Consider the following 135,839-nt stretch of genomic DNA (forward strand, 5'->3'; position numbering starts at 1 on the left):
ATTAGTTTTTAATGTAATAAAACAATAGAGAAATATTTTGCCACCAGGTGACTCTCCTATTCCATCTGTTTCTTCGGGATCATCTTCACCTCTTTCAGCCACCTCTGCCCCACCTACACTGGGCCAACCAAAAGGAGGCAGTGCCAGTCAAGATCGAAAGATACCTCCCCCCATTGGAACAGAGAGACTAGCCCGGATTCGACAAGGAGGGTCTGTCACACAAGCCCCTGTGGGGACCAGTTTTGTCGCTCCTGTTGGACACAGTGGAATCTGGTCATTTGGTGTCAACGCTATGTCAGGTATAGTTACCTTGCGCTCTGTCTGGAGGGATATCTCAAGTAAGTTGTGCGATTTTGCCCATAAAACGTAGTTCCTGAAAACAAAACAGCTTAGTTCCTACACTTAATGATCAGCAGGGGTGTGTACAACTTTGAAGAATTCAATCCAGTGTCAGAGTTGGAATGTTAGTTTCCTTTATACATAATAATGTTTATATATATAATAATAGTTATAGATTAGGCATAAAGGACTCAATGCATATTTCCTTTCCCTCTTAAGCTTTCCAGTACAGAATGAAATAGTCATTTGAGTTCTTCTAGAGAACATTTACTCTTTTGAAGGACTAGATAGAGTATTTGGGGTATTCAAAGGACTTCATCCAGTTTTGCAGGAACTGGTTTTTTTGGCTTGCAAAGATTGTCATGAACATGAACTCCTCATAGGAGTGCTTTGGTAAAATATAGTCTGAAAAAAGATTAAATAGTAATATTTTGTCATTTTACCCAAATAAATATCAAACCCTGTCCCAATTCTTCTTTCCAGAAGGCTTATCAGGTTGGTCACAGTCTGTGATAGGGAACCATCCAATGCATCAACAGTTATCAGACCCAAGCACATTCTCCCAGCATCAACCAATGGAGAGAGATGATTCTGGAATGGTAGCCCCCTCTAACATTTTTCATCAACCTATGGCAAGCAGTTTTCTGGATTTTTCTAAAGTGAGTCAACAAACATCACTAACTTGTTTAACACTTCGCCAGCCAATGTTAAGGAATCATTTGTATTGAAATAATCCTCCCTTTTGGTGTAATGAATTTGTTTCCATGACTTAGCCCGATCTTTTGCCCAGTTTCAAAAGGAAGTTATGTTAGTGACAGTAGTTTGTCCTCAAACTATGCTGAGGACTTACATCCTCTTATAAAACAGGAGACATCTAGACTTGGCAGCTTTGGGTTTTGCTGCCACAGCTTTGAGAGAGGCCTCTGCCCCTCTAAAAAGTTGGTTTTGAGCTCCCAGTGCCCTGTTGTCTGCTCTCAGTGCTTTCTGACTGCCATAAAGCCAGAGTATGGCTGTAGGCAATCAAGTAGAGTTTCTTCTTCTTAGCATAGGCTCATTGGTGAAACTAAAGTATGGGAAAGTTGAGGGTATTATATGTGTTCATTAAAGCTGGGAAATTTCCTGATGATTTGATATTGGGTTTCTTTGGTTGGGGTTTTTTCCTTATTGTTGAAAAGTGTTGCTTGAAAATTCAGGTTATCACTTTTGACTTCTCAATACTGTATGCTGCCGTACTTAAAGGGTCCTCTGGAGTTCTATGGATGAAGGGAAATTAGAGAAAACTAAGCTGGTATTATAGAATCATCATTTATAATCACTTCAGGATTAAACCTTTCTTTCTGCTATTGTAGGGTCTGCCAATTTCCATGTATGGAGGCACCATAATACCCTCTCATCCTCAGCTTGCTGATGTTCCGGGAGGACCGTTGTTTAATGGACTTCACAACCCAGAGCCTGCTTGGAACCCTATGATAAAAGTTATTCAAAATTCAGCTGAATGCACTGATGCCCAGCAGGTAAAATGGACTTAATGCTCTTATTTTATCACATCATTCTTTCAGTTCTTTGGGTAATACAAATTCTGAATATCAAAAGTCATGACATCTGACCACCTTCATCTGACTTAAGATTTTTGATATACATATGATGCTACTAAACATTTTATCTCATGTATGTGTATTCTTCCTAGGCAGAAACAGTGAATTGCCATTGCATTTATATATTCATTTTGTAAATGTCTAAAGATTCCTAATTAGAAATTCCAATTTTTCCTCCCCCTTTTCAGATTTGGCCTGGCACGTGGGCTCCTCATATTGGAAACATGCATCTCAAATATGTCAACTAAGTTAGAAGGTCTTACTCTTTAGCGTTGTTTGAGAAACCTATGACCTTGGAAGAACCCTGGGGATTTTTTTTTTAATGTGCCTAACTAAGAAATTTTCTCTGAGGCATTAGGAATGGAAATTTGATTGCCCATTGTATAAGAACAAAGTGATTTCCTATCCACCTGATTATGTTCTCTGGCTAGTTTAGCCATTTTGAACTTAGTGCTTTTGGCTAAACATACTGAATGCTACTTGTATGCAGAAGAGAATTAGATGATTACATGTTTCAACCTTTTAGGGTGGTAAATACATGTACAATTGTTTACATACTGAAAAAGGAAAAAGTTGAGTAAATTTCTTGTCATATAGTGGCTCTACTTGATGTAGCCTGTATTAATGTGAAATATTTACCAGAATATTCAATAAAAAGATGAACAGTGTTTAGAAGTGGGGTGTGATCCTTTCAGTGGTCATGCAGGTATTAACCAATCCACAATCCTATTGAACCTAGTTATTAATACTCTGTTTCTAACAGGCGTCTCACATTTTACACTTCGAGATTATTTGTAGACTTCCTTAAAAAAGCATTTTGAAGACTAGTTATCTACCTATTATGTGTTAAACATTCCTTGTTTTCTTGTGCTCTTCCCTATCGTTTTGTAAGTGGGAAAGTTTTTCAAGCCCCTGCAGTGTGTCTTACTTGACTTTAGCAGATAGGTCTTTGCTAGGGTTAGCTCTTTATGGATCACAAGTGTCAATAAGAGCAATAGTATTGCAATCAGATGACACTGAACAAACCTAGGGACACCCAAATCATCAACTTCAGGTTCCTTTTGTGCTTCCTGACTTTTATCTAAAGATGTATTTTTTTATGGTGTTTAATGTTTTATTTGGGTTGGGACATAGGAGTGGGTGGGAGGACCTCCTGTAATGCTGTTGTACTGTTGAATCAGCAGAGTAATGTTTATAAATATGTGACTAATTCTGGACTTAGTTCCACAGCCCCAAGTATGAAGAGCCAATATGTTTAACAAGCTAAACACAGGAATACTAGAATGGATTCCTTTGGCCAAACTATAGGCTATGCCAAGAATCTGATGCAATAGAGAAGGAAAAACAAGCCTCTGAAAAAAAGTCATCAACTTATTCATGTTTTAATACAGTGGAGTACCGTGGTCTTATGGATAGGCAATCTAAAAAGGAAAACAAACCCAAAACGTTTAAGGCCAATAGAGAAGTCAAAACATGTATCAAGGCAAAGAAGAATGTGCAAAAAATAAAATAAAATGATAACTAGCAGCAGAACCATACAAGGAGAACTTTTCAACTTTCATATCATCTTACATATGAGTCTTTAAGCTCATTTTTTATTCTCTATTTTGAATGGATTTGGAAACTCTCACACATGCAGAAGTTACTGCTTTTTTAGTGCTTAATAACCACATCAAGTATTCTCAAGAGACCCCATTACCTTGAGGGCGACAAAAGACCCCTTGGGTCACCTGAATATCTTGCTATTTCTATTTACCATTAACAGCAACAACAACAAAAAATCACCTAATAGTGAAATAAATAAAACTACTCTTTATGAAACATACACTAGTGAGAGATAATATTAAGTAAATTATTCAGTGGGACAAAAATGGTTTTCCTATCTTAATCTACAATAATGTTTATAAATATGTGAGCCCATTATCTGGGAGAGCCCATAACCCTGTCTTCTGTACTTTGTGGATAACGGAATAAGAGATTTTATCTCAGGTCAGGAACTAGAATCCATGAGTAGAGGGGACAATTATGAGAGACCCCTAGGAGACTTAGGAAGAAACAGAAGCTGTGCATTTGGTAGTAGTTACTCAGGATACCCTCCTCCCTACCCTCTTACCAGCACTGCCTTCTTTTCTTTCTATTTGGATCCCTCCTCCCCAACCCATTTTGCCTGCTATAATCTCTTCTTCCTCTGTCTTGCCTCTTCCTGGCATTACTTTACTGCTATTTTACCAACCTGAACCTTGGATTAAACCTAGCTCAGGTAAGAATTTAATTACTTTCAAAATATACAAGGGACTTGGGGGGAGGCAGCATGGGTGCAGTGGAATAGGAGAAGCCTAAATTCCGTTTTCAGTTCTGCCGCGTGAATCTCTATGACCTTACGCAAGTCATTTTTTCATTTCTGGGCTTCACTTTCCTCATCTAAAAATAAAATTGAATGTAAATGAACTCAAAAGTGTCTCCCAGTGCTAACATTTCAAATCCTTTTACTTGTGAATGAGGATATATGGTATGGGAACGCTGGAAGTGAATAGAATGTTTACGTTACTGAGGTTTGGGAGAACTATTGGTTCTCACATAGAATCAGAAGCCTGCTATTGTGGAGAACAGTACTGATTTTGAGATTTTAACAGAGGCAGAAGAAAACCTTGCACATTCGCAGTGAGACCTCAAATCATTAAGAAACGTCCTGCTGAGGCATAGGTCAAACCCCATGAGAATAACAGCTTTTTCAAGGAATAAAACGATATCATCAAGGTTTCTGGACCCAGTTATTGCAAGTAGTATTTAATGTAATAAAATTCCACCACCAATAAAATTATTGATGTTTTAAGACCCTTTAAATGTATTGTGGCTACAGTGTGCTGACTTGCCCTTTTATAGGCCAGTCTGCTTCCTTCAGTCCCTGCTCTCAAAGGGGAAATCCTATCACCTCAGCTAACCAGAACAAAGAAGAGAGTTGGACAGCCAATGGTGGCCTCTCCCAACCAGAGGTAAGAAATCTCAGGACTCAGAACTATAATGTTCAGCTTTTCTTGTAGGTTCTGGCCAATCCTCCTCCCATCCTCAAAGCTTCCAAGAAGGGGAAAGACTAGTCATGTTATAGTTTAAAGCCAAACCAAAAGGAATAGTTAATAAACTTGGTTCTGTCCCACTGTTTAAGACCTTTGGACCACACTGGAAACCAGGAAGTGGCAAATAAGCCTGTAGGAAAACAGCTTCTGAACATCTTGTTCCCTAACTAGTCCTAGATCTCTTCTACCAGGAAGTGTTTGTTGCTGGTTGTGATGTCTTCCCGGTGGACCCTGTCCTGGGCTGAGGGGCTCTGATAATGCTGTATTTTCTGTTCATCCTTAAAGATTTGTCACCATTTGCCACAGGGCAGATTCTTTATCTTTACTTTCTCCTGTAGCAAATGAATGAAAGAAAGATGGTTTTAAGTTCCCAGAACTTACATGTATTAAGACCACTTCCAATAAAGAACAGAAGGCTGGGCTCCAAGACTCAATTTGGAAAACAGGATCATGAATCTCACCATCAGATTGCGAGCCAATTTTGTGATTATGTTTTACTTCCTGTTTTATCTTCATGGTATTGGTATGAGTCTAAAGTACTTGGTCTGGTAGCAGAGATCTGATATTCCCTTATAGGCTTAATCACGTCTTGGAGCCTGGGCACAGGGCCTTTTTGCTTGTTAGTAGTAAACTCCCATATTCTAACAGGGAATCATTATTGAGACTCTAATTGCATGCATGATATATCTGGTTTTCTCTCTCAAGCAAACAACCCGGCTCTAGTTCCCCAGCCCTCATTGGACACAGCGTCTCAAGAAAACTAAGCTTCTAGCAGTAGTATCACAGTAGCATTAACTGCTGCTGTTGGTTTCTGTAGTAGAAATTAACAGAAAGGTGACCTCACTTCCACACTGATCCTTCTTGAAAACATTTAACACTAATCTTCTAGATCTACTTGCACTGGTCTTTTTCAGTCTCTTCTGGTGAATCCTCTTCCTCTGCTACCCTTAAATAAATGTTGATGTGCTCAGGCGTCTTAGGCTGCATCTTCTGTCCAGGTGATTTCGTCCCACACTCTTGGATTTCATTCCACCCAGACCTGAATCACTAGCCCACATTTCTCCCCCTGAGCTTCAGACCCATATATTTCGCTCCTTACTCTGCTGTTTCAGCTCAGTATTCCACATATTCATTCCCCAATGTAAGATAGGCATCTCGTGTTTTCCCTGTTATATTAGGTAGTACTACCACTACCAAGGCTCTCAAGTCAGAAGATTGGGAATTATCCTAGCTTTGCTCCTTCACCCTCACCCCACCTTAGTCACCTTATCTTTCCCCCTCCTGCCCATTTCTCTCCACTTAGAAGCTGAGTTGTGATGGCTCCCTGCAATCTGCCCCCAAGCCTTACTTACCCTCCAGCACTTTCAAGATACTTCTTTTAGGGGCGCCTGGGTGGCTCAGTCCGTTAAGCGTCCGACTTCGGCTCAGGTCATGATCTCACAGTTCGTGGATTCGAGCCCCATGTTGGGCTCTGTGCTGACAGCTAGCTCAGAGCCTGGAGCCTGCTTCAGATTCTGTGTCTCCCTCTCTCTCTGACCCTCCCCTGCTCATCTCTTTCTGTCTCTCAAAAATAAATAAAAAACATAAAGTTTTTTTTAATTAAAAAGACACTTCTTTTGGTATACACGACTTTGTAAGAAGCTCAAAAACATTTCTGAAACAATAAAATACATATATTCTTGCTACCTGAAGTGCTACTCTAAGGACCTACAGACTTTCGGGACTGCATCACCTGGGATCTTATTAAAAACCTAGACTCTTGGGTCCCACGACACACTTACCATATAAAAATCCTCATTTTACAAGATCTCCAGGTGACTTATGTGCACATTAAAATTTGAGAAGCACTGAGTTATTAAAATACAACTTTAAAATTTTTTTTAATGTTTATTTATATTTGAGAGAGAGAGAGAGTGCAAGAAGGGGAGGGGCAGAGAGATGGGAAGGCAGAACCTGAAATAGGCTCCAGACTCTAAGCTGTCAGCACAGACCCCAATGCGAGGCTCAAACTCACGAACCTTGAGAGCATGTACTGAGCTGAAGTGTGATGCTTAAACAGCTGAGCCACCCAGCCAGTAGCCACCCCTATAACGCTTTTTTTAGTGAGTGTAAAAATCAGAGGTAAGAGAAAATCTGATGAAGCCAGAACTGAAGTAATATAAATACTGATAAATGCATGAAGTCCTGTGGTCCATACTTAATGGAACAGGGGGGGTGGGTAGCAGTTGGTAATGCTGATTTTAAGTCATAAGAGAAGTGGATCAAATCAAGATTTTGATGTTTAATTTTGAGAGACTGTGTGCTAGCGGGGGAGGGGCAGACAGAATTCAAAGCAGGCTCCACATTATCAGCGCCAAGCCCAGTGTGGAGCTCCACATCACCAATCATGAGATGATGACCTGAGCCAAAGTCACACACTCAACGAATCCACCCACGTGCCCCCAAATCAAGATTTTTACTATATGTAGGTACTAGGCTTAGTACTTACTCTCCCACCACTTCTCTCCTGCTTCCTTTCATATCACTGTGCCTACATCAAAAAAAATCTAAGGCCAGCCTCTGATCTTCCTTTCCAGAGGGCTAAAAACAAAGCTCTCCTTACCAGCCCCCTGCCCTTTTTTAGTTTCCTGAGGTTAGCTCTGGCAGGGAGTTCAAAGAGCAGGCCTCTCCTCTCCCCCAACATTTATTCATCTTTTAATCAGTCCAGGTATCACTTCTCCCAAAAAGGCCACCTCCCTCCCTAACCTTCCCCTTCCTGCTGTACACCAGGCCATGGGGCCACTTTTACCCTATACCCTAATTGATTGATGGGAAACAGTGCTCAGCTGTGAAGAGCACAGGCCATGGAATCAGATATACTCAGGTCTGAAACCCAGCTCCCCCTCTTACAAGATATGACTTTGAACCAGTGACTTAACCTCTCTGGGCTTTAGTTTCCTCACCTGTAAAATGGCTAATAACAGTGCTTTACTGTCTAAAACTGTTGAGAGTAATGGGTGAATTAACACATGTGTACCATAGTTCACTGGTCCGGGGACACAGCTCAAACTGTAAATACTAAACAGCTGAGTGGCTAGACTCAGGCCCAGCTGGGAGGAAATGAAGGCCTGTGCCTCGGGGCTTCTAACGCTCCAACTTTCTCCCTGAGTCGGGTTTGTGCTTTGCGTCTGGGGCGGAGCCGTCGGATTGAGTGACGGCTGGTGGCCCGCCCCGGGCGTGACGTCGTCTTGGTGTTGTTGCTGAGGCCGCACGTGGTCCGCTGAGTCCGCTTCAGACTTAGGTACACTCTGCGTCTTCTGCACCAGCCGATTGCCTTCCTGCTTGTCCTGGACGCTATGTCCACATCGACGAGCTGCCCGATTCCTGGGGGCAGGGAGCCGCTGCCCGACTGCTACAGCACCACGCCTGGGGGCACACTATACGCCACTACCCCGGGAGGTCAGCTGGCCGGGCTGGGGGTACGCGGGCTTTGGGCAGGCCAGCGCGTGCATGCTGTTGCAGGGCAGGGGTGGAGAGGTGCAGGCCTTGGACTCTGTCCGCAGGCCCCTCTAGCTTCTGCAGGGGATCGGGGATGTTTGGAACTGAAGCCCAGTACCCTGAAACTTCAAAGTGATGCAACACGGCCTTGAGCCTAGCTTCCGGGTGACTCTGTGCCTTGGTCACCCGCCCTTCCCAACTTTGCCGCTGGGGAGTACGAGCCGAAGCTCCACCTGAGCTTGGTCTCGGCGGAGAGCCGAAGGTCTTCCAAAGCGGTTAGAATGGGGCTCATGTACTTGGGGCCAGGAGCTTTGGGCTGCCTGCTTGGGATCTTGAGCTGCTCGGCTCCCAACCCAGGGTTTCCTGCCACGTGGAGGCTGAGTGGAGGGAGGGGCAAGAACAGGGTAAGGCCCTTTGAGGACAGAACTGGGGCCAAATTCCTCTAGGCTGGGACCGAGTCTGATAGGACTTGGGAGGGGTCAGGATAAGAACAGTTTGTCCCGGAGTTTCACCGGGAAAGCAGCTGTCCGGAGGAACACAGCTTTTCCCTGCAGGGTATCAGAACCCAGGTGGTAGCAGGGGTGAAATGCCTTTTTACATCAACTGTTATTTGGCTTCCCGATCCAATTGTATGAAGGGTAACGCCCCCCACCACCCACCGTAGCAGTGAAGCCCCAGGAGCCAGCAGAGCAACACGAAGTCTCCCAGATTTGTGCTCCTCTTGAAACCGTGATCTGAAGCTATCCTAAACCAAAAGCCCGTGGGCATCCCACTTTTCTTTATGGCACTTAGCCACATCTTGGTTAGACCTGGAAGTCTTCAAGTGCTGTGAGGGCTAGGCAGCTGAGATCCTGGCTGGGCTGCAGAGTACTAGCCCTTTAATACATGGGGAAATGTGACTCCCAGGCCCCTAAAAGGCACATTGTGACACCCCAGATAGCTCCATACCCAGGCTCCGGCGTCTTACCTAGTCCCTACCCCTTAACAGGCACCAGGATCATCTACGACCGAAAGTTCCTGCTGGAGTGCAAGAACTCCCCCATTGCCCGGACACCCCCCTGCTGCCTCCCTCAGATTCCCGGGGTCACAACTCCTCCAGCAGCGCCCCCCTCCAAGCTGGAGGAGCTGAAGGAGCAGAAGGAGACAGAGGAAGAGATACCCGGTAAGGAAAGCAGGGCCTAAAATTAAGAAATGCCTGGAGTCCAAATGCCCCTGTGAAGTAGAGCGGGAGGTTAATGCTGAGGGGCTTCTGCACTGATGCTGAGCCTGCAGACCCTCAGCCTGGCAACCAGTTCAACTTCTTTCTCTTTCTCCAGATGACGCACAATTTGAAATGGACATCTGATCCAGTGCAGAAGATCCTGTGTGGAGTCGAGGAGTCCCTCATGCCGCTGCTGCCATCGCCTCTTCCTGGGGTATTCCAAATGCCACTTGGCCTCATCTAATCTGTATGGGAGTGACTTGTTGATTTCGGGCCTCCCTTAGTTCTGAGGCAGCTAGACCAGGGATAGAGTGGGCAACTTGCCAAGCCCTTAGCTCTACTTTCCCTTTGGTCTATAGGTACTCTTCCCAACTCCCAGCCCTCCGTCGTCAGGGGCTGAGGCTGGGACTGAAGGATGGAGTATGTCACTGTCTGACTGCTTAGTAAACATTCAAAGAAATGCCTTGACTCCAGTGTTCTCATCACTGACCTTGCCATGTCAGCCACACAGCTGAGGGCCCCAGCCGACCTGGTTGGTGTCAGAGGTTCCCTTCCCAGTTGTCACTGGGCCCACTTCCAGCAGCAGTTAGAGCCTGAGGCAGGCTATGGGGGCAGGCTACAGAAGCTGCCAAACCATAAACAGCAATTGCCTGACCCCAGCCAAGAGCTGTTCCAGCCTTTCCAGGAAGCAGCCTTCCTGAAATTGGGCCTCTCCAGCAGTTCCTCCCTATCTATTCCAAAGCAGGAAAAAAGAGACACTGCCCCAGGGTTTAACCTTCTCCAGTCTTCTCCCCATGCCTTGTCTGACTCCCACCTGTGAAGATCAGTCCCCTATTCCAACACTGGAAACCTATATCCTCCCTTCCGAGCAGGATTTGAACCTGTGTGGCCCCTTCTCCTGGCTCTCTTGTCCTCAGAGGGTTAGAAGAGACTTTTGAGCCCAAATTGAGGCCCCAAAAATCACAATCCATGATCCCCCATCTCAGCAATCTGTTCTTTTTCTCCTTCAGTTTATACAGCTACGTTCTAATCTCTGTACCACTCTGTAGCATCTCAAGGGTGACAGAGTACAAATAAGGCAGTGTCCTTTTCTTGAGGGAAAACTCTCTGCTGTTATTGAGCCTCTGATCTCATACCGAAATGAAGTCATCCAAAAATAGGGACGGTCAGCCCAGCAAGAAAGGTGTGTTTCAGTCTAACTGGGGGGAAGTGGCAGGCAGCAAGTGATCATGCCTAGCAAGGCCATTCATGATGAAGGGAGGAAGGAACAGTTCTGCAGAGTATACAAAGAGCAGGGCAATCAAGGACACTACAGGGGACCAGTATGGCACAAAAAGGGCTGATCTCTCCTACCCAGGCCCACTACTGAGATGTTTTTATTGAAATACATATGTTATGGTACAAGTGACTTCCCTGTGGTTCGTGTGGCACCTCTTCTCTTAGAGGTGGGTGGATCAGGCCAAGGATCCCAAAGGGGCAGACAGTCTTCCAAGTGATTAAGAGGGAACCTCCCTGCCAATGCATAGGAAATGGTGGGAGGTGAGTCTAGGGATCCCACAGGATTATGGAGCCTCTTGGACACCTGGTACCATCTGGTCCTCCTCAGCTGTAGCTGTAGATTTCTCCTCATTGGCCTCTTCCTCTGAAGACAGATTCCTCTTCTCTGCAATTAATCTTTTAACTCCCACCATCCACTGACTGACTTCAGTCACATGGTCAACCATGAGTGAGCGGTGGATGTCATCTGCTGCATCCCATTGGTGACGTGAAAGCTCTGAGGAAAAACAAGCAGCCTGGGGCAAAAGACCTAGCTCCCATTCCTCTCCTCCCAACTAGTCAGAACCTCAGCATCTATTACAGCTCAGCCACCCACAAGTCGATGGTCCTCTAGGCTATACCAAGTGACCTAGCCGTACCTTGCACCAGCAGAGCCATCCTCTTCTTCACAGGCACTGACAGCTTCCCTACAGCCCACTGTTCCTGCAGCAGAGTCAGGCGGCGGCTGATGTCATCACACACCTGCTTCTGAGAGACAGAAGCCCCCTCCAAGTCAGTCCACCAACCCAACAGGGGCAGGAGAAAGGTCACGCCAGTTAGGAAGCACCTGCTGTCTCTGGCCTGAGGAACTTCACACTTAATCTGGTTAGAGGCCCCACTGAGATTCTCATAAATCTTATGGATCTCCTCCCTAAGAAAAATATGTGTGCCTAGAATTTTAAAATTTCCAGGATTTCTTAGATCCTCAGAAACTCACTCTGTAGTGTGACTTTACAAATAAGAAAACTAAGGGCCAAAGAAGTAAAACTTACTATGTTACTTTCCTTTAAGACTTCTCAGATCCCTTGCCTCCAGAGAACAAAGAAAACACCATAGATCCAAAAAGGGGGTTTCCTTCTCCCTCCCTGAGAACAGAATCAGCAAAGTCTCTTCTAAATGGTCTAGAGGCGGGGCACCTGGGTGGCTCATTCGGTTAAGTGTCCGGCTTAGGCTCAGATCATGATCTCATGGTTCGTGGGTTTAAGCCCACGTCGGGCTCTGTGCTCACAGCTAGCTCAGAGCCCAGAGGCTACTTCAGATTCTGTATCGCCCTCTCTCTATGACCCTTCCCTGCTTGTGCTATCTGTCTCTCAAAATAAATTTAAAAAAAAAATTTAAAAAAGTTTAACTATTAAAAAAAATGGCCTAGGGTATGAAAATCAGGTTGTTATCCTCACTAATGGTATATGAATTCAATTCTTGTTTCCATCAGCTTTTTCTACTGACTGTCCTTTGGAAATCCTGTGAACCCACATGAAATTCCATGTTCATTTTTCTGATAAGTCCTTAGCAGATTCTGAAGGGGGTCCATGTCTCAGAAATGGCTAAAAGCCAAGGCCAGTAAGACTAAAGGGTCTACCTTTGAGAGCCACACCTGCATCTGGCTGTCGCAGTCCTTCTAGCATCCGGCTAGCCATAGCTTATTACCTTTGTGTGACCGCGGCAATCCTCCAATGCCTCTTCCAAAGGTTTGAGCACGTCTTCCAGCAGAGTTTCAGATTCAGTGACTGAGAAATTTGTTGGCTCCACACTGGAGGTAGGACAGCTCCCCACAGGTGGGGGCCTGGAAGTCTTACTTGAAGGAGGTGGAGGCCCCATTGGGGGGAGCCCTGGAGAAGTCTGTGAGGTGGGGACTGAAAAGGTAAAGTGGAATCAGGCAAACATGGCTAAAACAGGTAAGAAGCTCTAACTTCATCCCTTCTATTTTTTTTTAATATATATTGTTAATGTTTTATTTATTTTTGATAGAGAGACAGAGCATGAGAGGGGGAGGGGCAGAGAGAGAAGGAGACATAGAACGGGAAGCAGGCTCCAGGCTCTGAACTGTCAGCACAGAGCCTGACGCGGGGCTCGAACCCACGAACGTGAGATCTGACCTGAGCCGAAGTCGAAGGCTTAACCGACTGAGCCACCCAGGCTCCCCTAACTTCATCCCTTCTAAAGGGCTATTCTCTGGGACAGCCCATACATTCAAAAACGTGTATTTCTGAATTCTCTACCATAAGCCAATGTGCAAGGCACCAGTGACCAGAGAGATTAGGTTCCTGACATCAGAGCAGAAATTCTAGAGAAAGGAAGACACACACACACACTTACCAAAGTATGTTGCATGTTACAAAGAAAACATGATGTAATAAAAGAATAGTATAACTACTTAGACTGAGTGTTCAAGGAAGGCCTTCTAAGGTGACCTCTATGTTTGTCTTTGCTCATCCAATATGTGGCATTTAGCAACTTACCTTTAACCCCTGAGCTTGGGTTCCTCTTCTGTAAAATGGGGATATCATGGCAGTAGCACTTACTTCACAAGGTTGCAGTGGTGAGTAAGTACGAATACAGGTGCAGATGCTAGATTTCTGTGTAACAGAAGTCCTCACAAAGTTAAGAACTAACGATGAGGTACATGCAGCCATGAAGAGTTGAAGGAACTGTGAACTAGGCAGAGATAAGGGCAGTGCCTAAGAGGCAGGAAAAGTCCTGACTTGTTCAAGTTACACAAACCAGCCCTGCATGGATAGAAAGTAGTAACACTAAAGAAAGTAGTATGAGCTATCTCTGGAAAAGTAAGCAGGGGTCCAGACCCCACAGAGCTTTGAAGGAGTTTGGTCTCGAGCCTAATGGTAATGGTAAGCCACTGTAGGTTTATAAAAGCAGGGGATGATTTGACTGATTTTTTAAGACATTCACTCCATATGGTCTGAAAAATGGATGGAAAAAAATGAGAATAGGTCAAGAATGGAGGCATGTACACCAGTTGGGAGGTAAACAGCGTAGTTCAGGAAAGAGAAGGCTGCCATGGACTAGAGGGAAAGAGCAGATGAGGGGATATGGAGTGGTCTTAATTTAGGAGGCAGTGACGGGACTTGTGCATTGGGAGTGAGGGGGAGAGGAGTCAAGGATGACTCTTGGTTTCTGCCTTTAGTAATGGGATGGTCGCAAGCACCGTGGAAGAAGACTGAAGAGAAAAATCAATTCTGGGCATCAACATCTACACGGATAATTCCTCTAATACTTGGCCTCTTGGTTTCTTGAGCTCTTCACCTCCAGTGATGATTTTCCCCACCCCTTCCTTAGCCTCTCACACCTCTCTGTCTTGTTCACAAGAACACTGTTAACAAGTGTTCACATCTCCAAAATCTGACCACCTCTCCAGCCCCGCCAATCAGATTTCACGGTGCATAAAAAATCACTCCCTTATAAACACTGTTCCCTCACTTATCCCCTCCCATCGTCCCACTTTCCTGGTAAATCCAACTTGCTGCACTTGGTGGAAGGAAAAACAAAGCTGTGCTTCTGAGTTACACTTGAAATCCATGGATACAGATTTCATAAGGTACCCAACACTAAAATTCCTATCCTTTGCCTTGTTTTTCCATTCTTCAGAACCATTTTCACATTTTCTCTCTCAATTTGTCAACCTTCTCCCCCTGCCTTTCCTCTCCCTGCAGTCTACTTCCAACACCGCCTCATATTTCCCTGAGAAAAGAGGTCGTTAACTCATCTTCTCCCCACCAGTTCTACTAACCCACCTGTACCTGTGGCCACTTTCCTTCCTCCTCTGAAAGACGAAAGTTTCCTGCTCCTCTCAGAGGCCATCTTTCCAGCTGTATTGACGCTGGCCTCTTGCCTTCGCTAGGCTTCTCTCCTGCAGTTATCCTGTTTTCCTGCACCACCAGTTCTCCCACTAGAGAATCAGCCCATCGGCTCTAGTGTTCACCATCTTAGAAACAAAAACATCCCTTACCTTGCATTCATTCCATCCTTGGGCACAGCCTCATTTCTCTCTGCCTCACAGCAGAATTCCTTGAGCTATAGTTTATAGTTACTGTCTGCTTTTTTTTTTCCTCCTAAAGATGTACATCAATCAGTGTTTCTCAACCTGGGGAGATTCTGTCCCCGGGGCAAATGTCTGGAGGCATTTTTGGCTGTCACAACTAGGTGAGTGCTACTGGCATCTAATGGGTAGAAACCAGGGATGCTACAAAACATCCTAGAACATACAGGACAGTCCCTCACCACAAAGAACTATCTGACCCAAACAAAACGTCTGTCGTGCCAAGGTTTGAGAAGCCCTGGTTTGTGGCGTTCCTCTGCAGTGCTCTGAGTGTGGATAATACAGGGGTCCTGGAAAGCTACATCTGAGACCCTTTCTCAGGGCCATAGATACCCCACTTGTTGGCATGGGAAACGCTCAGAAGTAAAGACGGCCTTCCTCTGATTTAAGCTTTTCTGTGGCTTCCAGCTTTACACAGATTAAAATACCAACTCCTTTTCCTGGTTTACAAAACCCCATCTGCTGTCTACTCAGATTTTAATTCTCAAATTTTAATTTATCCACCCCACTGTGCTCTAGCCACCAGGTATTCATTCCTTCAGTCTCTGAATTTGCCAAACTTTTCTCAGAGCCTTTGCACTCACTAGCTGTTTGCAATGTGTGAAATCTGTCCATCTCCAAAGCTAGAGAATAGCCTCCATGAAAAGTGGAACCTTTGTCTTGTTTACCCTCAGGCAGTGCCTGGCTCAGAGATGCTCAGTAGATAACACTGATTAAATGAATGAGTAGCGCGTTAAGTCTGGATGCTTATATAACCAAGTGACTATGCAGAAAAGACAAATGGATATTACCACTATGGTATTCCAGGAAGAGCTACAGGTTGAAAATAAAATTTGAAAATAAAAACTATATTAAAAACTATAGGTCCGGATGAGTCCCCTAGGGTGAAAGCAAAGAGAGTCTTTTGAAACTTTCTATTTATTGACCTGGGCAGTAAAGAACGGGCTCGGAAAAGGGCCTGCCCTGTGCCCCATTAACGAGCTCAAGCTCTCAGGGAGACCTCAGAGGAGCACAATGGGCCCTCGGGCCAAGCTTATCCCTGGCATCGCCCATTCTCAGCCGGTCTCCGCGCAAAGGGCCCCCACGCACCTCTGGGGGAGCCATCCTGGGGGGCGGCGACCCTCTTGGTGAGCGGAGTGCGCTTGAGACCACCAGCTTGGGTCTGCAGCCCGTATGAAAACTGCGGCGGGTCGTTCCAGCCGCGCTCCTTGTTGCCTGCGGAGGTGAGGGGACGGGTGAAGCGAGCCCGGGGGAGATGGAGGGCCCGCCCCCCGTGCAGTAACTGCCCTCGGCCTAGGCTGGGGGGGCGACCCAGCGCCCCGAGCCCGCCGGCTCCGCTCACCCGGCTTCACGTACAGCTCCGCCATCTCCACTTCCGCAAGGTCAGCAGCGCAGCGCGTCACTTCCGGGGCGGCCGCAGACCCGAGCGGGTTGGGGTGTCCCCCGGACAGCCGGTTGCCAGGAGCCCTCCAGGTGGAACTGTAGTTCTGAAACGCCGGGAGCCGGTGTGGGAACACTGCGCCAGCTCCCTAAGGAACTCGAAATCTTCAGCTAAGGCATCGGGGCCCTCGTCACATGGCATCAAAGGGGGCTGTTTTCCAAGAGGCGGCTCTCTAGGAGCCCCATTCCCCTATAGGTTCAATCTGTGTCACAGCTGCTGGCAGGAGGAAGTTTAAACCCCCAGGAGCTCCTGCCCCACAATCGTCCCTGTGTGATCTAGCCAGGTGGCATAATAGAACTTCACCCCTGTCCACTGCCCTGCACATTTATGCTCTGTAGGCTCAGTAACTAGTATTCATTTTCCTTCAGGACGCCGATGTCAACTCCAGGAAGCCTACTAATACCTTAGGCCAGGTTAAGTATCCCAGCGGTGCTCCCATGACCCTGAGATTTCCTAGTTGTACCACATATTATCTTCTACCTTATTTAACTTCTTGTTCATCTGCCCTTCCGACAATTTCATAAGGTGGAACCCATGTTTTATTATATTCCACTGACTCAGTGCCTGACATACAAAAGACCTTAGAAAATAAATTTGTTGGATGAATAAAATCAGATTTCCATCACACCCATGCCCTCATATGACTACAGGCAGCCACCAACACCAAGCACAGACACAGACACTCCCCTCACACCGGTTGTTAACCCCCAACCCTGTCCCAGGCCCAATATACTCACACCCGGTGAGGTCACTGAGGGATTTTTATTTGTACTGATTTTGCTATAAAGTGTTGCTGAGGTAGAGCCAACTGTCCAGGGCCGGACAGGGGCAAGGAACACAGGGACCCAAGGAAAGGACAGCCAGGGGCCTAGGTTGTGGTGCAGGGCCTCTCAGTCATCCCTATAAATATTTAATAAATTGGGCAATAAACAGAGGGTGGGCAAGAGCCGGAGGGGCAGGCAGACAAGGCTTCAAGGACAGAGAGGCTACAGGCCCCTGGAAAATGAGGGCGATTAAAGCTGGGCATGGACCCAGAGCCTCCTTACCCAGTTCCTCCTGGATTCACTTAGGGCATGTGGAGCAGAGAGGGTTTCAGACGGAAGGCATCAAGAAAAGAGAAGACACCCCGCTTTCGAGGGGCTGCCCCTGCACCCCCAACCCCTCCTTTGAGCAGAGGGAGAGGCAGGGGACCTCCTGGGGAGTCCACGGAGCTGGTCCGCTTGAGCCGCAGGCGGGCACGGGCCTGAGCACCCCAGGCCTTGCCTCGAGCTGCAGAGGCCACAAGACACTTCTGGTACTGAACCTAGGGAAAAGGGGAATGTGAAGATCCAGCTCCTTCCTGTCCCTGGACTCCCTGAAAGCTTCTGCAGAACAGGGAACTGGCCAAGGCTTCAGTCCAGTATGAGGCTGGTAGTCGGCCCCATCTTCAGCCCCTACAGCATTCCCAGGGAGTTCAATAACAAATACAAAACTTCGCATTTACGGAGCATTTAAGGAGGGCTGAACACTGCTAAATTGCTTTTTAGGGGCAGTTGGCGGGGGTCAGTCGTTAAGCGTCCAGCTTCGGCTCAGGTCATGATCTCACAGTTCATGGGTTTGAGCCCAGCGTCGGGCTCTGTGCTGACAGCTAGCTCAGAGCCTGAAGCCTGCTTCGGATTCTGTGTCTCCCTCTCTCTCTGACCGTCCCCTGCTCACACTATCTCTCTCTGTCTCTCAAAAATAAATTTAAAACTTTTAATTAAAAAAAATTGCTTTTTATACTCTAACTTAATCCAAAGTTATTGGTCAGGTGTTACTACAGTTTTGCAAATGACAAAATTTCAGTTCAGAGAGAATGCCAAGGTCAGCTAGGCAAAAAAAAAAAAAAATCCTAGAATTTGAAGGCAAACTAGTTCTGACTACCAGCCTGTGCCCTTAATTATACCTACCATTACGCTGACTCCTCTCCATCTTTCATGAGAGCAGCCTGCCTCCTGGCAAAGTGGGCTCCCCAGTCCTGTAGAAGGTCTACAACCCAAACTTCATTCCCACCAACTGCCCCAATCTTCTTTCATTTGAACTCATTAGGGGCCCTACTTCTCGTGGCTTCTGAATCTTTGACCTTAGGTGATCTTCCTCAACCACAAATGTGAATTCACTGCTTAAAACCCTTCAATGGCTCAAAGTGACTGTGGAGACAATAAATTCATGACCACAATCTCTAAGTTCGTCCAGATGTCTGCCATTCTTCCTGCCCCCCATCTCTCACTCTCCCCTTCTGCCCTTTGCACTCCATATATACTAATTCTGAGATCCCTGATGCACAACTATTGCTCCCATCTTCACAGCTGGGGTTCCCTGTATCTGGCACACCTGTCCCATTCCCCTTCACCTGACTAACTTCTTCCTAAGACCTTTAACTCTGTTTTCTATCATGTCTTTCAGAGAGCCTTCCTGATCCCCTAAAGCGGCCGTCTCTTCCATCATCCTGTAGTGCACAGCTCCTCTGGTCTGTCTCTGGCCTAACCTAAGTGTTCTGTGAGGGCAAAGGTTGTTTCTTCTATATCAGTGAATTGCCAAAATCAAGCGAGGTGCCTGGTACCCTTTGGCACTTGTATTTTTAGAAGAAAGAGTGAACTGAACTCATAAAGTTTAAGCGTCCCACACTCCAATAACCACAGATGCCATGAAATAACCTAAATGGGACAAACAGGAAAAATAGTGCCCACCCTTGCAGGAGCAGCCCCTACATGATTCCAGCTTAATGTTGAAATTTCTATGTGTGGACCCAGTACCAAAACTTCTGATATTTTAAGTAACATTACATGAAACGTTCTAATTCTAAATATTGGCAACTAATTTAAACTTATTAACTTATTTGAGGGCAAAATGAAAGAGCCCTGGGATCAGTGGTTTGCGATTTCTGGAGAAACTGCCCATCCCCAGTACAGCAGCTGCAGGGCAAACCCACCCACCCATTTCCACCCCTTACTCACCATGCAAGCAGCCTGCACAGCTTCGGAGAGTCCCCCTGCATGGGGCTGGCACCAGAAGGCTGCGCACTGAAAGCTCTGACGGCCCAGGTCAGCAATGAGGCCAAAGGTGTGTGGGTCACGGCCAACACCAATAAAGGTCACAAGGCGCACAGGGCACTGCCACAGCGGTTCCTCCTCTGCACCAGCCTCTGCCTGCCCACACCAGGCCTAGTCATTAGAGGACCAGGCACTGGCTGGACCCACTGAGCTCTTCCAACAGCAAGCAATTACCCCTCAGCATCCCCCCTCCACAGCCCCCAACTTCACCTTCTTCTGGTACCTGAATAGGATGTGCAGTCATGAGAGAGTCAGACACGCTGAGCATGGCAGGGACCCAGGCATCCTGGTCCCCCCGGTTGGTGAGAGTACCAATGGCCTCATTCAGCATGTCCATGCCTGGGGGGATATGCCCACCATGGTGTCTCCCAGACGTAAAGAAAGAAGGGATCTGCAGGAAGTGTCTACCCCATCTCACTGACTTGGGATTCAGGAAGATGGCATTAGAATAGCTGGGGCTGGGCTTAGAATCCTGAGTCAGGAAGAGCGGCACATGCTAGGCAAGACTGGGGCTATGGATGCACTCTGAGAAATGGTTTAGATCCTGCCTTACCCCCCTTCCCTTACCTCAGAGAGCCCACCCCTCAGCCAGCTCAGTGCTCACCCATGGCTTTGGTGACTGGAAGGGTCCCCATGTACAGCGCCTCATACTTCTGAGCAGCCTGGCTCACTGCATCCAGCAGCTCCACTGAAATATACACACAGAAAGCTGGCCTGGGCTTTCTCTCGATGCCCCTTCTCCCCGCCCTTGAGAGAAATGGAGCTGGTACAAAGAAGGCCATGGAAGCTCTCTCCTCCAATTCAGGGCTTGGGATCCCTGGAACCAGCACACATCAGAAGTCCCCACACCTCCAGGGAAGTACTATAACCAGGACTAAACAACCCCAACTTTCACCAAAGTAGCCTGTTGCTGCGGTGCAGCGCCTCCCTCCCCGTACCTTGCCGTGGCAGGTCCTCAGGGGAGATGGGGTCTAGGGAACAAGGGGAATCCTCACTGACACCTACTCGCTCTGACAAGATCTGAAACACAATGCAACCGGCATGAGATAAAGCAAGAGGGGAACTGAGGTAAGGGAGCCAATACCTCCCTGACCCAACCACCTTGGAACCTTCGGACCCAGCTCGATCTCTTGGCCCTTACCTGGGCACAGAGCCCATGCAGGGCACTGGCAATGGCCTTGGCAGGGACGTCACAGCGAAACACATGGCACTTGAGCATACAGCTGTCTTTGTCACCAGCCACAAAAGCGAAGTCCCTGGCAGGGTCAGAGATGGGGCTGGGGCAGGGGCAGAGACCAGGGTAGGGTAGAGGCTGGGTAGGCGCAGGTGCCTGTACTGCCAGCAGGAGACTGGAAAGTCAGGCAAGGGATATGGTGGGGATGGAACAAGGAGATCAGGGTTGGGGCTCAAAGCACCTGGCAGTCACTCACCTGTCACTGTTCCGGAAGCATGTGGGAGCACAGGAGAGAATCAGCCCAGACTCTCAGGCTCTCCCCTATCCGTCCCTGCTGAGCTGGGCCCACCCTCCCCAACCAGGGCTGGACCAGGCAGGGGAGGCAGAGCTTGGGTCCATGTCAGAGGATCTGTGTCCAGGGGTTCAAGTACAGAGGATCAGCATCAGTGGGGATCACAGCCTGCAGGAGGGAGGGAGGAGCAACTCTCACTTGGGGGGATGCAGGGGTCCTCACCGGCCCTTGGAGCTGCCCACACCCCACACACGGATGTGCACCAGAGGCTGGCAGTGGATCAGACTATGGTCCAGAGGATTCACCAGGCTCATGGCATCCTTCTTCAGGATCATCAGCATGTTCTGGCCCTGCCAAGGAAAGGTCAGTCTGGAGCTCAGATGAAGGTGGTTGCCATGGAGAACAGGCAATTTGGCGACAACTACCTCTGCTGGGCCCTGGGCTGAATCCCCTGAAGGGCCAGCCAGCTCACCTCGCCCCAGGCACCCTGTGGGGGCTGGCTGCGGCTACGGCTGTGAGTCTGGGCCAGTTGCTGGATGCAGTTATTGACTGCAATACTGCTCTTCCCTGGTACCAGATCCTCTTCGGGTACTTCTACCCAACCCAGGGAGCGGACTGCAAAGCACTGCCGGGTTGGGGGAAAGGACAGGAGGACCCTGAGTGAGTAGAGGCAGACATGGAAATGGAATAGGAGGTGGAAAGCGATGGGAGATGTCACAGGTCCCACACACATAAACCTTCTGGTACCCACTCCTTTCACCTTTGATCATCTCTTCTCAGCCCAATCCCAGTCTTGACCTTTCCCTTGGAACAATCCACCACCCCTACCACCATTCCCTGGGCTGGTCCCTAGACCCAAGAAACTACCTTAGCCCCTGGCTCCATGCTCTGGATGTAGGATTCCTCACCATACCAGGACAAAGAGTTCCTGGAACAGAGCAGAGCTCATAAGAAGACCACACTTCCTAGAGAAGGGACAGTACTGAGACCCCAACTACTTGATGGCATGAGGTGTGCAATAAGACCCAGAACATAGTGTGCCCCAAATATAAAACCAGAGTGGGAGAGGGCCCAGTACGTATTAAATAAGTGTAACAGAGTGTGGCTTAGAATCTAAACAAAAATTCAGGACACTAGACATAGAACAAAAGTTACAATTATGGAACAGGATAAAAATGTGGACCAGAACCCCAAATTGAGACAAAAGACTCTAGAACACAGGACAGGGGCCCCCTCAGAAAGGGCCTAGGAGAATGTCCAAGATCTAGAACATGATTTATCAGTGCCCAGAAGAGGGAAGAACTTGTAGCAAAACATGAAGCACAGAACTAGGGACAAAATTCAAAACATTGAGACTCCAGAAATGGGACAGAGGCAAGAACCTGGGCTTGAAAGCAGAATGTGGGTCCAGTTGCATCCCTGAGTGCCATAGAACCCCAAGCCTTTCATTCTGCCTGGCCTATTCCTGTTACCTCCGGTCCAGTGAGCTCTCCAGGCTGGAAAAGGATCTCCCCTTGGGGGGCCGAAGTCCCCAAATCCCCTCCGTCCTCTGTAGGGAGGAGGTTAGGTCAGTAGAACAGAAGGCCTAGATCCGCACATGGGTTCAGATCCCCTCCACACACTCCACCTACCGTGCCTAGGTCCTCTGCATCTCCTGTCTCCCAGGTTGGGCGCTGCCACTGGGTGCTGCCACTGGGTACGTGCCAATAGTAAGTACCTGCAGCATCGCGTATCTTCCTCCAGCCAGGGGGCAGGCCTGGCTCCCCCTCAAGACTCTGGTCCCCCCACAAGTCATCTACAAGAACACGAAACGGGGAGAGGAAACACGGGATTGGAATGGCATATTCGTGAATTCAGAATAACATGTCAGAACCCTTCCACAGCCCCAAAGGGGACAATCCTTAGGCTGGAGTACAGGAGATCCTTTGCAGTACAAAGATCCAGGGTTCGTTTGTCCCGTGGTCCTCACCCCAAGACATACCCCGTCAACTCCCTTTTTACCCCTCAGCTCCCGATCCTCCCATCGGGACCCCGTGCACACCATCACAGTTGACCAGAATGATGGCCAACATGTAATCCTTGCCCAGCATAGCCCCGACCGCGTCCCCGCCGGCAGGCAATCTCAGCCCAGTTCGACCTCAAGAGCTGCTGCGCCCACAAGCCCAGCCTCCCTGCGCTGGCCAGGCCAACGGGCGCCGCACAAATAGGGGCTGGGGTTGGAGCTGGGTCCCAGGGGCGGGAAAGGACGGGCCTGAGCAGCGCCGCCCGCCGAAGGGTGGCGCGTATAAACAAGCGTCTGGATCCCCAAGTGGGTGCGCGTTTCCGCGCGTGGAACCGGAGAATGCGCCTGACGCCAACGCCCCCAGTGACATCACCGCGCAACTATGAGCTCATCGAGGGGCGGACGACTTGTTAAACGAACTTACGCAGCGCGCACACGCGTACGAGCATCAGATCATTGCGCCCAGGTCGTGTGCGCCCGAGGTCACGCAGTCACGGTGAAAGGACAAAAATGCCCCGGAAGTGCCTCCGCCCTCAGTAAAGATGGCCGCAGTACTTTGCATGAGGGAGGCGGGGCTGCGCCTGCGCAACAAATTCGGCGGGGAAGATGGCGGATGACAAGGTGAGTGATGTAAGGATTATCTACCGTCTGGGGTGGTCTTCACACCGTCTTGATCCTTGGAAGAGGAGATACTGGAGCCTCTCTTGCGTGGAGATGCCCCTTATTTCTTCTAGGTGGGCTTTCACTCTTTCGATTCCCTCAACATTGGGGAGTGGAGCAGCGGAACACTACACGAGGCAAGCAGAGCCCGGCATCTCCCAGGTGTCCTCTCTCCCGACCCTCACGATCCTCAGTTACTGGCACACACGCAAACACATTCACTCTGACACACTCCTCACTCTTTTGCATTCCCTGGCCCCTGAAATTCCTGTCACAGTCTTGACGTTTGCAAGCCGCACGGACCCTCCGTTCTCATTTAATTTCCCTTGGGCATACACTGACTTTCATACTTTTATGCGATCAAAGCCACTCATTTCATTTACCCACACTCCTGCAGACAGCCACCTCACCCCAACCCCAGCCAGCGCATCCAGTCACACATGTAGTTTGGTATGTCCTTAGGGGAAAAGAGGAAGAAGCCCAGGCAGAAATCAGATTTACCCCAGAGCTGCCAGGGAACTGCCTCAGGCCATCACTCACCACTGGTTTGGAAGTTCAGCATCATCCACATATTTGCTAAGTGCTTACCAGTCCCTGTGTGAGGCCTGAGGGAGGATCGGTAGACCCGACCGACCTGTTGCTACTAAGACTCTAGTCAGTAGTGCTTGCCTGATAAATCTAATAGAACGTCTCCTAGCAGTTCCTCTTTTCTCACTACACAACGCTTGCCTTATAAAATTCTGTAAGGGTGTCACAGATGCAGATCCCATCTGTCACTCCGTCCCTGGACCCCGCCCCGCATGAATTTACTTTTCAGTGCCTTTCTTCCTTTACCACCATCATCTCAGGAAGTTTTTATTAAAAAACCAACCAGCCTCTGATAGACCTGAGCAGAGAATTGGGTGAGGTTAACCTGTTCAGCAGGCTTCTCTCTTGTTCTAGGATTCTCTGCCCAAGCTTAAGGACCTGGCGTTTCTCAAGAACCAGCTGGAACGCCTGCAGCAGCGTGTGGAAGACGAAGTCAACAGTGGTGTGGGCCAGGTAAATCTGCATCTGCCCACCGCTGTTTCCCACCCCCTACCCCTGGCCTTGGGCTTCATTGCCCAGTATACTTTTGAATGGGTGATACTTATTCAGCAAATGGTTGTTGAGGACCTGTTTTCTGTGACCCCAAGGAAAGTTCCTCTAAGAAAATTATATTTGCAACATATGCAAAGCTCTTTGAGTTCGAAGTAGCATGATGAACAGGAGGGATGAAAGTAGTTTAATTTGGCTCCAGTAATGGGGGAGCATGCTAGGAAGTGAGGTTAGAGCAACAGGCAAAGGTCAGATTCCTCAGGGACATCTCTGTAGCTTTGTGGTGGTAGGGTTCTGTGGTTGGAGCCGTCTAACCCCCAGGGTTCTGAGATTGTGTGATCAGGACTCCTAGGTTCTTTTTCTGACTCCAGAATCTTTGGAGAGAATGTTACAGATTTACAGAGTAAGGATGAGGTGGTGGGATGATCTAAGGCCAGCTTGAGTAGCTCTTGGTAGAGAAGAGAGACCCTGGCTGAGTTTCCTTCTGCATTTTCCTCCACAGGATGGCTCGCTCTTGTCCTCCCCCTTCCTCAAGGGCTTCTTAGCCGGCTATGTGGTGGCCAAACTGAGGGCATCAGCAGTATTGGGCTTTGCTGTAGGTACCTGCACTGGCATCTACGCAGCTCAGGCATATGCTGTGCCTAATGTGGAGAAGACATTGAGGGACTATCTTCGGTCATTGCGCAAGGGGCCCGACTAGCTCTGGATCCCATGGGGGAGGAAGGATGACCATCTTGGGTCTGCAGGTAGAGGCCTTTCAATCAAAGACCCCATATCTGGCTTCCCCAGCCATCACCCTTTTGCTATCTCCAGCTTTTCCACAGCCTTCATCCTTGGTCTCCTTCTTGCAAAAGGTGAACAGTGGCTTATCAGCCAGTAGTCTGGACGCCCCTCCTTAACCCCATGGGACTGGCCCCAAGACTGTGGCTTTTAGGGCCACCGGCCTCTTCCTCTTCCGGCCCTGACTGTGGAGTTTGGAGCTGACTCTGATTTTCAGTATTCTCTCTAGCAATGTACCATGGCTCTTCCCTCCTGCAAGCTGGCTCCATACTGATTTTCCCCAAACTTATAATCCCTGCTGTCCCCTTGCTAGCTACACAGGCCACCCCGGGTCTGGTTTGGGCATGAGTGTAGAGGACGGGGGTATGCCAGGCCTGGCCCGTCCCAGGCAGGCCCGCTGGACCCTGATGCTACTCCTGTCCACTGCCATGTATGGTGCCCATGCCCCATTGCTGGCACTGTGCCATGTGAATGGCAGAGTGCCCTTCCGGCCCTCCTCAGCTGTGCTGCTCACTGAGCTGACCAAGCTACTGTTGTGCGCCTTCTCCCTCTTGGTGGGCTGGCAAGCATGGCCCCAGGGGGCCCCTCCATGGCGCCAGGCTGCCCCCTTTGCGATATCAGCCCTTCTCTATGGCGCTAACAACAACCTGGTGATCTATCTTCAACGTTACATGGACCCCAGCACCTACCAGGTGCTGAGCAATCTCAAGATTGGAAGCACGGCTCTGTTCTACTGCCTCTGTCTCCGGCACCGCCTCTCTGCACGCCAGGGCTTGGCACTGATGCTGCTGATGGCAGCGGGGGTCTGCTATGCAGCTGGTGGCCTCCAAGACCCTGGGAGCACCCTTCCTGGACCCGTTCCAGCAGCGGCTGCTGGCCCCATGTCTCTGCATATCACTCCACTGGGACTGCTGCTTCTCATCTTGTACTGCCTCATCTCGGGCCTGTCGTCCGTGTACACAGAGCTGCTCATGAAGCGACAGCGGCTGCCCCTAGCACTTCAGAACCTCTTCCTCTACACTTTTGGTGTGCTCCTGAATCTGGGTCTGCACGCAGGTGGCGGCCCTGGCCCTGGCCTCCTGGAGGGTTTCTCTGGTTGGGCAGCGCTTGTGGTGCTGAGCCAGGCACTAAATGGACTGCTCATGTCAGCGGTCATGAAGCACGGCAGCAGCATCACACGCCTCTTCGTTGTGTCCTGCTCCCTGGTGGTCAACGCTGTGCTCTCGGCAGCCTTGCTGCGGCTGCAGCTTACAGCTGCCTTCTTCCTGGCCACGCTGCTCATTGGCCTGGCTGTGCGCCTCTACTATGGCAGCCACTAGTCCCTGACCACCTCCACCCAGACTCCTGACCCTGTAGAGGTGCCACCTCCAAGGCCTCCCCGCCCTTCTTCAGCAGCCAGCCCCGTAACAAGTGCCTTGTGACAAAAGCTGGGGAAGTGGGAGCAGCCAGGTTAGTTTCTGGAGGTGGGTGGAGGAAGGGTTACCCCAGGAAACGTGAAGACTGGATTTGCCCCAAAGTTCTTCTAGAGTAAGGAAACGGGAGAGCATGAATAACCTAGGCCTAGGAAGTGACCCCATCCCCAGTGGAGGAGGCTCTCCATCTCATCCTGCATGAACGCAGTTGCTTCAAGTGGGGTGCAGGCAACAGTTGGCTTTCCTTGCCTCCTGTGGTCACCCCAGCAGACCCCTTGCCCTCAGGCCTGGTACTGGGTACTCCAGCCCCGCTGTGGTACATGACTCCCCCATAAGAGCTGTCCACCTCCACTGTAATGCAAGAAAGCCCAACTGCCACAGAATATACACCGGTCATCCAGGCTACTCTTCCGAACTCCCCGAGCTCCAGTGGCACCTGGAGACATTGCCCCCTGCTCCTTCCACAGTGCTGCTCTCCACACCCATCCAGCCTTTTTCTGGAGATCCCAGAGAGGGCTGGAGCTTGACTCATCTCAGGGAATGTTGCCCCTGGGCCCTGGCTTAAGGCTACACTCCTGACCTGTCTCCTTACCCCAAGGGCCCTCTCAAAGCCCGCTGTCCCCTCTACAGCTCCTAGGAGGTACCATTTTTCTCACTCTGGGTCCTGCCCCTGCCTAGCAGTGTCCCAGGTCTCAACAGTGTAGGGAAGCTCTACAAAGAGTGACCTGGCACCAGGCACAGGGATATTTGGTATAGTTCAATCAGTGTCTCTAACTGTAAGCAATAAGGTCTGAATAAAATGTTCTGGGGTGCGGGTGGTTCCTGCAATTGGCTGTGATTGTCCTGTGTCATCTTTGTTGCATAACTTCTCCCAAACAGAATTTTGTTCCCCTAGTGCCCTGAATGTCTTAATCTTGGGGTAACTGACAGACTAGGAGAAAAGACTTCTAGCCATTGCCAGGAACATTATTTCCTTTGAGGAGTGGAGTGGAGACTGTTCACTGTCACAACTTTCAAATTTCTTTGAAGCACAAACCAGGACCCTGGAGAATTTGGAGGGATTTTTGGGAATAGAGGGTCCTGGGCCTGGCAGGACAAATCAAGTTTTAGGCTAGAAAACTCATGGATTCAGTATGGTTTTTATTCTTATTTCCTCTAGTTCCCCCATTGATATTCCTGCCTCTCATCTCTTCTCATGGCCAGAGGAACATCAGGCTCTGTTTCTGGGGGAGCATACCTAGTAAGCTTTAAAAAACAAAACTGCAGACCTACTGAAGAAGCTGAGAGAGTAGGGGTTTGGGAATCTTTTTTTTCTTTTTTCTTTAATAAGCTCTCTAAGTGATTCTGATGCACACTTCAGCTTGTGAACCATTCCTATGTGCAGTGTAGAACTATAGTTCTAACAGGCTCCAGTTTCAATTCTGGCTCTGTCATTTATTGGACTATCCTCAGGCAGTCACTTAACCCCTCCTAGCTTTACTTGCCTCATCTCTGAAATGGGGGCCAAGTGGCACCTCCTACACACAGGGTAGTGGAAAAGGCTAAAACGAAGCGGTGGAATTAGCTGCTTAGCGGGGACTGACACGAGACCTGGCTAGTGGTGCCGTTAATTAGCCATAGTGAAGGTTAGCGTGGTTACTGCATCCCAGCTCCCCCTCTCTGCTGGGACCCTGAAGAATGAAAAAAGAAGCTGCCCCTGAAGGATTACTGATCACCAGACTTCTCCCCAGGGCATCAATTAAGCACAACTGGCCCCAGCCTAGTCTACACCCTGCTGAAGCTGCTGGATCTGGGCTTGGAGCTCCTGGTTCTGTGTGGCCAGTTGGAGCGTGTCTTGAAGGATACCAGCCAGCAGGCTGCGGTGGTGATGCTCTGTGGTCATGGCCTGCTCCTCCCACAGCCCTTGCCAGGCTCGAAATACCTGTGCCCAAATTCAGAGATAGCTATCAGTCAGTCAGCCTTGGAACCATTTCATGACCTGCTTTCTGTCCCCACTGACCTGCAGCATGTGTCATGTCTGAGCCCGGGCAGCCTGTACATGCAGGTCATACAGGGCTAGGAGGTCCTGCTCTGCAGTGTCCCGCTCTGCCTGAAGGGCCTCCAGCTGGAGTCTCTGGAGTGTCTGCTCCCGGTGCCATCTCTGCCTCTCCTGGTAGTTAGATTTGGAAACTGGATCAGAGAAGTGACCTAACCCGCCCAAATTTGCACAGCTAGTAAGGGACACAACTGAGATGACACATGCCCTTCGGTGGTTCACTGTCAGTCTGAGGGTAAAGTCCAAATTCAGAGGCATGGCACATAGTGGTCTCCAGCCTTACCTCTGACCATGTGCCTCCCAGACCCCATCAGATGGACAATTTGCAATACCCAGACTGTACTTTGCTGCTGCTTCCCTCGAGACCTTTGCTCATAGACTGTGGCTCCCAGAACATATCCTCCCATCCCCTCATGCACACAAGTGTTGTTTCCTAATTTGTGCAAATAAGTATATTTATTCAGTGCCCCTGTGTGAGGAGTATGGACTTCAGGCTAGTGATTTCCTCTGGCTGATTTGTTTTCTAAGTCTCAGCCTAGATGCTATCTTTCTTTGCTCCTCGCCAGCGTCTTTGTTCCCACGAGCCCCTAGCTCCCTGCATCACTGCACTTATCCTTGAAAATTGCTACATCTGTCCATAAAGCTATGAGGACCACGAGAGAGGGTATGGCCCAGTCTATTGTGACTGAGGCTGGATCCCAGCCCCCAGTACAATGTCCTGACCAATTAGAAGCCTCAAGTCCACTACTTGACCCTCCTCACCTCCTTTCCAGCCACCAGGCCTTTGACCTTATCACTTGCCACCTCTTTCTCCTCCTGTTCCAAATGCTTCAGTTCCTCTTGGATCCATATCTGGTGCTGTTCTTGAAGTCTCTTCCTCCGTGCCTGGGCCAAGAAGAACTGCAGGGCCACATCTGGGGCTTGCAAGGCCTAAATGACATTAGTCTAGGCTCAGCCAGAAGTCCCATGTGTGCCACAGCCCTGGGACACAGGGCCCAACTTCCCAACAGAACCCCACAACCAGGGCTGCTCCTACCACTACATCCAGGACTTAACTGGCTTGTAAGAGCCCATAACCTGGACACAGACTTGGAGGCCATGGGGCAAAGGAGAGGTATTGGCTTTGCCAATAGGAGCCAAGGAGGCCTTAAGGATCCTATACCCCTAATGTGACCCAGTAAGAAAACAGCCTTCGCATGCCCCTCTCTTAGGAATCATAGCCTATCAGGTTCTCTCTTTGTCAGAAGCTCCATATTTGTCCCTGATGTTGGGACACAGAAGCAGTAGACATATTAGCTGTGCTCTGCAACTCTTCAGTCCCCCAAGAGCTTCCAGCAGTTCTGGGGTACAGGAGGTATTACCTGTTCCTCATAGTCCCTGAGAGGATGCTTTTGGTGCAGCCCAGGTCCCAGAGATGCTGTTATTCCGACCACTGGAAGAAAATGCAATTAAGCCCACCAAAGGTGAAGACACCTGGCTCCACCCCAAGCCCCAAACTCACCTTTGGGCTCTCCCTGGAAGCCTGGGCTGTGGCATGCTGTTGAATCTATCACCTGCTGAGAATATATTAAGAATGGGAATTCCATCCCCTTCCTCCCAGCATTGCACACATTAAGCTCAGGACTTTGAAATCTGACAGATCAGGGTCCCTGCCCCTCCTCTCCTCAGCTGTATGATCTCAGGCAGGTGTCTAATCTTTTGAATCCATTTCTTCATCTGTAAAATAGAACTGATAAAAGTTGTAGAGGGGCACCTGGGTGGCTCAGTTGGTGAGCATCCAACTTCAGCTCAGCTCATGATCTCATGAGTTTGAGCCCTACATCGGCTGTCAGCACAGAGCCTGCATTGGACCCTCTGTCTTCCTTTTTTTTTCCTGCCCTTCCTCTGCTCTCTCTCAAGAAAAAACTAAAAACAAAACAAACAAAAAACATTTTTAAAAAGCTGTAGGGGTGCCTGGGTGGCTCAGTCAGTTTAGCGTCAGGCTTCAGCTCAGGTCATGATCTCACAGTTTGTGGGTTCAAGCCCCGTGTCGGGCTCTGTGCTGACAGCTAGCTCAGAGCCTGGAGCTTGCTTCGGATGTGTGTCTCCCTCTCTCTCTGAACACCCCCCCCCCCGCCACTCGCGCTGTCTCTCTCTGTCTCTCAAAAACAAACAAACAAAAAAGATGTAGAGGGGCCCCTGTGTGGCTCAGTCGATTAAGTGTCCAATTTCGGTTCAGGTCCTGATCTCACGGTTCTTGGGTTTGAGCCCTGTGTTGAGCTCTGTGCTGACAGCTCAGAACCTGGAGCCTATTTCAGATTCTGTGTCTCCCTCTCTTTCTGCTCCTTCCCCCGCCCCCCCCAAAAATAAATAAATAAAGCATTTTAAAAAAACATTAAAAAAAAAAGTTGTAGAGAGCATGAAATGAGATAAGGCACCCAAAGCACTAAGTAGTGGCAGACACCACTCAATAAATGGGAGCTTACATGCCTAAGTACCTAAGCTCAGGGCTGTAAAAACAAGTTGAAAGTAACTGAAAAGGGAAGGACCAGGAGAAGATGGACAGGAGCAGCATTCCAGCCACTCTTTGGCAAATCTTGGAAGACAGCACCCCCTTCTGCACAGGAGAGGTCATGCATCCTAAATGGATGCAGAAACACTGTATTGAATCTAAGGACTTGGGTGTTTGCACTTCTACTGCCTTTGATTATCTCAGGGACCCTGAGATATTCAGATCCCCCTCTGAGCCTCAGTTTGCTCACCTGAAAAATGTGAACAATGTTGTTTTCCCTGCTCAAAATAATCCTATGGCTCTCCCTTGACCTTCAAGACAAAGTTTAAACATCTCAATAAGTTTACAAAGTCCTTTGTGACCTGGCCCCTACTCAATCTCTTCAGTCCTTCTCTCTTGACTCTTCCTCAAACTATTCTACAGCAAAATGACCTGCTTGTAGTCCTTGAAAGAGATCAAGCTCTTGCTTACTGCCAAGACTTGGTCTGTAATTTTTTGTGCCTGGAATGTGTGTTCTTCACTCATCTTTGCTGGCTACCTCCTTCAGAAATCAACGTCCGTCATGAAGTGTTCCTTTCCTCTCTTGCCAAGACTAACTTAGATGCTCCACAGAACCCTGTGTTGATAAGGCCTTCATGGTGTTATAATTGCTTCTCTCCAGAAGATTGCAAATTCCATGAGGACAGGGATTTCCCAGGTCCTACATAACACTACCCTGACACAGTGAGAAGTCACTAAAATGTTTGGAAATAAATTAGTGAACAAAGAACTTCTCATAGTGGTCTGTAAACAGGAAAGAAGGCAGACATCACTGGGGCTCCTAAAAGGTTGAACCAGAAAACATACCTGTAGTTCTGGGAGCCCCACAGCCTTAGCTTTGACCCCTTTGAACATCCAGCCTCCTGGGTACTGGCTCCAGGCTTTTACCACCTACAGAGAGAGGGTTTAAGATAGGCTCCCACCACTGCTCTCTTCAGCAGCTCCAGGCCTCACCTTGCTTACCTGCAACTCTCGAAGTGCCCTGCCCAGCTGGCTGAGCCTGCTTTCTGTCAGGGTGTCCCCAAGGAGGCCTGAACGCAGGCTTTTCAGGCGAGCCCGGCGGGCACGCGCCTCTTCTACTGCATCCCACAGGGTGGGCTTCACCTGTTTCACCTGCATCCTCCTTTCTGCAGCCCCCAGCAGAGCAGCTCTGAGCAAGCTCAGGGAGCCACCTAGTAAGTGGAGACGGGGTGAATCACTCCTTCTGGACTCCAGAGCATACTGCCTGTAATACTTTTAGTTTTTATTAATACTATTTACAAAAATAGCTAACTCCTGTCAGGCTTTTCCATGAGCTTGATAGCACTGTGCTAAAGCCAAGGCTTTTCGTGGATCACCTCTGTTTATCCACACAACACTCCAAGGAAGCAGCAACTCTAATTTGTTCTGCCTACCCCCACATTTTCCAGATGAAGCAAATGGAGCTCAGAGAGGCCAAGCAACTCCCTCGTGGATGGCAGAGCAGAAACTTAAGCCCAATTCTGTCTGACATTAAAACCTGTGCCCTTAATCAGGATACCAAACTGGCCTATGGATAAACATACTTTTGTCCTTCACTGCTTTATCCTTAAGGGCATGAACTGGACTAGCTTTTCTTCCTCACCCCACAGGGCCTGGCACAGTGTGTGGTCTGGGACTATGTTAGCCAAATTAATGTGTGCTTATTAATTTTGTATGCAGAGAGCCAGATTTTTTCTTTCCTTTTACTTTTATTATAGAAAATTTCAAGTGTATACAGGGTATATGAAATTCAAACTACTTTTCATCCAGCTTCAATAATTATCAACTCACGGCCATTCTTGTTTGGTCTATATCCTCCACTTGACCTCCCCTAAGACTCTGACATCATGTCATTTCAGAGAGGCCTGATTTTTAATGACTGTATGAAAACAGGCAAGTTCTTTCCCTTCTCTGATCCTCCCTTTCCTCATTTATAAATTAGGCCTCCCTCCCTAAGTTCGATGTGTCTCATGGGGTTGAGGTAAGAATAAAAAGTATTAGTGTAAAAATGCTTGGTAACTGTTGAAAGCCTCTGAAGGGTGAGGGGTTGCTTTTACCATCAGCCCTGCCTCTCCAGACTTTGGCAACCTCGCCATACTGGGACCTTTCTGAATCTTGATCCTCCCGGAGGTCAGGCTCTCTCTGGACTGGGGTTGGGCCTGTGGATGCTGTGGTGAGAGGGTGGGTCAGGCATAAGTTAGATGCCAGAGCTTCCCAAAGAACCCCACACCATCCCCCAGGCCACCTTGAGGGTCCAGACGAAGAAGAAGACCAATATAGTTGTTTCCTTCCAGGAGCCGTGACACGATCCAGGGCAGAGTGCCCTCCACCTCCTCACCAATAACCTTACCAGCCAACACGTGAAGCAGGGGGCAATCTCTGCCAGAAGGAGAGAGGAAGAAAGGAGGTGTCTGTCCATTGGTGGATGGGGAAAGAAATTGACCTAAATCACATCTGATGGAAAGGTTGATTATTGCCAGAATTTTGGTGCACCACCAGGTAGATTTGCAACCTTGCATAGATCTTTATTTTATTTTATTATTTTTAGCTACACAAATAATATATTCTCATAGTGCAAAATTTAATTTGTCTATCTGATAAGGGACTTATATCCAGAACATTTATTTATTTATTTATTTATTTTGAGAGAGAGAGTGAGAAAGCGTGAGTGTTCAAGGGGCAGAGAGAGAGGGAGACAGAGTGAATCCCAGGCAGGCTCTGCACAGTGCAGAGCCTGAAGCAGGGCTCGAGCTCACCCGGTGCGGGGCTGAAACTCATGAGCCATGAAAACCAGCTGAGCCACACAGGCACCACCCCTATCCAGCATATTTAAAGAGCTTTTATACCTCAGTAATAGAAGAATAATTACCCAGTTTATTTTTTATTTTATTTTATTTTATTTTTTACATAGCCTCCATGCCCAAAGTGTGGCTTGAACTCACAATCTTGAGATCAAGAGTCACATGCCTTACCAACTGAGCCAGCCAGGTGCCCCTAATCACCCAATTAAAAATGGCAGAGCAAGATGACATCCACAAAAATGGCAGCGTATGGGACTCTGGGGACCTGTCCTTTTCCAGCAGCATGTGAAAAAAATGGTCAGAATCAACCTTACTGGAACTCTGGGGGACACTGTAAGGTTTACAGCAACCAAGTGAATGCTTACCGAGGAGAAAGGCAACATAAATATGTTGAGATCTTTGTGGTGTTTTAACTTAACCTAGCCCCAACCTCCTCCCCAGCACGGAGGAGGTCTTTAAGACAACAGCCCACATTTCTGGTGGGGGCACTTGGCTCTGGAGGGAGCAGAGCGGATTTTGTCCCCAAGGAACTGTGTTTGGTGTTTTGACTGTCTAGGGTTTCCCCCGGAGGACTGACAAAAAGGGCTTCCTTTTGTTTCCCTTACCTTAGAACTCTCTCAGGGCAGAGCCGCTATCCTAGATGATATCCTCAAAACACTGAAAGATGAAATAACAAGCAAAAATAACAGTTGGGACAAACAACAGGGGCATGGAAAGACTGGGAAGAAAAACTGGGGAGTCAGATTTGGGGGTTGGGGGATAAGGAAAATTCCCCCATGCACTGAGAAATCTAGAAAGCCACACACACCCAGGGCAGGATCCAGGCTGAGAAAAGGCCTGAGGAGACTGCAAGTTTCCATCTCTGGTTTTTAAAGCTCAGTGCACACAGGAAGTGAGGCTCAGGCAGAGATGTAACGGGATGGCGAAGCATAGAAGGCCTGACCCAACACAGAGCCAATCTATGGAAAGGTGGAGATTTTTAAATTTTCTTTTATTTCTTCCTCTTTTTCTTCCTTTAAAAAGAATGTTTTGGTGCCAGTAGGTTAAGGAATTCTATGTCAGGTCACTAGCTGACCACTGAGATAACAGAATGGAGACTTCAGTGGCCACAAAGAACCCAGTCTTCACAAAAATTGTTTGGAAAGGTAACTAAGCAAACAGAGTTGCGGCCCACAGCAAGAAACAATGCAAACCCTGGAGGGGACGGGGAATATCTTTTTCAGAGTTCCCACACTATCATATTACAAATGTCAGAGCCTAAGGAAAAGAAATGGAGACTTAAGAGACCAACATAATAAGGAATAGAATCTTTACAAAAATAAAAATTCTCAAATTGGGCAGTTTCCAAGCAAAAAACTATCCAGTATGCAAAGAAAGATGTATGGCCCACCCACAGAGAAAAAAATTAATAGAAATTGTCCTCGAGGAAGCACAGACATTGGAGTCACTACACAAAGACTTTAATCCAACTGTCTTAAGTATGCTCAGAAAAGCAAAAGAAATCAAGAAAATGATGTCTCAATGAATAGAAAAATACCAATAGAAGAACAGAAATTATAAAAAGGAACCAAAAAGAGGGGTGCCTGCCTGGCTTAGTGGAGCATGCAACTCTTGATCTTGGGGTTGTGAGTTTATGCCCCACATTGGGTGCAGAGCTTACTTAATAAAATAATATAAAACAAAACAAAACAAAATAGGAACCAAGTAGAAGTTCTGGAGCTGAATAATACCTGAAATCATAAATTCCCTAGAAAGCAGATTTGAGTGGGCACAAGAATCTCAGTAAAGTTGAAAATAGGTAAAATAAAATTATGCAGAAAGTAAAACAATGAAGGAAAGGAGCCTAAGGGACCAGTGGATGCATGAAGTGTTTAAATATATGCAGAATGGGAATCTCAGAGGGAGAAGAAAGAGAAAAAGAAACAGAAAGAATATTTGAAGAAATAACGCTCAAAAATTCCCCAAATTTATGAAATACATGAATTTATACATCCAAGAAGATCAACAAATTCCAAGAAGGATAAACTCAAAGAGATTCACGCCAAGACACATTATAATCAAACGATCAAAAGCCAAGGAGAGAATCTTGAAAACAGCCTAAGAGAAGCAAATTGTTATATACAAGTGATCCTCCATAAGAAAACCAATTTCCCATCAGAAATTGTGGAGGCCAGGGGTGCCTGGCTGACTCAGTCAGTAGAGCATGTGACTCTTGATCCCCAGGTTGTGAGCTTCAGCCCCATGTTGGATGTAGAGATTACTTAAAAATAAAATCTTAAAAAGCAAGCAAGCAAGAAATTATGGAGACCAGAAGGTAGTGAGATGACATATTTAAAGTGCTGGAAGAGGGGTGCCCGGGTGGCTCAGTTGGTTGAATGTCCAACTCTTGCTTTCAATTCAGGTCATGAGCCCAGAGTGGTGGGATGGAAGCCCACATCAGCATGGAGCCTGCTTAGGATTCTCTCTCTCTCTCTCTCTTCTCTCTCTCTCTCTCTCTCTCTCTCTCTCTCTCTCTCTCTCTCCCTCCCTCCCTCCCTCTCACTCTATTCTCTCTTCCTCTCTCTCTCTTCCCCCTCTTCTCCTCTCCCCTGCTTGCTCTCTTTCTCTCTCTAAAAATAATGCTGGGCAAAAAAAGTATGTCAGCTAAGAATTCCATATCTGGCAAAACTATCCTTCAAGACCATGTGAGAAATAAGGTATTCCCAGATTAGTAAAAGCTGAGGGAATTCATTGCCAGTAGATCTGCTTTATAAGAAATGCTAAAGGAGGGAGTCCTTTACCATGTCAGAGGTGAGGAACTGAGACTCTGAGGCTGCCCTGGGTCTCTGCATCCATACTTCAGCCACATCGCCACCCTGCTCCCTAAGGCAGTCACAAGATTCCATCAGACTTACGGGGCTCTGGGGAGGTTCAGGATCCTCAAGGCCCCTCGCCACATACTCTGGGTCCCAGGCCTCTCAGGCGGGTCAGGGCCTGGGCAGGACATGGTGATGGTGAGCAGAGAGCAGGCCCTGCGGAGGAGAGGGCAGGATGTGGCCAATTGCCTAAGGGATAGGGCTGGGGGTGACAGAGGCTCTCCTGTCCTCACCGCTGCAGCCTGCAAGTACAGCTCCAAGGCAGCTCTTGAGTCAGACACCTGCACCTCACTGGCATCTTCCACCACCCTGGAGGACAGGGAGGCTGACCTCAACTCCGAAGCACCAGAGTTCTGTCTAGCCCCCCAGAACCTACACATGAGGAGTCCATCGTGGTCCCAAGAGCCTATAAGAATCATCCTCATGGTTCTAAGCTCCGTATATCCACTGAAAGCCTCTCATCTTCATAATCTTTTTTCTCCTGTCATCTGCTCAGTGAGGGAAACAGGCTAGCTAGAATTGCTCACATCTCACAGATGGAGAAACAGAAGTTCTGCTCGATGAGATGCTCAAATCACCCAGATGGCAACTGAGTTGAAGAGATGTAGGTGGATAAGGTAAGAAGAGTGAGAGGGCTGGGGTTACGGGCTTCAGGGAAGAGGGTGAGCGAGTGTGATGAGCACAACGCCAAGTGAAGACCTTCCCTTCTGCATCACAGTGGGGAGAAACCTCCCACAGCTGGGTTTGGGGGGTGTCAGCCCTGCCTTAAGGCAGCCACCCTCAGATCCCATTGGGCCCTGGACATTCACAAGCCCAAAGGAAACACATCTAGCACTGATAGGTTCTCTTTCCCTGGAAAGAGCAGGTCCTGAGTCCTTCCACTGGGGTCGAGCTGCAATCACACAAGCACAGCATCAGTTACAAACAGCCTTTTCCAGACTTTGTCTCACATGATCCTCCCGCTGGGATTCCGTGGGTCAACCAGGGCACCAACATTTCAGCCATTTCAAACAGGAAATAGGAAACCTCCGAGAGGCAAGCCCATACTGCTGAGCATTAGAGAGGCTAGACTCGGTCTTTTCTGGCTGCCCTTGAGCCTCGGGCCCTTTACACAGCAGCACCATTGGCTCCCATGGGTCCCCTCCCTGTCTCACCTGTACCAGGCTAAGGGTGCTAACCCCAGGAACAGGGCCCGTGTGGGGCAGAGCTTCCTTAAACAGCATCTGCAACAGCTAAAGTGGAGAAAGGGGTTCAGTAGGGAGGGAGAAAGGATCTGTCCTTCAACATTTTCATGAGGGTGAAGTCCATGCCTGGTTCTATGCTAGGTGCTGTGGACACAGGGACATACTGTCCAAGACACAAACAGCCCAGCCCTCACAATTCACAGCCAGCCAGTCAAACGAGCAGGCATTTTCAATGAGACCTGCTGTCTCCTAAAGCAGGGGCCTCTGACAAGGTTCTGAGGCAGCTATTTTGATATGGGGGCATTTTTATGAAGCCCTGAAAACAAAACATTCAAGTTTATTATCAGTATTATGAAAAACTGTCAATATTAGACCTCACTGGTTATTTCATCTTTGCACACCACCCCATCCTGACCCTCACCCCATGGGCCCCAGCCTCCCACCCGACCTCTCAGTAGCTGCCTAAACTGACCCTGGGAAAACATTAGCGCCCTACAGGAACCCCAGGGAGGTGAACCCACTCCGGTAGGGAGGGGAAGGGAAGTTTCTCAAAGGTCTCCTGGAGGAAACAAGACCTGAGCTTCATGAGTCCTATGCCTGGTGGCTCCTCCGGGACTCACCTGAGGTACAAGCCGAGGTGTCTCTGTTTCCCGGCCCCGAAGTAGTAGGGACACACTGTACCCTCGGGCCACCAAGCCTAGTGTGGACTGGACCCGGGCTAGCAGCTCCTGCTCAGCCTCCTGCAGGGGACACAGGCACATCCCCTGGTCTCAGGTGCCCTGACCCAGCCCGCCTGAGCAATGGGCTTGGGAAACAGCACGCCAGGAACCAGAAGCCTGAGGATTCCCATCCAGCTCCCGACTCCCTACAACACTCCCTACCTGAGCAGCATCAGAGCTCAGGACTCTGTCAAAGGTGATGCAGTGTTCCTGTGGGGGAGGACTAGGCTCAGCACTGTCACTCCCATCTTCCAGGGCCTCACCCACACCCCACCCCATTTCTACCTGAGTGTCTAGAGTCTCCAGAGGAAGCAGGCAGATGCTCTGGGGCCCCTCCAGAAGCAGTGAGGGCCAACAGGTCTCTTCAGGGCCTGAGAAGGATGGACTGTGTATCAACTGTCATGCCTAAGTCCTGCCCTCAACTTTGGCCTCAGTTTCCTAATCTAGAATACTAATGAGCACAGGATCAGAGCCCCTGATAGGCAGGGCTTCCTCAAAAAGCTTCTGCAGCAGCTAAAGCTGTAAAATGGCCTCGCCCTTCTCCTCTCCCAGAAGGCTCCCCAAGGCTGCGTAACCTCTAAGAGTACATGTGTAAGGCCTTCTTACCTGATCTTCTTCCACTCTCAACTTCTACCACACTTCTACAGTCAGCCTGGCCTGGGGGTTGTCCATGAGGGCAGGGGGTGCTGAGCTGCCCTGGCCCAAGCCAGCTTCTGCGCTCGCTGACTCTCCACACTCCTTGGCTTCCATGACTCTCAGATTCCCATCAATAATTCACCTCCCTGATCTGTGACACTGGGTAGGGCCTCTACATAACAACTCATCAAAGGAGGTGATAGTCCCCTTCTCTGAGTGAGCCATAACATTGCATGGGATTCTTCTTTTTTTCCTTTTTTGAAAAATGTCAAACACAACTGTAGAGAGAAAGTATGATGAATCTCCAAGCACCCAGCTTCAGTAATTACCAACTTACGGCCAGTCTTACTTCTGTTCCCCTCCCCAGCCCTTATGGATTCTTTTGAAGCAAATCCCAGACACCTTATATTTCATCTATAGCTTTTTCAGCATGTATTTATAAGAAACCACCTTTTTTTAAAATGACAGCTTTATTAAGATATAATTCATATACAAAGAATTCACAAATTTAAAGTGTATATTTCAAACATACTTTAGTATGTTTGCAGATAATGTATAACTATCACCATAGCTAATTTTAATGTTTATTTTTTAGAGAGAAGGAGACAGAATGTGAGTGTGGGAGGGACAGAGAGAGGGGGAGACACAGAATCTGAAGGAGGTTCTATGGTCTAAGCTGTCAGCAGAGTCCAACGCGGGGCTCGATCTCATGAGCTGTATGATCATGACCTGAGCTAAAGTTAGATTCGTGGGTTTGAGTCTCATGTTGGGCTCTGTGCCAACAGTGAGGAGCCTGCTTGGGATTCTCTCTCTCCCTCTCTCTTTGCTCCTACCCTATTCAAACACACACTCACACTTTCTCTCTCTCTCTCAAAATAATTAAAAAATAAAATCTTCAAAATGTTTTAAATTTAAAAAATGGAATCACACAGTGTGTGTTCTTTTTGTGGCTGACTCCTTTCACTTATAATGTTTTCAAGGTTCATCAATGCCGTAGCGTGCATCAGTACTGCCTATGACTGACTGATGTTCCACATGGAGATCAAATGACTTCTGTCAGCAACTATGCAGAGTTTGCCCAAACTTCACAGCTAAGAGCACAATCTCTACAAGACTGTCCTTACTGCAGACACTAGTCATAACTCGGGGTCCCCAGTCCTTCCTCACTCCTACCAGCTAGCAACATTGTCAGTTGTTCCCACTCTTCCTCCAGGTTCCATGCTTTGCTAGAATGACTTAGGGAATTGAGGAAGGCATTATCCTTACGGTATCTGAAACCAATTTTCTGACACCAGCTGGGGTCCTATATTTCAATCCAATTTTGACATTAACTACCTGGAATTAGCAGCAGCTCCCACAAGTTAAAGTGCAAAATCCTCAACAAGAACCGTGAGATCGTGTCCTGAGCTGAAATCAAGAGTCAGGCACTTAACTCACTGAGCCATCCAGATGCCCCAGACTTGGGGTTCTGATGACTGAGTACCCTTCAGGCTCAGAAATTCACTAGAATGCTCTCAGAACTCAAGAAAGTACCCTACTTATGATTACCTTTTTATTATAAAGAATACAGTGAACAATAAGACAAAGAGGTACAACGGGCAAGGTCTGGAAGAGCTCTGAGCACAGGACCTCCTGTCCATGTGGAGTTGGTGTGTGCCACCCTCCCAGCACATCAGTGTGTGCACCAAACAGGAAGCTCCTTGAGCCTCACTATTCAGAGGTTTTGTTTTAATTGATATTTCATTGTGTAGGCACATTTGATTAAATTATAGGCTATATGAATGAACTCAACTCCAGCCAATTACATGGTTGAATTTTCTGGTGTGCAGCTTCCTCCAACCTGAAGCTATCTAGAAATCCAGCCACAAGTCACCTCAATAGCATAACAGACTCTTATCCTTGAAAATTTCCAAAAGTTTTTGAAGCTCTGTTCCTGCAACTGGAGACAAACGCTTGCTATATTCCCGGGGTGCCTGGGTGGCTCAGCTGGTTAAGCGTCCATCTTCAGCACAGGTTATGATCTCATAGTTCCTGAGATTGAGCCCCATATTGGGATCTGTGCCCACAGTGCAGAGCCTGTGAGTTCCGTGTCTCCCTCTCTCTCTGCCCCTCCCCTCCTCACGCTTTGTCTCTCTCTCTCCCAAAAATGAAAAAACATTAAAAAAGAAAAAAAGGACTGGAAAAATTTTTTTGAAACTAAAAAAAAAGGCTGGATATATTCTTTATTATATGACCAGCCACTTGATGGTGTTTGACCAAGGACCCCTTCTAGCTAAAGGATCATATCTGTTTGATTATTTACCTTTGGTGTAGCATTTATGTAACAGATAGAACAATAAAAACATGAATACAGTAGTCCCCCCATCCTTACTTATGGAGGATATATTCCAAACCCCCATTATATGCCTGAAACCACAAACAGTTCTGAACCCTATATATAGATGCTTTTTTTCCTACACATAACTATGGTAAAGTGTAATGTATAAATTAGGCACAGTAAGAAATTAGCAACAATTACTGTTTTTTTTAATGTTTTATTTATCTTTGATACAGAGAGAGACAGAGCATGAGAGGGGGAGGGGCAGAGAGAGAAGGAGACACAGAACCGGAAGCAGGCTCCAGGCTCTGAGCTAGCTGTCAGCACAGAGCCTGATGCGGGACTCGAACCCACGAATGTGAGATCTGACCTGAGCTGAAGTCGGAGGCTTAACTGACTGAGCCACCCAGGCACCCTAGCAACAATTACTAATAATAAAATGGAACAGTTATAACAATATGCTGTAATAAAATCAGGTGGATGTGTTCTCTCTCACAAAAGCTTATTGTACTGTACACACCCTTCCTCTTCCTGTGAGGATGTGAGATGATAAAATGCCTACATGATGACATGAAGCGAGGAGAGTGATGTAGGCATTATGACATCGCCTTGAAGAACTGGAACTGCAGGGAGTGAAACAGTGGATAAGGGGGTAATGGGCTGATGTATGCCTAACATTTGAAGGAGTCAGTGTGAGGTATACACAGGAGGCTGTAACTGAATTTCCTCACATGTCTATCAATATTGTTGTTATAGGGGCATGTGGGTGGCTCAGTCCGTTGAGTGTCTGATTTTGTCCCTGGTCATGATCTCACGGTTCATGGGTTCGAGCCCTGCACTGGGCTCAGTGCTGAACACTTGCTCAGAGCCTGGAGCCTATTTCAGATTCTGTGTCTCCTTCTCTCTCTGCCCCTCCCCCACTCACACTCTGTCTCCTAAAAATAAATAAATGTGAAAAAAAACCTAAAAAAATACTGGTATAATTTTACCAACAATACCAGTGGTATATTATAATCTCATTGTATAGATGTAATATGGAAAATAAGAGTAATTAGTTCAGGGGCAGCTGGGTGGCTCAGTCCATTAAGTGTGCCACTCTTGATCTTGGCTCAGGTAATGATCTTTTGGTTCATGGGACCAAGCCAAACGTTGGGCTCTGTATTGACAGCATGGAGCCTGCTTGGGATTCTCTCCTTCCCTCTCTATCTGCCCCTTCCCTGCTCATTCTCTCTCTCTCTCTCTCTCTAAATAAGTAAATATACTTAAAAAAAAAAAGAGTAAAGAGTCCATTCTAATACTATATTTTATGACCAAAATGTCTCCCAGGGCAAGGCCACCCAGGTTTTCAATCTTCCATTTCAATCTTGTCATAGAGTTGATTTTAATAGTGCCTCTATGAACATTCTGGCACCAAAGTTTGTTTTATATACCCTTTTTCAATTATTTTGCATATGTACCTAGAAATAGTATTGCTGGATCATATGGTAATTATACATTTAACTTTTCGAGGAACCACCAAACTTTTTTTCACAGTGGTTGCACCATATGACATTTGCATCAACAACATTAAAGCATTCTTATTTATCCACATTCTCACCAATGGTTATTTTTATCTTTTTATTAAAGCCATACTAGTGGGTGTGAAGTGGTACCTCATTATGGTTTTGATTTGCATTTCCTTAATGACCAATGATTTTTGAGAATCTTTTCACATGCTTGTTTGGCTATTTGTATACTTCTTTGGAGAAATATCTATTTAAATTCTTTTCCCAGGTATGGGGCGCCTGGGTGGCTGAGTCGGCTGAGCGTCCAACTTCAGCTCAGGTCATATATCAAGGTTCATAGGTTCGAGCCCTGCATCAGGCTCTGTGTTCTGTGTCTCTCTCTCTCTCTCTCTGCCCCTCCCCTGCTTGCACTCTCTCTCTTTGTCTCTCAAAAATAAATTAGAAAAACTAAATTTTTTTAAATTTAAAAGAAACAAAAATAAATAACATACTATTCCTAATAAAGTTTGCCATTAGCCACCAGCTTTTGGTGACGTTTGCAGTTGTGGCGTTCATACCTGTTTGATTATTTATTCGTCTCCCCAGGACCCCTCCTCACAAAGGAGAACCCAACACATCATGAATAATGATGCTGAGCATCTTTTCATGTACTTGTCAGGCATGTGTATATTTTCTTTGGAGAAATGGTTATTTAACTCTTTCCCCATATTTTACTTGAATTGTTTGCTTTTTTTGTTGTTGTTACTGAGTTATAGGAGCTGTATATATATCCTGGATCTCAGACCATCATCAAATATATAATTTACAAATATTTTATCCTATTTTGTAGACTATATTTTCAACTTTTTTATAATGGTCTTTTGATGCAGAAAAGTTTTTATTTCGATTAAATTCAGTTTATTGGGTTTTTTTCTTTTGTTGTTCTTGGTTTTGGTATCATATCTAAGAATTCATTGCCAGATCAGAGGTCATGAGGAGTAATTTCTGTGCTTTCTTTTAAGAGCTTTATAGTTTTAGTTCTTACATTTGGATGTAATTGATCCATTTTGAGTTAAGTTTTACATGCAGCCTGAGTTAAGGATACACATTCATTCATCTGTATCTGGAAATCCAGGTGTCCCAGTGTCATTTGTTTAAAAGACTAGTCTTGGGGCGCCTGGGTGGCTCAGTCGGTTAAGCGTCCGGCTTTGGCTCAGATCATGATCTCGCAGTTCGTGGGCTCGAGCCCCGCGTCAGGCACTGTGCTGACAGCTCAGACACTGGAGCCCGCTTTGGATTCTGTGTCTCCCTCTCTCTCTGACCCTCCCCTGCTCGTGCTGTGTCTCCCTGTCTCTCAAAAATAAATTTTAAAAAACATTTAAAAAAAGAAATTTCTAAAAGACTAGTCTTTTGAGGCACCTGGGTGGCTCAGTTGGTTGAGCATCTGACTTTGGCCTAGGTCATAATCTCGCTGGTCCCAAGTTTGAGCTCCATGTCAGGCTCTGTGCTGACAGCTCAAGGCGTGGAACCTGTTTCAGGTTCTGTGGCTCCCTCTCTCTCTCTCTGTCCCTCCCCAACTTGCACTCTGTCTCTATCTCTCAAAAATAAATAAGCATTTAAAAAAATTTTAAGGGGCACCTGCGTTGCTCAGTCGGTTAAGTGGCCAACTTCAGCTCAGGTCATGATATCATGGTTCGTGGGTTCGAGCCCGCATCAGGCTCTGTGTTTCTTGACATCCTTGTCAAAATCAGCTGTCCATAGAAACATGGGTTTGTTTCTGGACTCTTGCTTCTTGTCCACTGAAATCTGCGCTTGTTTTATGCCAGTACCACAGTGTCTTCACAACTCTTTACTCTTGCTTCACAACATGTTTTGAAATCAGGAAGTGTGAGCCCTCCAACTTTGTTCCTCTTTTAGAAGATTGCTTTCTCTACAGCATATTCAGAAATTCCATATGAACTTTGGAATCACCTTGTCAATTTCTACAAAAATTCAGTTTACAATCTTATAAGACTTCCAGTGAATCTGCAGATCAATTAAGGGAGAACTGACATCTTAATAATATTAAGAGTCATGAATAAGGAATCTTCTTTAATTTCTTTCAACAGCATTTTGTAGTTTTAGGAGTTATAAGTTTGTTCTTTTTTTGTTATATTTACTCCTAAGTATTGTATTCTTTTTGATGCTATTGTAAATAATTTTTTTGTTTTTAAATTTATTTTTGAGAGACAGAGAGAGACAGCGCAAGCAGGGTAGGGGCAGAGAGAGAGGGAGACACAGAATCCGAAGCACGCTCCAGGCTCTGAGCTAGCTGTCAGCACAGAGCCTGACGCGGGGCTTGAACCCATGAACATTGAGATCATGACCTGAGCCAAAGTCAGCTGCTTAACCAACTGAGCCACCCAGGTGCCCTGTAAATAAATTTTTTTTATTTCATTTTCAGGATGTTCATTGCAACGATATAGATATACAATTGATTTTTTAAAATCTTTTAATGTTTATTTTTGAGAGAGAGAGAGAGAGAGAGAGAGCACGCACGCACTCCTGAGTATGGAAGGGAGAGAGGGAGGGAGACACAGAATCTGAAATAGGCTCCAGGCTGTGAGCTATCAGCACAGAGCCCAGCATGGGGCTCGAACCCACAAACCATGAGATCATGATTTGAGCCAAAGTTGGACGATCAACCTACTCCTCATGCACTTTCTTAAACATAACCACAATATCATACCTATCATTCATAATACCATACCAAAAAAACCACTAGAGATTTTTTTATATTCTCAAAGATCCAGGTCAGTGTTCCAGTTTCTTCCTGTGTAGATAATTCAATGTGGCTCAAAAAGAGACACTTCTGATTTGGAGAATACGGGATTTCTGATCATGATAAGTGGGCGGGGGGGGGCGGTTAGTGAAAACAAGACTTCATGGAAAAGAGTGGAAACTCTTGACTCAGGGTATGAGGAAAAGAATTGACATCTGTTTGGTTCCAGATAAGGGCACAGGAACAAAAGAGGAAGTTACAGAGAGATTGATTCTTGGCTCAGAAATGGAAGTCCTGTGACCCCAGTCCTACTCTTGCAATATTCAATTCATCACACCACACCGGATATCCAACTTCATTCCGCATGTGGAAGTGGATCCCTCACTTCTTATAATCTATCTCGTACTCCTTGTTACTTCCTTCCCTGTCTAGGGCACAATTTTCGGCCTCGCCCTCATCAGCGCAACTTGCCCAATCCTTGGGTCTCCCTCAGGCTGCCGTGTGCAAACACTTCAAATTTTTCTCTGTTTGTTTGTTTTCAGAAGAAACTGTTTCATGTACAGCTGTAGATTCAGTGTATCAGTGGGAGAAGATGAATTCAGGATCTACCTACATCACCATTTTGAACAAGAACTTCTACCTACCCCCAATTTTGAATGAATAAATCCTACTCCTAGGTTGCTGTGCACTATCAGCTCAAAAAATGCCACATGCCTTGTGACTAGAACTGTGACACATATTTTCTGGTCTCCAACTGCAGTTAGGCAAAAGTCTTTACTTAACCTTAGTGAAGAAAAACGCTAATCAGTTTTTTATTTCTCACTTAGCTCATGGCAGCATTAAAGCCCTCAGCTCACTTTTCCGTTCATTTAGTCAACTTTTTAGTAAAAATTAATGGAGTACCAACGTGCCAGGGCCTGTTTTAGGGACTAGAGTTTCAGAAGTAAACAAGACTGACACAACTTCTGCTCCCACGGAGCTTCCAACACAATACTACTCAACACACAAAAAAGATATGAATAAAGAAGATGATTTCCAGTTGAGGTTAAAGCTGTAAAGAAAAGAACAGGATGTTGTGATCAGGATTATGAGGCAGGAGTGGCTCCTTCAGATGAGGGGGCATTTGAGTTGAATCCTGAACCGTGAGGAAGATCTGTATTACAGCTTCAATTTTGTAGAAGTTCCACAGTCTCCTGTTACCGCCGGAGCATCTTTGCCCAGATACTCTGCCCTCCAACCTGGCACTAGAAATTGACTGTGTGCCTCCTCTGAGGCCAATCTTTCTACTCAAGAATTAGGTACCAGTCCTTTTTTTCTTTTTTCTTTTCTTTTTTAAAGTTTATTTATTCATTTTGAGAGAGACAGAGACAGAATGAGTAGGCGAGGGGCAGAGAGAGAGAGGGAGAGAGAGAGAACCCCAAGCAGGCTTGGCACCATCAGCACACAGCCCAATGTAGGGCTTGAACTCACGAAATCATGAGATCATGACTTGAGCTGAAACCGAGAGTTATTTGCTTAACCGACTGAGCCACCCAGATGCCCTGGTACCAGTCCTTTTTTACTTATCAAGGACATTCCTCCAGCAAGACTCCCTTCTTTCTCCTATATTATCAAGTTTTCCCTCTCTACTGAATTATTCCCATCTTCATACAGCCATGTTATTTCTCTTATCTTAAAAACCAATGAACGTAACATCATACTCAATAAGGACTAAAAACTTACGCTCTAAGATTAGGATCAGGGACAAGGATGCCCACTTTTGCCACTTCTATTTAACATAGTGGAATCCTAGCCAAAGAAATTAGGCAGGAAAAAGAAATAAAAGGCATCCAAACTGGAAAGGGAGAAGTAAAATTATCTCTTTACGGATGACATGGTCTTATATGTAGAAAATCTTAAAGATTCCACACACACGAGGCACCTGGGTAGCTTAGTTGGTTAAGCGTCCAACTTCAGCTCAGGTCACAATCTTGTGTTCGATGAGTTTGAGATCTGTGTTGGGCTCTGTGCTGACAGCTCAAAGCCTGGAGCCAGTTTTGGATTCTGTGTCTCCCTCTCTCTCTCTGCCCCTCCCCTGCTCGCTCGCTCTCTCAAAAATAAACATTAAAAAATTGAAAAAAATTCCACATGCACAAAAAAATCTGTTAGAATAAACAAATTCAGTCAGAGTACCTGTGTGCCGAGGGATTTTACACAGCAGAAGAGAAACCCTGAAATTATGAAACTCAGAGCTTATGTAGGACAGGTAGCATAGCTGTCTCTTCTCCCAGGAGGGTGGGAGAGAGAGAGAGAGACAGAGAATAAGCAAGTGGCTCTGGTTTTTCTTACCTTTGGGGGTAAGAAGGGGGAAAAGCAGTCTCATGGAAAGTGCACCACAGAAGAAACATCCTGTAACTTGCTAGGCATGTTTATCATTCAAACATCCTTTAACCAGTAATCTCCTCAGAAAGCTGGATTGCACACAAACCCCGTTTCTCACGCACAGCCTAGACAGGCAATATTCCCTGCCCCTTCCCTCTTTGAAGTTCTATTCTTAGGTTTCTAGGTAATTAGGCCAAAGAAAGTCTAAATATAATGGATTCCACATCCAGGTCTGTACCCAGCACATCACAAACACCCAGTACCCACATCTGTTGAGTGAATGAATGACACGGATCGTTGTTTCAGATTTTAATGAAGATGGGGCAGAGGGTTAAGCCGTCCTGACGAGCCAGGGCAATCTGAGCCACTTCATTAGTCTCTCCCGGGCTTTACGAGAAGCCCCCCGCCCTTTGAAGCACCGCGAGGGTCCCGGACATCCCCACCGCCAGGGCCGAACGTGCACAGGCTTGGACCACGCCATTGTTCATCGGGTCTTCTTGGTATTTGGGGGCTTCAGGGTCCATAAAGGGATTCCCGTCCAGTGTCAGGTTACTCACCTTGGGCAGCTCTTCTGGCCCCGGCATTCTGTTCAGTCTGTTGCACCTAAGATCTAGCACGCTGAGTTTGGCCGGCAGTCCCTTAGGCACCTGCTCCAGCCCAGCGAACGACAAGTTGAGAGAGTTCAGGGTGCTGGGCCAGACACATCCAGGAGCGCCTGGGGCGGTGGCGCGCAGCGAGTTGTGGCTGAGGTCTAGGCTGTGGGGGTGCACACCCGCCGCCGCCATCGCCACGCACACGCCGTTGGGCGTCTGTATCCCGGCGTTGCGTAAAGCTAAAGCCCGAAGGGCCGGGAACTTGTGCGGACAGAGAGCGGCAGTCAGTCCGTGCTCGCCCAGTCCGGGATTGTCTGATAGGTCTAAGTTGGTGAGGACCTGAAAGGTGCGGAGCTGGGAGCAGGGAAAAGCAAGCGAGTGTGCTTGCGCAATGTTCAGTACCTTGAGGCCCGGCTTCAGCCACTGCTGCAGTTCCGCGAGCCAGTCACCTCCGGTTGCCCACGACACGTTCCGGAGACTGAGGGTGGAGAGCCCAGGCCCAGTGGCTTCCAGAGGCGGCGGCGGCATCGCGCCAGTCACCGCCAGGTCCTGGAGCGTCAGTTCTTTGAGGCGGGAGTACGAGAGCGCGCGCAGGAAGGCAACCAGAAGCACAGCGGGAACCTGTGCAGAGCCCACTGTGAGTCGTCGCAAGCGCAGAGCCTTGACCATGTCAGCATACTGCTTCGGGTCGGCGTCTGTGGCCTTTAGGAATTGTTCCAGACTGCGGCCGCCTCCGTGGATCTCCACCTCGACGGCAGCCATACACTGGAAAGCGCTGGACCAGTCGGGCTGAGGATCCGTGAAGTTGCAGAGGCAGCGGAAATCGTCATCGTCCACTTCGCAGGGGTCTGGTGTGGTCGCAAAGACGCACAGCACTGGCAACAGCAGCAGCAGCAAGCAGGGCGCGCGCACCTGGGAAGAGAGGAGAGGTCAGGGCAGCTCCAGCTAGTCCCTGGGTTTCCTCGAGTAGTTCCCTTTCGGCCCCAAGACCGTACACTCACCATGTCTCGGAGCCTCTGTGTCCTGGCAGGCTCAGGGACGGACTCTGGCTTCTTTCCTATGCAGCGGCACTCTATGGTTTCTAGGCTCCCCACAGGTTTTCTGTCCTCTTTGGCGGTCTCTGAGAGTTTATGTAACTCTGGGATGTCACTCTGTTACTTCCTTTGTGAACCCTGGTCACTCCCCACCTCTCTGCCACCCAACCACTCTATGCACTACTCTTCTGGGAAATTTTGCAATGAAGGATTTTGCCAGGAGAGGGACCTTAACGGGAAGGATCTTGTAGGGCATCTAGAGTGCAATGCCCCAGGGCAGTGCCCTGATGAGTCAGACACCCAGGCTTGTTTAAGAGCTATTGAGAAAGAAAGATCCCCTGTGCCTCAGGCCAGCACTCTTACCTCCCTCTGCCTATATTCCAGTGACTCAACCAGTGGTTTCTTTTTTTTTTCTTCTCTATAGTCTTGGTGGTTACTAGTAACTTACCAACACCCGAATCCAATCCCCTGAATATCTTCGGATATAAATCAGATATTTTGTGGAAGGAATTGCAGATTTCATATGTTGACTCCAAGCGATAGGATGAGGTTTAAGAGAAGGAAGTTAGTCTGAAGAACAGTTCTCTTCCTTTTTTTTTTTTTTGGCTGACTAATTCTTTTAAAAACTTTGTTTATTAAGAAAGTAATAGCATGGGGTGCCTGGGTGGCTCAGTTGGTTGAGTGTCTGGCTTCGGCTCAGGTCAGATCTCACATTTGTGGGTTTGAGCCCCGCATCGGTCTCTGTGCTGACAGCTAGCTCAGAGCCTGGAGCCTGCTTCCTGTTCTGTGTCTACCTCTCTCTGACCCTCCCCTGCTCGCGCTGTTTCTGTCTCTCAACAATAAATAAAAAACATAAAAAATTAAAAAAAAAAAGAAAGTAATAGCTTTCACACATTGACCAAGTAGCCCCACCTCTTAGAGTTTCCATTTCCTTATCCTGAAATTAAGAAACAAGGCATCTCTAACCCAGTTTTCCCCCTTGCACCTAGCTCTCCCCTGCCTTTTCCCCAACACAATTCCTGTGTCCTAGAAAAAAAAGGCTGGACCCATGTTGAATGAGGATTAATTAGTAACTCACCTGTTTTGCCAAGAAAAAAAAAAGCAGTGTCCCACAGTGGGGTGTAAGGACTATGTATCTATAACTCCCCTCACAGTTTTGTACCTGTGGATTCTGGGGAAAGAGCTATATAAAAAAAATAATGTTTGAATTCTCACTTCTGTTTTTCAGAAATGGCTTCACATCTGTCCTCATTCCAAACAGGGAGGCTTCATCATACCAGACTGCCCCCCGCCCCGTGCCTTGTTAGTCATTCCCTGATACCCTGAGCCATGCCCCAAAGCCAGGCCAGGTCACTGGAGCATCCCTGAGGACCCAGATGTGAGGATAGCTCAGTGTTGAATACAGTGACTCTGCAGTCAGACAGCCAGACTTGGAATCTCAGCTCTACCACTGAGGTTGTAAGACTTGGGCAAGTTTCTGGGCCTCAGATTTCTGGGCTCCTGATTTGTAAAATGGAGAAAATGACAATACCTCTCTATGACTACAGAGCCACATCTATTGAGAGTACTTCTGATTATTATGTTCTTCACCAAAGCCTCTGCATTCAGAAGACTCAGGCCATTGAAGCCTGGCTCCTTAGCAAACACCATCATTTTAGGGGAGGCGCTCTGGGGCACAAATGAAGAGGGGCAATAATGGTTCTGCAAAGATCCCCAACTCACACCTTGATTCAACAAATATCTATCATTTGTCTACCAAATGTCAAGACTGGTACAAAACCGGGGATGCAGACATGGCCATCACAGTCCCTCTGTTCTGCCAAGATCGTGGATTCCCCCAAAGACCACGAGGAGTCCGAGTCACGTATGCAAAAGCAAAGGGCGTTTATTGGGGCTCGAGCTCGGACTCTCAGGCCTCATCAACACAGTGGATGCGTGCTCAGAACCCTGACCATCAATCCAGCAGGGTTTTTATTATGGTCAGGGGGCAAGGGATGGGGTGAGGGGCAGGGATTACAAGATGATTGGTCGACACATCGGCAGGGGTTGGCTCAGCGTAGGGTGATTGGCTAATTTGAGCTCACTAAAAGGCTGGTGGTGGTATTTGCTTGGGCAACAGGTGGGTTGTTTTTACCTCCGTTGCTACTGAGTCACACCTGGGGAAACAAAAACGTAGGCTTTCTAGTTTCTGAGGCTTATTTGACGCCTGTCATGGAGTCACTTTGGTCCTTCACCTCAAGTAGTCCAGCAGGTGGGGGAGGCAAACACAGACTCAGAGCTACAGTCCATAGAGAAGAGGGCTCACAGGGAAAAACCAAGGACTTGTGGGAGCTGTGGAGAAAGAACAGTGAGCTCTGTATTAGAGAGGACTTGGGGCTGTTGTTTATGGGATCGACAGTTTTTTATTTATTTATTTTTACATTTATTTATTTTTGAGAGACAGAGCACACGTGGGGTGGGGGCAGAGAGAGAAGGAGACACACAGTCTGAAGCAAGCTCCAGGCTGTCAGCACAGAGTCCGACATGGGGCTCGAACCCACAAACTGTGAGATCATGACCTGAGGTGAAGTCGGACGCTTAACTGACTGAGCCACCCAGGTGCCCCTGGGATTGACCGTCTTGGTGGGCAGATAAGTGCAAAAAAACCAGGGTGGGCAGCTGTAACTCTCTAAGCAGGTGACTCTGCCTAGTGACTTGTGTTACCTTGCCCGCAGGAGAAATATGTAGGTGTTAGAAGCAGCCTGTCCCATGACAGAGGAGACAAGACCCAGGTGCTACCTCCAGCCAGAGCATGGCTCACAGTAGGTGCTCAGTAAATGGCTATCCCGGAACTGGATGAATGCTGGGCCTGGAGAGTTGTGGGGGCAGCATAATGGTCTGCAGACACTTAACTAGGTGTTTTGTGGAAGAGATTGAAGGCAATTGACTCCAAGAGATGAAATTAAATTCTAGGGAGGAAGTTGGTTTGAAAGTGCCAAATCCTAACCACTAGACTACCAGAGGAAGTTGGTTTGAAGAATAGTTCCCTTTCCTGGTTTTGCTCTTTTATTTGCCTAAGTAATAGCTTTCTAAAAATTAGAGGCCTCCAAGAGAAATTCTTAAGTGCTACCAGGACTCTGCTTTCTTGGAATTGTGAAAGGGAGGCGACAGCACCAAACAATTACACTGTAACTTAATGACAGCTCTAGAAAGGGTTATGAAGTATGTATTGCTATAGGCTCTCATGACAGGGACACAGGTACAGTAGTTCTGAGTAGGGGATATTGTAATTGAGATCTTGAGGGTGGTGTTAATTAAGGGACGGATGTTTATTGGGGGGTGGGACAGAGACAGAGCTCTAGGGAGGATAACAGCTTGTGCAAAAGCCTGGAGAAGGAAGAAAGCAAAGGCTTGGAACAAAGAAGATCCCAGGAGAGGTGAGTTAGTCGAGGCACCCTTCCATTGAAGATTGGAGAGGTACGCAGAGATTAGACCAGGCAAGGCTTACTTGGCCACAATTCAGATATCCGAGATAAGGGAACACAATTTAAAAAAAATTCACCAGTGTTTCCCCAGTACCTAGTAGTTAACGGCACTCAAAATTTGGTTTAAGAATTACTTATCCCTGGGGCAGGGGGCGGGGCATGGTTGGCTTAGTTGGTTAAGCCCTGGATTCATTCTTTCTTTTCTTTCTTTCTTACTTCCTTTCTTTCTTCCTTCCTTCCGTCAGCATTCACTCTTGATTTCCGCTCAGGTCTTGATCTTATGGTTCCTGGGATCTAGCCCTGACTGGGTGGGACTTTTTGATCGCTGATTGCGCAGAACCTGCTTGGGATTCTCTCTCTCTCTCTCTCTCTCTCTCTCTCTCCCTCTCTCTGTCAAAAATAAATAAGTAAACGTTAAAGAAAACAAACACTAACAAAAAGAATTACTAGGGATGCCTGGGTGCCTCAGTCATTTAAGGGTGGGACTTCGGCTCAGGTCATGATCTCACAGTCCATGGGCTCCCGCCCCACCCCTGGCTCTGTGCTGACAACTCACAGCCTGGACCCTGCTTCAGATTCTATGTCTCCTTCTCTCTTGGCCCCTCTCTCTATAGCTCTTTCTCCCAAAAATAAATAAGCATTTAAAAATTACTTTCTCCCCCAGCAATACAATTCACTTTTATTTATAACAGGGAAATAATTATATCTGTCTCATTTTCTTCACACGCGCATACTGGGGATAATTGTCATGATGGAACAATTCAATAAAGTAATGCGAATCCAGCGTTCATTAGTGAGAGCTGTTATTGGTGTAATCTTCCTAGACGTCTGGTGATTTGAATGTTCATCTAGGATGTGTTAGGTATGGGGAAGTTGTATTTGCTGAGCGGAAGGTGAGGCACTGTCAGTTGGGGTCGCGGTTGAATTTCTTTCCTAGAACTGGGAAGGAGAAAAACCGGAGCGTGTGCTTTTCGGTCTTGCATAAGTTCGTTGCTGCCCAGATCCTACTCCGCCTCTAGCTCTCGTTCCTCCCCTCCCAGCTCTTGCCGCACCCCATTCTACTCTCCCTTCGCCCCTCCCCTCCTTCGGTGGGTGCCGGTCTCACCCCGCACCGCTCCGTACCCTGGTTGCGCCTTCTTGCTCCTCCCCGCCGTGCTCCGCCCACTCGCGCCTTCTTTTCCGGCAAGCGCTGCGGCTGCGTGGTGCGTGCCATCTTTTAGGCTCACGGATCGCGTCTCTGGATTTCTGCTCTAGGCGAATTTTATTTATCAGTTCCACCATGTGGAGCGGACGGCAGGGTCGCCTCAGACCGGTGGGCTGCGTAGTGGAGGAGCTACGGTGCCGTCGACGGGAGCGGGAGGCAGGTGCTGGCAAGCAAGAGAGCCGGCAGGATGCGGGTGGCGGGGGGTAGTGGCTATGGCGGTCGGAGATTGGATGAGGAGGCCTCCGGGTTGGAGACGGGGTTCAGAGTCCTAGATGACCCCCTACGTTCAGCCGGCTCCTTTGCCCCCAGCACTGCGGAAGGCGCGGAGGGAACAGCAGCTGATTAGTAAGAGACTGCTGAGAGACGACGCCCCGGAGGAAGCCGAAGGGGGATGTGTGGCCGTGATCCTTGGGGAAACTGAGGTAAGGCGACAGGGCGCGCGGTGAGGTCGACGCCGGCTGGCGCCAAATTCCTTTTGAGGCCCATCCCAAATCTGAACGCGGTCCCTTTAGTACCTCCATCCTTCCAGCGGGCCCAGCCAGAGAGCGGGGAATCCTCCTCGACAACTCGGTCCCTCATTCCCACACCAATACATGAAGTTGTTTTTAACGTCCTAAGGAGCTTTGGCGTCCTTACGTGCTTCACCATCGTGGCTACGCCGGCCTCTTCTCTGTATACTCAACAATAGCCTTCTACAGGCCATCTGCATCTGTGCTTGCTGCCTTCAGGTTCATTCTCCATGCCTCATACAGATGTGTCTTTTAAGAACACATAGAGACCGAAATCCTTCCTGTAATTTATAATGTCCAGCATTGCCTAACCTTTGCCTACCTCCAGTCTTACCAGTTTATTCATCTTAGCCAAAATTACCCTATTTTAGTTTTTCTTTTAATACTTGTTTTTGGGAGAGCGGAAGCCAGGGAGGGCAGAAATGGGGACAGAGAATCTGAAGTGGGATCTGGGCTGAAGCTTGACAGAAGCCATCCTGATGTGTGGCTCGAACTCAACCGAGAGATCATGACCAGAGCCTAAGTCGTTCCTTCAACTGACTGAGCCACCCAGGTACCACACACACTTCCTTTTTAGTTCTGGAAAGACTATATTAGGCTCTTTTACTGCCTCAAGGCATTTGCATTTGCAGCATCTAAAAGTATGTCTTTAGTATTCTGTCTTGACAGACCATTTGCAGAATATTGGTCCTACTAATTGCTTATTTATCATTTGTCCAACTAGATTTATTTGTTGAGAGAGCAAGAGACACACAGTGCAGGCATGGGAGGGGCAGAGAGAGAGGGAGGGAGACAGAAGCTGAAGCAGGCTCCAGGACCTGAGCTGTGGGCACAGAGCCTGATATGGGCCTTGAACCCACAAATTGGGAGATCCTGACCTGAGTCAAAGTTGGATGGTTAACTGACTGAGTCACCCAGGTGCCTCAGAACCTAGACCATGTCTTACTTGGTATCATTTAAAACTCAGGTGCCTGTATAGTATCTGACATATAGTAGATGGTCAGTATTTAAAGTGAGTAAGTGAATGAAACGATTAGTTTCAGCTGATTTATTTATTCAGCAAGCATTGGGAATCCCCTTTCTTTATATTGTGTATGTTTACATATGTTGTTCACAAAGCACTCATGCCTAGGTTCATTGATTCATTATGTGCTTACTTTATGCCAAGATACCGTGCTGGGTACTGAGGTACACAAAGATGAAGAGAGTCCCTTTCTTTGAAGTGCTTGCAATAGCCCAGTGAAGGAGACAGGTTTGCTAACCACCTGTCATGAAGGAAACATGAGGCACAATAGAAAGCCCTAAGTGTGCAAAAGGGAGCCAGAAAGAGATTACTTCCCAGAGGCAGTAACAGGAGTAGAAATCTGAAGGGAGTGGAGGACCTGGGGAGGGTATACAGGCCCTAGGCAGAAGGAATACATTGTGCAAAAGCTTGGAAGCATTAAAAGCAAGTCTGTTTTGCTAGGTGTTGGAGTATAGGTTGTGCCAGACTGGAAGGTTTAAATGTTATCCTTGCAATAACCCTTTAAGAAGTCAGGAAAGATGTTATTCCCATTTTTCAGGTGAAAACCTGAGGTTAAGTTTCCTTCTAGAGAAGTGGCAGGGCTGGTATTAAACCCAGTTGTGATTCACTCTTCTGTCTATCCTACTGCAAGATTGAGACTTATTAGCCATATTAGCGTGATGACAAATCATAGGGATGGTACAGCATTACAGTGCTCACAGGCAAAGTGGGCAGAGTGGGACTCATGCTTGCTTTCTGGCAATTTTGTGTTGCCATGTCTTCTCTCCTTGCTCCAGATCCAGCAGTTCTTACGATTAGCACAGCGGGGGACAGAGGAAAAGGAAAGAGAGAGGGCTCTGGTCAGCCTTCGTCGAGGCTTGCAGCACCCTGAGACGCAGCAGACCTTCATCTGGTCAGTGTGGGTGGTGTGAGTGGGGGCTGGGGCTGTGAGGGATGGACAGGAGTGTGGAGGGGACGGGCCTCAGGCTGAGCAGGGCTCTGGTGCTCACTCATGTAGGCTGGAGGGCAGCATGCGGACCTTGGTCGGGCTTCTGACCAGCAACCGAGCCCTGTTGCAGCTTGAGGCCGCTCGGTGCCTTCATGAGCTCTCTCATTCTGAGCAGTCTGCGGTGGCTGAGGCCTGCCTGCCAGCCACTTCCTACCTTCTCACCTACCTCTCCGGTCACAGCTCAGATTTTATAGTAAGCCCTGTCCCTTCCTACCTTGTTCTTGGCTTGGATTTACAAGTTATGCTTTTGGGTATAGTTTGAGTTGGCACATAGGGGGAAGAGGAAAACTTGTTTCCTGTGATGTCTGTAGCCATATGTATGCCCGTCATCTTCCACGCCCTTTCGCCCAGAGCCTCAAAGTCAAGACTGTTCCATCCTCTGCACTCCCGCCCCCACCCTAGCCTGAGATAGGCCGTGCCCAGTGCTTTTGTTGTCCCACTCTCAGGAGCTCTGTCTGTATACACTGGGTAACCTGATTGTGGAGAGTGAGGCTGTGAGAAGGCAGCTCCTGCCACAGGGCATTGTTCCAGCCTTGGCTGCCTGCATCCAGGTGAGCATCCATCTACTGTTTCCCTCTCTGGGCAGCCTTCCCCTCACTTGTCTCTATATGGTCCCCTTGCTTTGTTTAGGCAGCTTCAGCCTCTGCCCTGTGTTATGGGGTTGAAACTCACGGGAAATCTAATGGCCCAGCTTCCAGAGTCAGATCTGTACTCTGTCTACTTCTAGTCCCCCCATCTGACCGTGCTAGAAGCCCTTGGATATGCCCTGTCCCAGCTTCTGCAAGTTAAGGAAGCTCCAGAGATGATCATCCCGTAAGTAAAATTAGGCCTCCAGATGTGCAAGTAGGTGTGACCTACGTGGTGGTGTTACTTGGAGGTCTGAATCTTGTTTCCAGAGCTATTGCACATTTTAGCTCAATGTGTCTGGCTGGGAAGAGCTTTGGATTTGGATACTTTCCCACCTGCTTTTAGGGTTTTGGAAGATGACTGGCATATTGGCTTCTGTGGTTCCAACTCACTGCTCTCCTTCTGCTGACAGCTCTGTCTTGGACTCCACTCTCCCTGAGCACATCCTGCGCCTGTTGCAACCTGGCCCAAAGCTGAACCTTGGGGTTGCTGTGGAATTTGCCTGGTGCCTGCACTATATCATCTGCAGGTAACACAGGCCATTTGCATAAGTCTCACAGACCTTCCCCGGGGCTCCCTTCCAGGACACTTATGTTTTTGAACTTTGGATTCAACTTTGGAATTGCAGTGAGTTTTCTACCTTTCGTGATCCTCTTTACTTGGAGCCTAGGAAGCCTACAAAACTAGGCCATTTGCCATCTTAAAAGTGGGATTGACTGAGTAGTGACTGTTTGATTCTTATTGCCCAGCCAGGTCAACAATGCCCTGCTTATCTCCCATGGGGGTCTATCCACTCTGGGTCTGCTGCTCTTGGACATGGCTGGAGCTGTCCAGAGAACAGAGGATGCAGGACTGGAGTTGGTAGGTGAAGAGAACAGGTCAAGGTCTGGGCTACTTTCTTTCCTACTGTGCTCCTTCAGTACGTAGGTAGCCCTTTCCTCCTTAGACCATATTCCCAACTTGTCTTTGTAGCTGGCATGCCCTGTGCTTCGGTGTGTAAGCAACTTGCTAACAGAAGCAGCAGTGGAGGTCTTGGGAGGGCAGAATCAGCTCGAAGATGACCGTGTTGTGGCGGCCTTATTTATCCTCCTGCAGTTCTTCCTTCAGAAACAGCCCAGCCTACTTCCTGAGGGCCTCTGGCTCCTTAACAACCTCACTGGTACGTGCCATAATGTGCCTAGGACCTTTAGATACTGGGCATACTTGCTTACTGACTCAGATGAGGTGGGTAGGATCAGGAAGGGGGAGGGCAGTTTCAGACCCATTTGAGGGACTTTACTGTGACATTTTCCCTTCCAGCGAATAGTCCTAGTTTCTGTACCTCCTTGCTCTCCATGGATCTCATTGAGCCCCTCTTGCAGTTGTTGCCAGTTTCTAATGTGGTGAGCCAATTGGTAGGTATTGGGGTCTCTTTAAGTCTGGGGTCTGTTGTCAAAGACATCATTAATCTTTAGTTTTCATCCTTTGTGGGCATTGTGTATACATGTCTCTCTGCAGGTGCTCACAGTTCTGTGCAACGTGGCAGAGAAGGGTCCTGCTTATTGCCAACGTCTGTGGCCAGGGCCCTTGCTCTCCTGCTTGATTGGTACACTGGCCTTCCCTGACATTGAAGTAGTAGGCCAGAGTTTAGAGCTGCTGCAGTTGCTGTTCCTCTATCGGCCAGAGGTGGGTTTTGGCCCTGCTTCCCTGTTCTGAGGCCTTTAGTCTCACTATGGCCCCTTTCCTTCCAGTCCTATCGCTAGTCAAATCTCTGGGCTTGGCAAGCCTATATAGACTTCAGGTTGGAACTTCCAGCCTCTTTTTGGGAAGTCACTCTTCCAGATAGAGGTGGGCTAACCTGTAAGGCTGTGGGGATCCAGGGACCCAGGTATTGAATCCTTTTCTTCCCTGCCCTTAGGCTGCTGAGGACTTTCTGCAGCAATCAGGGCTGCAGGTCATGGAAAGACACAAAGAGGAGGCACAGCTCCAGGATCGTGTGCATGCTCTGCAGCAGTTAGCTCTTCACAGGTGACCTGGCTTTTCCATATCATTCTACTCATCTCCTCTCTCTGCCCCAATTTCCTTGCCCATGGATCCCCTTTTGAGGGTTTAGAACTATGATGATAACTCATGCTCTCTGCTCCTATGTCTAAGCCAAGATGTTTGAAGCTCAGCTCTTCCTCTGTGATCCCGCACTGTCCACATAGGACCAAATGGAACTTGATGTGGGCCCCGAGTCTCCCCCCCCCCCCCCCCGCCCCATTAACAACTGGTGGTTTTTGATGGACAGAATAAAGTTTTATTTTTATACTAAACTGGTTTGCCTTAGTGGTTACACAATAAGGGGTGGAGGGGAAAATAAGGACAAGAACATCCAGAGATGGTGTTTCTCAGCACAAGCTTTATAAATAACAGACGAACACATTTTCCCCACATTTTACTCAGTCCAGCATAGCCCAAGCTTTGGGGTGTTGCTCTTAATAATCAGTGGAGGCTTCAGCTTCAGGCTTTGCCACTTAGCACATTCTCCAGGGCTCTCGTTACTTGATCAGCACTGAAGTTATTCAAAGAGACATTCTTCTCTTGGCCAAATGCTGAGGAGACAGAGAGGTGACAAGTATCCAATATGTACTGTGTGGGTACCAAAATATCAATAAAAGGTTTTTGTCTTCAACTTACAGTCTTGTTAGAATAGGAAAAGTAGTAACAAGACCTCACCAAGAAGTATTTGGGATGCCTAGAATTTATACATTGGGTCTCAAATACCTCTAGGAAGCCCAGGTCCAACTAGAATTTTGGCTGATTCTGAGTAACTACACTGGGAAGGAGGGTTTTTCAGGGCAGTTTTTAGGGGCCTGGTAGGTATTTATTATTACTGCACTCTTTTGCATGGGGCTAGCCTTGTCTGGGTGCCAATTCTATGGCTCCCACATTCATAGTATAGTATGCTAATCTGTGTCCATCTCTTGTAGTCTATTGGCTTTTTCCTCCCCATTTTTAAAAAACGTTTATTCTGAGGGAGAGAGACAGTGTGAGCTGGGGAGGGGCAGAGAGAGGGAGACACAGAATCTGAAGCAGGTTCCAGGCTCTGAGCTGTTAGCATAGAACCCCCACTTGAACTCATCAACCGTGAGGTCATGACCTGAGCTGAAGTTGGACGGATGCTTAACCCACTGAACCACCCAGGCACCCCTCCCCAATTTTTAATACAGACTGCAGTATCCACTGTGAGAGCCAGTCTACCTTAAGTGTTATTTTTCTCCTCCCTGACATTCCTAGGTAAAGATGTAGCTAAAAACTGTAACTACAATACCATCATTATTCAATAAGTCTAATACATATTGTGTGCTTTTATGTGCCAAGCTACACAATTTTCAGATTATGAAAAACTTAAATTGGGAATATGATAAAAAGGTGCTAAGGTTATTATTACGTAATTCCTTATTGAGGAGGGGATATACAAGTTCAGACCTGAATAACAACCTTCATTACAACCACCTAGCCACGGAAATCTGGTAGAAGTGCATCCTAGGAAGGGGGAATGCATGTAAAGGCACAACCTGTTGTATCCTAGCTGCATAACCTTAGGTATGTTCCATAAAATAATTTTTTTGGTAAGGTCCACACCCAATGTTGGGCCTGAACTCAACCCCTACACCTTCACAGGCTCTAATGACTGAAGCAGCCAGGTGCCCCCGTGCGAAAAATTTTTATTCATCTTTCTAATTTCTACAAGGAGAAAAAAAACCCCACCCCCTCATATAATTAATGAAGATTAAATGAGATTTAGGCAAGGAAGTACTCAACACACCTTAACTTTAAGTGCTCAACAGAATCATCATTAAGCTTTTGTTACTGACAATCTCACTACCCGGAATGGCACTGCCGACATCTAATGTGTAAAGACCACATCGATAGGAACCGAGAAGCATCTCTTCCCCATCTGAGCCCTGTTCTGAATTAGGAAAACAGTTCTTGGTACCTATGCAGTACCGGGACCGTATCCACACACCTATGCTACTCGAGGCACCAAGCTTTTTGTAACCGTGCAGATATGAATTTATCTGAAACAGCCTCAAAAGTAAAACCTTAGTCCGAGTTCCACACCCCCTACAGGTTTCTGCGTGATCCTGGATGATTCTTAAAACCATTGTTCTCCTACCAACGCCTAGACGGCCCGCTTCCCCCACTCACCGTAACGGGCCCAGAGTTTGGGCTGCACATCGGAACACTCGCGGATTAGGATTGGCAGGCCAGGGTTCGCCTTCTTCAGCTCCACATAGTGTTTCTCGATAAATTCCCTGTGGGGGTGGGGGGCGAGGAGAGAGAAGTTGCGCGGGCCTCCCCACTCTAGATAGAGGTCATGACCTAGGAACCCCAAAGCCTACTGGCCCCACTACCTTGCGCCTTACCTGACGCCCTGACTGCCAGGCGAGCGCTGGCACAAGTGGAGACGAATCTCACGCAGGCCGAGTTTTGTCCGAATTCCGCGACTGGCTGCAGCCGCCGCCATCTCCGCTAGTGCCTAACTCCCCGCCCTAGGACTCCGGGTCAAGTTCTCCAATCCGGTCAATCGCGGATCCTCCAGTCTCGCGATATTTAGGTGAAAAGGGGCGAGGTAAAGTTTAGCCAATGCCTTAAGAGCATTGCTGAGGGGACGTCCTCGCTTTTTGTCCAATAGCTCGGCCAGCCGGCCGTAGCGGAAAGGTTGCGGAGCGCAAAGCATTGTGGGCTGGTCCTGAGGTGCATGATGGGAAAAAGCTTGTCGCTGCTGTGTTGTTGTTGGAGCTTCAGTTGTTGGCAGCCGTGAAACACCGGAGACAAAATGCCAGAGCGAGACAGTAAGGCTCGGGTCCTCTGTTCTTTATTACCTTCAGGGCTTGGGACACTTAGCTTGTTGTTTTGGCCCCAGATCTTAAGCCCTGTGTGGAATCTGGGGGATGGAGAGAGGGCGGGTTGTGACGCTGGAATCTGGCGAAGCTGATCGGTCCCGAGTGAAACCGGGAATCTCCAAACTGTTGTCTCTAAGCCTTGCCCTTGCTCCAAGTGACGACGGGTGTTTTGTCTTTGAACTACCCCATATCCCCAGCACTTAATCTTGAATTACGCCAATTTGTCTTTCACGCAGTATCTTAGATGTCATCTTCAGGAAGTCTTTGCTGATCCCCCCGCGCTGGTTTAGGGGCCCTCTCTTCTGCATCAACAGCTCCTTGTATTTTCTCACTTTGGCCCATAATTATGTTGCATTGCCACTGTCTTTGTTCTTGCTTTTTTGCTCACTAGATTGTGAGCAGTTTGACGTGAAAACGTTAGTACCGTTCACTAATATATTTTTTGCACAGGGCCTGACACGAAAGAGATTAAATTGGTGCCAATTCTTTTTCTTAGGCGAGCCTTTCTCCAACCCGTTGGCTCCAGATGGCCACGATGTGGATGATCCTCACTCCTTCCACCAGTGAGTGTTTCAATCTGGGACTATAGGAATGAACTAGAGTGGCAAGTGAAGTGGTGTGGTGATGGTGAAAGAGTTCTAAGTTGTCAGCAAGGATGGTCCAAAAAATTGTACCACTTGCTCCTTATCTCTGTGAACTTTGGCTGGATCAGGTCAACTGCATTAGAGTATTTGAGGGGAAATTCTGTCTGGGAGGGTGCTAGTTTTTAAAGCTAATGTTTAATTACATATGACATAGGAGTTGATTCTTGTAGAAAATTAGAGTAGAAATAAGGGTAAATAACATCCCCAATTCCAGTCCCTGTCTTAGAGGTAACCACTGTTCTTTTTTACATGTCTTTTTTTTTTTTTAACATTTATATACATACTTGCATGTTTGAGGACAATATAGCATTATTTTATAATTTGAAGTATTAAATGGTACTGTTGTGTATATATATATCATTTACCACTTGCTTATTTTCCCCACTCCGTGTCTTGGAGATTATTTTCATGGCAGGGACAAAGACTCCCTTCTTGACCAGATTTTCATCAGGCTTCTCTTGGGTCTATTTTTTGACTAGGACTGCTGGGCTCACGTTTAGCAAAGAATGCCGTTAAGCCACTTTGTGGAGAATCCCCTTAAGTAATGAAGTAGGTCCAGTCAAGCTCCTTTTCCCACCCTTGATGCCTAACCAACTTCCTTTTAGTAATTTTTTATAAATCCCCAATTGTCCCAGTGTGTATTCAGAGTAGAATTTAAATTCTTGTTCCGTATTGAAGTAGTCTTAATTCTTATGACAGTAGTCTTTTTTTTTTTTTTTAAGTTCTCTGATTTATTTAACAGAGAGAGAGCACATACACCAGAGAACAGGGGTTAGGCAGAGAGAAGGGGAGAGAGAGAGAGAATGCCTGGCAAACTCCATGCTGTCACCACAGCTCAATGCAAGGCTTGAACCCATGAATTGTAAGATCATGACCTGAGCTGAAGATGGACTCTTAACCAACTAAGCCACCTAAGTTCCCCTCCTATGACAATAGTATTTAACAGTGTCTTTCATGGGAACACTTAGCAGGTTTCTTGGCTAAAACTGGCACAGCAGGCCAAGAAAGAGCCCTAGTTAGAAGAGGGCTCAAAAGGGCCTGACTAAAGTTTGGCCAAGGAGTGAGTCTTTGTCATTGTACCAGTTAAAATGATCTCTTATACCATCGTTGCTATCTGCCCCACATTTGAGAAACACTCACAATTTAATTAGTCTCTAGTTAATGAACATTTAGGTTGTTTCCAAGTTTTTATTATTTTCAAATCTGAAATTGAATCTTTGTTACACTGTTTCTAATACACCTATCCCAGTAATTAGCAAAGCTACATATAGGTGAATGGAGTTGCTAGGTCATGGGATATACATACTTACATTTGATACTGCCAAGTTGTCCTGATATTGGCTATACTGCCTTACATATGTTCCCTTCAGCAGAATGTTTACTTCCTACATTCTCACTCATACTTGATTTATCAGACTTTTTAATTGTTAACACTGTGATTTATTAAAAGTGGCATTTTTAAAAATGTTTATTTTTGAGAGAGAGCGAGAGACAGAGAACGAACAGGTAAGGGGCAGAAAGAGAGACACAGAATCCGAAGGGGGCTCCAGGCTCCAAGCTGACAGCACAGCACAGAGCCTGATGTGGGCTTGAACCCACAAACTGTGAGGTTGTGACCTAAGCTGAAGTCATACGCTCAACCACCTGAGCCACCCAAGGTGCCCCAAAAGTGGCATGTTTGTTTTTAGTTTGTATTTTCATGATTTTCAGTAAAATTAATCTTTTTTTTTAACATATTCCTTTTCCAGTTCTTACTAGGTACTCATTTTTAAAATCTTTGCCTTCTAGGTCAAAACTCACCAATGAAGACTTCAGGAAACTTCTCATGACCCCCAGGGCTGCACCCACATCTGCACCGCCCTCCAAATCACGTCACCATGAGTAAGTTTTGACGTCTTCCAGCCTGTCTCTTATTTCCTTCCTACAGAAAATATACTGAATTAGATGTCTTAGGAACTAGAAGGATTGTTATTTTTTGAAGACTGTGATTCCGGTTGTCTCCTGCTGGAGATTGAAGCTCCAGTGGAGAATAGGGTGCTCTAGGATCTCAGAATATGTTCCACAGATCACTTGTACTACTAGAGTTGCTGCTGGTGCTTAAATGTGCAGACGCCCATTTCAGCCTCATGTACTCAGATACTGGGGTAGATATTGGGGAGTATATAGTTTTAATAGTGAATTTCTTTCTCTTCTAGGATGCCAAGGGAGTACAATGAGGATGAAGACCCAGCTGCACGAAGGAGAAAAAAGAAAAGGTAAAGGAAGGATAGAGGAATGTTGGGCTTTAAGGTGGATATTGTTTGGGGGAAAGGAGTAGGAGGTAGTAGTTAGGAGCATAAAGATTGACATTTTCCTTTATTATCTTGAGGTTCTGTGCTTTACTGGTGAGGAGTGATAGGTAGAGTGGCAATTTAGGACTTTGGAGTCAGCCTGCAGTATTTTAATCTCAGCTTCACCAGTACCTAGCTGGATACCCATGGGCATATTGTCTAACCTTTCTAATACTCAGTATTCTCATGGGTAGGACAGAGAGTCATTTCATAACATTTAGCAGGTTGTCACGAGGATCAGCTGTGATTGTGCATGTAAGCATTTAGCACTCATGCTTGGCATATGATAACTATCCAATAATATTTACCTGCTGTTATCACCATGATCAACATTATTTATTTATATGATACTAAAATTTCTGGACCTGGTATTTTGCTGTTCCCCTCTTCTGGGGGAGGACCAGCAAGGAATGACTTATTTTCAGTTGAAATTTGGAAGGTGCTAAAAATTTAGATAACTTCCTGGTTGCCCTATGGAAAAATCTCATAGAGACTCAGTGATACAGAGTTGGGTGGCATTGAAGAATTCTGAATTGGGGCGCCTGGGTGGCTCAGTCGGTTAATCCTCCGACTTCGGCTCAGGTCAGATCTCACGTTCGTGGGTTTGAGCCCCGTGTCAGGCTCTGTGCTGACAGCTCAGAGCCTGGAGCCTGCTTCCGGTTCTGTGTCTCCTCCTCTCTCTGCACCTCCCCCTCTCATGCTCTGTCTCTCTCTGTATCAAAAATAAATAAAAACAAGCCGGCGTTGGTGGTATAGTGGTGAGCATAGCTGCCTTCCAAAAATAAATAAAAACATTTAAAAATATTAAAAAAAAAAAGAATTCTGAATTGACAGATGGAATGTCCTGAGGTGGCATTGAAACAGTGTATCTGTGATCTGGAAGATGCTGTAATTCTAATTTTAAGGACTATCAAGAGGTGGCCCACAATTCTATCAGGAGATATATGAGTTTTCACCAGAGAGTTGGACGAAGCAGGCAGGATCAATTCTGCTGACCTTGGGATAACAGCTGATGAATTTTATGCATTTGCTTTTCTCTTGTCACAGTTATTACGCCAAGCTTCGTCAACAAGAAATTGAGAGAGAGAGAGAACTAGCAGAGAAATACCGGGACCGTGCCAAGGAACGGCGAGATGGCGTAAACAAAGATTATGAGGAAACCGAGCTGATCAGTACCACAGCTAACTACAGGGCTGTGGGCCCCACTGCTGAGGCGTGAGTACCCTGGGAACCAGGGTGTGATTCCCTCGACATCCCAGAACTCTGCAATCATAGTGAATTCTTCATAACGCTTTACCCACTTTGGAGCCTCTGCTGAGCCATTTCAAGAGGGATTTGCTCCTCACAAAAGACTATTCTAATGTGGTCTCTTTCAATATTTAGGGACAAATCAGCTGCAGAGAAGAGAAGGCAGTTGATCCAGGAGTCCAAATTCTTGGGTGGTGACATGGAACACACCCATTTGGTGAAAGGCTTGGATTTTGCTCTGCTTCAAAAGGTGAGCCTTGGTGGGTGGGTGGAGAGTAATCCTAGAATGCTGAATGTTTTTGTACAGGCCTTTCAAGATCAAGGAGGGAGACTTCTGTCAGCCCTGACCATGTAGAAAGGCCAGTGGTGGCTCCTCTTTAGGACTAATTGCTATTCATCCTTCAAGTTATGGCCTCAGTTTTATTTTGGGAGGGAAGCTTTCTCTGGTCACTTAGGTATGGCTAAGCTCTATTGCTCACGTCCTACTTCCGGTAGCCTTGCATAGCTCTTCTAGTTCACTTATCATAGTTATCACATGTTGTCTCTTCCTCTGTAAGCTCCATTAGAGCAGGACTGTATTGACTTACTTAGTATTGAGTTCTTCGTTCCTGGTACAGTGAGGTATATAGTGGTGTTAGGTAAATGTATGTAATATGAATAAATGTCTAAACCCTAGGTACGAGCTGAGATTGCCAGCAAAGAGAAGGAAGAGGAAGAACTTATGGAAAAGCCCCAGAAGGAAACCAAGTAAGTAAACATGGGGAGAGCTTGAGAGTTTAGAAAAGTGGGACTTAAAAAAGGAACACATCGGGGTGTCTGGGTGGCTAGCTCAGTTGGTTAAGCATCTGACTTTGGCTCAGGTCATGATCTCAAGGTTTGTGAATTCAAGCTCTGTGCTGACAGCCCAAAGCCTGGAGCCTGCTTTGGATTCTGTGTCTCCCTTTCTCTTTGCCCCTCCCCTGCTTACACTCTGTCTCTCTCTCTCTTTCTCTCTCAAAAATAAACAGACATTAAAAAAAACAAAAAACAAAAAAACAGGGGCACCTGGCTGGCTCAGTCAGTGAGCATCCCAACTTTGGCTCAGGTCATGATCTCACAGTCTGTGAGTTCGAGCCCCACATCGGGCTCCATCTCAGAGTCTGGAGCCTTCTTAAGATTCTTTGCCTCCCTTCTCCCTTTCTCTCCACTCCTCCCACACTCCCCACTCATGCTGTATCTCTTGACTTTCTCAAAAATAAACAAACATTTAAAAAAGTTAAAAAAAAAAGAAAACAAAGATTAAAAAGTAGGAACACATTTAGCAAAAAAACTTATTTTTTAATTTTTCTAGAAAAGATGAGGATCCTGAGAACAAAATTGAATTTAAGACACGTTTGGGTGAGTACAGAATTTCTACACTAAAGGTTGTACATTTTAGGTGAATTGTAGGGATTTTATGCTCTGAGCAAGATATGCTTCCCCTTTCTCTCAACCTGCTTTCCTCTATCTTGCCCCCAGAGTAGCTAGTTCTTATAAAATGCTTTACTAGTAATCAGATGTGGAGTTAAGTCATTTCATGTGTGTTATTAATGTCCCCTCAATTAGATTGGAAGCTGTTTCAGATTGTGTCTTATGCATTAAGGGAAGTAGCTCATAGCTTATGTGTTAAAAGAGGTAGCATGGTAGGTGATTGAAAGCTCAGAATTTGCAGTCTGAGACCTGGGTTTGAATCCTGGTGATGAAACCGCACTAGGCATGTGAGGGCACCTGACTTCACTGCTCATTGCCTATTTGTCTGCAAAAATGGGGCTAATCACCTCATGGCATTGTTGGGGCCAAAAAAAATTACTATGCACCATATCAATCATATTGAGCATGTAGCAGGCTTGGTTTTTCCATCAAGAACCTCATCCTTCCTCCTCACAGGGCCTCATACAACGTGAGGCACATAGTGTCCTTGAGGACACATTGTTAAAGAGTGGATAGGAGCTCAGGCTTTGGAGATAGATTGCCTGGGTCCCGTTCTTTATTCTGTTGCTTGGTAGCTGTATGATTTTAGGTAAATCACTCTCCTCTCAACTTTAGTATCTTTATCAGTTAAAAGGAGATAATAAGGCACATCTTATAGGGCTGTTGTGAAGACTTGAGTATTTGGTATGGTGGCTGGCACAGAGTGAAGCACTTAGTAAATGGCACCTGTTACTGTAGAAGCTTCTCAGTGGCTCTACTGCTGCTTGTCCTCTTCTTGTAGGCCGCAATGTTTACCGCACACTGTTTAGGAGCAAGGCGTATGAACGCAATGAGCTGTTCCTGCCAGGCCGTATGGCCTATGTGGTGGACCTGGATGATGAGTATGCGGACACAGACATCCCCACCACGCTTATCCGCAGCAAAGCTGACTGCCCCACCATGGAGGTACGTGACCTGAGAGTCTGTTACATGAGCCTCAAACCTGGGAATCAAGCTTGATTCTGCCCTGGGTCTCATCCACCATATTTAACCCAACATTGAGTCCTGTCCACTTTTTACTTTCTAAATTTCAATTAAGTTTCCCTGGAGTGATTTTTACAAATGGCTGGTGTGATCTTTTCAACATGCAAATGTTTCTCTCACCACTCTTGAGAAGCTTTCAGTGATTTCTCATTGAGAACTTGCCCCTGCACCTTCTGGCCTTCTGAGCTGCTTCTCACCGTGATTCCTGTAGCTGTTCTCCAGTGGATCCTAGCTTTCTTGAATGTGCTAGATTCACTTTTGACACAGGCCTCTTTGTGTGTGCTATTCTGTCTGCCTGGAATCTTCTTAACACCTTTCTCTGTTTTCACCTAGTTGGTTGTAATTTGTCCTTCAGTTTGTTAAGTGAAACAGTGAAGTGAAGAGATTCTTGCTCTGTGGGGTCACATCCTTGTTATTTGGGGTTTTCAGGCCCAGACAACACTGACTACAAATGACATCGTAATCAGCAAGCTCACCCAGATCCTTTCCTACCTGCGGCAGGGTACCCGCAATAAGAAGCTCAAGAAGAAGGATAAAGGTAACCTGGAGGGTTAGGGAGAAAAACCTTACCTCTGGAGGGGCATTTGAGGGTGGATCCAAGGTGAGCTGGAGCCGTCTGTGTCCAGAACATTGGGAGGCTCCTGGAGAGCAGGAAAAAATGGGAGCAATGGAGCATTAACTTGACCCACCCAGGAAACAGTGGTCAGGTTTGAGACTTGACCGGGGGAGAGCATTGGGGAGCTTTTATTATCTCCTCTTCTAAACACATGTTCAAATGGGCATTCAGAGCTGGTTAGGCTGAGTGGGAATCAACTCAGGAATAATTTCTTCACTGCTCTCTTTGTATCTTAGGGAAGATGGAAGAGAAGAAACCCCCTGAGGCTGACATGAAGTATGTATCGTAGCCCTGCCACCTGATGTGAGGGAAGAAATGGCTCTTTGTTTCTTGTTTTTGGTATTTTGGGGATCTGGAGAAATGGCCACGGATAGTGGAAGTGGTGTGACTTTGGCAGCTAGGGATCTCTGTTTTTCTAGTATATTTGAAGACATTGGGGATTATGTGCCATCCACAACCAAGACTCCTCGGGACAAGGAGCGGGAGAGATACCGGGAACGAGAGCGTGATCGGGAGAGAGACAGAGACCGTGACAGAGAGCGGGAGAGAGAACGAGATCGGGAGCGGGAGCGGGACAGAGAGAGAGAGGAAGAAAAGAAGAGGCACAGCTACTTTGAGAAGCCGAAAGTGGATGATGAGGTGAGATACAGCCCTGGTGCCCATCTCTCTGCCTGCCCAGCCAGATGTAGGCTAGGGAATTGATTCAGGGATTAGTCATGTGGGGACAATGAGTGTAAATTCCTCATGGTGATACTCACTTCAGTTTCTTTTTTCTTTCCAGCCCATGGACGCTGACAAAGGTGGGTTGTATCTGAGACATCTTGCATTTGTTCTGGCAGTCTGGCTGGGCTGGGAGTCCACCCCTAGCGTTCACAGCTGGCAAAGGTTGGGATTGTGGGACTTCCTGGTCTGGGTTCTTATTAAGATCCATGTCTTGCTTCATGGAATAGAGAGAAGAGGAGTCTGGAGTTCACCTCCTCTTCCTGGGCAATGACAGGCATATTTGCTCTGTTTGCTACAATTCCTCCAGCTGTGCTGTTCTGAAAGACAGGAGGCAGGTCTAACCAGCAGTATTTTTTGTATACAATCCGTTTCAACCACAGCTCATTGTTAGTTGAACTTTGATTAAAATCATGTTAGCTAAAAGATTTTTCTGTTGCTTAAAAAAATGGTTTTATGAAAACAGGTTGGAAGTGTGTGTGGAAAAGAGGTTCGAAGTTTCTTGTTTCACAGTCTGAATAGAGTTCCCTTTCCCCTGCAGGACCTGGATCTGCTAAAGAGTTGATCAAATCGATCAATGAAAAGTTTGCTGGATCTGCTGGCTGGGAAGGCACTGAATCATATCCTTTATTTCAATTTGTTGCTGGATTCCAGAAAACTGTTGTCCTGTTTCTTTCCAATTCCACCACCTCCCTGCTTCCGCACAATGCTTAGCCCTCATCCTGCTTCTTGATTTTCATGCTGAATTTTGATAGAATTTTGCAGTCATTGTGACTTTCCCTTCCCGCCCCCCATATCTTTTTTTAAGGTATTATTATTTTAAAATTTATTTATTTCAGTGATCTAGACCCAGCGTGGGGCTTGAACTTACGACCCTGAGATCAAGAGTCTCATGCTCTTCTGACGGAGCCAGCCAGGTGCCCCATGACTTTCCCATTTCTCAGAGGATTCATGCAAGTTCACAGCCTTCACCTTACGAGTTTTCATGTCAGGGGCTTCTAGGCCTCAGCCCTTCCTTCTTGCAGCTTTCCTGCTATAGGTAGAATTGTTTTCTTTAACGTAGCGTATGCTGAAGAAGCCAGAGGACAAAAAGCAGCTGGGAGACTTCTTTGGCATGTCCAACAGTTATGCCGAGTGTTATCCAGCCACGTACGTGAGGCTGTTAAAGAAGGGAGGCTGGGGTAATTGGACAAGTTGTGGGAAAGGAGATGAGGTGTAAATTTGATTAACTTGGACCCATGGGTACGTACTGGGATGAACTGCTAGTTGGCTCTCAGTGGGAGGTCTAGGGGTGGTGGTTATCATTTCTATGCATGTAGCATCTTAGTTATGTAGATTTTTGGATGGAGCATAGGAGTCTGGGTCTGCACCGTCTCTTTAACTGTTGCTTCTCTTTAGGATGGATGACATGGCAGTGGATAGTGATGAGGAGGTGGATTACAGCAAAATGGACCAGGTGAGGAGTTGGAAGGATGGGTGGGGGTTCTTGGGCAGTTACTCTTTGGCTCCTATCCCCTTCCCTACGCCCAAAAGTAGGGCCTTAACTTTCCCTTATTTGCAGCAGTCAGAACAGCAGCATTGTGGAGTCATGGGAAGCTTAGTCTTTAAAATATCTGCCCAAATTAAATGAGATGTGCCCAGAATAGATTTATTTTTTATTTCCTACAAAATGCCAGGCTTTGATTTCTATACTAGGCAGTAGTAAGCAAGCCTTTAGTGCATAAATAGAAAGGTTAGAAGGAATTTCAGTCTTGAGAAAAATAACTAAATTTTACTCTAGCCAGGATTGTAATTTTCTTTTCTATCCTAAAAACAAAACAAAAAAGACATAACAAATAATACCATTAATGGTGGAGAAATTTCATCTACTTTTTCTTGTTTTCACTGCAGTGGTTGAGCATGGTTTAATTCCATCTCGGAGATTTGCTTAACCCTGGCTCTGCCATTTATTAGTTTTGTGACCTTGACAACTCATTTCACTGCTTATGCCTCAGTTTCCTCATCAGGAGAATTCAGAGGAATATGGTTGTTTTTTGATAGAGTTTGAGAGAATTAAGTAAGTGTTCAATGTTCAGAATCCTGCCTGGTACATAGTAAGTACATAGTAAGCACTTATTAGTTTTTATTAGCATGGGATTTATGAATGATAAAACAAGACTGTGGGAGAACCTGGCTTTATTAAGGGCTAAAATTCTGTTTCTGCTGACATTTCTAACTTCCCTGTTTCCACTGTGTCTTTAACAGGGTAATAAGAAAGGCCCCTTAGGCCGCTGGGACTTTGATACCCAGGAGGAATACAGCGAGTATATGAACAACAAGGAGGCTTTGCCCAAGTGAGTCGGGACTAAATATGGCTAAGGAGTGAGGACAGGGACGATGATGGGGTGGGCTAGCCTTCACCAGAACGGGTTCTCTGATCACAGGGCCATCTGGGAACACCTAGTGACTGCTGTGCAACCTCTGAGGCCTTCTTCCAAATGTTCTTTATTCTCAGAGCTGCGTTCCAGTATGGTATCAAGATGTCTGAAGGGCGGAAGACCAGGCGCTTCAAGGAAACGAATGATAAGGCAGAGCTTGATCGCCAGTGGAAGAAGATTAGTGCCGTAAGTGAGATTGCAGCTCGGGTGGACTTCAGCTGAGAGGAGACACTAGCCCATGGGTGCAGGAACGGGCCGGGGGTTGGAGAGCCAAGGAAGGAGAGCGGTTAGCCTTGTGCCTCAGGTGAGCTTAGGCTGACAGCATAACTATTGTGTTGTAACTGTTCTTTTTTGTAGATCATTGAGAAGAGGAAGAAGATGGAGGCTGATGGGTGAGCAGCAGCGTTCTTCCTCTGGAACACTGTAAGAATTGGTTGGAGTACTGATCTTACGCTGACTCATTTCTCCTTCCATTGCAGAGTTGAAGTGAAAAGACCAAAATACTAATCTCTGGTTCGAAGTGCAAAAAGGTTCCTCACAAGGATGCGCTTGCCACTGTTTGCTTTCTACAATTCCCAAAAGAGTTGCAAGGTGTTTTTCTGTTAAATGTATATAAAATGTTTGTTGTATGATCACTTAGTTCCATTAAAACTGGTCAGCCTGGGGGCACCCTGGGTTGCTCAGTCAGTTAAGTGTCTGACTTGTGATTTCAGTCAGGTCATGATCTCATGGTACGTGGGATCAAGCCCTGTGTCTGGGCTTCACTCGGACAATGTGGAGGCTGCTTGGACTTCTCTCTCTCCCTCACTCTCTGCGGCCCCCTCCCCCCTGCTCTCCTTCTTTCTCGATATAAAGAAAATAAACTTAAAAAAAAAAAAAAAACCTTGTTAACCTATTATCCTGTCTTCTGTGTGTTGAGCATCCTCCCTTCAGGACCCCTGTAGCACCAAGAAGAATTCCAGTGATTGTGTAAAATGTACATGCAGAAAGTTAGCTCAGTCCTTCTAGATTGCTGGACAATAAGGATCCTAGCCAGGACACCTACTGGAGAAAGAAGATCCTTTTCCACTCACTCATGGGCAAGAGGTAAACGGAGGAACATAAGGATGATTGGTTTCAAATAATAGACTCATTCAGGCCCATATGTGGCTTACTGTTAGGACAGAGATTCCCTGGGAATTCGGCTCCACCCAATGGGCTACCAGTCTGATTCCAAGGTTGTGCAGGACTAAGCTCTAGGTGAAGGTACCTGAGGAGAATCACGGAATAAAAATTAATTTGTGCCCTCCCGAGAGTTTTAGTAATTCTAAGCACAAACTGCTGATTCTCAGCAATGATAACAATCCTGGGAAGTGCCTTGAGGGATCCCTATGCTAGACCAGCAGGGTTTGGTGCCCTTCAACACCCTGAAATGTTTGCCAATGCCTGAGAGGGTCTCTGGCCTCTGAATCCTCCCATCCCCAAACTTTTCCTCCTCTCTGCTCATTGCTAGCATTTAGGATCATCATTCTTTTCTGGCTGGATCCCTAGCTGCCACTGCCTGCCCTGAGCCTAAGACCCACCCAAGAAAGCTCGGAGGCCCATTAACCTTTTTGTTTTGCTTTTGGTCACTTTCAGCTTGATAGGGCAAGATCATCTGAGGAAGCCAACTTTGTGCTTGGCATCTATAAGGATGAAATTGGGCCTTGTCTGTAATAGATAGCACCTAGAATGCCTAATAGCAGATAGTAAATGACACCCTAGTTTCATGGTTGTAGCAGTGGTCTCAGTTAAAAAAAAGTCACACAGACCTGGCTCAGATAAAGATACCTAGAAGGTCATTAAATTTAAGACTGGGGGTTGGGGTGTGTGGCTGGCTCAGTGCATAGAGCCTGTGACTCTTGTTAATGTCGGGTCATGAGTTAAAGCCTCACGTTGGGCATAGAGTTTAATTTAAAAAAAGGATTTGGGAGTTGACTCAGTTTAAAAATCATTTCTGGGGGCGCCAGGTGGCTCAGTCTAGTGAGCATCGGACTTTGGCTCAGGTCATGACCTCACAGTTTGAGTTCAAGCCCTGTATTGGGATCGCTGCTGTCAGCATGAAGCCTGCTCCTCCCTCATTAACTTTTTCTCTCTTTCTCAAAAATAAATAAAAAGCATTAAAACAAAACAAAACACCCTAGTTTCTGGCTTTCTTTCCCGGCCAGGAGAGCTCTTGAAACCATGGTGAATCTTCCTAAAACCTGGACTTTCTGCAAGAAGTATGGCAAGCAGCAGTCCCACAAAGCGTATACAGTACAAGAAAGGCAAAGATTCTCTGTAAGCCCAGGGAAAGCAGGGTTATGACAGGAAGCTGAGTGGTTATGGTGGGCAGATTAAGCTGATTTTCTGGAAAAAGGCTAAAACTACTAAGACAATTGTGCTGAGGCTTGAATGTGTTGAGCCCAATTGCAGATCTCAGAAAATGCTGGCTATTAAGGAATGTAAGCATTTTGAACTGGGAGGAAATAAGAGGGCCAAGTGATCCAATTCTAAGGTTTATATTTTGTCACATTATGAAGACAGTAACATCTTGAGGTTATGTTAAAAATAAATAAAATCAGTTTCTGCAGGGAAGCCTAACTGGTTGACTCAGTCAGTGGAACATAGGACTCTTGAACTCAGGGATGTGAGTTCAAGCCCCATTCTGGTTGCAGAATGGGGGTGCATCTGGGTGGCTCAATTGGTTAAACCTCCAACTTCCACTTGGGTCATGATCTTGCCGGGTCTGTGCCCCAACTGGGCTCCTGTGCTGACAGCTGGGAGCCTGGAGCTTGCTTTGAATTCTATGTCACCCTCTCTCTGACCTTCCCCTGCTCACACTGCCTCTCTCTCAAAACAAACATGGGATGCCTGGGTGGCTCAGTCGGTTAAGTGACTGACTTCAGCTCAGCTTATGATCTCGCGGTTTGTGGGTCTGAGCCCCGCATCAGGTTTTGTGCCACAGCTCAGAACCTTGAGCCTGTTTTAGGTTCTGTATCTCCCTCTCTCCACCCCTCCCTCACTCATACTGTCTCTCTGTCTCAAAAATAAACATTAAAAAAATTTTTTAATAAACATTAAGACTTATAAAAAAGTTTTCTAATTAAAATCAGAGTCTGCAAATATCACCAAGCCTTGTAGACATGAGCAAGGTCCTCTGGTTGTCCATATGGTGAGTGACCAGGACCCCCAACACCACCACATGGCAACTTTTCCATTCACACAGGACATACAGCTCTGAGGTCCTTCACCTCACATTCACCTCTTATTAAGGGGGTTGGGCATCAGCATATAAGATGTCTTAGAAGGCTTACCATTAGTTATGTGAGAAGCTTCTCTTCAGTCACAGGAGCTTGTGCTCCAGTGCCCCACCACAGAGTGCTCCCATCTTTATGGAGACTTTGGTAACCAGATTTTTCAGAATGTCAACCGTTGTGCCCATTTTCCTCCCCAGTAACTCCTTGCCAGCTGTGAGCAGTTGGTCTGGCCCACTGAGGGTATGCAGCCAAACTGCAGGAACTGGCAGGATGCTGTTCCTTTGGCCCCAAAGACCGTGAGCACAGAATGCAGCAGCTTAAGCGTGCGCTTGGGCTGCCTGCCGTCCAAAATCCCCGCATATCAAACTTTACGTGATTTGACTAAGGAGAGCAAAGACGACTGCGCCGTCTACCTGGCCCCCAAAAAGGGCCACGGTAACACGGAGAAGTACAACTTGAGGGTCAGGTCCCTGGGATCCATACAACCCACACCTGCAGCCCGCCGGGACTTTTCCGTCTCAGCACCACTTCCGGCTCCGCCCCCAAGGCGGAAACGGAATCTGGGCCACTCCTCCAGCCGTGTGGACGGGTTTTGGACTCAACTGCTGCCCTGTTGAGCTGCTCGGAATCCTCTTGCGCATGGACTGCACGTGTGAGGAGAGGCCTGCGGAGGATGGGAACGATGAGGAGGACCCGGACTCCACGGAAGCCCCGATCCGCATCCGGGACACTCCGGAAGACATAGTGCTGGAAGCCCCAGCCAGTGGGCTAGCGTTCCATCCGACCCGCGACCTCCTGGCGGCGGGGGACGTGGATGGGGACGTGTTCGTGTAAGTGCTGGGCAGGGTTGGGGGCTGCCGGATCTGGAAGCTTCCCAGGGATGGAGGTGGACGAGAGAAAATTGCAAGACTCATCTGGTCCTAGTCGTTCAATAGCATTTGGTTTTAAACCAGTTACCACACAAATCTCTTTAAGGACGTGGGAAGGTTAAGAAAAGAGAGTGGCTGCAGTGTCCAGACGAACCCCAGAGACAGTAGCAGGACGATAAAGGATTCAGGACACTGTTATTGTTCACTGGATTATTACATTGAGCCTGAAACAGGGTGGCCACCCATTTTGCTTCTTGCCTACTTTAATCTTTCAAAAACACAAACCCCGCCACCTCTCTTTCTTGATTAAAACCCTTCAGTGGTTTACCTTAGTTGTTAGGATTAAGTTCAGACTCCTTAATCTGTTCTTAGAGTCTTGACCCCCTGGCCCTCTCTCAATTTCCCCTTTACTGTGCTTATTCATCCTCTTACGTTTTTTAATGGATCTTAAATCCTCCGCTCCTTTGCATGTTATTCCTTCTTCTAGAAAACTCCTTTCCCCCTCACTTGTACCCACGATTCCTGAGTTCTCCACGTTTCTGCACTTGCCCTCCCTTCCCCAGACCACAGTAGATTACCCATTAGACGCTGCTGCGTTGGCACCAGATATCTTTCCCTCATAAACTTCCTAGTGGTTTGTAATCATACATCCATTTGTCTAATTATTTGAGTGCTTGTCTCCTCAGCTTAAAAAAAGTTTTTCAAACTTTTTTGGCCTCACCACACAGGAAAAATATTTCCTTATATTATGTGTGATGTATTCTGATATTTTCTGGTATTACATCATTATTGCAAGGACACATAAAATGCTGATTGCAGCTCATTGATGGGTCATGAGTGGAGTTTGAAAAACACTTTTGTAATCTGTAGTCCATTTCCTTATCTGTTATATCTCCTGCTTCTAGAGCCGGTAGGTGCTCAGTACGGGTTTGATTTTGAAGAAGAGGGCGGAAGCAGTGAAAAGCCACTGAACGTTTTAGCCAGAAGAGTTGTGCTGTCAGACTTACTTAACAAATTTAAACCTCAACTGCCTCATGAGCTTCAGTAACCTTGGATAAGTTAACTTCCATATTTTCATCTTCAAAAATAGGAATAATATTAGAGGCTTACCTCTAAGATATTGCAGGTTTGGCTCTAGACCTTTGCAATAAAACAAGTCATAGGAATTTTGGGGTTTCCCAGTGCATGTAAATTAAGTTTACATGACAGTGTAGTCTGTTACATGTGGATTAGCATTGTGTCTAAAAAGCAATATATATACCTTAATTAAAAAATACTTTATTGCTAAAAAATGCTAACCATTATATGAGTGAGTCATAATCACAGATCACAGATCGTGATAACAAATATCATGAAAAAGTTTGGAATTTTGCAAGAATTACCAAAATGTGACACAGACACTGAGTAAACAAATGCTATTGGAAAAATGGCATGGATAGACATGCATACTATACGTTTGTAAAAAATGCAGACCTTCAGTTTGTAAAAAATGCAGTATCTGTGAAGCACAGTGAAAGGAGGTATGCCCGTACCTACCATGCGGAGTGTCAGGTGTAGACCACAGCACCTGAGTTCAACAAATGTGGGTTCTTTTCTACTGCCATTCATACTTACTTCATGCCAGACACTTGGGAGTCCCCCTGGACCTCCACCTCACCCTCTTTGCGTCAGGTTTTTCTCCTCTTCCCTACTCCCAGCCACTGCCTTTTGGCAGGCTTCTGACTTCTCCCATGACGATTCCAAAGAGGTTCCTTTCCCCATAGGATTAAATTCATAATTCTGCTTGGCTTATGATCTCAAGTCCAGTCCAACCCATTTTTCCAGATTCAGTCATTCCACACTCCTGCCACTGGAACCCACCTCATTCCTTGTCTCTACCCTAGAAGAGACATTGACATGTGCCTTTAGTATCTGCCATGTGAACTATTTAACTCTTCATGACCCAACTCACATTGCAACCTTAGCTTTCCAGGACTCTAGTCTCAAGCTAGGCACTGGAATAGAGCAAACAATAAGCAGATACAGTTCTGCTCACCTCAGACTCACTGGCAAGCACTTAGTCGTGCTTTTTTGAAGATCTGCTCTGAGGTAGGCACTGGGGGATACACTGTGGAGAAGTATTTGCCTCAGAGCTGAGCTTCCAGGCTTGTACTTCTCTGCTCCACCTCCATTTTGATCCTACCTCCTTTTCATCATGTGGCCACAGTGTGCTGTAATTAGTTGTGACCTGGGTTACAAGAGCCTGGTCTTCTTGATTTTTACATTTCCACCTTCTAGGGCTGTTCTCACTTCATGCTCTCCATAGTGGTCCAGATCTAATGGGGTCAGTTTACAAAGAAGTTCTGAGCAAATATACTTTGAATTAACGTCTCTTGAATTAAAGATGGAACATTGGAAGCTCACTGAAAGTGGAAAAACGGGATGGTGAGCTCCTTGGGTTTGGTGGTGTGCAACTGTGAGTTCCTATGTAGGTAGAAGGTTGACTAGTCAGTCTTTATGTTCCATGCTGCCAGGATCTGGGGTCATTCACTCTCCTCCCCCTCCTCCCAGCTTTTCCTACTCCTGCCAAGAGGGAGAAACAAAGGAGCTCTGGTCTTCAGGTCACCACCTCAAATCCTGTCGAGCTGCGGTCTTTTCTGAAGATGGGCAGAGTGAGTACTGGGGAAGGCAGCCAGCAGTGCGGTGGCAAGGGATCAGTGGGCAGCACCATGACCTGGGCACTTGTTTTCCCCAGAACTCGTTACTGTCTCCAAGGACAAAGCCATCCACGTTCTAGATGTGGAGCAGGGCCGACTGGAAAGACGCATTTCCAAGGCTCATGGGTAAGGGGAGCTGAGTGTGTGTAGAGGTCAGGGTAAGGTGGTTGAGACCCTACTGGAACAAAAATGGCTCAAGAAGCTCTGTACCTCTAGTGCCCCCATCAACAGTCTCCTGCTGGTAGATGAGCATGTCCTGGCCACTGGGGATGACACAGGTGGCATCCGGCTCTGGGACCAGCGGAAGGAGGGCCCCTTAATGGATATGCGGCAGCATGAGGAGTATATTGCCGACATGGCTCTGGACCCAGCCAAGAAGCTGCTGCTGACAGCCAGGTACAGCCTCAAAGCTGCCTCCCCTTCCCTGTTAAATGTCTCTCCCCCTGGGAGCTTTTGCCAAGCCTGCTGCTGTGCTCTCTCTACAGTGGGGATGGCTGCCTTGGTGTCTTCAATATCAGGCGACGCCGGTTTGAACTGCTCTCAGAGCCTCAGTCTGGAGACCTGACCTCGGTCACTCTCATGAAAGTACAGCTTGGTATGCGGGTTTGGGATTATGCTAGTGATCTGGTCTGAGGAGTGTCACAGACATGTTTTTCTCTATTTCCTTACAGTATGGGAAGAAGGTGGCTTGTGGCTCCAGTGAAGGTACTATCTACCTCTTCAACTGGAATGGCTTTGGGGCCACAAGTGATCGGTTTGCCCTAAGAGCTGAGTCTATCGACTGCATGGTTCCAGTCACTGAGAGCCTGCTGTGCACTGGTTCCACCGATGGGATCATCAGGTGAGAAGCTAGACAGTCCTAAGGTCACAGGAGAGTCATGCCCAACCAGCCAGGACCCAACACTCTTTTCTCTCTGCCCAGGGCTGTCAATATCCTTCCCAACCGAGTGGTGGGCACTGTGGGCCAGCATGCTGGAGAGCCTGTGGAGAAGCTGGCCCTCTCGCACTGTGGCTGCTTCCTGGCCAGCAGCGGCCACGACCAGCGACTCAAGTTCTGGAACACGGCCCAGCTGCGCACTGTGGTGGTGGATGACTACCGCCGGCGGAAGAAAAAGGGAGGGCCGCTGCGGGCCCTAAGCAGCAAGGCCTGGAGCACAGATGACTTCTTTGCAGGACTGAGGGAGGAAGAGGACTCCACAGCTCAGAAGGAAGGGGAGGACAGTGAAGATGAAAGTGACTGAGGGGATGAATTGAATCTCTGGCTGGGTCCTCAGTGGGGAAGCCTTGGGGATACCAGAGAGGCCATTTATTTATAATACGCTTGTGCCATGCACAAAAATGCATAGCTGGAGGCTCAGGACCAAGGGCACCGAGGTAAGGAAGCACTTGCCCTTTGGCAGCTGCTCACTCTGTCAGTGTTTAGAAAAGCCCACAGCTGGGGCAAGACAGCACGGACACAGGTGTACGCGAACCAGGGGTTTAATATAAATACAACCAGCACAGAAAACCCAAATTCACACATACACCGTAACCATAATGTAAAATAGTGGGGACAAAAGGCAGATTTCTGACCCTCTGGCTCAGCCATACCCCAAATAAAATCAACAAAGATGGACAGATCAACAAAATGAGTGAGATTCATACTAAGCTCTGGGAGGAGGAGGAGGGTTTGTGTGTGCATCACACAGAATGGCCAAGAAATACCATGGGGCCAAAGGGGGATGGCAAGGCCCCTCACAACTTAGCCAAACCAGAGCTGTCCCAGGTGTGCCGGGGCCCAGCCCCACTGGGAGGCTGTGTCAGGTAGGGCAGAGCCCCTTTTCCCCTTTCAGATCAGATGGTGGCTGCCCAGGCCTGCTGGGCTGGGAAATGACACAGGCTCTGCCAACTCGTTCAGGCCGCCTGTGGAGAGGACAGGGTCACTGCCTAACCAAGGTACCTGCTTCAGCCCCAGGAGACCGTAAAAGACTGGCTCTAGAGTCACTCAGTGCCTCTAGTAGCCTTGCAGACACAGCGTTTTTAGCCACCTCATGCCCATTCTGCCCATCTGGGGCCAGCAAGACCCAGATGAGGCCACTGAAGGGCACTGGATGCCCAGGGATCACCACCTGGTACCAGAAGCGGTGCCAGCCAGCAGGGCCCGTGCCCAAACACTTGGTGAGGAACACAGGGCTGCCCAGCTTCATCCTCTGGCACAACAGCTGCAGGGCAGCCCGAGCCCCTTGGGACTCCAGCTTGTCCCTGGCAAGGGCCAACCGACTGCCCTCTGGCTGTTGGCACTGCAGGGAGGGGCCCATGAGCTGCTGGCGGAGTCGCTGCTTCAGATCCGGCTTGAGCCACTCCACGGCCACCTGCTCTCCACAGAGGCGTGATTGCCCTGCAGAAAAAAAGGCAGAGACAAGGGCCGGTCTAACCCCTGGATCCCACCCCCCACCCCCACCCTTCTCAACACAAGCCTGTTTCATTTCTAGCCTCCCCATTTCCTGGTAGTGTGACCTTGGGCAACTTCTCCGGGCTTCATTGTGTTTCTTTGTAAAGAGGGTATAGTAACTGCTAACTGCTATCCCCTAAGTTTCCTAGTTGGAGTGCTAGTTGGTGCAGGCTTTGTCTGCCTCATAACCATCACAATAGCTAACCTTTGCTGTGAATACTTGCCAAGAATCAGGGAATGTGCTAAGTGCCACCTAATTCTCAAAACAGCCTGAGGAAGGAAGCTCTATAGTAGATAAAAGGTAGACTCAGTAGGACTACCTTGGGCGAATCCATTTCTCTTCAAACTGTCTCTTTTCATATCTAAAGAGGAAGATCTGTGTTTCATTAGAATGCTGATTAAGTTACAGAATAATGCTTTAATATTACTGTAGATGGTAGCTGGTAGGTAGGTAGCGCTAACAAATTTTAAAATCTCAGATTAAATAGTATGAGGCCGGAGTCTTTACCCAACGATTTTGCTTTTTATACCCTCTATGCTGACGTGTGAAAGTGCATAAGTGCATGGCATAACGTGTTTGGCCCCATAGCGGCCTCCCGAAGTCTGGCTCCCATACCTTCCACTAGGGCTTTTTTGGCCATGGCGGCAGCGCGGTGCGAGGTGAACTTCAGCAGCGCAATTTGTGCGGGCGCAGGCCCAGGGCTGGGCATCAGCAGCGCCTCCTGCAGGCCGGGACCCAGAGGCTCCAGCGCGAGCAGCAACGCGCGGCGGCTCAGCCCCGGAGGCAGCCCGTCCACGCTCAGCTCGCACTTCTCAGTGCTGCGGCACACGAGCAGTGGGCAGGAGGGCCGCAGCGGGTGGTTGTGGAGTGTGGCGATGGCGGCCTGGGCGCCGCGCCGTGAGCTGTAGCGGGCGTAGGCGAAGCCACGGTTTAGGCCACTGAAAGTCATCATCAGGCGGAACTCGTAGAGGCGGCCCACGCGCTGGAACAGTGGGATCAGCTGGTGCTCGTACACGTCCTGGGGTAGCCGCCCGATAAACACTTCTGACCCGGCCGGCGGCGGGCTGCCCACCCAGCCTGGGGGAAAGGGGCACCGTCATCCTCTGGGATGGTTCCGGCTTCGAGCCCAGGAACCCAGCGTGAGAGGGGCTATGAGCAAACATCTGTGAAATGGGTCCAACACTCGCACCCCGAGTCGCCAGCATAACTAGGTGCCGAGCTAACAACGGGGCTGGCACAGAGTAGGTGCACCGTAAGACTGGCTCCCTCCCTCGATGGGGCGGGTGGGGAGAAAGCCACAGACAAGTTTTCTCAGCTGCTTGGAAGGGGTGCAACGGGTTAGAGGTTTCTGACTGCGAAGCCCGGGATAGGTTCCTCCCCCAGAGGGGGTGGGCCGGGACCGCCGAGGTTAGCGTAGAGCTGGCACTACCGTACCTGGGGGTGGCCCGCCATACTTCCTCTGCCCGTTCACCTGCACCAGGCGGATGCCCGTCTCCCTGACCCAAGCCTCCAACGCTGCCTTGTTCTCCGGATTCACCCTCTCACACCATAGCTGAAGGGGAAAAGGCAGGTTGGAACGGCGAATCGCCGCGCCCGCCGCCACCTCGCCAGTGGAGCTGCAGCCCAAGGAGCCCCACTCCCAACGCTGGCGGCGCTTGTCGACCCCGTCATGCCAACCACTTACCTCACACTCCCGCTTGGACTGCATGGTTCTCCTGCCGACTGCTCCGTACCCCCTTTATAACCTTCTCCCGGTCTGCCTCTGGAAGCTTCCCTACCCCTCCACCCCTCCAAGCTCCCATTGGCTCTGAGCACGACCCCGCCTCCCAAGGGGGTGGGGGTATCCACTGCACGTGCGCCACGGGACCCTCCGACCGTCAGGTGAAAGCTAGGAACCTTAGCGGTGGGTGTGCTGGCAGCCTCGCCTCCCAAGGAATGGGTGTGCGCCGGAGGCACCTTTCACCCTGGGGAAGAGCCCTTGGCGCCCACTGTAAGTCCTTCTCTCCCATTTTACACCGCTCAATTAGTGGAAAAGGGAGGCCCAAGCTCCCACAGGAAAGGCAGGGCTAGGCAATAGTGACACAGGCAGGCTCCAGTGGTCGAGTCATTTTATTGGACCTTTGATGATTGGTTGTGGAGTGCATTCCCTCCATCTGGTTAGGGTCCTGCAAGGGAGACCATCTTAGGCTCGGTCCCTGTAGTGCAGACTGAACTAAGCCCCCAGGGCCTCCTGTGAAAAATGGTTTAATACCTGACCATTTTTGTCTGTGATTACCAATAAAATAATCATAATAAAAAGTCTGTGTTCTGACCACCGTTCAGGTCTTCCTGCTGGAACAGAAGTGTGCAAAGCTGCTGATGTACAGATGCAGAGTTCTGTCAGCTTCAAATAGTGCCAGTCCCGCTTTCCCCTGATAGTGTGCTCAACTCAGCAGATGCAAAGGGGCTCGCTTGTTCTCCTTTTGATTTCTTCCACAAGGTCTTCTCTTCGGACATCCACCTGACCAGGATTAGGAAAAAGGTGGTATGAGCATCTTTGACTCCACTACTCCTGAGTGCCCACTCCTTCCTCTAGTCATCCGGCTCGGCTCCGCTGGCTCAGGAAGGGAGGCAAACACCTCAGGCAGACAGTGCTCCTTGGGGGAGACAGACATAGTACAGACGGAGATGGGACTGCTCCCCTACTGTGATGATAGTAACAGGTTAAGTCCATTCCAAGTAGGTACTAACGGGAATGCCAGGGTTTTGCTCGGGTCTTGAATGGGCATTGGGCTCCAAAATGGCATACCTTCCCCATCCCTGAGCCTTCCTGCCCACCTACCTACCTCTTCCCTGCTGGCCACTGAACGGAGCTTGATGACCCCGTCCTTGAGCTCCTGTTCACCAATGATGGCCACCAGTGGGATGCCTGCCTCCTCACAGTACTGCAGCTGGTTCAGCAACTTTGGGTTCTTCTTGTAGAGCAGCTCTGCCTGCAGGGGACCAGGGCAGATGATGAGAGCTGGCTTCTACTGTCTCAAGGACAACCTCCTTGGGGGCCCAAGTGCTCTTGGCTCTACTCCCAAGAAGTGGCTATGGATGAGCTTTTACTTAGTTTGTGCCCAGCACTCCCAATTTTGCTACCACCCTGGGGCTTGCCTTCTCTACCTTGATCCCAGCATCCCAGAGCTCCGAAACGAGTTTCAGTCTCTCCTCCAGCAGCCTCTTCTGTGCAGACGCCACAAGCACCTGTGTTTCTGTGGTCCGTACCTTTTCCTCCAAAGCCTGGGGAAGGGGCAGGTAAGATTCACAGAGCTGGGCCACCTTTTACAACACTTTTGAGGAGCAAACAGAACAGGCTGTTCGTTGTCAGGATTCTGAGAGACCAGGCCCAAATCTGGGAGCTCCACCATCACAGGGGCCCAGTCTTTTCTAGCACTTGGGCATAAGGTAGTGTTTAGAAGATGTAAAAAAGGAACTGACTGGCTTGTACATGATTTGCCAGAATAGATAATGTAGGGCAAGAGTAAAGGTAGCTTATGATTTGTCTCCTTTTAGAACCTTAAGGGTTCACAAGAACAATCACGCAGAAGTAACACTGTGAGCTCACCTAGTTCTAGTTCTCACTTACTATGTGCCCAGTCAAGAGACTGTCCCTCTTACACTTCGGCCACAGGGCCCACCTCAGGGTGTGAGGTCAGGGGAAAGGGAGAATGCTGCAGCTGCCCCTTGACTTTTCCTAGAAAACTATTTTCACAGTTCTTACATCAGATGCCTACTGGAACAGTGACCTCAACTGGGAAACATGGGTGGTTTCCAGTCCAGAGAAAAGGATGGGAGCAGTGGGAAGGTTACTGCCAGAGAAGGTAACTGGCAAGCAGCCAGTTAAGAATTGTAGCAAAGGAGTCCTTGAGGCCATGTGGGCCTTCCATTGACTCTAGGGGCCAGAGAGTCAAGATAGTCATCTAGGGGGATCCCAAGGTCTCAGGCACATGCTTACTACTTGGAGACAGTATCAGAGTGGTTACGAGCCAAGACTTTGGAGTCAGACTGCCTGGATTCAAACTGTGACTCTGCTACTTAAAAGTTTCACAACCTTGGGCAAATTATGATCTATAATGCTTTAGTTTCCTTGCCTAGAAAATGTAAATAATAAAAGCAGCTACTCCCAGAGGGCTGTGTAAGAACTTTGCTAGATAATGCATGAAAAGAACTAAGCACAGCGCCCAGGACAGAGTAGTAAAATATTAAGTGTTCTGTATTCTGAAGAACATCTGGATCTTTGGATATATCAGACATGACTCTTGACAGCCTTGAGGGAAGTAGGGACCCAGAGGAAAGAATGATCAGAGATCCATAAAACTGTCCTCCAATGGGGTGGGAGTGTGTGAAGGACAGCAACCACCTTTACTCCATCTTTTTGCAAAGATGCTCCTTGCCCCAAACAGTACCGCTTGCCCCCTTCAAGATCAAAGAAAATCGCTCATGTGCCACCAGCTGCCCAGACTGCCTCTACCCCCGCCCAGGACTTACCTCTAGCCTCTGCTCCACAATGGAGAAGATCCGCTCCACCCCAATGCTGAGCCCCACACATGGCACCTTGCGTCCTTTAGGGTCAAACATGCCCACGAGCCCATCATAGCGTCCTCCAGCAGCCACACTGCCCACACCCAGGGGCTCTTCCCCCGGCCGGACTGGGGTCTGTAGCAGCACCGCCTCATAGATCACCCCAGTATAGTAGTCCAGCCCTCGAGCAAGGCTGAGGTCGAAGGAGATCTATGGGGACAAGATCATGGTCAGTACCAGATGAGAATCGAGGATCTGAAACCCCAGAGCTCAGCTAAGGTGTCCACCCCCAACCTCACTTACCTTGTCAGCAATGCCAAACAGGGTCAAGTATTCAAACAGCAGTTTCAGGTCTCCCAGGCCCTCCAAGGCCTGTTTGTTTTGGGATAGTTTAGGATCCTGGAGTAGCTGTTCAACCAGGGATACCCCACCTGGGGAGAAATATTTGTAAGCCAGACTGACTGACAAGAGAAAAAAGGTAGGGATCTACCTTTTTGCCTGAACTACACAAGTATGCACACACACACACACACACACACAGAAGACTTGAGGGCCAGGTAGATGGCTTTTGGAGAGGCAGGGTTTGTGCTCACCATGCTGCTGGACATAGTCCCCAATGTGGTCAGCTACCTCAGGTGCGAGGCCCTTCTCTCCCACCATCTCATTTTTTACTTCCTCCCAGGATACCTAGACAGACAGAAACGAGTAAGGGACCCCTGGGTGGTTTCTCCACTGCAGAGTAAGTGTGGGCCCTCCTGAGGGGGCAGTTCTGGAGCAGAAGTTGCCTTTCAACTTACATTCTGGGGCTAATCTTCTGGTGAACAAAGGCAGCCTCCCCCCCCCCCATTGTTTTGCATTTCTCAGAGGTGATTGGGTCATTACCTTGTCCAGCTTGTCCACTGAGGAGCAGATGGTACGGAACTTGCTATCAGGAACACCACAGATGGCAAACATCCCATCTAGGATGCGCCGATCATTCACCTGCAGGGACCCAAGACACGGTGAGGAGAGAACCTCTTTATGTGACATGAACCTCAATAGTCTTGGTCACTTGGGGTACTAGTCTCTCTGCACAAGAATTTTCTATGAGAGGCTAGGCCCAACTCTGCCTTCCCAGACCCATTCAATTCTGACCTTGACCAGGAAGTCGCCTATGTGAAGTGAACTCAGGATCTCACACATGATCTTCAGGCACTCGGCATCAGGGATCATGGGATCAAATTGTCCAGCAATGTCAAAGTCCTGCAGGGAGAAAGGTAGCTATAGGTCCTCAGGGTTCAGGGATTTAACTTTTAACATTTTTCTTTATATTGAGAGAGAGACAGCATGAGCATGGAAGGGGAAGAGAGAGGGAGAGACACAGAATCTGAACTGTCAGGACAGAGCCCAATGTGGGGCTTGAACTCACAAACCGTGAGATCATGACCTGAACCGAAGTCGGACGCTTAACTGATTGAGCCACCCAAGTGCCCCTAAATGTTTATTTATTTTTGAGAGAGAGACAGAGCATGAGCGGAGTGGGAGGGAGGGTAGAGAGAGAGGGAGACACAAAATCTGTAGCAGGCTCCAGGCTCTGAGCTATCAGCACAGAACCCAAGGTAGGGCTCAAACTCACGAACTGTGAGATCATGGCCTGAGCTGAAGTTGAATGCTCAACTGTCTGAGCCACTCAGGTGCCCCCAGGGGTTTAACCTTCTTAAATTAGGGTTTGGAGGGGTAGTCCTGGGAGCTGTGCTCTCTCTCTGTGAAGGCCTGTTTGCACTCATGCACAGATCACCTTCTTCATTACCTTTCTGATCAGCAGCTCAGAGGAAACTCCCAGGATTCTTGAGTCTCTTACCAGTCTGGTTTCCTTTCCGTCTCCATTCCTTCATTATCTCACTCACTCACTTTGACTTATTTCCTCCTAACACTGTGGGAGGCTTTATATACGGCCTTAGTCCTTATTCATTTGCTCTATTTATTCAGAAGCTCTGCCCCCATTCTGGATGATAGAGTTCTACTCTTGACTTTGGCTTTCTTCATTCTGCTGAGTCTCTAGTTTAATTCCTATGTAAAATGGGGAGAATAATTCCTACTCTCTAAATGAAAATACTAAAGAAATCTAGGGGTTAGCATGATCTGGTACTTCCAGTTTGTGTGGTACACCATGAGGACTCAGCAGATTCCCCTAAACTGAAGGAGGACCAAGTTACCAACATCATGCCCCACATACTCACACACTGGTAGAATTCCCGGTATCGGCCACGGGTCATGGCTGGGTTATCGCGCCGATATACTTTTGCTATGTGGTAGCGTTTAATGTTGGTCAGTTTATTCATTGCCAAATATCGAGCAAAAGGAACCTGGGAACAGTTAAGGAGAAAACCCTCTCCTCCCACAGTGTGGCGGTTGATTATCACTACCAACAGAAGCGGGGTCTAATCTCTGTGTGAATAAAACCACCCCCTGTAAGATTAAGTGCATTTCTGAACTTCAGAAAGAATCAACTTTGTTAATACAAGGGGCAGCAGAAGTCTCAAAACAGATTAAGGTTCCTTTCTCCCCTGGGCTATGCTGAACATGGGAAGGGGTTGGGCAGATTGGCCAGAGAGGTCTCTATGGAGGATTTCTGAGCAGATGATTCTGTGACATAGCTCGGAGATAAAGGAAACATTCTGTTGGTCAACTAAGAACTTTGTCCACTGGACCAGTGAAGAGGTATTCTGGAGCCAAGGGATTAATCACTGAGTTGAAACTGGTTCCTGTCATAAAGCGGAGGTCTCACTCAGGATTTCTGTTTAGCCAAAATCCCATTCCTGGTTTAAAGAAATAACTTCTCTGATCACACAAGTATCATATTTAATCCTATCTATGTCTAGCTATCCCTACACCTGAGGTTAGAAATAGCCCCAGCCTAACGTGAACCAACTGATCCAAAGTACCAAGAGCCCAGGTTTAGAAAGATACAGTGAGGTCATAGCGAAGGGACAACAGCTCTCCACCCTGGTCCTTCAGGTCATAGATGAGCTTAGAGTCTTCTCCATACTTTCCAGTCAGTGTTTCCTAGAGAAAATGTACAGAAATGTGGTCACAATGAGAAATCTAACAAATTTATTTTTATTTTTAATTTTTTTAGAGAGTGTGAGCAGGGGAAAGCAGCAAGAGAGAGGAGGAAACTTTTTCTTTTTTTTTTTTTGTGAGAGAGAGCAAGAGAGCATGAGTGTGGTTGGGGCTAAGAGAGGGAGAGAGAGCTCCAAGCAGGCTCTGTGTTGTTAGTGCAGAGCCCAACACAGGGCTCAAACTCACGAACTACACAATCATGCCCTAAGATGAGATCAAGAGTTGGATGCTTAACCAACTGAGCAAGTCACGTGCTGAGAGAGAGGGAGAGAGAAAATCTTTAGCAGACTCCATGTTCAGCACAGAGCTGAGCACAGGGCCCAACATGGGGCTAAAACTCATGAACCTCAAGATCATGAAATGACCCAAAATCAAGAATTGGACACTCAACCTATTGAGCCACCCAGGTGCCACAAATCTAATAATTTAAAAAGAAGTTTTAAAACAAAAACTCACCATCCTAACATGACGGATTTCAGTTTGTCTGTACTTCTTATGCTCTCTATCCCACTGCTTATGTATTTGATGTTAATTATAATCAATAGGAAATACCAATTTCATTTTCTGCTTATCACATTTCCATTTTGTGAAACAGCTCAAGGTTTTTTTTTTAATGTTTATTTACTTTTGAGAGAGAGAGAGAGGAAGACTAAGAGCATGACTAGAGGAGAGGCAGAGAGAGAGGAGCAGAGGATCCCAAGCAGGCTCCAGCAATCCTGATGCAGAGCTCAAACCCGTGAACCATAAAATCATGACCTGAGCTAAAGCTGGATGCTCAACCAACTGAGCCACCCAGGCTCTCCTGTATTTGTTTTTAAAAGCTACATAATACTTCAGTGAGAAGCAGCTCTGTATTTCCTTCCTTTCTAGTGTTCTACTATTAGTTCTTCAGGTTATTCCAACTAAAAAAAAGTTCCCTAATATTTCAATAAATATACTTCAGTATATAGTTTTTTCTTTTGAATATGTAGTTTTTTGAGTATTAACTCCTAAGAGTGGGTTAGTAGATCAACAACTATTTTTATGATACCTGAAGTTTGAACAATGTCAAAAGGCAAAACTGAAATACTTCCTGCCATGTGATGCCTTCAATAAGGTGATAACATATTTCACCTACCAGAATGGCAAAGTTTTAAAAGCCTGGAAATCCCTAGTGTATAGAAATAGAAACACTCATGCAGTGATTGGTGTTAGGGGCTGAACTGTGTCCTCTTCAAAATTCATATACTGAAATCCTATCTCCCAGTAACCTCAGAATGTGACTTTACTTAGAGACAGGGTCTTTGAAGAAGCAGTTAGGCTAAAATGATGGCATTAGAGTAAGCCCTAATCCAATATAACTAATGTCCTTATAAAAAGAGGAAAATTGGACATAGAGGGAGGATGATATAGATGACACCATCTACAAATCAAGGAGTAAGGCCTAAAACAGATTCTTCCCACCTGACCCTCAGAAAGAACCAACTCAGGGTGCCTGGGTGGCTCAGTCGGTTAAGTGTCCGGCTTTGGCTCAGGTCAGATCTCATGGTTCGTGGGTTCGAGCCCCGCGTTGGGCTCTGTGCTGACAGCTAGCTCAGAGCCTGGAGCCTGTTTCAGATTCTGTATCTCCCTCTCTCTCTGACCTTCCCCTGCTCGCACTGTCTCTCTGTCTCTCAAAAATAAATAAAAAGCATTTAAAAAAAAAAAAGAAAGAACCAACTCTGTGGACATCTTATCTTGGACTTCTGGCCTCCCGACAAATGTGTTAAACCACCCACTCTATGGTACTTTATTATGGCAGCCCTAGCAAACAAATACAATTAGTAAACATAAATGAGTACAACTTTTTGATGTGGCAATTCCATTTCTATCAATTTGCCCTGCAGATGAATGCCCACCAGTACCAGACATTGTTCTAAGCACTGAATACACATCAGTGAACTAGACAAAGGAAATCTGTCCCCGCATGGTCTTCCATACTAAGGAGAAGAGGTGGACAGTACACTAATGCAAAGAAAAGAACAGAGAATTTCAGTTAGTGATAGATGTTCTAATACAGGTCCATGTGGTAGATAAGGGCTACTTTAGACAAGATAGTTGGAAAGGACTATTTGAAAAATGGCATTTGAGTTGAGATCTGAAATTAAAATCTTTCATCTCCCATCTGAAATTAAAGTCAAAGAGCTAGGGGAAAGGGAGTTCCAGAAAAGGGAAGAACACGTACAAAGGCCCTGAGATAGAAACATATTTAGAATGTTGCAGGAATAGAAAGAAGACCCGAGTAGCATAGTAGCCAAGGGGAAGAACAGCAAGAGAAAAAATGGGCAAGGTAGGCAAATGGCCGGATCATGTAGGGCCTTGTAAGCAGGAATAGACTTTGGATTTTGTAATAAATGTAATGGGAGTCACTGGGTTTTAAGCAGAAAATGGTACAATCTTTTAAGTTTATTTCTTTATTTTTGAGAGAGAGGCAGAGAGAAACAGATACACAGACTGCATGCAAGGAGGAGGGGCAGAGAGAAAGGGAAAGAATCCCAAGTATGATGGAGTCCGGCTCAGGGTTCAAACCCACAAACTGTGAGAACATGACCTGAGCCAAAATCAAGAGTCAGGTGCTTAATTAACTTAGCCACTCAGGCACCTCGCAATCTGTTTTTTTTTTAATAGTAAAGAACTAGAAACAATCTCAGGGTCCATTAACAGACTAGTTGCATATTTATACTTCATTATGTATGGTTTGCATGGTATTTCAAAACATCTCAAGTAGAGGTAGCAGGGAATTCACTGTAGACAGGAGCATAACAACTTCCACTAAAGAGAAGGGCTCTTTTTTCTAAGGCACCAGCCATTTGCCAAGGTAAATAAAAGCAGGGCCTCTCCTTCCAGGCCAGGCCTGTCCCCTTTCTCACTGGAGAAAATACTGGTCTTTGTCCACAACAGGAGAGACACCCTTGGGCCCTCACTCTCTTGTTTTCTTCTTTATTGTCAGTACATCCACTCTCCCACCACGCAGTTATTGCTCACCCATCCCTCACCTTCAGTTCAAACACAGGTGTATCAATTACTTCTGCACCATGACGCTTGAAGCAGCTGATGATTACATCGAACACCTTCTCCCGAACAGCCATCTGCCGGGGACTGTAGTCTCTTGTACCCTTGGGAATCCAAATCAGCCAAAGATCGGGGATGGGATTTAAAAACAAACAGAGAATATTAAGGTCTAGAAATATAAAAACATGACCTCAATGATGACGAATGCAAACAATGACCCACTCAAACTTAGATCTTCCTATAGGCTACTGAGTTATAAAGCAAGCACAAACAATTCCCTATTGATTATCAATTATCTAAATTCCATCTGCTTCTTAGCTTGGTCCTATTTTCTAGAATTCTCAGAACACTAATTTTCTGACAAGTTTTCCTAAAACCTTTTTTTATGTGATACCAGAACATTTCTCTGCCTAATAGAAAATACCTACCTGATGACAGGTATATAACCAAAGAAACTGGCTTAGCTAGTTAAATTTCAAATTTTATAAGTAACGTTTTCCCCCAACATAACTTAAAAAAAATTCTAATAAGTATTATTTGTTCTCTAATTTGTTTCTAGTAGCCCTTTGACATAGGCAGGGCAAATACCTATTATCAACGAATTACAGGATATTGAGAAGTTAAATCATTACAGCAGTTCTGTGGCAGTCAGGATTAGAATGATATTCTTTTAGATCAGAACTTCTAGTCTGGGCGACTATACCCTATTCTCAAGTCTTTGGTCTTAGGACCTCTTTAAACTCCTACCATTTATTTGGGACCCCAAAGTGGATTATATCTATCAATGTTTATCATATTAGAAATTAAAACTATGAGGGTAGCCTGGGTAGTTCAGTCGGTTAAGTGTCTGACTTTGGCTCAGGTCATGATCTTGCAGTTCATGAGTTTGAAGCCCCGAGTCTGGCTCTGTGCTGACTGCTCGAAGCTGGAGCCTGCTTCGGAATCTCTGTCTCCTTCTTTCTCTTTCCCTCCCCTGTTCACGGTCTGCCTCTCTCTCTCTCTCAAAAAAACAAATAAACATGAACAGAAAAAAAATTTTTTTTTTAGGAAAATGTGACTACTTTCCAAAACAAAGCAAAAAATTGGTGAAAAGGGTAGTATGATTCACATTTTTTGCAAATCTTTAGGTTTGGCTTAAACGAAGACAACTGTATTTTTTTTTAAGTCTTTATTTTGAAAGAGACAGAGAATGAGCAGGGGAAGGCAGAGAGAGGTAGACAGAATCAGAAGCAGGCCCTAGGCTCTGAGCTGTCAGCACAGAGCCCAACGCGGGGCTTGAACCCATGGACTGTGAGATCATGACCTGAGCCAAAGTCAGACACCCAACTGACTGAGCCACCCAGACACCCCACCTGTATTCTTATACATACTTTGTGCATTTAATTCTGTAGTGATATGTGGTTCTGGTTGTATAAAGAAAATCTAGTCTTACAAAGATGTGTAACTGCAAAAGAAGGAATATTTTAATAAACTCTTCATCTAACTGTAGGCATTCTTCTTAAACTATACTAAAATCCAACAAATGGTGCTTTCTTAAAGATTGGTTGCAATGGGGAATCTGAAACTTCATCAATAAACTTTTCATACTGTTACATTAAAATCATTACTTATATGTAGTACCCAGAATTCATTGAGACAGAAGGTAGAAAGTGGTTACCTGGGGCTAAAGGAAGGCTAGCGTGGAGAGTTCCTGCTTAATGGCACGGAATGTCAGGATGGGATGATGAAAAGATTCTGGGGATGAACAGTGGTGACAGCTGCACAACAATGTGAACCTATTAACGCCACTGCACTTGAAAGTGGTTAAAATGGCAAATTGTATGTTACATATATTTTGCCATAATTAAAAAAAAATATCTACTGCCCCATGTTATACTTTAAATGGATCTTTTACCCATGTAACATCATACATTGGTTATGCGGAAAATATTGGTTTATTGATAAATTATACCGATCTTCCAGATGTTTATACACTGCATTATACAATATCAGAAAACACATTTGTTAATATCAACACAGTCTCAAGAGGAAAGTCTTTAACTACTATAGTGGGAAACTCATGGTGGAAGATACAAGTTTCCTTAAATCCTAACTTTCACTTGAGTGCTTGAATTTTATCACTGGTACAAATATGGTCATATATTTTCCTTGAGTTGACAAAGCTCACTTCTTTCATTTTCGTGTTTAAAACAAAAGTTTGTCTTTCAGTTTTCCTTTCAAATAAAAAGGTGTTCTGTGATAAAAGTAGCTAGTTCAGCTTACAACTCATACAAGGGTGTAAGTGCTTTTCCTACTTTGGAATGTAGAAGTACCTTATGCATACTTTCCATTTCATCATACAGAATACTAAAAAACGAGTATACTCAAGGGTTGAAATTCAATAAAATGAGTAACTTCTATTGTTTTATCAAGGACGTTCCTAAGTAAAACTAATTTTTATTTCCTGCGGGTGCATGAAAATAGAGAACAAGTTGGCTGTTAGTACAGGGTAGTGCCATGTCTTGTTTTGTGTTAAGACACCAGCAGTTCTACTCACCATTGCTTTTGCATTTTCATAGCAAATGAGGTGACAAAAGCAAATAACATTTCAGTATTACCCTAAGAATAGTTGTGACCACGGGCACCTGGGGGGCTCAGTCAGTTAAGTTCAGCTCAGGTCATGATCTTGTGGTTCATGAGTCCAAACCCCATACTGGGCTCTGTGCTGACAGCTCAGAGCCTGGAGCCTGCTTCAGATTCTGTGTCTCTCTCTCTCTCTCTCTCTCTGCCCCTTCCCTGCCCATGTTCTGTCTGTCTGTCTCTCTCTCAAAAATAAATAAACATTAAAAAAAATTTTTTAGATAATTCTGGTCACAAAAACCTCTTGAAAGAGTCCTGTCCCCATGATACTGAATTTTCTATTAATAGAAATTACACTTCAGTGTGTTTCAACAAACTAAAGTGGATATTAACTCTCCAATATAGTCTCACTTTCTTTTAAAAGAGTATAGACATTTTCAAACACGTATTATAGAGAATAGTATAATAGACAACCGTGTATCTCTTACTCAGCTTCAATAATCATTAGCATCTGTTATTTTTATTTTATCTAAGCTCCAATATTTTCTTTTCTGGAGTATTTTAAAGTAAATCCAGACATCATACCAGTTTGTCCATAAGTATTTCAGTATGCTTCTCTAATGCACAAGGTTAAAAAAAAAAAAGGCAAAACACTACCTTTATTAAACCAAAAAAACAAAGAGCAACCCTTTAATATTATCTAATACTCAAGCTATGTTTAATTTTCTCCAATTGCCTAAAGAATATTGTTTTTATGATTGGCTTGTTCAAATGAGATTCTAAATGAAGTCCATGCATTGTGTTTGTTGTCTCTTGTCTAATTTTTTTTAAAAAAGGTCATTTATTGAGAAAATTGAAACACTTGTCTTAAAGAACTTTTCATTTTCTAGATATTATTAACAATATATTCAATGTGTCACCACCAGGAAGCCCCCACACCTCTCCCCCCACCACCAGGAAGCCCCCACACCTCTTCCCCCACCACCACTTAACATATTCCTCCATTTCACTTATTTCTGGTAAACTGGTAGTTAGGTCAGAAGACCTGATTAGATTTAGGTTCAATTTTTCTTGGCAAGAATACTTCATAGGTGGTGCTACGTACTGCTTATTGCATCACATCTTATTGTTGTGATGCAGTTGGCACACTGCTTATTGCCAACATAATGTCTGGCTGTCCTACTTTTAGTGATGTTAAGCCTGAAGTTGGGTTTAAGTGACACCAGCCTGATCAATCACAAATTCCCCATTAATCTTTTCACCATATAGTATGGATAATTATTGATAATCCCTGCTTTGTGATTTTACATTGTCTCTTTAACCTCTGAAACTAGTTGTGTGTGGAAAGGAATAGCTCAATGAATTGAGGAGCCCAAAGAATTAGCCTTAAAAGGTGACACCTCAACATAAGGAAGAGCCCCCTCTTTTGGAATCCAATTTCACACACATTTATTAAATATCTATTCAGTTCCAGACATCTAGTCTCAGCTTCTCAGAGTAAATAAACCATGTGAATAACTAAAAGACAGTAAGAAATGCAATAATAGAGGTATATAAGAAGTACCAAAGGAACCCAGATGAAATGGTAATTGTGTTTACAGAACTTACACAGAGTGGCCTCTGAACTGAAATCCTTAAAGCTGGGCTAGTAATCCCTAGCCTCATTCCAGTCCACTCTACTCTCTCTCAATTTGGTTCTACTCACATACAGGTATTTTTCTAGTTCCTGGAAACTACCAGGGATCTTTTCTCCTTCAGGATTTCCATACTCCTCTGGCTACCTACCATTTATGTGTCATGTCAGTGAGTATATCACTTCTTCAGGGAGGCTTCTTCAGATTCTAGTTCTCTCTTATTTCTCTCAGAGAATTGTTATTTCTTGTTATCATTTATTATAATTTATAATTACATATTCAAGAGTGGGATTATTTGTCCTAAGTCTGTTTCCTTCATAAGGAAGCTCCATGAGGGCAGGCTATTTGGTCACCAGGGTATATGCTCACTGCTTCCTACAGTGCTAGGCACATAGTAAGCACTCAATAAATATTTGCTGAATGAAAGAAGGAGTAGCAGTAGCTGGCATACTCCCTAAGCAACCAGCTGACCTAGTTTCTGCCATCACTTTGCTATCCCAGAATGACTCAGGCTCCAATTCAGCCCACCGCCCAGAGCAACTGTTCAGGGAAACAAGCACATCCACCATTGGGAGTGGAATTAAGGGGTCCTCTCAGAGGCTCTCCAAAGGAATTATATGTACCTTGGGGGTCTTGAGCACAAACTTCTGTTTCCCTTCATCAGGGCCCAGCTGTGCCTTCAGTTTTAGTAGTTTTGCCACTTCCTCTTCGATCTGTGGAGGTAAAGTAGGTGCTGGTCTATCACTCTGACACTCCCTTCCCTCTTCAGCCATTCATTCATGAAGTATCCCTCCCTCATCAGAATCTGGGGAAGATCTCGCTCTCCAGGCCCAGCTTTGCTTCTCTTGTTCTACCCGGGCCACCTCGCCAACCAGGTCCTGCTCCTCCCCACCGGTCCGGTCCCTCTTCCCACATCTTTTTCCTCTATGCAGACCACCCTGGCCCTACTTTGGCTTCTCCCCTGCCACCTGGGTCGCACCTGCTCAGCGCTGGCCTTCTGCTGCTTGAGGCCCCGCACGCGCTCTCCCTGAAGTCGCACTAGCTCCTCCAGTGCTGCACGTTCTGCCATACTTCTGCCAGCTAGCTTTGACGGTTCTCTGGTCCCGGTGCTTGCCGCAGCCTGCACTCTGATAACTTCCGGCTATCGAGTCACCGGCCGACACGCCTAGAGAGCCTCCTCCGAACACAATAACCACTTCCGGCTAGCACAGGAAGTACGGAAACTGGGACTGAATCTGAGAGGTCCGGAGCCAGGCTGCAGGATTTGGAAGGTGCGGAAGTGTTCTCTTTTCCAGGATGCTAAGGCTGCCCTCTGCGAAGCTCTGCGCCCTCACTGGGTTCGACCGGCTTCGTTCCTAGGTTTTGGCTCTTGTCTCGGAAAGGCGGTTTTCCTGCTACGCGATGCCCCCGTTCGGACTCCTGCATATGAGGGCTTGGGCTTCACTGTTTGGCCAGCTTCTTCGGCCCCGCCGTGCTGTGTTCATCAGGGAGGTCCGTGTTCATAGCCAGGTGAGCCAGGCTGAGTGGTCTGTCGGGGTAGGATCTCCAGATCTGATGCAGGGATTCGTGGCCTGCCCTCCATTAGTACTATCGGGGTTTTTAGAAGTAATTTACGGGTACTGAGCTAAGTGTTTTAGATGCTTTGTCATTTGATCCTCATAGCAGTCTTGAGAGGTTGGGATTATTTCCATTTTACAGTTGAGGAAATAGTAAGCTAGGTTAAATGACTTATCTACGGATACGTACGGGAGCATTTGTAATATAGGTCCTCAATCCCTTCTGTGAACTTCTTGGGGTCAAACACATTCTTAACTGAAGTATATGATTATTCCCATTAAGTGAGATGACTGAAGCCCGTAAATGGACTGAGTTCACATTATAATTTGCCTCAAAATGAGCAACCTTCCCCCCTTCCAAAACAAACAAACAAAACAAAGAAACCTTTTTTGACTTTTAGAGGTTTTGGATTTTGGAATTGCAGAGGAAGGATTGGGGACTTGAACTGTCCTTCTTTGGAGGATAGAATCCGCCAAAATATGGAACTACTACACCCTATTTCAGGAAGAGGCATACAGCCTCATGCCAATAAACAAAATCACCAGTTCTGTTTTGTTTTGGGAAAGACCCTGGCAGAGGCTTTGTGCTATCATAAATAACAGGGTTCAGATCTTGTTATTAATTTCAGTCACAGATCCTACCAATGTGGTGTGGTTTTTTTTTTTTTTTTAGTTCAATTTGGATATCCATTCCTGTTCAGTCCATAGGCATTTTCTGTGTTTTGGGCTGGTTCTTTTCTATCTTCAGGTTACTTTTTCCATGTCTCCAAGCCTAGTTACCACTACTATCTTATTAAAAATTCATCGTTTTGCTCTTCGAGTAGGAATTGAGAATTGTAGATTATTCTAATCCCCACTCTTAGTTGGGGGTGGTAGTGGTGGGTTGTTCTGTGCCTTCATTGTTCTTGGGTCCTTAAGCTTTCTCAGACATTTGAAAACTCCAAATGTAGTGAATACATTTAAAAACAACAACTATGATATGTATGACATATGTAAAGCAAATACAGTATGTGTTTTAGAATGAGGCTGAAATTGGACTAGATAAAACCATTCAGTCTGCCTGTTGCTCAGGACCAAATGTCTTTGTAGGCCTGGACATGGGGCCAGAAGTGTCACAGGTCTGGCCAGTCTTAAGAGGAGCACATCTCATATTTCTTTTCTAATAGGTTGCAGAGGCAGTGTTGACGTCCCAACTGAAACCACATCAAGAGAAATCACATTTTGTCATCAAAACCCCAAAGGTAATGCCCTTTGCCCCACCCTGTCCTGTAAGTGTGCCTTGGAGGAATACCCTCTGTTTTGCTCTGCTTGTCTCTTTCTAATCCCTTTTAATGTCTTTTTAGACTAATTAAAAAAAAAAAAGATGGGGTGCCTGGGTGGCTCAGTCAGTTGAGCGTCCGACTTCAGCTCAGGTCATGATCTCACCATTCGTGGGTTCAAGCTCCACATCAGGCTCTGTGGTGACAGCTCAGAGCCTGGAGCCTGTCTTCAGATTCTGTGTCTCCCTCTGTCTCTGACTCTTTCCTGCTCACGCTGTCTCTGTCTCTCAAAAATAAATAAAAAACAAACAAACAAAAAAAGAATTCACTATTCTTGAGATATCGGTGAGGCTTAGTCATCTGAATTCAAAGAGATTTCAACTTCAGACCATGGATTATAGATGCTATCTAACTTTTTTTTTAATGTTTTTTAATGTTTATTTATTTTTGAGGGAGAGAGAGAGACAACGCAAGCAGGGAATGGTGCAGAGAGAGAGAGACACACACATACACAGAATCCGAAGCAGATTCTAGGTTCCGAGCTGTCAGCACAGAACCTGACACGGGGCTCAAACCCACAAACTGTGAGGTCATGACTTGAGCTAAAGTCAGATGCTTAATCAACTGAGCCACTCAGGTGCCCCAATCAACTCTTTGTCTTAAATGTACTTGGTTTTTGTCTTTGTTTTGGTTGTGACTCCTTTTGGTTTCTAGGGCACCAGAGATCTTAGTCCCCAGCAGATGGTTGTGAGGGAGAAAATTCTTGATATGGTTATTGGCTGCTTTAAACGTCATGGAGCGAAGAGGATAGATACTCCAGCCTTTGAGCTAAAGGTAAGAAGAAAAAAACACTTTTGGAACTCCATTTCTTCATCTGCCTTCGGTCTTTGAAAGAACTTTTAACTTTTGTTTTGGAGTCCTTTGAACTGTGGCGGTTTTTTATACCTGCAGGAAACGCTCACTGAGAAGTACGGAGAGGACTCTGGGCTCATCTATGATCTGAAGGATCAGGGTGGAGAGCTGCTGTCCCTGCGCTATGACCTTACTGTATCTTTCTAAGTGTTGGACACTGACATCTCTTTCCAAACCCAGATGGCTCTTTGTCAGTAGAGACAAAGTGCATCTGGGACCCCATAGGTCTGTTTTCAGCAGCCTTTACTTCAGGTTCCTTCCAGAAAGCATTTCTGCTACTAGCCAGGCCTGCAGCATTGTCATTTAACTTTGAGCATGTAAAGGGTATCACAATCCCTTTTGGAAGTTTGCAGAAATACAGATTTCTGGTCCCTCTCCCCAGATATTCTTCATTCTGTAGCTGGAGTGGGGCTCTGCAATCTACATTTTAAATAGGCACCTGGGGTCATGAAGAGGCAGGTGGTTCTTGACCTATACTTTAAGAAACATCGAAATAGTTGGAGGGAAATCCAGGTTCTGAAACTTGACTATTTTGAAATAGTTGAGAATTGATCTGAGTCAGAAAGAATAGCCCATACTTGAAGTTCTTGGGTCATTTCTATTTCATTCAGTGGCCAGTAGACCAGTTTCCCCTGCTCTTTATTGAACTTGCACTTTTGCTTGGAGGGATTCCTTCATTCCTTTATGTATACTGAATGTCAAGCTAGGCGTTGGGGATAGTGGCAAACAAGACAGAAGGTCCTTGTTCTCATCCTAGTGGATGAGATCCCATTGATAATGGCCCAGTCCTCTCAAATGTCTACGCACTGGGCCTCAGCTTTGGGTGCAGTATCCTTCCTCCTTAACTTATTTATGTGAGGTCCCTTTTGCTCGTTATCTGGCCATGAATAAGGTGAAAAAGATGAAACGTTACCATGTTGGAAAGGTGTGGCGGCGGGAGAGCCCAACCATAGTCCAAGGCCGCTACCGGGAGTTCTGCCAGTGTGTAAGTGACCTGACGTGGGCAGCGTGGTTTGATAGTTGGGGAGGCTACAACCTGAGAACTGGCTGCTCAGGGAAGATTTTTTTTTTCCCCTGTCTTTTTCTTTGTTGTAGGATTTTGACATTGCTGGTCAGTTTGATCCTATGATCCCTGATGCAGAGTGTTTGAAGATCATGTGTGAAATTCTTAGTGGGTTGGAGCTAGGGGACTTCATCATTAAGGTGAGACCAGGGCTAAGGACTGAGGGGAAAAGTCTGGATTTGGCTTGATTCTGTCCTAAAACATAGTGACCCCAGCCTTTAAGCTTATAGATCTGGGACATTTTCAGAACAGTTATTTAATTTTATCTATAGTCATCCTATGAAAATTTTTTTCTGTCCCCTTTATGAGACAAGCGAGGCTAGTGGGGACTGCCATTGTTTTGAGGGAAAGGGCATTGACAAGGCATTTGTGTTACTTCCACTGAGTTCACAGGTCAATGATCGGCGGATTTTGGATGGGATGTTTGCCGTCTGTGGTGTTCCTGAAAGCAAGTTCCATGCCATCTGCTCCTCAATAGACAAACTAGACAAGGTAACAAAAAATACATGTTTTAGTATACCATATCTGAGTTTCTGCCCTGCCCTGAAATCTATACTATACCCCTGTGGCTGGATTTCCTGAGCTGTCTCTGACTTTGCTGAGTATAATGTTAGGTACTCATGAGATTTCCAGTTAAATAAAGAAGGATTTTGGCACTGGGCTAAAGTTTGTGTGTTTGCACAGACATCTTGGAAAGACGTGAGACATGAGATGGTGGTAAAGAAAGGCCTGGCTCCTGAAGTGGCTGACAGAATTGGGGACTATGTCCAATGTCATGGTAAGAACCATTTTTTTCTGGGCTATGTGATAGAACTGAAGTGATGGGTATACAACTTCTACCTCTGAAACACCTTCTTTCTCAAGATGTGCGAAGTATCAGAAACTGTCCTGAATTTAATTTCCGTTTTATTTAGTATAACCATTTTATGTCTTCAGATAGCAAAGGCAGAGGAGGTGAGTCTGGTCATAAGACATCAGGATTTTCTTTTTCTTTTTTTTAAATAAAATGAAGAGGACTAGGGGCACCTGGGTTGCTCATTTGGTTAAGCATCTGACTCCTGATTTTGGTTCAGTTCATGATCTCATGGGTCATGGGATTGAGCCATGAGTTAGGCTCTGCTCTGTCAGTGGGATTCTTTCTTCCTTCCTCTCTCTCTGCCCCTCCCCTACTGTCCCACTTTCACATGCATGTGTGAAAGCTTGCTTCTTTCTCTCTTTCAAAATAAATAAACATTAAAAAAAGAAGAAGAAAATGAAGAGGACTGGCTGGAACACGTTAGGAATAAATTTGGATAAAACACATCTGGGTGAATTGCACACATCTTATTTCTCCCTGTATGCCTCCCTAGGCGGAGTGTCCTTGATAGAGCAGATGTTCCAGGATCCTAGACTATGCCAGAATAAGCAGGCCCGAGAGGGCTTGGGGGACTTAAAGCTGCTATTTGAATACCTGACTTTATTTGGAATTGCTGAGAAGGTAAGCTGAGCTGGCAGTGGACCTCTAGCTGAACTTTGGGGTTCTCAGGGTCCTGAGTCTTTTCTGGAATTTACTTTAGCCTTGTTCCCACAGATCTCTTTTGACCTGAGCCTAGCTCGGGGCCTAGACTACTATACCGGAGTGATCTATGAAGCAGTGCTATTACAGACCCCGGCTCAGGCTGAGGAATCCTCCAATGTGGGCAGTGTGGCTGCTGGAGGACGCTATGATGGGCTGGTGGGCATGTTTGACCCCAAAGGCTACAAGGTGCCGTGCGTGGGACTCAGTATTGGGGTAGAGCGAATCTTCTCCATTGTGGAGCAGAGGATGAAGGTAGGTCTTAGGTTAGGGTGGAATGGGGGTGGAGACAAACTCATGTTTTTGGATATACAGTTGGACTGTTTTTCTGATGATTCTTTTTGTCTTTTTTTTTTTTAATTTAATTTCTGATGCGCAGGACGTATTTTTATTAGTTTTATTTTTTCCCTCTCTCTTTAATTAGACTTTTGGTCAGAAGATACGGACCACAGAAACTCAAGTGTTTGTGGCCACACCACAGAAGAACTTTCTTCATGAACGGTTGAAGCTAATTGCAGAGCTTTGGGATGCTGGGATCAAGGTATGATAGAACTGATACCCAGGTCATCTAGGTATATGTGGGCATTCAGGTGGCCATTTCTACCTTATGCAATGTAGAACTTAAGAACTTTCTTAGTCTTCCAGGGTGTCTTCTAGTAGGAGGGTTAGGTACTTAATTCTTCAGCAATGCTTGTTCCTGGGGTTGAGTAGTATGGTTATTCTTAAGCCCCTTACTCTATCTCACCCTTTTCAGGCAGAGTTGCTGTACAAAAACAACCCTAAACTACTGACTCAACTGCACTACTGTGAGGACATGGGCATTCCACTGGTGGTCATTATTGGTGAGCAAGAAATGAAAGAAGGGATAATCAAGCTTCGTTTAGTGGCCAGCAGGGAGGAGGTAAGTGGGGAAATGGAAGGAACCAAGTGTTTTTATCTTTCTTAGATTTTTTAAAAAATATTTAATTATTTTGAGAGAAAGAGAAAAAGTATACTCACAAGTGGATGAGCAGGGGAGAGGCAGAGAGAGAATCCCAAGGAAGTCCACACTGTGAGCACAGAGCCCAGTCTCACAGGCTTTGAGATCATGACCTGAGCCTAAATCAAGAATCGGATGCTTAAATGACTGAGCCATTCAAGGGCCATAAAGATTTTATTTTTTTAGTAATCTCTGCACCCATCATGGATCTTGAACTCAGAACCCCAAGATCAAGAGTCACATACTCTATTGATTGAGCCAGACGGGTGCCCCATGTGTTAGAATCTCTTGAGGGCATACATTCTCCTGTTCAGCTTGAAACTCACACTTCTCCCTGTTGGTTGTATAAGTAGTGGGAGCAGATGTGGAATAAAATGCATCTGGAAAAGCAGTGACTAAGAAGCTAGAATCACTCTCTATGGTTTGTCATATGAAGGTTCTCTTATGTTACAGGTTGCCATTAAACGGGAAAATCTTGTGGCTGAAATTCAGAAGCGACTATCTGAGTCTTGACTCTTGCCTGATTGCCGTCTGCTGCTCTTTCTAGAAAATGTGTCTTCTAGAACTGAGTTGCTCATGTACTTCACAACTGCTGGCCAGGATGGATGACAAGTTCCTTGGCCTCCTCCATCCTTTCTGGGTACAGAAATGTGGAAGGCCCTGTGGACTCCTGGGCTGGTGTGATCAGCTATTCTGCATGAGCGCAGATGGCTGGTATGTGAAAGAGATATGTTCTAACTGCAGAGACAGATGGCAGAATTAAAGTGCTGTTGAATGCTGCCGATAGGTACTGAGATGGTTGCTTTTACCTCTAGGAAAGTTGCCTCAGGCTGAGACCATTGAGATCAGAAGTCAGGTTCTTAGCCTTCTGCTGTGACTTCTGAACCAGATTCTGGGGAATTTGTCCACAACCTGCTGTTGGCCTGTCCAGGGAGTTTTGGGAGACAGCAAAGAAGTGGGAAAATGGCTTCTTTCTCCTTTGTTTGAGGATAGAGATGCTATCCTGAGGACAAAGTAGTGCTCATATTGATGTGGCATCTCTCTCGCCTGTCTAAATAGAGTGAGGCAGTCTGTTTAGTAATCTTGAAAGTTGAATTTAATAGGTGACTTGATGCAATTGTCTGAACTTTTGAGATTTTGGAGACCATTTCCTGTGCCAGAATTACTGCTCTGACTATATTCTATATTCTCCTATGGAGGTGTTCTTTCTAGAAGTGATTGGATAATATATTTAATAAAATATTAAATGTAGTAGCTTGGGTGATTTGTTATCAAGATTGGTTTGCATAGACCGTAGAAAACGTTTGATTGTACACTGGAGAAATCTGAGAGCTGGGAGCAACCTCCCTGGGGTGGCCCTTCTGTATTCAGTGAATGGAGCAGTCACACTTTCCCACTGCTCCCCATTAACACCCCAGCCCCCAACTTGGAGATACAGTCATGTCTAAGTCAACATATAGTGAGCCATCTGTCAGAGTTCTTCATCCTAGAGCATTGCTGATGACTGGCCTTTCCCAGTCTAATCATATTGATTAAACTATGCCCTATAGATTGACTATAAGGTTCCTCAGTTAAAGGAAAAATGAGTTAACCAAAGGGTGTTAGCATTGCTTCAAAACAGACAGTGTGCAAAAAGCGCTGTCTATATGCGCTTGGAAGGCTGCAACCTCTGGTGTCAGGACCGTATCTTGAGTGCATACAGGTAAATGGGACATCTAGAACTCCTGATAACCGATTCAGCCTTAAAGAAAACTTAGAAACTCTGGGCAAATGCACGCAAAATTAATTAGACTAGATCAGAGGCCCCCGATCTGGACCGTTTCCTCGTTTGTAAAATAGATTGAGTTGAAGTAAATCAGCCCTTCGATGCACGTTTTGCAAGCCTGGGTAAAGAAACATTTGTAAGCGCCCTTACTTCCGTGTTGCTTCATATCCCTCTTGCGCATGCGTCGTTTTCTTGGGCAGAGGCGGGGCCAACAAGCTTGTTTTAGAAGCCCTCCAGTCCTCAGCTCGTTTAGAACACGAGACTCTAAGCTTATTGGAGGGCAAGCTTGCTTTACGGCTCAAGGCCGCTTTTTACGTCATTTTTCCGGCTTCCCATTCACTTCGCAGTGAAGATGGCGTCGGGCAGCGGGGTAGGTGTTGTGTGTAAGGAGGCTTTGGTCTGGGGGCAGAGGGTGGCTTCTCAGCGCAGAATATCCTGCGCCCGATTGGCTTCTCGACACCTCCTTGTGGTCCAGTGGCCCGGGTTCAAGAGCTTCCCCGTGGGGTCCTGGCGTAGGGTCTGTGGAGTCGTGAGGTTTCTCGCGTTTGGGTCTGAGGCTACCGTAGCCTCCTGGTGGGGTACGGAGAGTCTTCGCCCTCGACAGGTCCGAGGGTCGCCTTGCCGGTGTGGACGCGGCTCCCTCCGTTTCTCTAGGGGTCGGACATGATTAGCGACGAATCTTGAGCACTTTTTTCTCTCCAGACAAAAAACTTGGACTTTCGCCGAAAGTGGGACAAAGATGAATATGAGAAGCTCGCCGAGAAGAGGCTTACGGAAGAGAGAGAAAAGAAGGATGGTGCGTGCCTGCTCCGTCAAGGGCTGTGGGTATAGTAGAGGCGAAGCCATAGCTGGAGAGCGGGTGGGGAGTTGAAATGCACTGTCCTTTTACTCTGTGTAACCTCTGGCAGAGCGTTGCCTCCCTGGTCCTCGATTTCTTAACGTATAAAATGAGAGCAAGAAGGACAGAAGCGGTTTTGAGGTGTTTTCCAGTTTCTTCTACTTCCTTGTCCTCCTTTTGCTTGGCTCATTTCGTGCTTTCCTGAAGTACAGATAAGAGAGTGGAATCCTTAGTAGTGACAGAGAAGAAGTGGAGTATTTTGTTGCTGTACATTACTGCTATTGAGGATGCCCTCTTTCCCTTGAAATTACTTAAGGAGAAGAGGAACTCGTCCAGTCAAGTCCTTTCCCTGTAGTCTCAGAAGAGCAAGGGTACTAACCAAGTAATGTGTGATTTTTTTTTTCTTTTTTAGTTGATGCTTAGTACTACTCTCTGTGTACAGTGTTGGGGAGTTGGTGCTCCTCTCCCAGATAGAGATTGCACTGTACAAAAAGAAATGTCTTACTTTCTCTTCTGTTTTCAAAAGTATACGTTTTTCTTTCACTTCACTTTCACACTATCTTGTACACACTAACCCTTTTAGTTTTTATGTAATTTATACAGTAATGCCAGCCACATAACAAGTATTTCTTGAATGTTGGTCCTCTTTAAAAATTTCCCCTAGCCCTCTGTAGATTCTTTTCTGTGTTATGCTTGGGGTATCTGTCTGAAAGTATTACTAAGTATCTTGCTCTTTTAAAAGTTTGCTTTTTGTGAAAATTCAGAACTCCTCCTTTCAATTCAGTTAGTTAATAATAATAAAAAAAACTTTGCTTTTAGACTTGTTGGCTTTAAAGTGGATAAAGGCTATACAGAGTTTAGGGATTGCTTATCATTTTTCCTGTGTTGAGATTCTGTCTAGCTGCTGCTATAATGCTCCTTGTGTCCCTTGCTTTGAATTCAAGAAAGAAATGAGAGTAGATATCTATATTTTGGGTTTCATACATGTCCTTTCTGGTTCAGAAACTAAAATATTAAAAGAACTTCCATCTCTATTATACTTTAGGAAAACCAGTGCAACCAGTCAAAAGGGAGCTCCTCCGGCATAGAGACTACAAGGTGGACCTGGAATCCAAGCTTGGGAAGACAATTGTCATTACTAAGACCACACCACAATCAGAGATGGGAGGGTGAGTGACTTTTCATCTGTCTGAGGAGCCGGGAATAAAAATAATAAACTCTGTGTTGGTTTTTGCAAGTGTTAAGAAGGTTCCCTAGCCCCAGGGTAACAACTTTGTTGCCTACAGTTCTACCTTTAAGTGCGTTTTTCTTTGTTCTTCTCTGAAAATCTCAACTAAATAATGTCTCTAGGACACTCTGTGGGTCTCTTCATACTAGCACTGTAAGTGCTTCTTAGTATTTTAAAGAAGAAGTGAAGGGAAGGACTGCTGAAGGGATATTTAGGGGGAGAGATTAGGTGGAGATCGAATGGAGCCTAGGAGCTGTTGATAATGAATAAAGGGAGTTGAGGTTTCAGACTTGCTGCAGAGGCTGTAGTTGTTTTGGATTGCTTGGTCATGTACCTTCCTCCTGACTACCTTCCTCTGTTGTAAGAGTTCTACTGTTATAAGGGTCCTATAACAACTCTTTATTCTTTTGCCCACCGCTGCTATTTCCATGTTCACTTAGGCTTTCTAGCAGGAGGGCAAAACAGATAGCAATGAATGACATGTCTGAGTTGCTTAGAAAATCCACTAACATCACTTCTCTCTCTATTAGTTATTTGTTGCTTTGTAAGTTAACAAATCCAAAATGTAGCATCATAAAATACAAATAGCTCACAGTTTCTCTTAAGTAATCTGGGAAAGGCTTACCTTGGTGGTTCTAGCTCACGGTTTCACAAAGCTACAGTAAAGGCATCTGCTGAGTCTGCATTCATCTGAAGTATAAGTGGGGCCGAATCATTTGATTTTAGGTGCTTTCATGTGGCAGTGCTTTGGAGGCCTCAGTTCTTTGCCCCATTGGCCTCTCCATAGTGGTGCTTGCAATGAAGCAAGTGGCTTCCCTGGAGTAAGACATGGACAGAGTAAGAGAAAAGCCACCTTTCTTTTTTATAACCTATCTTGGAAGTGACATGGCATCACTTTTGACATATTCTTTTGGTAACAGACTAACCCTAGTACAAATTGGAAGGGGACTACACAGGGTAGGAATAGAGGAATTTGGGGATCATTGTGGGGCCATCTTGGAGGTTGGCTACCATACTCTTCCAAGTGATAAGGCTTTATGAAAATGAGAAGTGCCTTCTTGTAAAAAGAAAATTTACACTTAAAAAAATAGAGGAGTTTCTTGGCTGAGATAAGATCCTTCTAAATAATTTGACCACAAGTGCTATTTATTCTGTTTGCTAGGTATTACTGCAATGTCTGTGACTGTGTTGTGAAGGACTCCATCAACTTTCTGGATCACATTAATGGAAAGAAACGTAAGACTTGGAGGTAGTTTGTGATTGGGCTGCGACTGGGGAAAGGGTGGTTTCTCTTGGATCTTTTTTTAATTCCTGAGAAATACTCCAGTTGCTTCAGTACAGGGCATCCTTTACTTCATTATCTAATATTTCTGGAGGCCCTGGATGAGACACTGTTTTAGGCTCTCAACAAAAAGACCAGAGTCTTCTCCATGGCCTAGCTGTCCCCACTGCTTTGCATTTGCTCAGTAAGGGCTGTCGAACACCACTTGAATCTTGCTATCTGCAGCTGCTGCTTCCGGGAACGAAGTAACGCCAGTGGAGTTTTTCCAGCCATAATTATTTTTGCTGCGTATTTTATGAGAAGATTTTTTTTTTATATATAATGTCAAGAAAACTTTTTGAGGATCTGGGGGTGTTGTACTGACATTATCTTTTTCACTGTTCATCCCACCCAGATCAGCGAAATCTGGGCATGTCTATGCGTGTGGAACGTTCCACCTTGGATCAGGTGAAGAAACGTTTTGAAGTCAACAAGAAGAAGATGGAAGAGAAACAGAAGGATTATGATTTTGAGGAAAGGATGAAGGAGCTCAGAGAAGAAGTAAGCCTCTGCTGTTCTTCCATCTTTTATCCCCTAGCTTTGAGTTTTATGTTAAAAGTCATGGGAAGGCGTTCTTCCTTGTTCCACTCCCACCCCCCAGATGATAGTTGTAGCCTGAATTTCTCTATATTTATTGCCTTTGTTTGGGACTCTCATGATCTTAAGAATATGACTGTAAACCTATCCTTTTTTTCCTGGATTCTCTGCACCTACCTTTTTTTTTTTTTTTTTTTTTTTTAACACTGCAGAAGACATTAAATATACCTAATCCCCAAGAGGCATGTGAAACCAGGCTGACTGGGTCAGAATTCTGTTTCCTTCACTTACTGGCTATGACTCTTGGGAAAGTTATATAACTTCTCCATGTCTCAGTTTCCCCATATTAGAGATCTTCATATATAATCTACATAAAGTACATAGACCAATTCCTGACATGTGCTGTGTGCCCCAGGATGGTAGGTGTTACCATGTGGTTTTGCTTCCATGACCTTTTTAAGAACCAGGGATGGCCTGGAATGTAGGACTGAGAAGTGCTTTTCACAGGCTAAAATTTCTCTTTGTTGTTTCTTTTAATCTTTAGTGTGGCTTTACCTCTGCTCTTAAAATTTTACTTGTCTTTAACTGCTTTATACTAAAGATAGGAATCTTGACCTCACTTACCTCTTTCAACCTTTGGCTCAGGAGTGTGAACTGATTCTGAGTGATTTCCCCCCCAGGAGGAAAAGGCCAAAGCCTACAAGAAAGAGAAACAGAAGGAGAAGAAAAGGAGGGCTGAGGAGGACTTGACATTTGAGGAGGATGATGAGATGGCAGCTGTGATGGGCTTCTCTGGCTTTGGTTCCACCAAGAAGAGTTACTGAGGCTTTCTATGCTTGGCCCTTTGCTAACTTCGTGTGTGTGGGGGGTCATTTTTTCCTGGGTTCTTGGGAAATCCTTAAGAGCGGCAATGGGGAGGGCTTGAGGTGGGTGTTTGTGGTTTCCCTCTACTTTGGGAGAGAGCACAGGATGCATAGGTAATGCTGTGGCATGTTCCTTCAGCCTCAGTATGTCACTGGAGTCACAGGACCTCTGCCTGAGTTCCCAATAAAAACCTCTTCTGAGGCTGCTTTTCTGACCGTGCCCACCCCCGCCCCCCACCCGCATCTTTCCCTTTTCATCTGTCCAGCCTCTTATCTGAGCATACTACATTTATCCTGTGTTCTCCCTTTGTTTTAATTTTGACTCTTGCTTAGCCTACAGCAGAGAGATTCTCTGGGTCCCCAGTATCCAGTTGATAGCATATTTTTGACCAGCCCTCTCTCCCCCACAACCCTCCCTGTGGTTCTCTGCCACCTGTGCATGCATGTGTATTTCTGCCTGGGTCTGGTATGTGCGGGCGTGCGTGCATGAATTTGTCATATAGGGGGAGCCTGAGCTAGAACCTCAGAGCATTACTACCTTGGGGCCTGATGTTCTTGGCTCCCTCAGTGCATGTAACAGGAAATTAAATGGGACGAGTGTTTGGTTTTTGTCTGGTGAGTTTTTTAACCTTTGTTCTTCATATGTAGACCGTTCAGCTTTTCCTGTTTGTTTCATTTTATTGAGGATTACTCTTTTTTTTTCTTCCTTGTGAGCAGGCTCTTGGAAGAACCTGTTTGATGCAAAAAAGAAAAAGGAAAAAAAACTTCATATGGGAGCCCTTGGGTCTCAGAGACTGTTCAACATGTATAATAAATGGCATTGACTGGGCCTATTCACATTTGGTGGGAACATTCCATATTCTTCCCTGTGTATTGTTTTTTTTCTTCATACACTGAGTGTTACATACAGAGCTTATTCTTTCTTCTCCCTTCATTTGAGCCCTGTCACTTTTTTTTCTCTAGGTTCCTTCAGCATGAATTGTATTTTTCTCTGATGGGATGTGTATCCGGAGGAGACTGAACAAAACTTTTTGTATAATTTAGCCTCCTTTGATCTCGATCTCTCTTTTAGAACAGCAGAGTTGAGGGGTGAACTTGGTGTTTTCCTTATTATGTGCAGTTAGATTAAGCACAGGGTTACTAGGTTTTGGCCCTGTTGACATTTTGGGCTGGATAATTCTTTGTTCTGGAGGCTCTTTTGTGCATTTTAGGATGTTAAGCAATATGCCTAGCCTCTGATTGTAGGACCTCCTCTCCAAGTATGACAGCTAAGGATGTGGCCCCAGGAGGTGGTGAATTTCCTACTCCCAGCCCCACTGAGAACCACTGAGAAGCTACCTTCCCTCCTTTGGTCTAACTTGAGAATTAGGTGGCAAAGATTGCTGAACCAAAAAAAAAGCTTTGAAAATCCCTGGATTGGAGATTGTGCATCCCAGGGATACAGAAGGGGGTGCGGGGGGAAGCCCCTTAAACAAAGCAACCATAGTTCCACAAACTTCAAGCAGATGAATTCTATAATAACTTCAGCTGTTTCTGTATCCTGAAAACTGGACTCTCTGGGTTTATAAGGCTGTGTCTGAATCACCTTTGGGTCCCTTAAAGTACTATACTCTTTCCTTTGGACTTTTTTACATAATGCCCTTGCTGTCAGATACAACTTTTGCCTACTTTGTTTCTGATGTTGAATCTTGCTACTGGGAGCACTATAAATGTGTCTGTATCTACTGGCTCAAGGCCTGGTTCAAAGTTTCTTATGCAGTATTTGTTGGCCAACTGCAGGCAGGTTGGCGGATTTTTTCCTTAACAGTATTGTGTGCTCTACAGGTCCTTCAAGTTAAACTCTAGCAGATTGGGCTGTTTTACTCCCCCTTTCAAGGCAGGCTGAAGAAAATAGCAGTGAGCTGAGTTCCTTCCGTGATTCAGTACTCACTCTTTAGTAAACCATCTAATTCACCTTGTCTTCACAGGATTTCCCTCCCTCATTGGTACAGTGGAATCTTGACTCTAGTCACCTTTACTAAAAAGCAATTCTGAATTCCAGGTTCTCTAAATTGTCTTGGGACTAGCAAGTGGTTTGAGTCTTTAAGGGATATGTCTAGGTAAAGAGTGTGTGAAGGGACTCAAGGCAGTGACTTGAAAAGGTGGGGAATGGGGGCGGGAGAGGAGGTGAGATGGAAATTTAGGAGCCCAGAGCAATCCCAGATAACTCAGAAATCTCTGGAAGAGAAGCTTCTTTGATGTTTGTGGTCTTTCTAAAATCCATGAAAATTTTGGTTTCTGGTTGAAGAATATGCCTGACTACCCTACATGTGTTCATTTATTCAGTGATTGCTGAAATGTTGAACATGTTCTAGGCCCTGGTATTGTTTTCTGGAGCAAGGCATCAAGGTTCCACCTGTCCTGGAATTTACCTATGGATTGCTCTGGGCTCCTAGAATTTACCTACTGGTGGAATTGACTTTTAAAGTACCTAGGGAACAAAAGATTGGATGGTTTCAGAAGATTCTGTGGCTCCAGGCACCTCCAGAGACTCTTGAATCTCTCTCCTAATCCCCCCTCCAAAAACTTAAATGTGAAGCCTTTAGTCTAGCATTTCTACTCATAAGTGTCCATCCTAAACACATACCTGTGTGTACACATATACTTAAAAGGATGTTTACTGCAGCTTTATTTAACATTGAAACATTTAAAATAAAACATACATTTATTCTTGATTATACCACAGCCATTACTATATATATGAATTAGATCTATATACTAACAAGAAAGACCAGCATGACTTACTGTTAAGTAAAAAAAGCACAAAAACAATACCAGACAAAGTGATTTCCACAGGCTTTCAACCACTTCATGAAACTATTGTGTGTACAGTTGAATATATAGATTGAGAAAAATGTCTGGAAGATGCACAATGAAATTATAACTGGTTAACTAGAGAAAAGGGAATTGTGGGGAAAGAAAGGCTGGCTGTTTAACAATATATATAAAAGGAGTAGAATATTCATCTGGGGGTAAAATAATTTTTAAAAATAGTAACAGAAAAAGTAATACTATGTAACACCTGGGAGAGGACCTGTGTGGTTTCTTTGGTTTGGCTCCAAGGTTCCCAGGTAAGATCTGAAATACAGCTTGCAGCTTGTAAAGATACTACCCCTCTGACTCGGGCACTCCTGGGGTTTGTCCTGGGAACAGAGAGGCTGGAGGGGGTGTCCAAAGACTTGGGGACCAGATGACTGTTGCCTGTAATAGAGAATAAGCTTGGAAGGCAACTGCTTGGTAGAGCTTACGAGCGGCTAATTGAGACCTGAGTCCTCATTGCTGTGTGTCCTCAGATGGGCACTTTGAGTGGCTGATTAAGGGCAATTTCTTGGACACTAGAGCATATTGGATCATTCCTGTTCTGGTTAGCTTATTGTATCACACATCTTTCTCGCCAGTCAAGATAGTATAATCTAGAGGATGTGTCCATTTTGCCCTAGTTGAGTGGTTCCTTCAAGTAAAGCATCTTCTAAGTACTCAAGTGGTTCAGGATCTACCTGCTGGTGCTTTCAAGCCCTTTTGCCATCTCATCATTTTCCCAGTAATCAGCCTTGGAGAGAGTGTTTTAAGGCTGCCCTATCCAGAGCACCAGAGCGACTGGTTTTCCAGTGAATTTTCAGCTCCCTTTTATACCAGGAACCAGGCTCCTTGGAGAATTGGCTGATGCTAGGACGGGGGAAGGAAATAAAGAGATGAATCTGGAGCATCTTGTAGTGCCAGAAACAAAAAACAACCTTAAACAAAAGACTCACTTTTAAAATTACTTTTGGTGTGTAGTAATGTTTGTGTTTTTATTCCAGTACTTATGATCACGGTTGTATCTTATGTCCTCAAATTTCCTTATTTGGGATGTACTTTTTTGTTTGTCAACTGTATCTTGATTCCTTCCTATTATATAACCACAATTGTTTTATTCTGTTTTTCCTTTTCTCTCCCATTTTTTAGTCATGTTTTTAGGAAACAATTTGCATATTATTTTTCCACCTTTGCTACCACCTTTATTTTAGAGGTCCACAACTTAATATAACAAATGCTCACCACCGTATGGTTTTCTAAATTTACTCCTAGTTAGTAGTTACTTGGACGAAACTCATTCTTTAGTAAATTCATCAAAGATAGGTTCCCGAATACTGTATTCTTGAGTTTCTGCCTATTTAATACTGATTTTTATAGCTTTGGTACTTGAAGGACAGGTGAATATAAAATTTTGGTTCAAATTTCTTTTCCTTGAGTGTTTTTTTAAGTTTATTTTGAGAGTCCTTGGTTTTTTAGAAACTTCTTTACTGCCTGTTTTTCTATATTGTTGTGAAAATACCAATTGGTTTGTTTCCTTCCTAATGATTTTGTCTTTTTGCTTGAGGGGTGGAAGATTTTTTTCTTTTCTAATTTAATTTATTTTCTAAGATACATCTCAGAGTTGACCATTCCAGATCAATTTTCCTAGGTTCATGGAAGACCCTTTTGATGTATAAATGCAAGTTTTATTTCCAGAAAGTTTTCTTGTATCATAATTTTGAATATTACATTTGTTCCTTATTGTGCTTTATTTCTTCAGAGAGTAATATAACACATGTTGGATTTTCTTTGCCTCTGTATCTGGAACTTTCTATGTGATCTTTATTGCTTTCTTGATTTTATTTCTTAATGGTTCTAATTCCTTTCCTTATATCAGTTATTATATTTTAAGTAAAATCTTGTTTCCCTGGGGCATGTTATAGCTTAGTCTTTTTTCCCCCTGAGATGATTTGTCTTTTTCTTCAGTTTTTCCTGATTTTGACTAACTTGTTTTGTGTCTTTTCTTTTTCTGTCCACTTTTGTTCTGACTTCTTTTATTTTCTGATTATTTTTCAATGAATTTTTAAAATTTACACCCAAGTTAGTTAGCATGTAGTGCAACAATAATTTCAGGAGTAGATTCCTTAATTCCCCTTACCCATTTAGCCCATCCGCCCCTCCAGCAGCCTTCTGTTTGTTCTCTGTATTTAAGAGTCTTACATTTTATCCCCCAGTATGCTTTTTGCTTCCCATCCCTTATGTTTATGTTTTGTATCTTAAATTCCTCATATGGATGAAGTCATATGATATTTGTCTTTCTCTAATTTTGCTTAGCCTCCAGTTCCATCCACATAATTGCAAATGGCAAGATTTCATTCTTTTTGATTGCTAAGTAATACTCCATTGTCTGCGAGTGTGTGTGTGTGTGTGTGTGTGTACGTACACACACATACCACGTCTTTATCCATTCATCCATAGATGGACATTTGGGCTCTTTCCATACTTTGGCTATTGTTGATAGTGCTTCTATGAACATTGGGGTGCATGTGTCCCTTTGAAACAGCGCGTCTGTATCCCTTGGACAAATATCTTGTAGTGCAATTGCTGGGTCATAGGGTAGTTCTATCTTTAATTTTTTGAGGAACCTCCATACTGTTTTCCAGAGTGGCTGCACCAGTTTGCATTTCCACTAGCAGTGCAAAAGAGATCCTTTTTATCCACATTCTCACCAACATCTGTTGTTCCCTGAGTTGTTAATGTTAGCCATTCAGATAGGTGTGAGGTGGTATCTCATTGTGGTTTTGACTTGTATTTCTCTGATGATGAGTGATGTTGAGCATTTTTTCCTTTGTCAGTTGGCCATCTGGATGTTTTCTTTGGAGAAGTGTCTATTCATGACTTTGCCCATTTCTTCACTGGATTGTTTGTATTTTGGGTGTTGAGTTTGGTACGTTCTTTATAGATTTTGGATACTAACCCTTTATCTGATATGTCACTTGGAAATATCATCTTCCATTCTGATGTTGCCTTTTAGTATTGCTGATTGTATTCTTCTCTATGCAGAAGTGTTTTTGTTTTGTTTTGTGTTGTGTTTTTTGTGAGATCCCAGTAGGTCATTTTTACTTTTGTTTTCCTGGCCTCCAGAGCCATGTTGAATAAGAAGTTGCTACGGCTGAGGTCAAAGAGGTTTTTGCCTGCTTTCTCCTCTAGGATTTAATGGCTTCCTGTCTTACATTTAGGTCCTTCACCCATTTTGAGTTTATTTTTGTGGTGTATGGTGTAAGAAAGTGGTCCAGGTAAATATTTTGCTTGTTGCTGTCCAGTTTTCCCAGAACCATTTGCTGAAGAAACTGCCTTTATTCCATTGGGTATTCTTTCCTGCTTTGTCAAAGATGAGTTGGCCATATGTTTGGGGGTCCATTTCTGGATTCTCTATTCTGTTCCAATGATCTGAGTGTCTGTTTTTATGCCAGGACCATACTGTCTTGATGATTACAGCTTTGTAATACAGCTTGAAGTCTGGAATTGTGATGCCTCCATCTTTTATTTTCTTATTCAAGATTGCTTTGGTTATTCAGGGTCTTTTCTGGCTCCATACAATTACTTCTTTTTTTTTTTGTTTGTGTCACGTTAATTTTTCATAACATCAAATGACTGTTTAAAATTATTTAATTTGGGTTGAAGCGTTATGTTTGTTTTCCTGTTTCATAGTTAGGTTTAAAAAATACTTATTCTCATTTTTTGTGTTTATATAATATAATGACTGACATTTTCTGTTCATTTTGAAATGGCTTTATTTTCCAGTTTCAACAATTGCAAATGAGGCAGGCAGTGTTTCTTATATAAAGAATGTGCTCTTCTGTTGGTAGTATGAAGTGCATTTTTTCCAAATAGAAGGTACTCTTTTGGGGGTGGAGCCCAGGCCGGCATTATTCAGTGGGAAACTTAAGGCTACTTCATTTTTTCCTTGACAATTTTTAATTGTGCTGAAATACACAGATCATAAATACACAGATCTAAGAGTGGTTAGTGGTATTAAGTACATTGACATTGTTATGCAACCATCACAACCACACATCTCCAGAGCTTCTTTCATCTTGTAAACTGAAACTCTCTGTCCATTAAACACTCATTCATTCATTCATTCACCGATGGACACTTGGGTTGCTTCCATCCCTTGGCTCTCTAGAATTAGAGCTGTTATTAAGATGGGTGCACAAATATCAAGATCCTGCTTTCACCCTACCTGCCCTTTAGTGTAAAGGTTAAGGGCCTGGGGTCTAGAGGCATAGTAAAGCAGTTCAAAGCCTGATTCTAGAACCTCCAGCCTCTGTAACCTTAGCCAAATAACCCAACCTTCGTGTTACACTGCTCTTTGAGCTGTAAGACACTGAGCTTTATAGCACCTGCTTTGTATAGTTCTTTGGTTTTTGGGAAAATTCGGTGGATTGGGGTGCTTGGCTGTCTTTGTTGGTAGAGCATACAAATATTGATCTTGGGGTCATGAGTTTGAGCTCTTCTTTGGGGGTAGAGTTTACCTAAAAAAATTCATTGGAGAAGTGTCTTGCTGGCTCAGTCCATGGTGTGGCAAATCTTGATCTTGGGTTGTGAGTTCAAGCCCCATGTTGGGTGTAGAGAGAAATAAGATCTTAAAAAATAACATGATTAACACAAAAAATATGCTTGGAACAGTAACTGGCTCATAATTAGTGAATTGTCATTACTATCACATCACGTAAGTTAGGCAAGAGAGTCAATTTACCATCAGTACATCACTGAGCCACTAAAAATTACATCAAGCCAGAATCAAGTGTAACTATTAGGTAATAAACAGGGCAAGATCCTGCTTTCCGTTCTTTTGGATCATATAGTAATTCCATTTTTAGTTTTTTGAGGCACCTTCATGCTGTTTTCTATAGCAGCAGCACTATTTTACTTTCCTACCAACAGCACAGAATTTCAATTTGTTCATATCCTTGTCAGTACTTATTTTTTTAAAATTTAAATCCGAATTAGTTAACATATAGTATAATAATGATTTCAGGAATATAGTGATTCATCGCTTACATATAATACCCAGTGCTCCTCCCAACCAGCGCCCTTCTTGGTGTTCATCTCCCATCTAGCCTATACCCCCACCCAGCACTTCACCAGCAACCGTCAGTTCTCTGTATTTAAGAATCACTTATGGTGTCTGCTTCTCTGTTTTTATCTTATTTTTGTTTCCCTTCCCCTGTGTTCATATTTTTTTCCCTTAAATTCCACATATGAGTGAAATCATAGGATATTTGTCTTTGACTAACTTTTTAAAAATATAGCAGTCATTTTAATGGTTATGAGATGATTCCTCTTTATTCTTACATGTTTATTTTTCTGTTATTGTCTGTATCCATAAATGTTGATATTTTATTGGGATCATATTAACTTATGTTTTGATTTGGAGACAGCTGACATCTTTATGATATTAAGTCAAAGGGACTTACCCTAAGAACAGGGAAGATTTTCCATTTGCTCAAGTCCACTTTTGTGCTATTTAGAAGTACATTAAAATTTTACACACATGAGATTTTGTACATTTCTTAACAAGTTTACTTTTAAGAATTTATCTTGTTTTGTTTATAAATAGGATCTTCTATCCCTTAATACTTTCTAACTTGTTATTATTCATATATATATGAAGATTGTTGATTTTTGTGGATAGTTTTTATGTCCTGACACCCTACTGATTTGTTTTATACCTCTTTTCCAATTTATATACCTCTATTTGTTTTTCTTTCTCTGATCGCATTGGATAATTTCTCCAGTGTAATGTTAAAAAGCAGGAAAAATAGAAAACATCCTTGCCTGGTTCCTGACCTTTATTGGGATTCACCCATTGTTTCCCCACTAAGTAGGGTATGTCCCTAACATGATTATGTATTTGTTTGTATATAATATGCATATGATCTATGACGTGATATAATATGTACACACACATGGTCAAGTTAGAGATGTAGCCATCAATTTCTGTTTTAATTTTAAAAATCTGGAAAGTGTGTTGAATATTATTGAAGGGCCTTTTAGCACACAGAGAAATGATTATGACTTTTCTTCTTAGATCTACTGATTTGGTAAATTATATTAATGAATATTCCTAATATTTCATTTTTGTATATCGGATAAATTCCACTTGGTTATGATGTCTTATTTATGTAAAGTGTTGTTGGATTTTTGTGTTGTATTTTGTTTGCTAATATTTAATTTTTTTTGTCTCAATAATTGAGGTTGGTCTGAAATTATATTTTGATACAATTTTTGATAGACCTTATTTTTATTTTTATTTTTTAAAGCTTCCCCCCCTTTTTTAAACTTTATTTATTTTTGAAAGAGAGAAATAAAAACCAGTGAGGGAGGGGCAGAGAGAGAGGAAGACAGAGGATCCGAAGCAGACTCTGTGCTGACAGAAAAGAGCCCAATATGGAGCTTGAACTCATGAACTGTGAGATCATGACCTGGCTGAAGTTGGATGCTTAACCTACTGAGCCACCCAGGTGCCCCTTAATTGACTTTATTTTTATTTTTATTAAAAAAATCTTTTTCTGTTTATTTTTGAGAGTGAGAGAACATGAATCGGGAGGGGCAGAGATAGAGGGAGACACAGAATCTAAAGTAGGTTCTGGGCTCTGAGTTGTCAGCCCAGAGCCTGATGTGGGGCTCAAACTCAGAGACTGCAAGATCATGATCTGAAGCAAAGTCAGACTCTTAACCAACTGAACCACCCAGGTGCCCCTAGACTTTATTATTATTTATTATTATTATTAAAAATGTGTTTTTTTTACATTTATTTATTATTTAGAGACAGAGCATGAACTGGGTAGGGACAGAGAGAGAAGGAGGCACAGAATCCAAAGCAAGCTCCAGGCTCTGAGCAAGCTGTCAGCACAGAGCTGGGACGCTGAACCTGTGAACTGTGAGATCATGACTTGAGCCAAAGTTGGTTGCTCAACCGACTGAGCCACCCAGGCGTTTTAGTCTGGGGCGCCTGGTGGCTGGGTCAGTTAAGCGTCCAGCTTTGGCTCAGGCCATGATCTCATGGTTCATGAGTTCAAGCCCTGCCATGGGCTCTGTGCTGATAGCTTAGAGCCTGGAGCCTGCTTCAGATTGTGTCTCCCCCTCTCTCTGCCCCTCCCCAGCTTGTTCTCATTCTCTCTCTCTCTTGACAATAAACTATTATTTAAAAAAATTCAAAAATAAAAAAAGATTTAGATGTGAAAAAAATAAAAATAGAAAAATAAAAGTTTTAGGTTTACAGAAAAATTCTGCAGAAAATCTACAGAGAGCCTATATACCCTCTCTCTTTACACCTTTCTATTATTAACATCTTGCATTATATGGTACATTTGTTATAATTGATGAATATTGATATGGTAATATTAACTGAAGATCATAGTTATTTTAGTGTTTAGTCTTTGTGTTTTATAGTTTTCTGGGTTTTGTCAAATGCATAATGTTATTTTTCAAACATTAGAGTGTCATATAGAAAAGTTTCACTCCACCTCCCCTACCCCCAAATCAAACATCTGGTAACCACTGATCTCTATAGTTTTACCTTTTTCCAGAGTGACATATAATTGGAACCTTACAATATGTAGCCTGTTCAGCTGGCTTTTTGACTTAGCAATATGCATTTAAGACTCCTCCATATTTTTTTGTGGCTTGATAGCTCATTTCTTTATCACTCAAGAATGCAGGCATACTTTGTGCTTCACAGTTAACACTTTTTTACTAACACATTGAAGATTTGTGGCAACCCTGTGTTGAGCAAGTCTGTTGGCACCATTTGCCCATTAGCATTTGCTCACATTGTTTCTGTGTCACATTTTGGTAACTCACAATATTTCAAATTTTCATTATTATTATATTCATTACAGTGATCTGATCAGTTATCTTTGATGTTACTATGATAATTGTTTTGGGGCACCGTGAATTGTGCCAATATAAGACAGTGAACTTAATCAGTAAATGTTGTATGTATTCTGACTACTCCACCAACTGGCTGTTGCCCTGTCTCCCTCTTCTTGGGTCTTCTTATTACCTGAGACACAACAATATTGAAATTAGTAATTGATAACCCTACAGAGACCTCTAAGTGTTCAAGTACCAAAAAAAGCTAGAAATGATTAAGCTCAGTGAGGAAGGAAGGTTGATAATTAAGATAGATTGGAAGCTAAGCCTCTTGCACTGAAAATTAGCCAAATTGTGAATGCAAGGGAAGAATTCTTGAAGGATATTAAAAGTTCTACACTAGTGAACACATGAGTGATAAGAAAGTAAACAACCTTGGGGTGCCTGGGTGGCTCAGTTAGTTAAGTGTCTGACTTGGGCTAAGGTCATGGTCTCGTGGTTCATGAGTTCAAGCCCCACATTGGCCTCTGCACTGACAGCATGGAGTCTTGTTTGGGTCCTCTATCTCTCAAAAGAAAATAAAAACAAAAAAAAGTGAAACAGCTTTATAGTTGATATGAATAAAGTATTAGTGGTTTGGATAGAAGATCAAACCAGCCACAGTATTCTCTTAAGCCAAAACCTAACCCAGAGCAAGTCCCTAAATTGTCATCTGTTCTGTGATAGCTGAGAGAGGAAGCAGCACAAGAAAAGTTTGCAGCTAGGAGGGGATGGTTTATGAGGTTTAAAGAAAAAAGCCATCTCCATAACATAAAAGTACAAGTAGACATCAGTAGATATTTATCCAAAGAAGACATACAGATGGCCGACAGACACATGAAAAGATCCCCAGCATCACTCATCATCAGGGAATACAAACCAAAACTACAATGAGCTATCACCTCATACCTATAGGAATGGCTAAAATAAACACAAGAAACAACAGGTGTTGGCAAGGCAGTGGAGAAAGGGGAACCCTTTTGCACTGTTGGTGGGAATACAAACAGGTACAGCTATTCTGGAAAACAGTTTGATGGTTCCTCAAAAAGTTAAAAATAAAACAATCCTATGTTCCAGCAACTGCACTATTAGGTATTTGCACAAAGAATACAAAAATACTGCTTCAAAGGATACTGCAACCCTATGTTTATAGCAGGATTATCTACTATAGCCAAACTATGGAAACAGTCCAAGTGTCCATTGATTGGCAAATGGATAAAGAAAATGGGATATATATATATATATATATATATATATATATGTATATATATGTGTATATATATATATATATATATATATATATCCACAACTGAATATTAGTCATAAAAATGAATGAAATCTTGCCACTTGCAATGACATAGAGAACTAGAGAGTATTATGGTAAGTGAAATAAGTCAGAAAGGCAAATACCGTATTCACAAATTCACTCATGTGGAATTTAAGAAACAAATGAGCAAAGGGGGGAAAATGAGAAAAAAAACCCTCAACTATAGAGAACACACTAATGGTTATCAAAGTGGAAGTGGAGGTGGGTTGACTTGTGGTGACCACCAGGTGTTGTATGGAAGTGTTGAATTACTATATTGTATGATTTAACTTACACGGTATGATAACTAACTGGAATTTAGATTAAAAACTGCAAAGTTGAAGCAGTAAGTGCTGATGGAGAAGCTGAAGCAAGCTATCTAGAAGATATTGCTAAGGTAAATCATGAAGGTGGTACACCAAACAACAGATTTGCACTGTGGATAAAGTAGCCTTCTGTTGGAAAAAAGATGCCATCTATGACTTTCATAGCTAAAGAGAAGTTGATGCCTGGTTTTAAAGCTTCAAACCACAGTCTGACTCTCTTGATAGTGGCTAATGCAGCTGGTGAATTTAAATTGAAGCAAGTGCTTGTTTACCATTCCAAAAATACTAGGGCCCTTCAGAATAATTTTGGGGGCACCTGAGTGGCTAAGTCAGTTGAACATCCAACCTCAGCACAAGTCATGCTCTTGCTGTTTGTGAGTTCAAGTCCCGCCATTAGGCTCTGAGCCTGGAGCCTGCTTCAGATTCTGTGTCTCCTCTCTCTCCTTTCCCTTGCTCATGCTGTCCTTCTCTCAAAAATAAATAAGTAATAAAAAAAAATTAAAAAACAAAGAATGATTCTAACAGTCTGTGCTCTGTAAATAGAATGCCTGCAAGACAGTACATCTGGTTACAGTATGATTTACCGAATATTTTAAGCCTAATTTTGACATAGTCCTCTGAAAAAAAAAGATTCCTTTCAAAGTATTACTATGCTTTGACAATGCACCTGGTCATCCAAGAACTGTGATGGAGATGTACGTGAAATTAATGATCTTTTCATGCCTGCTAACACAACATCCATTCTGTAGCTCATGGATCAAGAAATCACTTTGACTTTCAAGTCTAACAATAACAGTTGAAGAAATACATTTCTAAGGTTACAGCTGCTACAGATAATGATTTCTTGAATGGATCTGGGCAAAGTAAATTGAAAACTTCCTGGAAAGGATTAACTTTTCTAGATATCATTAAGAACATTTGGATTCATGGGAAGAGATCAAACTATCATTTTTAATAGAAGTTTTTGCAAACATTGGTTACTCCCTCGTGGATGGCTTTGAGGAGATCCAGATTTCAATGGAAGCAGTAACTGCAGACGTGATGGCAATAACAAGAGAGCTAGAATTAGAAGTGGAGCCTGAGGGTGCTTGGGTGGCTCAGTTGGTTAAGCAACCAACTTTGGCTCAGTCCATGATCTCATTGTCCATGACTTTGAGCCCCACATTGGGTTCTGTGCTGACAGTGTGGAGCCTGTTTGGATTCTTGCTCTCTCCTCTTTCTTTCTGTCCCTGTTCTGCTTGTGCTTTCTCTCTAAAATAAATAAAAACTTAAAAAGAAGTGGAGCCTGAAGATATGACTAAGTTACCACAATTTCATAGTAAATTTTTAATGGGTGAGGACTTGCTTCTTATGGATGAGCAAAGAAAATGGAGTGAAAATTCTCTGCAAATTGTTGAAATGACAACAAAGGATTTAAAGTGTCACATAACCTTAGTTGATAAAGCAGTGGTAGGGTTTGAGAGGATTGATTACAATTTTGGAAGAAATTCTGTGCGTAGAATGCTGTCAAACAGCATCAGATGCTACAGAGAAATTTATGAAAGGAAGAGCCCATTGATGGGACAAACTTTGTTGTTGTCTTATTTTAAGAAATTGTGACAGCTACCCCAATCCACAGCAACCACAATCCTAATCAGTCAGCAGCCAATCATTGAGGCAAGACATTCCACCAACAAAAAGATTACAATTCTGTGAAAGCTCAGATGATGATTAGCATTTTTTTGTAACAAAGTATTTTTAAATTAAGATATGTACATTGTTGGAGGAGGGGGGAGTTAAGATGGCAGAGGAGTAGGGAGACTCTAAGCTTTGTCTCATCTCTTAAACACAGCTTGATCATTATCAAATCATGCTGAACACACAAAAAATCAATCAGGGTTCTGAGAGAACAAAAACTGCAGGTCTACAAGTAGAAAAGTGACCACTTTCTATAAAAATTTTTTTAATAGGCAGACCAAAACACACCAGGATCTAGGTTTTTTTGTTTCTTTCTTTTTTTTCTTCTTCCTTCCTTCCTTCCTTCCTTCCTTCCTTCCTTCCTTTCTTCCTTCCTTTTTTTGTTTTAGTTGTTTTCTTCTTTTCTTTTCTGGGCAAAATGATGAGATGGAGAAATTCACCCCAAACGAATGAACAAAAAGTAAAACTCATGGCCAGGGATTTAATAAATAAAGATATAACTAAGATATCTGAACTAGAATTTAAAACAATGACTTCAAGAATAGTAGCTGGACTTGCAAAAAAGCAGAGAAGATACCAGACAATCCCTTTCTGCAGAGGTAAAAGAACTAAAATCTATCTTGGCCAAAATTAAAATTGCTGTAACCAAGATACACACCCAAATGGAGACCGTAAAAACAAGTATGGACAAGCAGAAGAGCAAATTAGTGATAAAATAGATTAAATTTTGGAAAATAATGAAGCTGAAAAGAAGAGGGAAAGTAAGGCCATGGATCATGAGGGAAGACTTAGGGAACTCAGCGACTTACTAAGATGTAATAACATTTGTATCATAGTAGTCCCAAAGATGAAGAGAGAAAAAGGGGCAGAAGGTTTATTTGAACAAGTCATAGCTGAAAACTTCCCTGATCTGGGGAAGGACACAGACATCCAAGAAGCACGGAGAATTCCCATTAAACTCAGCAAAAGCCATCTATTGCCAAGGCATATCATAGTCAAAAACACAAAATACTTAGAACATGGAAAGAATCCTGAAATCAGTAAGGGGAAGAAAGTCCTTATCCTACAAGGGAAGACAGATCAGGTTTGCAGCAGATCTATTCACAGAAACATGGCAAGCCAGAAAGGAGTGGCAAGAAATATTCAACAAGCTGAATGGGAAAAACATGCAGCCAAGAATTCTTTATCTACAAGGCTGTCATTCAGAATACAAAGAGAGTGAAAGAGTTTTCCAGAACACACACACACACACACACACACACACAGACACACACACACACACACACACCCCAGAGGAGTTATGACCACTAAACCAGCCCTGCAAGAAATTTTAAGGGGGACTCTCTGAAGGAAAAACAAAACAAAACAAAACCAAAAAGCAACAAAGACTAGAAAGGACCAGAGAGCATCACCAGAAACACTAACTACACAGGCAACACAATGGCACTAAATTAATATCTTTCAATAATCTCTCTGAATGTAAATAGACTAAATACTTCAATCAAAAGACATAGGGTATCAGAATGGACAAAAACCCAAGATTGACCTATGTGCTGTCTACAACATAATCATTTTACACCTAAAGACACCTGTAGGTTGAAAATGAGGAGATAGAGGACCTAATGGTTGTCAAAAGAAAGCCAGGCTAGTCGTATCAAACTAGATTTTAAAACAAAGTTTGTGATGACAGATGAAGGGTATTCTATCATAATTAAGGGGTCTATCGATTTAAGAAGATCCAACAGTTGTAAATATTTATGTCCCCATGTGAAAGCACCCAGATATATGAATCAATCACAAACATAAACTCATTGATAATAATATAATAATAGTAGGGGATGTTAACACACCACTTACAACAGTGAACAAACGAAGCAGAAAATCATGGCAACAATGGCTTTGAAGGACACATTGGACCAGATGGACTTAACAGATAAATTCAGAGGGTTTTATGTATGTATGTATGTATGTATGTATGTATGAATTCATGTATTTATTTAGAAGGTGCAAGTGAGCGAAAGGCAGAGAGAGTGTGAGAGGGAGAATCCCATGAGGGGCAGTATGGGGGAGAGGGGAAAGCTTGGCTCACTGTGGCTCATGTTTTACCCCAAGCAGAGATCGTGTTCACCTGATGTGGGGCTTGTGCTCACTGAAGTGGGGCATGAACTCACCAAAGAGGGTTCATGCCCACGCTCTGTGGGACTTGAACTCACCAACTGTGAGATCATTACCTGAGCTGAAGTCAGATTCTTTATTTTTTATTTTATTTTTTTTACTTTATAAAGTTTCATATTTTTTAAACAAATGCAATTATTTACCATCATTTACAATACAGTAGTTACAATGACACTCCAAACAGAAAAGCAAAGTAAAAAATCAAAACACCAACTTCTGTTTCATGTAATTAGACTTATACAGAAATTAGAAGGTTAAGTAACAACTAGTTAATCACCTAATTTCACAGCTATCTGAAGTGGCAATCTTTATATAGCAGCTTATCTATGATACATTCAAGATAAATGATACAATGTATTACTTGTTCATAAGCTACAACACAGCCTGCTTAATACCTTTCCTTAAATTCCACCTCTATACTACAATATGCTTGAGGTCCATGCAAAAAAGTAGCTACCTTTTATGTAGGAAATGGATGATTAAGTCTTTGGTGTTGTAAAAGCAACTTCGTTTAAACATAACCACCCCCACCACCAAAAAAAGAAGAGGGAAAAAAGAAAGTAAAGAAAATATGAAGTCAGATTCTTAATGACTGAGACACCCAGGCGCCTCCAGAACATTAAATTTTAAAGCAGCATAATACATCTTTTCAAGAGCATTTGGAGCATTCTCCAGAATAGATCACATACTGGATCACGAATCAGCCCTCAAGAAGTACAAAAAAGATCATACCATGCATATTTTCAGTTCACAGCTTTATGAAACTTGAAGTTAACAAGTTAACTTCTAATAAGAAGAAATTTGGAAAGCCCTCAAATACATGGAGATTAAAGAAGAACATCCTACTAAGGAATGAATGGGTTAACCAGGAAATTAAAGAAGAAATTTAAGAAATACATGGAAGTAAGTGAAAATGAAAGCATGACAGTCTGAAACTTATGTGATGCAGCAAAGGAAGTCCTAAGAGGGAAGTATATTGCTATACAGGCCTATCTCGAGAAGCCAGAAAGGTCCCAAATACACAACCTAAACTTACACCTAGAGGAGCTAGAAAAGGAAGAGCAAATAAATCTTAAAGCCAGCAGAAGAGGGAAATAAACATTAAAGCAGACATAAATGGGGGCACCTGGGTGGCTCAGTCAGTTAAGCAACCGACTTCGGCTCAGATCATGATCTCACAGTTCATGGGTTTGAGCACTGCATCAGGCTCTGTGCTGACAGCTAGCTCAGAGTATGGAGTCTGCTTTGGATTCTGTATCTCCCTCTCTGTCTGCTTGCACTTTCTGTCTCTCAAAAAAAAAAAAATAAAAGCAGAAATAAATGATACACAAACAAAAGCTCAGTAGAACAGATCAACAAAACTAAGAGCTGGTTCTTTGAAAGAATTAACAAAATTAATAACCTTCTAGGCAGACTCTTCAAAAAGAAAAGAGAAAAGAGAAAGGACCCAAATAGATAAAACTATGGGTGAAAGAGGAGAGATCACAACCAACATCACAGAAATACAAACAATTATAAGAAAATACTATGAAAAATTATATGTCAACAAACTGGGCAATCTGGAAGAAATGGACAAATTCTTAGAAACTCACAAACTACCAAAACTCAAACAGGAAGAAATAGAAAAAATTGAACATATGCATAACCAGCAAAGAAATGGAATCAGTAATCAAAATCTCCCAGGTCCTGAGCCAGATGGCTTCCCAGTGGAATTCTATCAGACATTTAAAGAAGAGTTAATACCTATTCTCACACTGTTCAAAAAATAGAAACAGAAGGAAAACTTCTAAACTCATCTTATGAAGCCAGCATTAACTTGATTCCAAAACCATACAAAGATCTCACTAAAAAGGAGAATTACGAATTACCAGGGCGCCTGGGTGGCTCAGTCGGTTGAGCTGAGCGTCCAGCTTCAGCTCAGGTCATGATCTCGTGGTTCATGGGTTCGAGCCCCGCGTTGGGCTCTGTGCTGACAGCTCGGAGCCTGGAGCCTGTCTTCGGATGTGTGTCTCACTTACTCTCTGACCCTCCCCTGTTCATGCTGTTTCTCTCTCTCAAAAATAAGTAATACTAAGAAATGTTTAACAAAAGGAGAATTACAGGTTAGTATTCCTGATGAACATGGATACAAAAATTCTCAATAAAATACTAGCTAATCAAATTCAACAGTACACTAAAATAATTATTCACCATGCTCAAGTGGCATTGATTGCTGGGCTGCAGAAATGGTTTAATATTTGCCAAAAAATCAATGTGATATACCACATTAATAAAAGAAAGGATAAGAACCATATGATCTGTCAATAGATCCTCAGAAATCAATTGACAAAATACAGCATCCATTCTTGATTAAAAAAAAAAAAAGAACTCAACAAAGTAGACATAGTGGAACCTACCTCAAATTCAGTAAGGCCGTATACAAAAGACCCACAGCTATTATCATCCTCAATGGAGAAAAACTGAGAGCCTTTCCTCTATAGTCAAGAACAAGAGAAGGATGTACACTCTCACCATTACTATTTAACAGAGTATTGGAAGTCTTAGCCTCAGCAATCAGGCAACAAAAAGAAAAACGCATCCAAATCAGCAAGGAAGTAGTCAAACTTTCGCTATTTGCAGGTGACATGATACTCTATGTAGAAAACCTTATAGACACACCAAAATATTACTGGAACAAATACATGAATTTAGCAAAGTCACAGGATGATATAAAATCAGTTACAGAAATCTGTTGCATTTCTTACACACCAATAATGAAGTAGGAGAAAATGAAATCAAGGAAACACTCCTGTTTACAATTGTCCTCCAAACAACAAAATATCTAGCAATAAGCCTACTTAAGGAGGTAAAAGATCTGTGCTCTGAAAATTATGGAACACTTATGAACGAAATTGAAGAGGACACAAAGAAATGGAAAAGCATTTCATGCTCATGGATTGGAAGAATAAACACTGTTAAAATGTCTATACTAGCCAAAGCAGTCTACACATTTAATGCAATCTGTATCAAGATTACAACAGCATTTTTCACAGAGCTGCAACAAACAATCCTAAAATTTGTATGGAACTACAAAAGGCCTCAAATAGCCAAAACATTCATGTAATTAACAACAACAAGAAACAACTTGAGGCATCATAGTTCAGGATTCCAAACTATATTCCAATGTTGTAGTCATCAAGACAGAACGGTCCTGGCAGAAAAACAGGCACATGAACCAATGGACCATAATAGAAAACCCAGAAATGGACCCACATATGGCCAACTAATTTTTGACAAAGCAGGAAAAAATATACAATAGAAAAAAGAGAGTCTCTTCAAAAAACACTGTTGGGAAAACTGGAGGTTGACATGCAAGAAAATGAAACTGGACCGCTTTTTTACACCATATACAAAAATAAATTAAAAATGAATGAGAGACATAACTGTGAGACAGTAAACCATCAAAATCCTAGAGGAGAACACAGGCAACAGTTTCTTTGACCTCAGCTGGAGCAACTTCTTACTAGACATGTCACCAAAGGCAAGGGAATAAAAAGCAAACAGGAACTATTGGGGTTTCATCAAGATAAAAAGCTCTGCACAGCAAATATACAATCAACAAAACTACAAGGCAGCCTATGGAATTGGAGAAGATATCTGTAAATGAAATATCAGATAAAAGGTTACAATCCAGGATCTATAAAGAATTTATCAAACTCAACACCGCCCTGCCCCCGGCCAAATAACACAGTTAATAAATGGGCAGAAGACCTGAATAGACACTTTTCCATAGAAGATATCCAGACAGCTAACAGACACATGAAAAGATACTCACCGTCACTCATCATCAGGAAACTACAAATCAAAACCATGATGAGATACCACCTTAACACCTATCAGAATGGTTAAAATTAAAACAAGAAACAACAGGTGTTGTCAAGGATGCAAAGAAAGGGGAACTCTCTTGCACTGTTGGTGTCAATGCAAACTGGTGCAGCCACTGGAGAACAGTATGGAGGTTCCTCAAAATAAAAATAGAACTGCCCTACGATCCAATTGCACTATTAGGTATATACTTAAAGGATTTTTTTTCCATAATATTTTATTGTCAAATTGTTTTCCATACAACACCCAGTGCTCTTCCCCTCAAGTGCCCTCCACCATCACCACCACCTGTCTTCCCCCCTGCCCCCTCCCCTTAAAGGATTTAAAAATACAGATTTGAAGGGATACGTTCACCCCATTGTTTATAGTAGCATTATCAGCAATAGCCAAACTATGGAGAGGTCCCAAATGTGGTGTATATATACAATTGAATATTACTCATCTATCAAAAAGAATGAAATATTGGGGTGCCTGGGTGGCTCAGTAGGTTAAGCATCCAACTTCAGTTCGGGTCATGATCTCACGGTTTGTGAGTTCAAGCCCTTTGTCAGGCTCTGAGCTGTCAACATAGCTTCAGAGCTGCTTCAGATTCTGTGTCTCCCTCTCTCTACCCCTCCCCCACTTGAGCTCTGTCTGTCTCTCTCTCTCAAAAATAAATAAACATTTAAAAAATTTTAAGAATGAAATCTTGCCATTTGCAACTACATGGATGGAGCTAGAGTGTATTATGTTAAACGAAATAAGTCAGTCAGAGAAAGACAAAAACCATATGATTTCACTCGTGGAATTAAAACAAAAAACCACAGATAAACATGAGAATGGGGGGGAAGAGAAGAGAGGGAAACAAACCACAAGAGACTCAACAATAGGTAACAAACTGAGGTTTGATGGAGGGTGGTGGGTGGGGGGTGGGCTAGATGAGTGATGGGTATTAAGGAGGGTATTTATTGTGACGAACTGGGTGTTGTATGTGATGAATAACTGAATTCTACTCCTGAAACCGTATTGCACTGTATGTTAACTAACTACAAGTAATAAAAAAGATATGTACATTATTTTTTAGATATAATGCCATTACACATTTAATAGACTACAGTATAATGTAAATATAACTTTTATATGCACTGGGAAATCAGAAAATTCGTTTCAGTCACTTTATTATAGTGGGCTGGAACCAAACCCACATTTCAAGGTATTTTTCCAATGTACCATGCTTTGTTTTTGGATTGCTTTCAATTTTTGGCAATTATGAATAAAGCCACCATAAATATTTGTATGCTGATATTTTGGTGGGCAAATTTTCCAACTCATTTAGGTAATTACCTAGAAGCACAATTGCTGGATCATATGGTAAGCTTATGTTTAGTTTTCTAAATAACTGCCAAAGTGTTTTATGAAGCAGTGTTGTTCCCACTAACAATGAGAATTCCTGTTGCTCCATATCCTTGTCAGCATTTGGTGTTGACAGTATTTTGGTTTTTGGTCATCCTGATGGTTGTATAGTGGTATTTCATTGTTTTAACTTTCAATTCATGAATATTCTGTGATGTTGAACATCTTTTCATATGCTCTTTTTTGTTGTTGTTGGTAGTTTGTATATCTTTTTTGGTGAGAGAGATGTGTGTTCAGATCTTTAGTCAATTGAGTTGGTTTTATCGTTAAAGTTTTTTAAAAATTTAAATCCAAGTTAGTTAACGTACAGTGTAGTAATGATTTAAAGAATAGAATTTAGTGATTCATCACTTACATATAACACCCAGTCCTCATCCTAACAAGTGTCTTCCTTCATGCCCATAGTCCATTTAGTCCATCCCTCTACCCAGCACTCCACCAGCAACCCTCAGTTTATTCTCTGTATTTAAGAGTCTCTGATGGTTCGTCTCCCTCTTTGTTTTTATCTTATTTTTGCTTACCTTCCTCTATGTTCACTTGTTTTGTTTCTTAAATTTCAAACATGAGTGAAATCATGATATTTATCTTTCTCTGACTTACTTCGCTTAGCATAATACACTCCAGTTCCATCCACGTTGTTACAAATGGCAAGATTTCATTCTTTTCGATCTTTAATTCATCATTTGATGGACATTTGGGTTCTTCTATACTTTGGCTATTGTTGATAGTGCTACTATAAACATTGGGTGCATGTGCCCCTTTGAATCAGCATTTTTGTGTTCTTTGGATAAATGTCTAGTAGTGCAATTGTTGGGTCATAGGGTAGTTCCATTTTTAATTTTTTAAATATAATTTATTGTCAAGTTGGCTAACATACAGTGCTATAGTGTGCTCTTGGTTTTAGGGGCTGATTCCCATGATTCATCACTGATATACAACACCCAGTGCTCATCCCATCAAGTGCCCTCCTCAATGCCCATTTTCCCCTCTCCCCAACTCCCCCCATCAACCCTCGGTTTGTCTAAGAGTCTCTTAACATTTCTCTTTTCATTTTCATTAAAAAATGAAGTTGGGGCGCTTGGGTGGCTCAGTCGGTTAAGCCTCCGACTTCGGCTCAGGTCAGATCTCATATTCATGGGTTCGAGCCCCGCGTCGGGCTCGGTGCTGACAGCTAGCTCAGAGCCTGGAGCCTGCTTCTGGTTCTGTGTCTCCTTCTCTCTCTGCCCCTCCCCCTTTCATGCTCTGTCTCTCTCTGTATCAAAAATAAATAAAACATTAAAAAATTTAAAAAATGAAGTTGGACCACTTTCTTACACCATACACAAAAATAAATTCAAAATGGATGAAAGACTTAAATGTGAGACGGGAAACCATCAAAATCCTAAAGGAAAACACATGCAGCAATCTCTTTGACCTAGGCTGCAGTTTCCCTCCCTCCCTCTCTGTTTTTGACTATTCTCCCCCACCCCCATGGTCTTCTGTTAAGTGTCTCAAGTTCCACATATGAGTGAAAACATGATATCTGTCTTTCTCTGACTGACTTATTTCACTTATCATTATACACCCTAGTTCTATCCATGTTGTTTCAAATTAGAATTTCATTCTTTTTGATCACAGAGTAATGTCCATTGTATATATCTATCACCTCTTCTTTATTCATTCATCAGTCAATGGACATTTGGGCTCTTTCCATACTTTGGCTATTATTGATAATGCTGCTATAAACATTGGGATTCATGTGCCCCTTCGAATCAGCATTTTTGTGTCCTTTGTATAAATACCTAGTAGTGAAATTGCTGGGTCGTAGGGTTGTTCTATTTTTAGTTTTTTGAGGAATCTTCATACTGTTTTCCAGAGTGGTTGCACCAGTTTGCATTCCCATAACAGTGCAAAAGTGTTTCTCTTTCTCTGCGTCTTCGCCAACATCTCTTGTTGCCTAAGTTGTGAATTTTAGCCATTCTGACAGGTGTGAGGTAGTATTTCATCATGGTTATGGTTTGTATTTCCCTGATGATAAGTGATGTTGAACATTTTTTCATGTGTCTATTAGCCATCTGATGTCTTTGGAGAAGTGTCTATTCATGTCTTTTGCCCATTTCTTTACTGGATTATTTTGTTTTGGGGTATTGAGTTTGATAAGTTTTTTTTAAAATAGATTTTAGATACAGACCTTTCTTCTGATATGTCATTTGCAAATATGTCCCCCCATTCTGAAGGTTGCCTTTTAGTTTTGCTGTTTCCCTTGCCATGCAGAAGTTTTTATCTTGAGGCCCCAGTAGCTCATTTTTGCTTTTGTTTCACTTACCTCTGGAGACATGTCAAGTAAGAAGTTGCTGCAGTCTAGGTCAAAGAGATTGCTGAATGTTTTTTCCTTTAGGATTTTGATGGTTTCCTGTCTCACATTTAGGTCTTTCATCCATTTTGAATTTATTTGTGTGTATGCTGTAAGAAAGTGGTCCCGTTTCATTTCTTTGCATATCATAATTTCAGTTGTCCCAGTACCATTTGCTAGAGACTCTTTTTCTTCCATTGGATATTCTTTCCTGCTTTGTCAGAGATTAGTTGGCTATATATATTTTTTTTTGCTCTATTTTTGGGTTCTCTATTCTGTTCCACTGATCTCTATGTCTGTTTTTGTACCAGCACCATGCTGTCTTAATGATTACTGTTTTGTAATACAGTTTGAAGTCTGGAATTGTGATGCCTGCAACTTTAGTTTTATTTTTCAACATTACTTTGGCTATTTGGGGTCTTTTGTGGTTCCAGGCAAATTTTAGAATTGTTTGTTCTAGTTCTGTGAAGAATGCTGGTGTTATTTTGATAGGGATTGCATTGAATATGCAGATTCCTTTGAGTAGTATAGACATTTTAACAATATTTATTCTTCTAATCCATGAGCATAGAATGTTTTTCCATTTCTTTGTGTCTTCAATTTCTTTTATAAGCTTTCTA

The 135,839-nt window shown here is 44.9% G+C and overlaps 16 protein-coding genes and 1 pseudogene across 32 annotated transcripts in view; 10 read left to right on the plus strand and 7 right to left on the minus strand.

Moving 5' to 3' along the window:
* Positions 1-2,609, plus strand: part of LOC115294286 (ankyrin repeat and KH domain-containing protein 1) — a 122,198-nt gene extending 119,589 nt beyond the window's left edge. For 2 of the 3 annotated variants that reach the window (XM_029942052.1, XM_029942054.1), the window contains 4 exons: positions 48-299; positions 823-998; positions 1,689-1,853; positions 2,123-2,609. In XM_029942052.1, coding sequence (XP_029797912.1) covers positions 48-299; positions 823-998; positions 1,689-1,853; positions 2,123-2,182 — 653 coding nt within the window. In that variant the 3' untranslated portion in view covers positions 2,183-2,609. The remainder of the gene's footprint in view (positions 1-47; positions 300-822; positions 999-1,688; positions 1,854-2,122) is intronic. The other variant, XM_029942053.1, reaches the window with a different exon arrangement.
* Positions 2,610-8,294: 5,685 nt separating this feature from the next.
* Positions 8,295-10,154, plus strand: EIF4EBP3 (eukaryotic translation initiation factor 4E binding protein 3). The gene is made up of 3 exons (XM_029942075.1): positions 8,295-8,446; positions 9,474-9,647; positions 9,802-10,154. The coding sequence occupies exons 1-3, from the start codon at positions 8,344-8,346 to the stop codon at positions 9,828-9,830; spliced, it is 306 nt and encodes a 101-aa protein (XP_029797935.1). The 5' UTR covers positions 8,295-8,343; the 3' UTR covers positions 9,831-10,154.
* Positions 10,155-11,011: 857 nt separating this feature from the next.
* On the minus strand, positions 11,012-16,999 carry SRA1 (steroid receptor RNA activator 1). The gene is made up of 6 exons (XM_029941181.1): positions 16,979-16,999; positions 16,400-16,544; positions 16,147-16,272; positions 12,651-12,856; positions 11,603-11,711; positions 11,012-11,460 (listed from the first exon to the last, which is right to left on the minus strand). The coding sequence occupies exons 1-6, from the start codon at positions 16,997-16,999 to the stop codon at positions 11,249-11,251; spliced, it is 819 nt and encodes a 272-aa protein (XP_029797041.1). The 3' UTR covers positions 11,012-11,248.
* APBB3 (amyloid beta precursor protein binding family B member 3) lies at positions 16,456-23,708 on the minus strand. Of its 8 annotated transcripts, XM_029942058.1 has the most exons (14): positions 23,077-23,405; positions 22,667-22,830; positions 22,508-22,584; positions 21,903-21,963; positions 21,508-21,660; positions 21,258-21,385; positions 21,000-21,005; positions 20,711-20,825; positions 20,508-20,589; positions 20,174-20,257; positions 19,793-19,908; positions 19,474-19,665; positions 17,545-17,801; positions 16,456-16,544 (listed from the first exon to the last, which is right to left on the minus strand). In XM_029942058.1, the coding sequence occupies exons 1-13, from the start codon at positions 23,123-23,125 to the stop codon at positions 17,565-17,567; spliced, it is 1,464 nt and encodes a 487-aa protein (XP_029797918.1). In that variant the 5' UTR covers positions 23,126-23,405; the 3' UTR covers positions 16,456-16,544; positions 17,545-17,564. The 8 variants fall into 8 exon arrangements, with proteins under 8 accessions (XP_029797918.1, XP_029797922.1, XP_029797919.1 ...); XM_029942062.1 differs by lacking the exons at positions 16,456-16,544; positions 23,077-23,405 and adding an exon at positions 23,462-23,708 and having other exon boundaries at positions 17,242-17,801; positions 19,474-19,680; positions 20,711-20,846; XM_029942059.1 differs by lacking the exon at positions 16,456-16,544 and having other exon boundaries at positions 17,242-17,801; positions 19,474-19,680; positions 20,711-20,846; positions 23,077-23,407.
* Positions 23,454-25,812, plus strand: LOC115294294 (SLC35A4 upstream open reading frame protein). Its single transcript, XM_029942074.1, has 3 exons — positions 23,454-23,658; positions 24,640-24,738; positions 25,277-25,812. Exons 1-3 carry the CDS (start codon positions 23,644-23,646, stop codon positions 25,472-25,474), a joined length of 312 nt encoding a protein of 103 aa, XP_029797934.1. The 5' UTR covers positions 23,454-23,643; the 3' UTR covers positions 25,475-25,812.
* Positions 25,813-25,877: 65 nt separating this feature from the next.
* On the plus strand, positions 25,878-27,799 carry SLC35A4 (solute carrier family 35 member A4). The gene has a single exon (XM_029942073.1). It carries the CDS (start codon positions 25,899-25,901, stop codon positions 26,871-26,873), a length of 975 nt encoding a protein of 324 aa, XP_029797933.1. The 5' UTR covers positions 25,878-25,898; the 3' UTR covers positions 26,874-27,799.
* A 290-nt stretch (positions 27,800-28,089) lies between these two features.
* Positions 28,090-39,369, minus strand: LOC115293396. Its single transcript, XM_029941182.1, is given in 14 exon segments — positions 28,090-28,887; positions 28,966-29,112; positions 29,755-29,931; positions 30,363-30,433; positions 30,503-30,633; positions 31,479-31,513; positions 32,339-32,422; positions 32,495-32,703; positions 33,777-33,910; positions 37,401-37,496; positions 37,997-38,079; positions 38,342-38,419; positions 38,992-39,111; positions 39,253-39,369. Coding segments are annotated over 14 exon segments (1,644 nt in total). The 3' UTR covers positions 28,090-28,725.
* Positions 39,370-48,943: 9,574 nt separating this feature from the next.
* On the minus strand, positions 48,944-50,433 carry CD14 (CD14 molecule). The gene is made up of 2 exons (XM_029942072.1): positions 50,244-50,433; positions 48,944-50,154 (listed from the first exon to the last, which is right to left on the minus strand). Exons 1-2 carry the CDS (start codon positions 50,244-50,246, stop codon positions 49,039-49,041), a joined length of 1,119 nt encoding a protein of 372 aa, XP_029797932.1. The 5' UTR covers positions 50,247-50,433; the 3' UTR covers positions 48,944-49,038.
* A 4,316-nt stretch (positions 50,434-54,749) lies between these two features.
* On the plus strand, positions 54,750-60,386 carry TMCO6 (transmembrane and coiled-coil domains 6). 6 transcript variants are annotated; one of them, XM_029942068.1, is made up of 12 exons: positions 54,750-54,942; positions 55,254-55,366; positions 57,254-57,369; positions 57,475-57,658; positions 57,912-58,016; positions 58,193-58,278; positions 58,505-58,621; positions 58,842-58,953; positions 59,065-59,251; positions 59,392-59,486; positions 59,590-59,757; positions 59,990-60,386. In XM_029942068.1, exons 4-12 carry the CDS (start codon positions 57,488-57,490, stop codon positions 60,101-60,103), a joined length of 1,155 nt encoding a protein of 384 aa, XP_029797928.1. In that variant the 5' UTR covers positions 54,750-54,942; positions 55,254-55,366; positions 57,254-57,369; positions 57,475-57,487; the 3' UTR covers positions 60,104-60,386. The 6 variants fall into 6 exon arrangements, with proteins under 6 accessions (XP_029797928.1, XP_029797926.1, XP_029797927.1 ...); XM_029942066.1 differs by lacking the exon at positions 54,750-54,942 and adding an exon at positions 54,949-55,104; XM_029942069.1 differs by lacking the exon at positions 54,750-54,942 and adding an exon at positions 55,022-55,100.
* A 66-nt stretch (positions 60,387-60,452) lies between these two features.
* Positions 60,453-62,752, minus strand: NDUFA2 (NADH:ubiquinone oxidoreductase subunit A2). The gene is made up of 3 exons (XM_029942076.1): positions 62,484-62,752; positions 62,266-62,372; positions 60,453-60,665 (listed from the first exon to the last, which is right to left on the minus strand). Exons 1-3 carry the CDS (start codon positions 62,582-62,584, stop codon positions 60,574-60,576), a joined length of 300 nt encoding a protein of 99 aa, XP_029797936.1. The 5' UTR covers positions 62,585-62,752; the 3' UTR covers positions 60,453-60,573.
* A 41-nt stretch (positions 62,753-62,793) lies between these two features.
* On the plus strand, positions 62,794-74,103 carry IK (IK cytokine). The gene is made up of 20 exons (XM_029942065.1): positions 62,794-62,912; positions 63,460-63,526; positions 65,396-65,488; positions 65,803-65,862; positions 66,985-67,152; positions 67,321-67,435; positions 67,862-67,932; positions 68,516-68,562; positions 69,416-69,579; positions 70,087-70,195; positions 70,510-70,549; positions 70,693-70,912; positions 71,055-71,073; positions 71,535-71,613; positions 72,062-72,142; positions 72,392-72,449; positions 73,238-73,326; positions 73,488-73,596; positions 73,768-73,802; positions 73,890-74,103. The coding sequence occupies exons 1-20, from the start codon at positions 62,897-62,899 to the stop codon at positions 73,915-73,917; spliced, it is 1,668 nt and encodes a 555-aa protein (XP_029797925.1). The 5' UTR covers positions 62,794-62,896; the 3' UTR covers positions 73,918-74,103.
* A 1,509-nt stretch (positions 74,104-75,612) lies between these two features.
* Positions 75,613-75,924, plus strand: LOC115293921 (annotated as a pseudogene).
* A 1,307-nt stretch (positions 75,925-77,231) lies between these two features.
* Positions 77,232-81,860, plus strand: WDR55 (WD repeat domain 55). The gene is made up of 7 exons (XM_029942084.1): positions 77,232-77,497; positions 80,087-80,187; positions 80,271-80,358; positions 80,449-80,628; positions 80,718-80,817; positions 80,904-81,073; positions 81,155-81,860. Exons 1-7 carry the CDS (start codon positions 77,307-77,309, stop codon positions 81,471-81,473), a joined length of 1,149 nt encoding a protein of 382 aa, XP_029797944.1. The 5' UTR covers positions 77,232-77,306; the 3' UTR covers positions 81,474-81,860.
* Positions 81,696-84,688, minus strand: DND1 (DND microRNA-mediated repression inhibitor 1). 2 transcript variants are annotated; one of them, XM_029942083.1, is made up of 4 exons: positions 84,349-84,688; positions 84,099-84,216; positions 83,280-83,741; positions 81,696-82,609 (listed from the first exon to the last, which is right to left on the minus strand). In XM_029942083.1, the coding sequence occupies exons 1-4, from the start codon at positions 84,370-84,372 to the stop codon at positions 82,152-82,154; spliced, it is 1,062 nt and encodes a 353-aa protein (XP_029797943.1). In that variant the 5' UTR covers positions 84,373-84,688; the 3' UTR covers positions 81,696-82,151. The 2 variants fall into 2 exon arrangements, with proteins under 2 accessions (XP_029797943.1, XP_029797942.1); XM_029942082.1 differs by having other exon boundaries at positions 84,099-84,688.
* Positions 84,689-84,755: 67 nt separating this feature from the next.
* Positions 84,756-98,678, minus strand: HARS (histidyl-tRNA synthetase). Its single transcript, XM_029942077.1, has 13 exons — positions 98,514-98,678; positions 98,158-98,247; positions 93,326-93,445; positions 90,159-90,254; positions 89,429-89,554; positions 88,344-88,451; positions 88,092-88,190; positions 87,803-87,896; positions 87,513-87,640; positions 87,177-87,419; positions 85,812-85,928; positions 85,490-85,636; positions 84,756-85,164 (listed from the first exon to the last, which is right to left on the minus strand). Exons 1-13 carry the CDS (start codon positions 98,601-98,603, stop codon positions 85,093-85,095), a joined length of 1,530 nt encoding a protein of 509 aa, XP_029797937.1. The 5' UTR covers positions 98,604-98,678; the 3' UTR covers positions 84,756-85,092.
* Positions 98,679-98,746: 68 nt separating this feature from the next.
* LOC115294299 (probable histidine--tRNA ligase, mitochondrial) lies at positions 98,747-106,109 on the plus strand. Of its 2 annotated transcripts, XM_029942078.1 has the most exons (14): positions 98,747-98,805; positions 98,894-99,043; positions 100,257-100,331; positions 101,064-101,183; positions 101,301-101,396; positions 102,121-102,246; positions 102,357-102,464; positions 102,718-102,816; positions 103,009-103,102; positions 103,674-103,801; positions 103,895-104,134; positions 104,304-104,420; positions 104,634-104,780; positions 105,312-106,109. In XM_029942078.1, the coding sequence occupies exons 2-14, from the start codon at positions 98,936-98,938 to the stop codon at positions 105,369-105,371; spliced, it is 1,518 nt and encodes a 505-aa protein (XP_029797938.1). In that variant the 5' UTR covers positions 98,747-98,805; positions 98,894-98,935; the 3' UTR covers positions 105,372-106,109. The 2 variants fall into 2 exon arrangements, with proteins under 2 accessions (XP_029797938.1, XP_029797941.1); XM_029942081.1 differs by having other exon boundaries at positions 98,747-99,025.
* A 777-nt stretch (positions 106,110-106,886) lies between these two features.
* ZMAT2 (zinc finger matrin-type 2) lies at positions 106,887-112,267 on the plus strand. The gene is made up of 6 exons (XM_029942085.1): positions 106,887-106,993; positions 107,326-107,419; positions 108,507-108,630; positions 109,852-109,925; positions 110,366-110,511; positions 111,228-112,267. Exons 1-6 carry the CDS (start codon positions 106,976-106,978, stop codon positions 111,369-111,371), a joined length of 600 nt encoding a protein of 199 aa, XP_029797945.1. The 5' UTR covers positions 106,887-106,975; the 3' UTR covers positions 111,372-112,267.
* Positions 112,268-135,839: the final 23,572 nt, after the last annotated feature.

The sequence above is a fragment of the Suricata suricatta genome, chromosome 6 (assembly GCF_006229205.1).
Source record: "Suricata suricatta isolate VVHF042 chromosome 6, meerkat_22Aug2017_6uvM2_HiC, whole genome shotgun sequence".
Taxonomy (NCBI): Eukaryota; Metazoa; Chordata; class Mammalia; order Carnivora; family Herpestidae; genus Suricata; species Suricata suricatta.

Coding starts and splice junctions, on each gene's coding strand:
- EIF4EBP3 (XM_029942075.1), top strand. CDS start 8,344: ATGTCCACATCGACGAGCTGCCCGATTCCTGGGGGCAGGGAGCCGCTG. Junction 8,447..9,473: donor ATACGCCACTACCCCGGGAG/GTCAGCTGGCCG, acceptor ACCCCTTAACAG/GCACCAGGATCATCTACGAC. Junction 9,648..9,801: donor GACAGAGGAAGAGATACCCG/GTAAGGAAAGCA, acceptor CTCTTTCTCCAG/ATGACGCACAATTTGAAATG.
- SRA1 (XM_029941181.1), bottom strand. CDS start 16,999: ATGAACAAGAAGTTAAATAAG. Junction 16,273..16,399: donor GGAGCTGTACGTGAAGCCGG/GTGAGCGGAGCC, acceptor TCACCTCCGCAG/GCAACAAGGAGCGCGGCTGG. Junction 11,712..12,650: donor ATTGCCGCGGTCACACAAAG/GTAATAAGCTAT, acceptor TCTGTCTCTCAG/AAGCAGGTGTGTGATGACAT.
- APBB3 (XM_029942059.1), bottom strand. CDS start 23,125: ATGCTGGGCAAGGATTACATGTTGGCCATCATTCTGGTCAACTGTGAT. Junction 21,964..22,507: donor GAGAGCTCACTGGACCGGAG/GTAACAGGAATA, acceptor GCTCTGTTCCAG/GAACTCTTTGTCCTGGTATG. Junction 20,590..20,710: donor TGCATGGGCTCTGTGCCCAG/GTAAGGGCCAAG, acceptor ATTGTGTTTCAG/ATCTTGTCAGAGCGAGTAGG.
- LOC115294294 (XM_029942074.1), top strand. Junction 24,739..25,276: donor TCAACAGTGGTGTGGGCCAG/GTAAATCTGCAT, acceptor TTTCCTCCACAG/GATGGCTCGCTCTTGTCCTC.
- SLC35A4 (XM_029942073.1), top strand. CDS start 25,899: ATGAGTGTAGAGGACGGGGGTATGCCAGGCCTGGCCCGTCCCAGGCAG.
- TMCO6 (XM_029942066.1), top strand. CDS start 55,020: ATGTGGAGCGGACGGCAGGGTCGCCTCAGACCGGTGGGCTGCGTAGTG. Junction 59,487..59,589: donor CTAATGTGGTGAGCCAATTG/GTAGGTATTGGG, acceptor GTCTCTCTGCAG/GTGCTCACAGTTCTGTGCAA. Junction 59,758..59,989: donor TGTTCCTCTATCGGCCAGAG/GTGGGTTTTGGC, acceptor CCCTGCCCTTAG/GCTGCTGAGGACTTTCTGCA.
- NDUFA2 (XM_029942076.1), bottom strand. CDS start 62,584: ATGGCGGCGGCTGCAGCCAGTCGCGGAATTCGGACAAAACTCGGCCTG. Junction 62,373..62,483: donor CCTGGCAGTCAGGGCGTCAG/GTAAGGCGCAAG, acceptor CCACCCCCACAG/GGAATTTATCGAGAAACACT. Junction 60,666..62,265: donor CAAACTCTGGGCCCGTTACG/GTGAGTGGGGGA, acceptor CTGTCTCCTCAG/CATTTGGCCAAGAGAAGAAT.
- IK (XM_029942065.1), top strand. Junction 63,527..65,395: donor GATCCTCACTCCTTCCACCA/GTGAGTGTTTCA, acceptor TTTGCCTTCTAG/GTCAAAACTCACCAATGAAG. Junction 73,327..73,487: donor AACAAGGAGGCTTTGCCCAA/GTGAGTCGGGAC, acceptor CTTTATTCTCAG/AGCTGCGTTCCAGTATGGTA.
- WDR55 (XM_029942084.1), top strand. CDS start 77,307: ATGGACTGCACGTGTGAGGAGAGGCCTGCGGAGGATGGGAACGATGAG. Junction 80,629..80,717: donor AAGCTGCTGCTGACAGCCAG/GTACAGCCTCAA, acceptor CTCTCTCTACAG/TGGGGATGGCTGCCTTGGTG. Junction 80,818..80,903: donor CCTCGGTCACTCTCATGAAA/GTACAGCTTGGT, acceptor ATTTCCTTACAG/TATGGGAAGAAGGTGGCTTG.
- DND1 (XM_029942082.1), bottom strand. CDS start 84,372: ATGCAGTCCAAGCGGGAGTGTGAGGTAAGTGGTTGGCATGACGGGGTC. Junction 83,742..84,098: donor GTATGGCGGGCCACCCCCAG/GTACGGTAGTGC, acceptor CCTTTCCCCCAG/GCTGGGTGGGCAGCCCGCCG. Junction 82,610..83,279: donor CAAAAAAGCCCTAGTGGAAG/GTATGGGAGCCA, acceptor TTTTTTCTGCAG/GGCAATCACGCCTCTGTGGA.
- HARS (XM_029942077.1), bottom strand. CDS start 98,603: ATGGCAGAACGTGCAGCACTGGAGGAGCTAGTGCGACTTCAGGGAGAG. Junction 87,420..87,512: donor TGTTTGGCATTGCTGACAAG/GTAAGTGAGGTT, acceptor TTGTCCCCATAG/ATCTCCTTCGACCTCAGCCT. Junction 85,165..85,489: donor CAGTGGCCAGCAGGGAAGAG/GTAGGTAGGTGG, acceptor AATCCTGGTCAG/GTGGATGTCCGAAGAGAAGA.
- LOC115294299 (XM_029942078.1), top strand. CDS start 98,936: ATGCCCCCGTTCGGACTCCTGCATATGAGGGCTTGGGCTTCACTGTTT. Junction 103,103..103,673: donor GGACTATGTCCAATGTCATG/GTAAGAACCATT, acceptor ATGCCTCCCTAG/GCGGAGTGTCCTTGATAGAG. Junction 104,781..105,311: donor TAGTGGCCAGCAGGGAGGAG/GTAAGTGGGGAA, acceptor CTTATGTTACAG/GTTGCCATTAAACGGGAAAA.
- ZMAT2 (XM_029942085.1), top strand. Junction 108,631..109,851: donor CCACAATCAGAGATGGGAGG/GTGAGTGACTTT, acceptor TCTGTTTGCTAG/GTATTACTGCAATGTCTGTG. Junction 109,926..110,365: donor TCACATTAATGGAAAGAAAC/GTAAGACTTGGA, acceptor CATCCCACCCAG/ATCAGCGAAATCTGGGCATG.